Below are 144,179 nucleotides of genomic sequence, written 5' to 3'. Positions count from 1 at the left end.
AATCTGGTTCCTTTGATGAAGAATCCTCTCTCGATGAGGTAGGTGGCACAGAGGAAGATGAGGAATGCCAGCTCTCAGACCGTAGTCTCTTACGTACAACGGATTTCCTCGCCGTTCTATGACTAGTAGACATGGGGCTGCAAAAAAAAAGAAAAGAATAGAAATAGTTAGGGCAAGAAAAGTTAGTAAAGCCCTAGTCAAAACAAGAAGGACAGGGAAAATGACCTAAAACAAGGAGAAAAGTTAAAAGAATCTGACCCAAAATTGCATAGGATCGCGGGGGACCCGTGAAAATGGGTGGAATTGGTGTAAAAGAGGTCACACTAGGCTCCAAAGCTCTGCCTTAGGTGTTTAGGAAGTTATAGAGGAAGAATGAAATGAAAATGAGAGGTCTTGGACTGTTATAACTGGGCCCCGATTCTCTGGGCGATAGCACTTGGCAATGCATCTAACGCCCAGAGACATCGCCTAGTGAAAGAAATTTTTGTTGTTTTGCATAGACTTGTGAACTTGTGAGTTTGGCCTAGAAATGGCATAATAAACACAAAAATATAAATTTTTCAAATGAATAGATATAAAGAAAATAATAAAATAATAATAATAAATTTAAATTTAATTTAATTAAAAATACATCTATGCCTAGATAAGGAAATGCTTGCGGGCTAATATGGTAAAACAAGAAGCATAGAGAATTTAGGAAATTCCTTTCCTTGTTTAAGATGAACGATGATGGATAACTAAGTCTATACTTATAAATTAGTAGAGTGTACTTTAATATTTAATATTATGTGCCTATTTCCATATGTGTATGAACCAAGCTGGAGTGATGCTATACAAACTGGACATAGGTATTTAGGTATGTTGTAATATGTATTTATTGAGATTTCAAGGAACGTAGACCTCACCCTACCCACCACTTAGGTCAACCAAGAATAGGATCCGATAGGTTGTCCAGTTAAGTTGAACCCCCTAGACGCTAAGATGCCTCTAGTCAACCCATTTATTTTCTCCTGCTCATAAGTTATTCCTGTAGCCAAGTACTTAATTCTTTTAATTAAGTATCTATAGTTACTTGATACTTAGAACCTCTTCATGATAGGACCTTACTACATTATACAAGCATGGAGACCCCAGCAACATACGATACATTAGGCAACTGAGGAGAAGACTAATCAGGATACGTATGGTATAACCCCGTGCCAAGAACCAGTTAGTAGTTTACTTAGCTCTTGCAGACGCCAGTGGACCTATGGATCAAGCCATTTACCTATCCCTAGCAGACGAGGTTAGAGGTGATATAGCCTACCTTTACGTGCAGAATATTATCACTAGTTGGCAGTTACAGAGACTTGCTTGTTAGGCACAGGTATAAAATTATGAGAATTGTTGTTAAAATTTTAAAATCATGCATAACTTGACACAAAACAAATAAAAGTAAGACCTGAATGACTAAGCCAATAAGACGCACCTTGCTGGAATGACTACATGAATTCACTGGAATTGTGGAATAGGTATGTGCATGTATTAACTAGGAATTAATTGTTGGCCTCGATAAGGAGTGTTGGATTATTGAACATGTTGCTCTTTTCAGAAAAGCAACCATGGTCAACACAAAAAATTCTCGAGGTGGTCATCGAGGAAAACAGCCTCGCATTATACCGGAGGTTGAACTGCCGAATGGAACTGAGGCCCAAAATTTTGAAGCATCGGCTGCTTCATCAGGGGCACCAATGACTACTCAAGCCACTACTGTGGCACCTCAGCCGGGTATAGCAGCCGGTGAGGTGAATGCTTTCATGACTACTATGATGCGGACCATGCAGCAACAACAAGAACTGCTGGGCTAAATGTCTACCCAATTTATGGTTTTGATGCATTAACGTGCAGTACCACCTCCACCACCCAACCGGCCCGTACTTTTCCTACCACCTGTGCCTCAACACCTAGCGAAAAACTCTATCGTCGAGGTAATAGAGAGATTCAAGAAATTCCAACCACCCGTGTTTTCCAAGTTGAATTCTGAGGCAATGGAGCTGGAATGGTGGATTAGCGCCTTAGAGAAGGCATTTGATGTGCTCGAGTGTTTGGATGCACAAAAGCTGATATGTGCGGGTTTTCAGCTACAAAATGAGGCTGAAGCCTAGTGGAAGGCTACCAATCCAAATCTTGAAGCCGCTCATCCGAATCCCACGTGGGAGCAATTTAAAGAAGTCTTCTTCAAGAACTACTTCCTGGAGAGTTTTAGGGACAGGAAAGAAGCTGAGTTCTCTGCATTGGTACAAGGAACCAATTCAGTGTCGGACTATCAACAACAATTTGAAGATCTGTTCCATTTCACTCCAGAGCACCTGAAAGGGGAAGTCAGTAAAACAAAGAAGTTTGAGAAGGGACTTAAACCTGAGATCGGGTCAGTTCTTTCAATAATGGACATTCGGGATTATGCTCAGATGATCAACAAGGCGAAGACCATAGAGGATAGATTGAAGGAGAAAGAAAAAGAAAAGGCTACGACATCCCCCGGGTTGAACGAAAGGCCAAATAATTTCTAGACTTTTGGATGGCCAAACAAGGTTTTTGGAGGAACAAGTTCAAGCCCCAATCTGACTCTGTACCATAAGCCAAATGTGAGTCAGAATCCTTTCCGCCCTACTTTCAATCAACCTGCCCAACTGGCTATGAGTCAAGCGACAATAGCAGCTTTGCCAGCCCGACCAGCCACAAGCCAAGTGAGCCAAGCCTCAACACCAGTCGGTCCACCATATAAGTGTTACGTGTGCAATAAGGAAGGGCACATGGCCAGAGAATGCAGACAGCGTGGGTACAACAATAACTCGCTGTACCTCGCTAAATCAGCCCAACGCTAGACCTTTTCAGCCACAGGACAATCGGACGCGAGGAAAGGTGTTCGCATTAACTAATGAAGAAGCTGGGGTAAACCCTAACGTAATGATAGGTAAGTCCACTGAACACTACTAAGTTTTAGGGAATAACCAGTGTATACATGTAACCTAAGCTATGTACAAACCCTTGGTACCCTGAGTGTCAAACCCGCCCCTGACTGGCTGGGGATTTGAATGAAGGACAGGAACCCCTGACATGGCATCCAAGCACACTATGGAGTATTACTCCAGTGATTGAATTTAATGGAGAAACCCCAAGGATATCTTCCTACATACCTGTCAAAAGATGGATGTAGACCTTTGTAGTTGTATAGCCCACTGCATAATGTACATTCTGAGGAAGATACCATCCCTTGATTCTAGGGCCCTTGGACTGAATCCTAGTTCTAGGCTAAACTAATGATGACCCTCATCACCATCCGATATTTTACATAAAGAATTTTTAAACCCAAACACCAATTTGCATGATTGATTTGATGATGAGAACCTAATTCCATACATACATCTTAAATCCCGACAATAAATGACAAATTCTGCAACTTTGCAGATTGACCTTCTCTTAGTTAAAATGATATAACTCCACCACCCGAACTCCATTTGTGTTGATTCAAATTTTTTTGGAAACTACACTCATAGAGATACATTTTTTTAGAAGAGACCATTACAAATTTATGACTCTAAGTTAGTTAAAAGTTCAGTTCAAGTTGCTGTCCAAATCGGATCCTGTTGTCTTGACAGGTTGACCTTTGTGTAATAAAAATAACATAACTCCATAATCCAATATTCATTTTCTTTGATTCCAGTTTTTCTAGAAAATAGATTCATAGGGCTTCATTTTCTTAGAAGGAACCATGATCCAATTATATCTCTAAATGGACTGAAATTTCATTTCAATCCAAATAATTCTGTAGATGAATTCTCTAGGCGATGGCACTGGGCGATGCACACATCACCCAGAGTGGAAAAGTGCATTATTCTAATATACAGATGTGTGGGGACCACCCATATGGCCACAGACACTCTCCATAGGTTGAAGGGAGTCTCGGGAACCACCTCATACCCTTGGACCCTTGTGTACCCCACCAGAATGCCCCAGAATCACTTTCGAAAATGCATTCTTGAGCTGGGCCCGGGCTGCCAAACAGGCCCTAAGTTGGGCTGGCCTATAAATAGGCAAACCCAGCTCAGTTTTAGAGCTTTACACTGCTGAAAATGTGCAGAGGAAGAGAAGAGAGACAAGAGAGGAAAAAGAGAAGGGAAGGAAGAAGAAAGGAAGGAAAGAGAAGGAGAACAAGGGGAGGAGCTCACCCTTGCATCCAATCTGCTCCAGCAGCCTACTAGACTTGGTTCAGGTATAAAACTATACCAACACATGCTGTTGTACTATTGTTTGCTATTTTCTCCATGAATCCTTGATGTTTGGTAGCATTTTTGGCCATGGACAACCCAGAACAGCTGGGGGCTACCATGAGCTGCCTCAGATGCAACATGCAAACATGTTGCATGGAAGATCTGAGGAATATTTTTGTACTTTTAGTGTTGTTGTTCACCTGATTAGACATATAAATCTGACCTTGCATGCAGCCAAAACCATGGCTTGTAGCTGAAGCTATGCTGGGTTACTATTCACTGGGCTGTCTGGGCAACTTCTGGCAGCCAAGTGGTGGGCCCAGGTGAAAATCCAGAAGGACCAGTGCAAAGTATACCCCTGGGGGTCCACAATGACCTAACGTGCATGTGGGGTCGATCAAGGCACTGCCGGTGGTGCAAAACCCAAGAAAATGGGCCTGTTCACGTTCTAAGCATTCTCTGGGCGATGGCACTGGGCGAAGCACACATCACCCAGAGACATCACCCAGAGAATTAAAGTGGATTGTTTTGCAAATCTAAGTTTGGGGACCTCCACATATGGGCTATAAATAGTGTAAGGAGGTTGAAAATGACCAAAATACCCCTCCTCACATCTGTCCATAATTATGAACACCTTGGGTACCCAAGTGGGCCCCGTAGGGCTTGGAAACCCTGTCTGTGTTGGTCCTGCAGCACTGCTGACCTAGGGACTATAGTACAAGACTATTGGGACCATGAACCATGTACTATCGTAGTAAATTACCATACTAACCTTAAACCACAATCTCCGGATGATGCACCGGGACATGGGCTTAAAGCCCAGTGCAGGGCCCAGAGGATTCAAAGTGATCTCGGACTGAGCACCGAGTTAGACCTAGGAGCCTAGACTAACACTGGGTTATCCAAAACAGTTTTGAATAATTAAAATAACATATTTCTGATTTATTACTTTAGGATTTGTTTCCATGCTCGAGGTGCACAGCCAGATACCGATGGAAACTGAACAAACATCTAAACCAGTAGGATCAAACCAAGGTGAGTGGAATTACGCCATAAGTGTAGGTGTAACATGACTGATGGATCATGACAACAACAATATTTACTATTTTTTAATTACTTTAAATTGTTTTATATTCTCATTTGAATTCTGAATCTTATCTGATAAACATTGGAAATGGATGATAATGCTTGTATGTGGAATTGCTAGATTAGATGCCGTAGCCGGCTTGGAAATGAGGCATGTGGTAGCCTGTAGAATGGGATACGGTTGACACTGCCTGACTCATATGATGCCAATAGTCATGGGGCTAGAGTTTCATCACCCATGCTACGCACCCTTGCCAACAGGGGTTAAGGTGTTGGATGCCTGTGGGAGCGACCGTATAATCCTCGAGCTATATGCCAGGCTTTAATCCACAATTCAATTACGAGCTATATGTCGGGCTTTAAACCACAATTCAATTATGAGCTATATGTCGGGCTTTAAGCCATAATTCAATTACGAGCTATGTGCCGGCCTTTATGCCACAATATAATCTAAAAGAAAAGAAATGTAATTATTAAGCTAAATGCCAACGGTTACCTCACAGGTTAATCACAGATGGCTGGTCGGGCTGACCAAGGACTAGTGTGCTGGGGCTGATTGGTCCTCTCCGACAACTCAATGGGTGTATCACAGGAAGGGGTAATTAGGCCCACACCAGGGATACATGTATTGGGGATTGTAGTAGCACTAACCTACCTTATTAGTGATGTTAGGTGGCTAATAAATAAAATGAACTGCACCTCATGTAGGGCTCATTTGGTTGTGCTTGCATGTGCATGTATGGTTTATATTTCATTCACGGGCTCAGTGGAGCTCGCACTCTTGTATATTCTCTTTTAGTTGATTTTGCAAGTATAGGTTTGCCAATAGGCGAGGAAGCTGTTGATGGAATTGTAGATCTTCCTCATCTCGTTGCTCAACAATGATTTTGTTATTATTTAAGTTTCTTTCTTTTAAGAAGTGTAATTACTAAGATAATGTACTTGTTGAACATAAATGGCTATGTATATGGTATAACATAGGTATTTGGGATTTTATTATTGATGATATAAATCATCTGTGGGTTCGATCTTCTGTTGCACTCTGACATTCATTTATTATCTTTTTCCTTATTGTGTGGTTTATGACGTATAAGTATTGCTTCTTGATCCTTGGGGATTGGCGGATGTCATGGGTTATCCGGTCACTTGCCTAAATCCTCCCAGGGGGTGGTTTGGGATGTGACACTGAGTGTCTCAACCATCCCTCCACGAGTGCTATTCAACTCGGGCGCATCCCACTCTTTTGTTTCTGCTACCTTTGCGAGTAGGATGGAAGATCAATCGAGAGACATCGGGCATGATTTAGTAGTCAGCACACCGACGGGTAGTGTTGTGAGCTTGAAGGAGGTCTACGACCCCTGCTAGGTAGAAATTTGTGGAAGAAACTTGACCATATGGCTAATAAAGTTTGATATGAAGGACTTTGGCGTGATATTAGGCATGGATTGGCTATTCACCTATGGAGCAAATGTCATGTGGGCAGAAAAGAAGATAGTATTCAAGCTGGAGGAACCGTAAAAGGATAACCCTATCTGCCCTCCAGGAGCGAAAATTGTTGGATGAAGGATGTCAAAGCTTTCTGGCCACGGTGATAGACACTGAGGCAAAGATAAAGCCCTTGGAGGAACTTGACGTCGTCAGAGAATTTCCTGATGTTTTTCCAGAAGATCTGACCCAGCTACCGCCTGATCGTGAGACAGAGTTCGCAATTGATCTAATTCCTGGTGCAGCACCGGTATCTAAGGCACCATACCATATGGCACCTATCAAATTGAAGGAATTACAGGTCCAGCTACAAGACCTATTGAAGAAAGATTTTATACGACCCAGCGTGTCTCCCTGGGGAGCACCCATGCTATTTGTTAAGAAAAAGGATGGTAGTATGCGGTTGTGTGTCGACTACAGCGAGCTAAATAAGCTAACCATCAAGAATCGATACCCGTTGCCGCGCATTGATGACCTATTTGACCAACTACAAGGAGCAAGAGTCTTCTCCAAGATTGATCTTAGGTCCGGATATCATCAATTAAAGATCAAGAGCGGCGATATTCACAAGACGGCGTTTAGAACTCAATACAGACATTATGAACTCCTGGTCTTGCCATTCGGGTTAACCAACGCCCTGGCAGCGTTCATGGACATGATGAATAGAGTATTCCATGACGTGTTGGACAAGTTTGTCATCGTATTTATTGATGACATTCTGTTGTACTCCAAGTGTGAAGAAGAGCACGCTCGACACCTTACCTTCATGTTGCAACGACTGCGGGAACACCAGTTATATGCCAAGTTCAGAAAATATGAATTTTGGCCTCACCAAATTGGATTCCTGGGACACATCGTCACCAAGGACGGCATTAAAGTGGACCCAGACAAAGTAAAGGTGGTTCTCGAGTGGGATACTCCAAAGAATGCCACTGAGATCCAAAGTTTCTTAGGTTTGGCTGGATATTACCGTTGATTCATCAAAAATTTCTCGCGCATCTCATCGCCTATGATAAAGCTAACAAAGAAGGGCACCAAGTTTGAATGGAATGAGGCATGCGAGAAAAGTTTTCAAGAGTTAAGGAACCGATTGGTGACGGATACAATTTTGACCATCCCGGATGGCATTGGAGGAATGGTGGTGTACACTGACGCATCGAGAATGGGATTTGGTGGCATCTTAATGCAGAGAGGTAAAGTGGTCACCTATGCCTCAAGACAACTAAAGGAACATGAAAAGAACTACCCCACTCATGACTTAGAATTGGCGATGGTAGTCTTCGCATTAAAGATATGGTGACATTACCTATACGGTGAAAAGAGTGAAATCTTCAGCAATCACAAAAGTCTGAAATATTTCTTCACCCAGAGGGAGCTGAAAATGAGACAGAGGCGGTGGTTAGAACTAGTGAAGGATTATGACTGTGAGATCCAGTACCACCCTGACAAGGCCAACGTTGTAGCAGATGCATTAAGCAGGAAATCTCAGACTGCATCCCTCGCTTCCTTGGTCGTATGCGAGCAATTGATAGAAGAAGCTCAAAAGTTTGATCTGGAACTCGTGATCGAAGAAACGGCTATACAATTAGCAGCCATGGATTTATAGTCGTCGATACGAGAAGAGGAAATTACAAAGCAACCGTTGGACCCCGCATTGGCCAAGATAATCTGGGAAGTACAACAAGGAGTCCATAAGGACCCAGATTTTTCATTGGCCCATGATGGGGCATTGAAGTTTCGATGTAGGTTGTGCATGCTTGATGAATATGATGTCCAAGACCAAATCCTTAAAGAGGCGCACAACTCACCCTATTTAATCCACCCTGGAAGCACGAAGATGTACAAGGATCTAAAGAAGTACTACTGCTGGATTGGGATGAAGGAGACCCTCGAAATATACGTTTCCAAATGCCTCACCTACCAACAAATTAAAGCAGAGGGACATCGAGCGTATGGATTGTTGCAGCCACTCCCTATACCTGAATGGAAGTGGGAAAGGATTACTATGGATTTTATGACAAATCTGCCCAACACCAGGAAGGGAATGAATGTGATTTGGGTGATTGTAGATGGACTGACGAAGGCAGCTCACTTCATACCAATCAAAATAAGTTATTCAATGGAGAGGCTTGCCCAACTATATATTGAAAATATAGTCCGCCTACATGGCATGCCTATCAGCATTGTATCTGATAGGGATCCTCGATTTACATCAAGGTTTTGGAGAAGTTTACAACAGGCACTGGGATCTCGGCTAAATCTTAGTATGACTTTCCATCTGTAGACGGCCGGACAATCCGAAAGAACTATCCAGACTCTGGAAGACATGCTCAGAGCCTGTGTCTTGGAAATGAATGACAGTTGGGATGCCCACATACCCTTGGTGGAATTTGCATATAATAATAGTCACCACTCCACCATTGGCATGGCACCTTCGAAGCTCTTTATGGTCAAAAGTGCCGGACCCCGTTGTACTGGGACAAGGTTGGAGAACAAAAATATCTCAGGCCAGGGATGATACAAGCAACCTGTGACAAGGTGGATATCATTAGAGAGAAAATCAAGGTGGCTCAATTAAGGCAGAAGAGTTATGCTGATGATCGAAGAAAGGATATTGAATTTAATATCAAAGAAAATGTATTCCTCTGGGTATCTCTAACAAAAGGAGTTCTACGTTTTAACAAGAAGAGCAAGCTGAGCCTAAGATTCATTGGTCCTTATAAAATTCTCAACAAAGTGGGACCCATAGCATACCGACTAGCATTACCACCATCTTTGCAAGGAGTCCACGATGTTTTCCATGTGTCGATGCTAAGAAAATATATCAACAACCCGATACTTGTACTATCAACTGAACCTGAACAGTTAGACGTGGATAGGACCTATGAAGAACAGCCTACGGAGATATTGGATAGGAAGGAACATAATCTTCGTAACCGCATGGTTGCCTTTGTAAAGGTTCGATGGGGAAACAATCCCATAAAAGAGGCTTCGTGGGAACGTGAGGAAGAGTTGAAAGAAAAGTATCACCACCTCTTCGAACTACAAGGTAAGCAAATTTTAAGGATGAAATTTTTGTAAGGTGGGGAGAAATGTCAAACCTGCCCCTGACTGGCTGGAATTTTTGATTGACGGATAGGAACCCTTGGCATGGCATCCAAGCACACTGTGGAGTATCACTCCAGTGATTGAACTTAATGAAGAACCCCCAAGGATGTCCTCCTACATACCTGTTAGAAGATGGATTGCAGATCCTTGCAGTTGCACTGCTCACAGCATAATGTATTGCTTGGAATCTAGTTACTCTCTCTCCTCTCCATGAATGAGGGTCCTACACCTGAAAATAGATACAAAACGCCTTGAGTGGCATGTGGGTGCATGGCCCCAACCTTGGGTCAAACCCCTGTGCAAGCCCAAAGAGAAACAACTTTGCTGTAATCTCTGGGCGATGCACTGGGCGATGTAGACATCACCTAGAGACATTGCCCAGAGTGGAAAAATGCATTATTTTATTAAACAAATATGTGGGGACCACCCATATTAGACATGGACACCCTCCATAGGTAGAAGGGAGTCTAGGGGACCACCTCATACCCTTGGATCCCTATGGACCCCACCTGAGTGCCTAGAATGGCTGGGAATCAATTTAAAAACACATTCTCAAAAGGGGCTTAAGCAAGCAAACAGGCCTCAGTAGGAGGCTGGCCTATTAATAGAAGGCCTTAGGCTCATTTTAGAGCTCCAGTCATTGTTGGAATCGTGGAGAGAAGAAGAAGAAAGAAAAGTGAAAAAGAAGGAGAAGAGGAAGGAAAGGGAAGGAGGAGAACGGGAAGAGCTCACCTTGCATCAAATCTGCTCCAGCATCCATTCTCAGCTCTGTTCAGGTATAAAACTAAACCTATACCTGCTGTTGTGATGTTGATACTATTCTTCTCCATGAATCTCTGGTATTCCTGAAGCCTTTCTGGCCGTTGGTAGCCCAGAAGAGCTGGGGGCTACCGTGAACCACCTCAGATCCAACATGCAACCATGATGCATGGAGGATCTGAGCTTTTTGACTATGTTTTGATGGTTGTTACATACCTGAGACCGAAACCCATGCCTATGATAGACTGCACTGCACTGTTACACCACGAACAGGCAGTCTGGGCTCAGATTTGTGTGCTCTGGCTGCATGCAGCCTGGCCATGAGCAGCCCTAGATGGCCCTAGCACCTGTGAAACAACCCTTGCATGCAGCCAAATCCATGGTCTGCAGCTAAAGCTATCCTGGCAGCCAAGTGGTTGGCCCAGGTAAAAATCGATGGAGTCTAGAGCAAAGTACACCCCAGGGGGTCCATGATGACCTAACATGCATGGGGGGATGATCAAGGCACTGCCCATAGTGCAAAACCTAGGAATTGGAGCCTGTTCACGTGTTAAGTAGGCTCTAGGCAATGCAGACATCACCCAGAGACATCGCCCAGAGAATAAGAAGTGACAGTTTTGCTGACTTGCTGTGGGGACCTCTACCCATGGAGTGGGAATAGTGTAGGGAGGTGGTAAGTGACTAAAATACCCCTCCTCACATCTACCCATAGGAATGTATATCTTGGGTACCCAAGTGGGCCCCGCAGGGCTTGGAAACCCTGTCTATGTTGGTCCTGTAGCACTGCTGAATTGGGAACAATGTTGTGAGGCTATTATGACCTAGGACCATGTACTGCAGGTATAAATGACCATTCTGCCCCTAGACCACAATCTCTGGATGATGCACCGGGACTTAGGCTTAAGGCCCAGTGCAAGGCCCAGAGAATTCCAAGTGATGACCAACTGTACACCGAGTCAAACCAGTGGGCCTAGATCAACACTAGGACATCCAAAAATAGTTTGGAATATTCAATACCAAATTTCTGATTTATACTTAGGGTTTGATCCCATGCTCGAGGTCTACTGTCAGACTGCAGCCGGAACTGAAACTACAACTGAGTTCATAGAACCAGATTCATAGGTGAGTGAAATGTTATCGTGTATGTATGTGTAACAATATTCTTATGTCGGCAATTAAATTCTTTAATTATAATGTTGTGTTACTTAATCAATTACAATTTCACAATTATTACACATTGTGTGACTGTTGATCAACTTTGTTTGAATATATCATGATGATTGTGATTGATAGAGTAGATGCTGTAGTCGGCTTGGAAATGAGACCTGTGGTAGCCCATAGAACGGGATACGGTTGACACCGCCTGACTCATACGTTGCCATATAGACATGGGGCTAGAGTTTCATCACCAGTGCTACGCACCCTTGCCAACAGGGGTTAAGGTGTTGGATGCCTGCGAGGACTACCGTAAAACCTCGGGCGTTTATGCTGCGAAGCCTTGGCAATATGCTAGGATGCCTCAAGCTATAAGCTGGGAAGCCTCAAGTTACATGCTTGGGAAGCACCGATAGGTGATTTATGGCTATAAGCCAAACAAAGTTGGTCCTCGTGCTACATGCTGGGAAGCACCAAAATGGTGAATTTGATATTGAGTCGGTTACCTCACAGGTTAATCACAGAGGGCTGGTCGGACTGACCTTGGTGAACGAATGTGGGAGCTGACTGGTCCTCTCTGACAACTCAATGGGTGTATCGCGGGAAAGGGTAACCAAGCCCACACCAGGGATTCATGTATTGGGGATTGTAGTAGCACTAACCTACCTTAGCTGTATTGATAGGTGGCTAATAAATAAATCTGGACTTGCATATCATGTAGGATCATGTGGATTGTGGTTGCATATGCATGCATGATTATATGTTTTACTCACAGGCTCAATGGGGCTCACACTCTGTTATATATGTTTTTCTATTAGATGATTCTATAGGTGGATGCGGCTGTGGCATGGAGGCTCATTATGAAGAGGAGAGCCCTTGTGGTTATGATGATATTTGTATGGACCCCGACGGAGGTCGTGTCGATGATGCAAGCATTCTCAGTGGTTATTGATGGTGACCCGTGAAGGGTACTCTTGATGCTTTTATCTTGGGGACTCCTTTTTGAGTTGTCAGGAGTTTATCCCCATTCTTGCTTCCTGATTTAATTTTTTCTTTTTTCTTTTTGGGGTTGAGTTATCTTGCCTTATATATATTTACCTTGTTACCGTTTATGTATATGTCAACTTTTACAGTTCAGTTTGTGGGCTGTATGGGGGAAATGAAACAACTCTACTTATGTATATATATCACAATCATTTTCGTATCGCTACGCTTTCTCTTTTCCTTTATAATTGTAGATTATCTGCAGCACTCTGATCTTACTTATGGTAATGTTATGGATGTGTGTGTCCGTGAATATATTAACTGCTTCTAGATCCATGGGATTTGGCAGATTGCCATTACGCAATTCGGGTCACCTACCTAATCCTCCCAGGGGTGGTTTGGGGTGTGACATGAGAAATTCTCAATAAACCGGCAGTAGTACCCCGCTAAACCCAAGAAGCTTCGGATCTCAGTGGCATTCTTTGGAGTCTCCCACTCGAGAACCGCCTTCAGCTTGTCTGGGTCTACCTTGATGCCATCTTTGGTAATGATATGTCCCAAGAATCCAATCTTGTGGAGCCAAAATTCACACTTGCTGAACTTGGCAAACAACTGGTGCTCCCGTAAACGCTGCAACACGAACATAAGGTATTGAGCATGCTCCTCTTCACTTTTAGAATATACCAGAATGTCGTCAATGAATACAATGACGAACTTATCCAACACATCGTGGAACACCCTATTCATCATGTCCATGAATGCTACCGGGGCATTAGTTAACCCAAACGACCATATTAAAAATTCGTAATGTCCGTATCGAGTTCTAAACGCCGTCTTATGAATGTTGTTGCTCTTGATCTTCAATTGGTGGTATCCAAACCTAAGATCAATCTTAGAGAAGACTCTTGCTCCCTGCAGTTGATCAATTAGGTCATCAATGCACAGCAATGGGTATCGATTCTTGATCGTAAGTTTATTCAACTCTCGATAGTCGATGCACATTCACATACTACCGTCCCTCTTCTTCATGAACAGCACAGGTGCTCCCTAGGGAGACACACTAGGTCGAATGAGTCCTTTCTTCAACAAATCTTATAATTAGACCTATAATTCTTTTAATTCTATAGGTGCCATTCGGTATGGTGCCTTGGATACCGGTGCCACACCAGGAATCAAATCGATTACAAATTCTGTTTCACGATCTAGCGGTAGCTGAGTAAGATCTTCTGGAAAGACGTCAAGAAATTCTCTAACGACATCAAGTTCCTCCAAAGTTTTTATCTTTGCCTCGGTATCCATCATTGTGGCCAAATAGCCTTGACATCCTTCATTCAACAACTTTCACGTCTGGAGGGCGGATAAAGTTATTCTTTTGGACTTTTTCATCAGTTCACTTTGGTAGGTGAAAATCGAGCCATCATTCAACTTGAATGTGATCTTCTTTGCACACATGGCATTTGCTCCATAGGTAGATAGCCAATCCATACCTAGTATCACGTCAAAGTCCTTCATATCAAACTTAATCAGACGGGTGGTTAAGTTCTTCCCACAAATTTCCACCAGACAGGTGTCGTAAACTTCCTTCAAGCTCATGACACTACCAGTCGGTGTATTGACTACTAAATCATGCCCAATGTCCCTTGGTTGAACGGTCATCCTACTCGCAAAAGTGTTGGAAATAAAAGAGTGGTATGCACCCGTGTCGAATAACACTTGCGCGGGGGCGGACGAGATAATCAGGGTACCTAGGGTTTGTATAAAATAAGGATGCAATTAAGTTTTCTTGCATCCACAGGTTACTTCCTAAAATTTGGTAGTATTAGGTGGACTTACCTGTCATCACCTCGAGATTCGCCTTTGCTTCTTCATTAGTCAGCGTGAACACTTTTCCTTGAGTCCGATTATCCCGTGGCTGGAAGGGTCGAGCGTGGGGCTGGATTGGCGAATATGTGTTGTATCTGTGGTGCACGTATTCCCTGGCCATATGTCCTGCCTTGTGGCACACGTAGCATCTATTGGACAACATGGCTGGTGTTGAGGCCCGGCTTGCTTGGCTCATTGCCGTCCAGGCTAGCGAGGCTACAATTGTCGTTTAGCTTGCAGTTGGTTGGGCAGGTTGGCTGTAAGTGGGGCAAAAAGGGGTTTGGCCCACATTTGGTCGTCGATACTGATTCGGGCTAGGGCTCGAACTAGTTCCTTAGAAAACCTTATTCGGCCATCCAAAATTCTGATAGTTGCTTGGCCTCTTGCCCAAGTCGGGCGATGCTGTAGCTTTCTCTTTCTCCTTCAATCTGTCTTCCATAGTCTTTGCCTTGTCGACAATTTGAGCGTAGTCCTGAATATCTAGGACCGACAGAATAGAGCCGATCTCTGGTTTGAGTCATTTTTCAAATTTCTTTGTTTTACTAGCTTCCCCCTTCATGTGCTCGGGGACAAAATTGAACAAATCTTTGAATTGCTGCTGGTAGTCCAGCACGGTCTTTGTTCCTTGCATGAGAGCAAAGAACTCAGCTTCCTTCTTATCTCTAAAGCACTCAGGGAAGTAGTTCTCAAAGAAAACTTCTTTGAATTGCTCCTAGGTGGGATTTGGATGAGATGTGTCTAAATTAGGCTTGGTTGCCTTCCACCATGCTTCCGCCTCGTTTTGTAGCTGATAACCAACACATATCAGTTTCTGTGCATCCGTACACTCAAGTACATCGATTGCCTTTTCCAAGGCGAGAATCCACCTCTCCGGCTGTAATGCCTTAGAATTTAATTTAGAAAACGCAAGCAGCTGGAGCTTCTTGAATCTCTCCATCACCTTAGCTGTAGAGTTTTCCGTTGTGTGTTGGGGTACAGGTGGTGGAAATTATATCGGCCGGTTGGGTGGTGGTGGTGGCACTACTCGCTCTTGCATCATGGCTGCGAACTGTGTAGACATTTAGCCCAGCAACTCCTGTTGTTGCTGCATGGTTTGCATCATGGTGGTCATGATGGTATTCACCTCTCCAGCTACCATTCCTGGCTGAGGTGCAGTGGCAGAAGCCCGGGTAGCCATTGGTACCCTTGGCGAAGTAACTGATACTTCAAAATTCTGAGCTTCGGCTCCGTCCGGTAGCTCAACTTCGGGGACAAATCGAGGGCATCTTCCACGATGACCACCTCGATTGGATCTAGTATTGAGCATGATTGATTCTCTGAAAGAAGCTTTATGTTCAATATTCCCACGCCCTTAACGGGAACAATTATACAATTTCTAACTATCACATGTACGTTGTCATTTCCACAGTTCCAGTGTAATAATGTTATCATTCCAGTAAGATGTGATATTTACCAAGGATATTTCTGGCTACATTACCATTGCTAAGAGTTTTATGTCTGTGAGATGTTTTATGCCATGATATGTTATGCAGGATGATAAGTTGAAGATTTATGTTAATCAGTGGTTACTTAGTCTTATACCTGTACCTAGCATGCGAGTCTCTCCAACTTCTTTCTGGTCATAAAGGCCTGCATGTATAGGTATCCTATATCACTTCAAACCTCCTCTACTAGGGCAAGGTACACGGCACTCTCCGCTGCTTCACTAGTGTCACGCCGCTATCCCGATGTAAGATATTTTACCATATAGGGGTATGACTGGGACAATCACACATCATCCCAACACCTACCAGGATCGCAGATATAATGTTCGGAGCCACAGTCCACCCTGTCATCACATTATGACGACAAAAAGGAACGTACTAAAAGGAATTAATCATTCTAATCACAAAGTTAGCGGAAGTGAAATCAAATTAAAATATGTGAAATTATAGAGCATCGGTTCTCTAATGATAGCACATAGTACAATACCAATGTTCGTAACCATTCAATCTCTCCTAATAAGTAAACATACAGTTTATACATGGTTGTGAATGAATACAGAAATTTAATAATAAATAATTTCCCCAAGGGCACAAATTCTTGGGTGTACATCTACATCCAAGTCACGGCCACTGACTCCACTTGATTCGCATCCTACAATACTCATCAAAGTAGTACCTCCTGCGTAACGACTAAAAAGGGGTTGTACAACAGGGTTAGCTACACTAGCTAGTGAGGGAGCAAAGGGGAATGTACATACACCATACAAACAATATCATGCAGAATGATGCATGCTAATGTTAGATTCATTTTCCACCTAGTACACAATTCTATCGGTCAAGTGTATGCTACTATGATAACTCGGGAGACACTGAGGGTCACTTATCCTATCGCCCTAGTGAAACCTCAATTATCACAAGGGGACCTATGTCGGTAGAAGCCATCATGACCACCTAGTGGCAGACCCCGATAGCCTTCACTACCCTTGTCATGGCCTCTCCCACCTCCACAGACAACAGGTGCTCAGACTATCCAACACATTAACCCCTGTTGGCAAGGGTCATAGCATAAGGGAATAAGCATCTTAGCCACAGATATACTATATGCAAGTCCTATCGTCCCGAGAGGTATTCCGGGTGCATCAACGTCCCATTCCATCTAGTATCCGGGTACCAGCACAGCACGGCACATATAGATCAGGATGGCATATAACAATTTTCATAATTAATAAATTGGGGTTCCGGTATCGGCACACTCGGTATCGTAGCCCGCTAAAATGGTGAGCAGTCTATCACATTCATATGAGATCACATTTAAGATAATCAATGCAATGCGCACAATGCTTATAAATATACAATAGCATGCTTAATATTGCCAATTATATAATAATCAAACCCAATAAAGTCACCCAGAACCCACTCACCTAACACGGGTGTCGCCCGGAGAGATTGGCATGAATCTCACCGAACATCGGGTGTCATCCGACGTGGTTCACATAAATCTCACCGGTGCACCAATCTAGACATACAAAAGAGAATGTTAAAACAGGTATAGAAGGGTCCCATGGTAGGCCCCCAAGGTTAAAATCAAATTTCAACTCAGACAGCACGAGCGGACTCACGGACGGTTTCAGCAGAGGTGAATCCGCCCCTGACTCCATTCAGGCCAAAAGGTAAAGACGGAGCAAGCGGACCCACGAGCGCAACTTCTTACTTGGATCCAGTGGTGCATCCGTTTGACACCAAGACACAGCTAATAGGGAGCGGATCGATGGACGGATGTGCTTCTTGGATCCAGCCTTGCATTCGTTCAATTTTTTGAGACAGACCCGAGAGCAATAGGTCTCAGGCAGAGGCAAACAGAGTGAATCCGTGCCTTCGTCCACTCAGGCCATTTTGCAGGGTTTGTACTAGGCAGACTGACAGACGGTACCATGATTAGTGGATCCGATCGTTCATCCATCGGCCATCCAATCTGAGATTTCAAAGGGCTTTTGCTCCAGCTTGAAGCTTGGAGTGCCCCAAGCTCTCAAGGTCAAAGGAGGGGTGTCTAAGCCTTTCTAGGGTCACTAGAACCTAAGCTTAACCTCATGGTTCCAAGATCTACAAGGATTGGTCTTAATTTGGTCCAAGAGTTGGGTTTCAAGGTCCAAGCCAAAGCTTAGCAGCAATGGCTGCAATTGCAGCTCATGGGAGTTCAAACCAGACCTAGGTTAGCTCCATTAGAGCTCTAACTAGGGACCGAACTCCACCTTGAGTCTCAAATGGAACTCTAGGTCAATCCAAGCTCAAGGAATCTACCAAGACAAAAAGGGAAAATGGAGGAGAACTAGTTTCAGGTCTTACCTTGGTGAGATCCTCCAATGGAGAAGTGGAATCCAAGGCTCCCCTTGGACTCCTCCCTTCCTTTCCATCTCTTCTCCTTCACCTTCTTCTTCTCCCTTTGTCCGGACAGCAAGAGAAGGAGATGTGGGGCAGCCAGCCAGGTTGGCATAGCTCCCATCTTCTTCCCTTCCCCTCTCATTCCTCTTCCACTTCTACTTCTTCCCTTCCCTTCCCTTCCTTCTCCTCCTTCTTCTCTTGTCTCTTCTCCTCTACGATTTGATTGGGAGGGGGAGAGATAAGTGAATGGGAGGGATTCCCTTATTTTTAAGGGGTAGAAAGGACCTTAGGTTGTGTTTGGTTAGGGGTCCTTAGAATGCATTTTAATCCCTTAGGTTTTCAATGGGTTTTGGGTTAGGTCTTAGGCCATGTTTGGTCTACGCCATGGCCCTTAGATCCATTTAGTTAGTTAGGGTCTGTTTGGGTTGGGTCCAAGCCTCACTAGACCTTTTAGCCCTTAAGCCTTATTTGGTTTTAGTTAGGTTATGGAAACCCATTTTTTAATTAAGTTAGGCTTTGTGGGCCCCACTTTCAATGGCTTACTTACCCAACTAATGGTAAGGGTAGGGGTCCACATAGTCCAAAGGTCCAACTAGGGTGTCCAGGACACGGGGATGTGGGTCCCACGGGAGAAATTACCAAAAAGGACAGTAAGAGCACGGGTGGATCCTTGAGCGGATTCAGTAAGAGTGAGTCCGTTTGTGACTCCGGTGCTGCTATCAAGGCCCAAACTTCAAGGAAAGTTGTGAGGCTTTGACCCACACTTCCAGGTCTTCGAGGGGATACTTTTAGTAATAAATTAAGTCTGAGGTTACAGGTGTTGGCCAGTGCACCGTGGCATTGCCTCTTAGGTAAAGGTCTAAACTGCCCCGGGGTATATGGGTATATTTGGGGTGCGGGTGTAACAACTAGTGTCTGCGAGTGCCAAGTAAACAATCAGTTGCTTCTCTGCCTGGGACTGTAACTCTCGAATCCAAGCTAATCTCTTCCTCAGTCGCCTAATGTAGAGCATGTTGCTGGGGTCTCTAAGCCCGAACAACACAGTCAGATCCTGCCATGGAGAATTTCTAGGTATTAGGTTTCTATGGTCACTTAACTCATAATCATACTTAATACCATAGGTAATTAAAAGCATAGTCAGGATGTTAAATGGATCTGCTTGAGGTTACACAATGCCACAGTGTTCTACTGGATCTAACACACCACTCAAGTAGGGATATGTGCAGTGTATAAATTTCTTATTTCGCTCTGTAACCTATTGAGTTTAACCTTGGTTTGGCTAGGCTATGGGTAAGGTATGACCTATACGTAGGCATAGTATCATAGGAAATGTCCAAATTTTGAAATACTACAATCTACATACTACCATTCACCCTATGTATCTATGTTTGGTTTTTCACACGCACCATTCACACAAGGTTCGTACATTCAAGTATGTATATATTACTTTATGCATAATATTTATACCCAAATTAGGCTATATATATAAAAAAAAAAAATTATCTTCTTGCAATTACTTACTTAGTTATCCTACCTTGTATACATCTGTGTATTTTACTTATTATTGTTATTTATTATATATATATATATATATATATTTATTATTATTATTTTATTTTTATTCGCATTATCATACAAATGCTTTAATGGACTTATTTATACTATTACATTACAGGAGGCATAAGCCCATATAGTGAAAATGTCATTTCTGCTGAAATTCCACTCTCTGGGCGTTTCACTGGGTGCTTGGCTCAATCGCCCAGAGAATCGGCTCTCAGGTATAAACAGTCTGTAAGCCCACCATTTCACTCCAAATTTCATTTTGAGAGCTCCAAAGCACCAAGGTTGTGCTCCAAAGGGCTTCTTGGCTATTTCCCCACCAAATCCAAGCATCATTTCAAGTTTCCCGCCCATCTACGCGAGCCCAGGGTAAGATTTCTTCGCATTTTTACTGCTATAGTACTGTTGTCCCCATTTTCTTCTTCTTTTTGTTTGATTTTTTTGTTTTATGCCCTAATTTCTCTTCTCCTTCTTCTTGCCTTGCTGTAGCCATGTCTATAAGTGGCAGACACAACACAGCAAGGAAGGCAGTGACCTGTAAGCGCCTGCAGTCAGACCCACTGCCATCCTCACCATCGGTAGTACCCTCTCTATCAATCGAAGAGAATTCCTCATCCGAGTTTAATGCCCTAGGTTGGGCACCGATGCTATCTCCTACACATATGCTACCCGAACTTGGTTCAGTATTTCTACTGTAACCTTGTACCGGCCTCTGGGGTGCAAGGGTTTGGATTAGAGAGCAGGGTGAAAGGGGTAGACATAAAGTTCACTATAGCTACATTAGCAGAGATTTTGGGACTGCCTGATACAGGCGACAGGTGTTATTATAAGCCTAGGGTGGATATTTCTGATATGTTTTCTTTGGAGACTAGGAGGATGGTCTTCAAGGCTTTGACTAGGGCTGAAGGAATTCCAAAGTCTGAGGGGGATTACAAGCCCACTGCTAGGATCATTAATAGGTGCATCTCCTATAACATCTATCCTAAGGGTGGGAACCGAGGTAGCATTTCTATGTTCTGGGCATACATTACCTATTGCTTGCTGAGGGCCGGCAAGGGGGGTCCAGTGATCAACCTCCCTCACTTACTGATGCAAGTGATGCTCTATCATGCCCAGAACCCATTAGATGGGAACCTTCCCTATGGGAGATTCCTGACCCCAGCTGTTCCTATATTTTGGGGTTCCGCTTGTCGGCGAGTACGAGGGAGGTGATAGGTCGAAGTCTATCAGCAAAACCTCCATCCAGAAGATGAAGATGCAGGGGGAAGCCAGAGAGCGACTCAGGATTTGAGGAGGAGGAGATGGAGGAGGGACATGAGGCAGTAGAAGGAGCTGGGTTAGGTGAGCAGGAGGGTGACCCAGAGGATCCTGGTGCACAGTTTGGAGATCTGCCTTCCTGTGAGCCAACAGGAGCTTCTAGTTCTCAGGTGCCTAAGTCCTATGGTTGGTCAGACATGATGGCACAGTTCTGAGATCTCCACACTCAGCTCGCCCAGATGTCGACATGGATGGATCAGGGTTTCAATTCCCTGGAGGGGAGAGTAGGTTCCGTTAAGCAACACCTTGATTTCTGGGATTCCTACTACCGGGTTGACTCTCGACAAGCTTATTCTCCACAGAGCGGTGATCCTCCACAGGAGTAGTCCTCTAGCTTCAGTATCACACCTAAGATTTTTTTTTTTTTGTCATGGTTTATGTACTTCTTTATTTGCAATTTTTTTTTTTTTATCTTTTGTTTATTTCGCTACTGGCTGTATCTGGAAGTAGTACTTCCAATTGAACATCTATGTAATGGCTTTCGCCATGTTTTAGTCTTTATTAAATCATATTGGTAGTATTCTGTCTTTCTTCACTATCTATTATTTATAATTACCCCCTGTTAATTTAATTATTACATGTTTAACTTTCTTGCAAGTTATTAATCCTATTCCGCTGTATGTGAATGTAGAAAGAGCTTCTCGCTCTGATACCAAGCTCTGTCACACCCCAAACCACCCCCTGGGAGGATTAGGTAGGCGATCGGAATTGCACTGTAGCAATCCGCCAAACCCCAAGGATCTAGAAGCAGTCAATTCATTCACAGACTCACACATCCACCATAGTACATAATGTAAAACTCAGTGCCACGGAAAGCTATATTTACATTAACTTAAAAAGAAAAAAAAAAACAAAGAAAGGAAAATATATACATCAACAGTGTTTTAGTTCATTCTCTCTCTCACTCCCAGAACATTAGCCACTCCTAACTCTATCTGACACAGCTTTATACAAAAGAATATAAACAAGGCAAGGCAACTTGAGCCCCAAATGCAAAGATATACAAAAGATGGAATCTCCAATGAAACAAAAGGAGTCCCAGGTCAAAACAGAGTCAGCCACACCCCTCACAGGTCTTCCCCAGCTACCACCAAAAATACTCGCACCAGCGGTACGACCTTCATCCAGGACCACACCTGTCACACCCCAAACCACCCCCAGGGAGGATTAGGTAGGTGACCCAAATTGCATAACAGCAATCCACCAAATCTGACGGATCTATAAGTAGTTAATACATTCACGGTCTCACATTTGTAACATTACCTCAAGTAAAATTAGAGTGTTACAGATAACTACAATTATAATAATGAAAGAGAAAGCGTAGCGATACGGGAAATGATTGTGATATACATAAACATAAGTAAGTCTGATACATTCCCCAGTACAACCCACAAACTGAAAAGTAAAGCTGACATATACATAAGGGAAAGGAAAGTACATATATATACAGGGCAAGATAACTCAACCCCAAAAAGAAAAGAAAGAAAACTAAGTAAGAAATAGGAATGGGGATAAACTCCTATCAAAAACAAAAAGGAGTCCCCAAGACAAAAGCATCAAGAGCGCCCCTCACTGGTCTTCATCAATAACCACTGGGAATGCTTGCATCATCAGTACGACCTCCATTGGGGTCCACACCAATATCATCATAATCACAAGGGCTCTCCTCCTCGAAATGAGCCTCCATGCCACAACAGCATCCACCTGCAGAATCATCTAATAGAAAGCACATATAACAGAGTGTGAGCCCCATTGAGCCCGTGAGTAAAACATATCATCATGCATGCATATTCAACCACAGTCCACATGATCCTACATGATATGCAAGTCCAGATTAATTATTAGCCACCTAACAATACAACTAAGTCAGGTTAGTGCTACTACAATCCTCAATACATGTATCCTTGGTGTAGGCTTGGTTACCCTTTCCCGCGATACACCCATTGAGTTGTCGGAGAGGACCAGCTGGCTCTAGCATCTCCCTGCCCAGGTCAGCCCGACCGGCCCTCTAGATTGAACTTGTGAGGTAACCGACTCAATATAATTTCACCTTTCGGTGCTTCCCGACATGTAATTTGAGGATAAACTTTATGTGGCATATAGCCATGATTCACCCATTGGTGTTTCCCAAGCTTGTAGCTCGAGGCTTCCTGGTATATTTGCCCTAGGGCATCCCAGCTATGCTGAGGGTTCCTGACGCAAACGCCCGAGGTTTTACGGTAGTCCTCACAGTCATCCAACACCTTAACCCCTGTTGGCAAGGGTGCGTAGCATGGGTGATGAATCTCTAGCCCCATGTCTATATGGCATCGTCTGAGTCGGGTGGTGTCAATCATATCCCATATTACGGGCTACGACCGGCCTCATTTCCAAGCCGACAACGGCATCTAGTCTATCATTCATAATCATTATGACATATTCAAGCAGAATTGATCAACAGTCACACGATGTGTAATAATTGAGAAATTTAATTTAATTAAGTAACAAGCAATATAATTTAAGAATTTAGTTGCCGGCTTAATAATACTGTTACATATACATGCACGATAATATTTCACTCACCTAGGTCTGGTTCTAAGAATTCAGTTGTAGTTTCAGTTCCGACTACAGTCTGGCTGTAGGCCTTGAGCGCGGGATCAAACCCTAGATATAAATCAAAAACATGTCATTTAATATTTCAAATTATTTTTGGATGTCCTAGGGTTGCCCTAGGATCACTGGGTTGACTCGGTATACAGTTAGTCATTACTTGGAATTCTCTAGGCCTTGTACTGGGCCTTAGGCCTATGTCCCAATGCATCATCTTGAGACTGTGGCCTAGGGGTAGAATGGTCATTCATAACTGTTGTACATGATTCTCAGTTATTTAAGCTTCATAGTACAGTCCCCAACTTGGCAGTGCTGCAGAACCATCACAGACAGGGTTTCCAAGCCCTGTGGGGCCCACTTGGGTACCCAAGGTATTCATACATGTGGACAGATGTGGGGAGGGGTACTTTGGTCATTTACCACCTCCCTATACTAATTAATGGTCCATGGGTGAAGATCCCCAAGTTAGATCAGCAATTCTAAAATTTTTCATTCACTGGGCGATGTCTCTTGGTGATGTCTGCATCGCCCAGAGATTGCAAAGAACATGAACAGGTTGAGATTCCAAGGTTTTTTACCATGGGCAGTGCGTGGATCTTCCCCCCATGCATGTTAGGTCATCATGGGCCCCCAGGGGTGTACCTTGCACTGGACCCAATGGATTTTCACCTGGGCCCACCACTTGGCTGCCAGGAGCTGTCCAAACAGCCCAGTGAATAGTAACCCAACATAGTCTCAGCTGCAAACCATGGATTTGGCTGCATGAAAAGGTTAATTTACGTGTAATACAGTGATCCAAGGCTGTTACAGCTTAGGGCTAGGCTGCATGCAGCCAGGGCACATAGATCTAAGCCCAGACTACCTGTTCTTGGTGTAACAGTGCAGTACAGTCTAGCATCAGCTGGATTTCGGTCTCATATGTAAAATAGCCATGAAAAATACCATAAAGTGCTCAGATCCTTCATGCATTATGTTTGCATGTTGGATCTAAGATGATCCATGGCAGCCCCCAGCTGTTCTGGGCTGCCAATGGCAGAAAGGCATCAAAACACAGAGAGATATGGTGATGAACAGTAGCAGCAATGGAGCAGCATCTCAAAGGTATGAATTTATACCTGAAATAATCGGAGGGCTGCTCGATTAGGGCCTTAGAGACTGGGCTGCTCCTCTTCCTTCCCCTTCCTTCTTCTTCCTTTCCTTTCTCTTCTTCTCCTTCTCTTTTCCCTCTTTTCTTTCTTTTCCTTCTCTCCACGATTTCAACAGTACCAAGAGCTCTAAAATGAGCTAAGGCACCCCTATTTATAGGACAGCCTCTTACTGAGGCCTGTTTGGCTGCTTAAGCCTCTTTTAAAAATGCATTTTTAACCTGGTTCTCCACCATTCTGGGCACTCAGATGGGGTCCACAGGGATCCAAAGACATGAGGTGGTCCCCCAGAATCCCCTCAACCTATGGAGGGTACCCATGTTGAATATGGGTGGTCCCCATAGATCAAATCATTAAAATACTATATTTTTCCACTCTGGGTGATGTCTGCATCACCCAGAGATTACAGCAAGGCTGTTTCTCTGTGGGCTTGCACAGAGGTTTGACCCAGGCTTAGGGCCTTGCACCCACATGTCACCCAAGGCCTTTTGCACCTATTTTTAGGGGTGGGATCCACATTCATGGAGAGGAGAGAGAATACCTGGAGTCCATGCAGTACATTATGCTGTGGGCTGTACAACTACACGGATTAGTAATCCATCTTCTGACAGGTATATAGGAGGACAGCCACCGGGTTTCTCCAACAAATTCAGTTACTGGGGTGATACTCCATAGTGTGCTTAGATGCCATGTCAGGGGTTCCTGTCCTTCAGTTAAAAATTCCAGTCAGTCAAGGGCAGGGTTTGACATTTCTCCGCACTTTACAAAAATTTTGTCCTCAAAATTTGCTTACTTTGTAGCTCGAAGAGTTGGGGATACTTCTCTTTCTTCTATTCTTCACATTCCCACAAAGCCTCTTCTATGGGATTGTTTCCCCATCGAACCTTTACAAAGGCGACTGTGCGGTTACGAAGATTATGCTCTTTCCTATCCAAGATCTCTGTAGGTTGTTCTTCGTAGGTCATATCCACGTCCAACTATTCAGGTTCACTGGAAAGTACATGTGTCGGGTTGTTGATATTTTGTTAGCATCAACACATGGAAAACATCGTGGGCCCTGTAATGATGGTGGTAATGTCAGTAGGTATGCTACGGGTCCCACTTTGTTGAGAATTTCATAAGGACCAATGAATCTTAGGCTCAGCTTGCCCCTCTTGTTGAAACGTAGCAATCACTTTGTTGGAGATACCCAGAGGAATACTTTTTCTCCAACATTGAATTCAATGTCTTTCCTTCGGTTATCGGCATAACTCTTCTGCCTTGATTGGGCCACCTTGATTTTCTCTCTATTGTTATCCACCTTGTCACAGGTTGCTTGTATCATCTCTGGTCCAAGATATTTTCGTTCTCCAACCTCGTCCCAATATAACGGGGTTCGACACTTTCAACCATAGAGAGCTTCAAATGGTGCCATACGAATGGTGGAGTGGTAACTATTATTATATACAAATTCCACCAAGGGTATGTGAGCATCCCAACTATCATTCATTTCCAAGACGCAGGCTCTGAGTATATCCTCAAGAGTCTGGATAGTTCTTTTTGACTATCCGTCCATCTACGGATGGAAAGCCGTGCTAAGATTTAGTTGAGATCCCAATGCCTTTTGTAAACTTCTCCAAAACCTTGAGGTAAATCGAGGATCTCTGTTACATACAATACTGACAGGCACGTCGTGTAAGTGGACTATATTTTCTATATATAGTTGGGCAAGTTTCTCCATTGAGTAACTTATTTTGATTGGTATGAAGTAGGCTTCCCTTGTCAGTCCGTCTACAATCACCCAAATCGCATTCATGCCCTTGCTGGTGTTGGGCAGATTTGTCACAAAATCCGTAGTGATCCTTTCCCACTTCCATTCAGGTATAGGGAGTGGTTACAACAATCCATATGGTCTGTGTCTCTTTGCTTTAATTTGTTGGCAGGTGAGGCATTTGGACACATATATCGCTATGGTCTCTTTCATTCCGATCCACCAATAGTACTTCTTCAAATCCTTGTACATCTTCGTGCTTCCGAGGTGGATTGTATAGGGTGAGTTGTGTGCCTCTTTAAGGATTTGGTCTTGGATATCATAATCATCAGGCACGCACAATCTGTCTCGAAACTTTAATGCCCCATCTTGAGCCAATGAGAAATCTGGGTCTTTATGGACTCCTTGCTGAACTTCCCAAATTATTTTGGCCAACTCGGGGTCCAATGGTTGCTTCGCAATCATCTCCTCTCGTATCGATGGCTGTAAATCCATAGCTGCTAATTGTACGACCGTCCCTTCGATTACGAGTTCCAGATCAAACTTTTGAGCTTCTTCTAACAACTGCTCACTTACGACCAAGGAAGCGAGGGATGCAGTCTGTAATTTTTTGCTTAACGCATCTGCTACAACATTGGCTTTGCCGGGGTGGTACTAGATCTCACAGTCATAATCCTTTACCAGTTCTAACCACCGCCTCTGTCTCATATTCAGCTCCTTCTAGGTGAAGAAATACTTTAGACTTTTGTGATCACTAAAGATTTCACTCTTTTAACCATATAGGTAGTGTCGCCATATCTTTAACGCGAAGAATACCACTGCCAACTCCAAGTCATAAGTGGGGTAGTTCTTTTCGTGTTCCTTCAATTGTCTTGAGGCATAGGCGACCACTTTTCCCTTCTGCATTAAGATGCCACCCAATCCTATTCTGGATGCATTGGTGTATACCACCATTCCTCCAGTTCCAACCGGAATGGTCAAAACTAGAGCCGTCACCAACCGGTTTCTTAATTCCTGAAAACTTTTTTCGCAGGCTTCATTCCATTCAAACTTGGTGCCCTTCTTTGTTAGCTTTGTCATGGGTATCAAAATTCGCGAGAAATTTTCAATAAATCGGTGGTAATATCCAACTAAGCCCAAGAAACTTTTGATCTTAGTGGCATTCTTTGGAGTCCCCCACTCAAGAACAACTTTCACCTTGTCTGGGTCCACTTTAATGCCGTCCTTGGTGACGATGTGTCCCAGGAATCCAATTTGATGAAGCCAAAATTCACATTTGTTGAACTTGGCATAAAGCTGGTGTTCACGCAACCATTGCAACACGAAAGTAAGATGCCGAGCATGCTCTTCTTCGCTCTTGGAGTACACCAGAATGTTATCGATAAATACAATGACGAATTTATCCAACATGTCATGAAACACTCTATTCATCATGTCCATGAACGCTGCCGGGGCATTGGTTAACCCGAACGATAAGACTAGAAATTCATAATGTCCGTATTGAGTTTTAAACGTCATTTAGTGAATATCACCGCTCTTTATCTTCAATTGATGGTATTCGGACCTAAGATCAATCTTGGAGAAGACTCTTGCTCATTGTAGTTGGTCAAATAGGTCGTCCATACGTGGCAATGGTTATTGATTCTTGATGGTTAGCTTATTCAGCTCTAGGTAGTCAATACATAGCCGCATGCTACCATCCTTCTTCTTCACGAATAGCACGGGTGCTCCCCAGGGAGATATGCTAGGTCATATAAAACCTTTCTTCAGTTGGTCTTGCAATTGAACCTGCAACTGCTTCAATTCAATAGGTGCCATTCGATATGGTGCCTTGGATACCGGTGCTGCACCAAGAATTAGGTCAATCGTGAACTCTGTCTCACGATCAGGCGGTAGCTGGGTCAGATCTTCTGGAAAAACATCAGGAAATTCTCTGTCAACGTCAAGTTCTTCCAAGGGTTTTATCTTTGCCTTGGTGTCCATCACAGTGGTAAAAAAGCCTTGGCATCCTTCATCCAACAACTTCCGAGCCTGGAGGATGGATACAGTTATCCTTTTGGGTTTCCTCACTGGTTCACTCTGATAAGTAAAATCGGACCCATCCTTTACCATGAATACTATCTTTTTCTCTGCACACATAACATTTGCTCCATAGGTAGATAGCCAATCCATGCCTAATATCACGTCAAAGTCCTTCATATCAAACTTTATTAACCGTGTAGTCAAGTTTCTCCCACAAATTTCTACTGACAGGGGTCATAGACTTCTTTCAAGCTCACGACACTACCCATCCGTGTGCTGACTACTAAGTCATGCCCGATGTCTCTCGGTTGATCTTTCATCCTACTCACAAAGGTGATAGAGACGAAAGAGTGGGATGCGCCCGAGTCGAATAGCACTCATGCAGGAATGGTTGAGATACTCAGGGTACCTAGGGTTCGTATACAGTTTAGACCACCCACATAGACTAGTTACTGTTATAACATTGTAGTGTTCAGTGAACTTACCTGTCAATACATTGAGGTTCGCCTCAGCTTCTTCATTAGTTAGCGCGAACACCTTTCCTCGTGTCCGATTGTCCTGTGGCTAAAAAGGTCTAGCGTAGGGCTGATTCGATGAGTTGTTGCTGTACCCACGCTGTCTGCATTCTTTGGCCATGTGCCCTTCCTTGTTGCACACATAACACTTATAAGGTGGTACAGCTGGTGTTGAGGCTTGGCTCACTTGACTTGTGGCTGGTTGGGCTGGCAAAGCTACTATTGTCGCTTGACTCGTAGCCGGTTGAGCGGGTTGATTGAAAGTAGGGTGGAAAGGATTCTGACCCACTTGTGGCTTACGGTACGGGGTTGGATTGGGGCTTGAACTTGTTCCTCGATAAATCTTGTTTGGCTAACCAAAAGTCTAAAAATTATTTGGCCTTTTTTTCAACCCAGGCGACATCGTAGTCTTCTCGTTTTCCTTCTCTTTAAATCTGCCTTCCTTGGTCTTTTCCTTGTCGACCATTTGAGCATAATCCCGGATGTCCATAATTGACAGTACTGACCGAATCTTGGGTTTGAGTCCCTTCTCAAACTTCTTCATCTTACTAACTTCCCCTTTCAGGTGTTCTGGAGCGAAATGGAACAGATCTTCAAACAGTTGTTGATAATCTAACACTGACTTGGTCCCTTGTACCAGGCAGAGAATTCAGCTTCTTTCCTGTCCCTAAAGCTCTCTGGGAAGTAGTTCTTGAAGAAGACCTCTTTAAATTGCTCCCACGTGGGATTTGGATGAGTGGCTTCCAGATTTGGCTCAGTAGCCTTCCACCAAGCTTCAGCCTCGTTCTGTAGCTAATAACCAGCACATATCAGCTTTTGTGCATCCTTGCACTCGAGCACATCAAATGCCTTCTCTAATGCGCTAATCCACCGCTCTGGCTGCATTGCCTCGAAGTTCCACTTGGAAAACACGGGTGGTTGGAGTTTCTTGAATCTCTCCATTACCTTAGTAGTAGAGTTTTTCGCCAAGTGTTGAGGCACTTGAGGTGGAAAAAGTACGGGCCGGTTGGGTGGTGGAGGTGGTGTTGCACGCTCATGCATCATGGCCACAAACTGCGTAGACATCTGACCCAGCAGTTCTTGTTGTTGCTGCATGGTTCGCATCATGGTGGTCATGAACGCAGTTACCTCGCCGGCTGCTATACCTGACTGAGGTGCCGCAGTAGCAGCTTGAGCAGCTGCTGGTGCCCCTGACGAAGCAGTCGATGCTTCAGAATTTTGGGCCTCAGTTCCATTTGGCAGTTCAACCTCCGATATAACATGAGGGTGTTTTCCTTTACGACCACCTCGAGAACTTCTTGTGTTGACCATGGTTTCTTTTTTGAAAAGGGCAACACGTTCAATAATCCACACTGCTTATCGAGGTCAACAAAATTACTCTTAGTCAATACATGTACATACCTAGTCCATAGTTCCGGTGAATTTATGTAGTCGTACCAGCAAGGTGTATTATTAGATATGTTTTCTTTTGTTTGTTATAAAGTGTTTCTTTTATTTGTGTTCTATTTTTAAATATTTTATGCGATGATAAGCTATGCATGAAACTATATGATAGACTTTAAAATTTTAACCAAAAATCTTTTAAATATGTACTTGAGTCTAACAGGCAAGTCTCTGTAACTGCCAACTGGTGATAATGTTCTGCACGTAAAGATAGGCTAGGTCACCTCTAACCTCGTCTACTAGGTATAGGTAGGTAGCTCAATCCACAGGTTCACTAATGTCCACAAGAGCCAAGTAAACTACTAGTTGGTTCTCGGCACGGGCTCATATCTCACGTATCTTGATTAGTCTTCTCCTCAGTTGCCTAATATATCGCATGTTGATGGGGTCTTCCAGCTGGAATGAGGTAGCAAGGTCCTATCATGCAGAGGTTCTAAGCATCAAGTCACTATGAATACTTAATTAAAAGAATTAAGTACATGGCTATAGGAACTTATGAACAGGAGAAAACAAATAGGTTGGCTCAAGGCATCTTAGCGTCTAGGGGTTCAACTTGACTGTACGACCTATTGGATCCTATTCCTGGTTGACCTAGGTGATGGGTAGGGTGAGATCTACGTTCCCTAAACCTCACAGATACATATTACAACATACCTAGATATCTATGTTCAAGTTTGCATAGCATCAAACCATTCGGTTCATACAGGCATAGTATTTGGGCACATAATATTAAATATTTATGTACACACTAATTACCTATAGGCATAGGCATATTTATTTATCATTATTTATTTACATTCAAAAAAAGAAATTTCTAAAATCCTTATGTGTCTCTTTTTTTTCTTTTTTCTTTTTTATTTTAGTAACCCACAAGTATTGCCTCAACTCTCCTTAAATATGTTATTAGCTAATATTTTGAATTTTTTTATTATTATTATTATTTTTTTATTATTTCCTTTATATGCATATTTTATAAAAAGTTATGTTTTTCAGTCCATTGAACCATTCCTAGGCAAAACTCACCATTTCACAAGCTTTTAGGCAAAACAGCAAAAATTCTATTCACTGGGTAATGTCTCTGGGCGTTAGATGCATCGTCCAGTGCCATCGCCCAGAGAATCAGGGCCCAGATATAACAGTCTGAGAGGGTCCCATTTCACCTCATTTCTTTTCTAAAGCTTCCTAAACACCTACGGCAAAGCTTTGGAGCCTTGTGTGACCTCTTCCACACCATTTCCTTGCATTTTCATGGGTCCCCCGCGATTCTACTCAATCTTAGGTAAGATTCTTTAACTTTTTCCTCACTTTAGGTCATTTTCCATATCTTTCTTGTTTTGGCTAGGGTTTTCTCAATTTCTCTTGCCCGAACTATTTCCATTCCTCCTTTTTGCAGCCCAATGTCTACTAGCCATACGACGGCGAGGAAATCCATAGCACGCAAGAGGCTACGGTCCAAGAGCGAGCATTCCTCATCTTCCTTAGTGCCTCCTTCCTCACCAAGAGAGGATTCATCATCGGAGGAGCCGGAGTTCGATCGGTTCCTATTTTCTAGGTATGAGCACTCCAAGGATTGGGACAAATTTAGGTCCCTAAAGATTGTAAATGGAAGGGTAGTACAGGTGGATGACTTTCACCAGTACAACTTGTTTACTAGGTTCAACATCCTGGGTTGGGCCTCTATGTTATCACCTACAGAGCCATGTTACCCTAACTTGGTTCGTTACTTTTAATGCAACCTACTGCCATTTGGGGCACGAGAGTTCAGATTAGAGAGCAGAGTTAAGGGGGTGGACATTTGACCACTGCCACCTTACCAGGGATCCTAGGGCTGCTAGACACTGGTGAGAGGTGCTATTATAAGCCCAGGATAGACATTTCAGACATGTTCTCTTTGGAGACCAGGAGGAGGGTCTTCAAAGCACTAACAGGTTTAGAGAGCACTCCTAAATCTGAGGCTTCCTATAAGCCCAGTGCCCGAGTTATTAGTAGATGTGTTTCGTACAACATCTACCCGAAAGGCAGGAACAAAGGCAGTATTTCTATGATGAGGGCCTACATTACATATTGCCTACTAGGAGCGGGCAAGGGGGGTCCAGTGATAAACCTCCCATATTTATTACTTCAGGTCATGTTACATCACACCCAAAACCCTTCTGATGGGAACCTTCCATATGGGAAGTTCCTCACTTTGGTCTTCAGAAACTTTGACGTTCCTTTGGGTGGCGAGTACATGGAGAGGGACAGGTCTAGACCTATCAACAAGACCTTGATCCTGAAGATGAAGGTACCAGTAGAGCCATGGAGTGATCCTGAGGAGGGTAATCAGATGGGGATGCAGGGCGAGGAGCAGGGAGATGAACAGAGAGAGGAGAGCGACTTTGAGGGGGTAGGTACACAGTTTACTGATTTGCCCCCATATGAGGCGATAGGTGCCACTAGCTCACATGTGCCAGAGTCATTTGAGTGGTCACAGATGATGTCTCAGTTCCAGGGCCTCAGCATCCAACTCACTGATATGGCGACCAGGATGGATCGGGGCTTCTCGTCTTTTGATAGTAGAGTAGGATCTGTGGAGCGACACTTGGACTTTTGGGATACATTCTACCGTGTTGACTCGTGCTAGTCTCAGCCTCCACTGAGTGATTTACCACTGATAGAGTAGTAGTCCTGCCAGCTTCCATATGTTCTAGCCTGACTTGTCATTATGTAGTTCTGACTTTTATCTCACTTTTTTTTTTATAGCTTATGTAATTTTCTTTTTTTTTTATCAACACATGAAAATTGAAAGTAGTACTTTCATTCTAACTCCTTGTAGTGGCTCGGCCACAGTTATCTTCATATTAATGTAATTATGCATCTTTATCTTTTAATTACATCTACCTCCCCTGTAGCTTTTACTTGAGTACATGTTTTATTGTTGGTAGCTTAATATTCCTATTCTGCATCCCGTGAATGTAAGAAGAGCCTCACACTCTGATACCAAGCTCTGTTACACCCCAAACCACCCCCTGGGAGGATTAGGTAGGTGACCCAAATTGCATAACGGTAATCTACCAAATCCCACGGATCTAGAAGCAGTTAATACATTCACGATCTCACATTCATAACATTACCTCAAGTAAAATCAGAGTGCTGCAGATAATTATAATCATAATAATGAAAGAGAAAGCGTAGCGATACGGGAAATGATTGTGATATACATAAACATAAGTAAGTTTGATACATTTCCCCAGTACAACCCACAAACTAAAAAGTAAAGCTGACATATACATAAGCGAAAGGAAAGTACATATATATACAGGGCGAGATAACTCAACCCCAAAAAGAAAAGAAAGAAAACAAAGCAAGAAACAGGAATGGGGATAAACTCCTGCCAAAAACAAAAAGGAGTCCCCAAGACAAAAGCATTAAGAGTGTCCCTCACTGGTCTTCATCAATAACCACTGAGAACCCTCGCATCATCGGTACGACCTCCATCGGGGTCCACACCAATATCATCATAATCACAAGGGCTCTCCTCCTCATAATGAGACTCCATGCCACAACGGCATCCACTTGTAGAATCATCTAATAGAAAGCATATATAATAGAGTGTGAGCCCCACTAAGCCCGTGAGTAAAACATATCATCATGCATGCATATGCAACCACAGTCCACATGATCCTACATGATATGCAAGTCCAGATTAATTATTAGCCACCTAACAATACAACTAAGTCAGGTTAGTGCTACTACAATCCCCAATACATGTATCCCTGGTGTGGGCTTGGTTACCCTTTCCCGCGATACACCCATTGAGTTGTCGGAGAGGACTAGCCGGCTCCAACATCTCCCTACCCAGGTCAGCCCAACCGGCCCTCTAGATTAAACTTGTGAGGTAACCGACTCAATATAATTTCACCTTTCGCTGCTTCCCGACATGTAATTTGAGGATAAACTTTATGTGGCATATAGCCATGATTCACCCATTAGTGCTTCCCAAGCTTGTAGCTCGAGGCTTCTCAGTATATTTGCCCTGGGGCATCCCAACCGTGATGAGGCTTCCCGGTGTAAACGCCCGAGGTTTTACGATAGTCCTCACAGTCATCCAACATCTTAACCCCTGTTGGCAAGGGTGCGTAGCACGGGTGATGAATCTCTAGCCCCATGTCTATATGGCATCGTATAAGTTGGGCGGTGTCAACCGTATCCCATACTATGGGCTACCACCGGCCTCATTTCCAAGCCGACTACGGCATCTAGTCTATCATTCACAATCATCATGACATATTCAAGCAGAGTTGATCAACAGTCACACGATGTGTAATAATTGAGAAATTGAATTTAATTAAGGAACAAGCAATATAATTTAAGAATTTAGTTGTCGGCATAATAATATTGTTACACATATATGCACGATAATATTTCACTCACCTGGGTCTGGTTCTAAGAATTCAGTTGTAGTTTTAGTTCCGACTATAGTCTGACTGTAGGCCTCGAGTGTGGGAGCGTGGGATCAAACCCTATATATAAATCAGAAATATGTCATTTAATATTTCAAACTATTTTTGGATGTCCTAGGGTTGCTCTAGGCTCACTGGGTTGACTCGGTGTACAGTTGGTCATCACTTGGAATTCTCTAAGCCTTACACTGGGCCTTAGGCCTATGTCCCGGTACATCATCCAGAGATAATGGCATAGGGGTAGAATGGTCATTCACCACTATTGTACATGATTCTAGGTTATTTAAGCTGAATAGTACAGTCCCCAACTTGGCAGTGCTGCAGGACCATCACAGATTGGGTTTCCAAGCCTTGTGGGGTCCACTTGGGTACCCAAGGTATTCATACATGTGGACAGATGTGGGGAGGGGTACTTTGGTCATTTACCACCTCCCTACACTGATTAATGGTCCATGGGTGAAGATCCCCAAGTCAAATCTGCAATTCTGAAATTTTTCATTCACCGGGCGATGTCTCTGGGTGATGTCTGCATCGCCCAGAGATTGCAAAGAACGTGAACAGGCTGAGATTCCAAGGTTTTTGACCATGGGCAGTGCGTGGATCTTCCCCCCATGCATGTTAGGTCATCATGGACCCCCAGTGGTGTACCTTGCACTGGACCCAATGGATCTTCACCTGGGCCCACCACTTGGCTGCCAGGAGCTGCCCAAACAGCCCACTGAAATAGTAACCCAGCATAGTCTCAGCCGCAAACCATGGATTTGGCTGCATGCAAAGGTTAATTTAGGTGTAATACAGTGATCCAAGGCTGTTATAGCTTAGGCTAGCCTGCATATAGCCAGAGCATATAGATCTGAGCCCAGACTACCTGTTCTTGGTGTAGCAGTGCAGTGTAGTCTGGCATCAGCTAGATTTCGGTCTCAGATGTAAAATAGCCATGAAAAATACCATAAAATGCTCAGATCCTTCATGCATCATGTTTGCATGTTGGATTTGAGATGATCCATGGGAGCCCCCAGCTGTTTCGGGCTGCCAATGGCCAGAAAGGCATAAAAACATAGAGAGATATGGTGATGAACAGTAGCAGCAATGGAGTAGCATCTCAAAGGTTTGAATTTATACCTGAAATGATCAGAGGGCTGCTCGATTAGGGCCTTGGAGGTAGGGCTGCTCCTCTTCCTTCCTCTTCCTTCTTCTTCCTTTCCTTTCTCTTCTTCTCCTTCTCTTTTCTCTCTTTTATTTCTTCTCCTTCTCTCCACGATTTCAACAGTACCAAGAGCTCTGAAATGAGCTAAGGCACCCCTATATATAGGACAGCATCTCACTGAGGCCTGTTTGGCTGCCTAAGCCTCTTTTAAAAATTCATTTTTAACCTGATTCTCTGCCATTCAAGGCACTCAGGTGGGGTTCACAGGGATCCAAAGACATGAACTGGTCCCCCAGACTCCCCTCAACCTATGGAAGGTGCCTATGTCCAATATGGGTGGTCCCCATAGATCATATCATTAAAATACTATATTTTTCTACTCTGGGCGATGTCTCTGGGTGATGTCTGCATTGCCCAGTGCATTGCCCAAAGATTACAGCAAGGTTGTTTCTCTGTGGGCTTGCACAGGGGTTTGACCTAGGCTTAGGGCCTTGCACCCACATGTCACCCAAGGCCTTTTACACCTATTTTTAGGGGTGGGATCCACTTTCATGGAGAGGAGAGAGAATACTTGGAGTCCAGGCAGTACATTATGCTGTGGGCTGTGAAACTGACAGGTATATAGGAGGACATCCACAGGGTTTCTTCATCAAATTCAGTCACTGGGGTGATACTCCACAGTGTGCTTAGCTGCCATGTTAGGGGTTTCTGTCCTTTAGTTAAAAATTCCAGTCAGTCTGGGGTAGGGTTTGACAATACCAATATCGCCATAACCACCATAGCTCGCCTCTGGGAGAGAAGCCTCCCTGCCATAGTAACATCTACCTATAGGATCATCTAACAGAAACATATATAATAGACTATGAGCTCCACCGACCCCATGAATAAAATATCACCATGCATGCACATGCAAGCATAACCATATGAGTCCTACATGAGGTGCAATTCATTTTATTTATTAGCCACATAACAACACAACTAAGGTGAGTGAGTGCTACTACAATCCCCATTATATGTATCCCTGGTACGGGCTTTTAACCCCTTCCTGCGATACACCCATTGAGTTGTCAGAGAGGACCTATCAGCTCCCACATCAGTCACCAAGGTCAGCCTGATCAGCCCTCTGGGATTATCCTGTGAGGCATCCATCCTTTCTTTCACATATCACAGTTCTTTTCTGTCTTATAGCCCATAACCACCTTTTCGGTGCATAATATTTTTCTTTTCTTTTCTTTTCTTTTTCTCTTTCATATGGTCACCCTCATAGGCATCCAACACCTTAACCCCTATTGGCAAGGGTGCGTAGCACAGGTGATGATACTCTAGCCCAATGCATCTATATGGTATCATATAAGTTGGGTGGTATGAACCATATCCCATTCTAAGGGCTACCACATGCCTCATTTCCAAGCCAGCTACGGCATCTAGTCTAGCAATTCACATACAGCATTCAATGTCCAATCACAGAATTCACCAGACAAGGTATTCTTTATTCAATAGAATTCATAGTAATTGAATTAAGTGAACAGTGTAATAGTATCATTATAATTTATGTTGACATAATAGCCATGTCACATTTACATACACGGTGTAATTTCACTCACCTTGTTCTGGTCCTACTAGTTCAGTTGTCAAATCTGTTCTGGTTGGTGTTTGACTGTGCACCTCGAGCATGGGATCAAAACCTAATTTATCGGATCATAAATGTGTGTCAATTAATACTTAAAGTTGCATTAATGTCCTAGTGTTGTTCTAGGCTTACTGGTCTGACTTGTATTCATACTAGTATTACTTGGGATTTCTCTAGGTCTTGCACTGGGCTTTCGGGTCTAACTCCCAGTGCATCATCTAGAGATGTGGAATTTGTCTGACTTGGTACCTTAACAGCATAGTCAGCCAATACATGGCCCAAACAGTCACACAAACCAGTACCCAGGTCAGCAGTTCAGCTGAAACCAATCCTAGACATGGTTACCTGGCCCTATGGGGCCCACTTGAGTACCTAGGGTATAGAGGATAGCAAGCATAATCGGAGAGGGATATTTTGGTCATTTACCACCTCATCACACAGCCCATAGGTCACTGGTGAAGACCCAAAAAGATAAGACACAAATTGAGCCCAGTTTATATCTTTGGGCATTTCACTGGGTGATTGGGCCAATCGCCCAGAGCCTGTTTGACACGGGTTTGGGCAATTTTTCTTGGATTTTGCCACAGGGGCTGCCATGAATTCAATCAGAGATGCATGAGGGATGGTCATGGACCATAATTGGAGTCAAATCCATTGATCAAAATGGTTTTGGGTTTGGTCTTCCCATTTGGAAGTCATGAGCTGTTCTGACAGCACAGAGAACACCTTTCCAAGCTAAACTTGTCACACCCCAAACCACCCCTTGGGAGGATTAGGTAGGTGACCCAAATTGCATAACTACAATCCGCCAAACCCCACGGATCTAGAAGCAGTTAATACATTCATGGTTCCACATTCGTAACATTACCATAGGTAAGAACAGAGTGCTACAGATAATCTACAATTATAACTCAAGAAAAGAAAGCGTAGTGATACGGGAATGATTGTGATATATATACATACATATGTTCTGAAACATTCCCCAATACAACTTGTTGCATCAAGAAATCGTCCGGTGGTCCCTTCAAGTGTCGTAACCTACAAAAGGACCAGAGTGATAAAGGAGAACCGGTGTGGTTCCGGCCTAGGACTCTCCGATGCCTAAGTTAGATCTCTCTAAGCAAACAGATGAATGATAGAATTCAAGATGGGTGGATGAGGTAGAGTACCTTCCCTTTTATAGTGGCATGTAGTGGTGTGGAGAGTCCCAGGCCAGAACCACACCAGTTCTCCTTTGTCACTCTGGTCCTTGTGCAAGTTACGACACTTGAAGGGACCACCGGATGATTTCTTAATGCAACAGATTGTCACCGTCTGTGGGAAACGACGCTAGCCATCGTACCTACTAGCTCGATTCCACCATCACTCAATGGCACCATGGGGTAAGAAGACTGCTCCCTCCACCATCAATGCTACGAGGGAGGGGAACAGATCACCTCCTTCAGATAGCTCACGTCGTAGAGCCAATGACCATGTCTCTCAGGAGAGGGTGGTCCCAGAGAATGAACAAGTTGAGGTGGCCGACCTCAACTCCGAAGCAGCCGTGGAGCCAATACCTGACCCTAATGCACCAGCGACTGTGGGTCAGATCAATGACTTGCAGAGGTAGATCCTTGATGACCATCGACTCTTTCGAGACTATCTGAGGCAGTGTACGATATCCCACCGCCATAGAATGTTGCCATCACCAAGGACAGATCCTGTTCCATGACAGGAGTAGAGCCCTAGGAGGTCACCTCCCAGGGGTGACAGATCAAGATAGGGAAAGAGATCGCCAAGAAGAAAAGAGAGATACAGCAGAGCCAAGTGGCACCAAGGGAGCCCCCATCCTCACTATACTAGGAGGACCAAGGTAAGAGTCTACTAGGAAGGCCAAAGCCCATGCCATGTTTGTGGGAGTAGCAGAGAAGCCAAGTAAGATGACCAAGACGGAGACAGTAATCACCTTCTCAGATGCAGACTTGGAGGGAGTAAGCCTTCCACATGAGGACGCCCTAGTAGTGCAGGTGGACCAGTACACAGGGTGTTCATAGACACTGGGGCATCCGTGGATGTGCTCTCATTGAAAGCATACTGCCAGTTCAGGTTCAACGATGACTAACTTAAACCAGAGCTTACCTACCTCCATAGATTCTCGAGCGCCAATGCCTCCATTGGAGAACACCCTTGGCAGATGACAATCATGGTGAACTTCATGGCCGTCAAGTCCGTGGTATCCTTCAACGGCCTCTTAGGGCGACCATCTCTGATAGCCCTTAGAGGAGTCGTATCACCACTCCACATGAAGATGAAATTCCCCACTGATAAGGGGTAGTCGAAGTCCGAGGAGATCAGAAGAAAGCCAGAGAATGTTATGCGACCTTTGTCAAGAAGAATAATGACAATACCCGTGGAATGTCTCTATGCATGGAGAACCTTATCAGTGACCAGAGAGATGAATAGACAAAGAGAAGAGAAAGGCCAGTGGAGGACCTCATCCTTTGGCCGCTTAGCAAGAACGATCCTTCCAAGGTTGTATAGGTTGGCTCACTGTTGAGCAAGGAATAGAACGACGAGCTTTGGTGTCTCCTCCAAGAAAACATGGATGTCTTTTCATGGTTGACTTCTAACATGCCAGGCATACCCCGGTCCATAGTTGAATACAGGCTACACATAGACTCAGCCAGGAAGCCTGTCTAACAGAAGCGACGAAACTTCGCCCTTGACCAACAGGCAGCCATCAAGGTTCAAGTTCGAGGTTCAAGGTCCGAGGTCCGAGGTCTAGGTTCAAGGTCCGAGGTTTGAGGTTGAGGTTCGAGGTCTAAGGTCAAAGTTCGTGAGGGGTCAAGGTCAAGGTTCGGGTAAGGAAGTGTCTGTGGCCAAAAACCAATTCGAGTCAATATCAACCCAAAAAAAGGGCCATGGCTAAGGGCCATAGGAGACAGGTGATGGGCATGGACGAGGTTTGAGGTTCGAGGTCCGAGGTCCGAGGTCAGAGTTTCGCAAGTGTTCGAGCAAAGATGTGTCTGTGGCCAAAGACCAATTCCTGTCAATACAAAAAAAAAAAAGAAAAATTTTGCCACGGCCAAGGATCGTAGGAGACAAGCCATGGGCATAGACGAGGTTCAAGGTTCGAGGTCTGAGTTTTTGCTAGGGTTCGAGGTCGAGGTTCGAGCAAAGATGTATCTGTGGCCAAAGACCAATTCGAGTCAATATAAGAAATAAAAAAAAGGGCCACAGCCAAGGGCCATAGGCGACAGGCCATGGGCATGGACGAGGTTCGAAGTCTGAGGTCAGAGTTTGCAAAGGTTCGAGCAAAGATGTGTCTATGGCCAAAGACCAATTCGAGTCACTACAAAAAAAAAAAAGGGCAGTACACGATGTCATATTTATCACGAGTTTGAGGTTTAGAGGCAGAGTCTGAGAAGTTCGTGTAGTTCAAGATGGTTCGAATACCAAGGTTCGATGACCACCAAGGTGCAATGCCACCAAGGTCCGTAGACCACCAAGGCACAATGCCTCCAAGGTCTGTAGAGCACCAAGGCGCAAAGCCACCAAGGTCCATAGACCACCAAGGTCTAGGAACCATCAAGGCACAAGGCCACCAAGGTCCATGGACCACAGAGGCGTAAGGCCAACAAGGTCCACAAACCCCCAAGACTCAAGGCCACCAAGGTTGAATGGCTACTAAGGCCTATTTGCTACCTACTAAGGCCTATTTGCTACATATGAAGGATGAGGAACAACAACACCCAGAAGGGAGGTAACAATTCAACCGTAAATATCAAAAGTAGAAAGCGATAATAATTACAAGCCAAGTAACCAAGTAACCGAGGCACGGGTGACACAGGCACAAGGAGACGACAAACTCATGATCGAGACCACCGATGAGATTAAGATCAAGAGTAAGCAATGTGTCCCACCCAAGAAGGTGGACCATCCAATCACACTGGCCAATTGTGAGCCACCACGTGTCCTAGCCCAAGGAGGTGGACCGTCCTAGGCCCGATGGAGAACCAGATCCAACGAGAACCACAAGCGCGGCATAGGCACGGACCAGAGACGGGAGCGAACCTAGATGGGCATGAATCAAGAGAGGGACGCGGATGTAGATGGGCGCGGACCAGAGATGGGCACAGACCAAGGCACCCAGGCACGGACCGAGGCCTAGGGGCACAGACCTAGAGCACAGGCACAGACCAAGGCGGATCGAGGCCCAGGGGCGTGGACTAGGGCACAGGTGTAGACTAAGCTGAATTGAGGCCTAGGGGCATGGACTAGGGCACAGGCGTGGAGCAAAGTAGATCGAGGCCCAGGGGCACAGGCCAGGGCATAGGTGCAAACCAAGGTGGATTGAGGCCTAGGAGCGAGGACCAGGGCACAGGCGTGGACTCCCTTGGGCATGGACCCCTAGGGGCGCGAACCCCTATGGGCGCAGATTGCCTAAGGGCGTGGATTACCTAGGGGCATGGACCTCAGACAGGTGTGGACCTAAACTCGGGTACAGATCGGGCCGCAGAAGTAGACCCTGATCTAAGACCAGGCCACTACCACGGCCATCAACAAGATATGCACCACCTCAAAAACTCTAAGCCACCGCCTACCAGTCATATAGTCCCTGACAGACTCAAACACCACGAATCTTATCACCACACGTAAGCCTCTATCTACTAAGGACATCAACCCTACTGGGACACTACCTCCCTTAGGGAAACAACCAACCAAGGAAGAGCCCTGCTACCCAGGGACTTTATCGACTATGAGGACTACTCGCCACTAGCTGGGACTCTCCACACCACCACACGCCACTATAAAAGGGAAGGTACTCTACCTCATCCACCCATCTTGAATTCTATCATTCATCTGTATGCTTAGAGAGAACTAACTTAGTCATCGGAGAGTCCTAGGCCAGAACCACACCGATTCTCCTTTGTCACTCTGGTCCTTTTGTAGGTTACGACACTCGAAGGGACCACCAGATAATTTCTTGATGCAACCCAACCCACAACTGAAAAGTAAGATTGACATATACATAAGCCAAAAGAAAAGTACATATATATATACAGGGCGAGATAACTCAACCCCAAAAAGAAAAGAAAATACTACACCAGAAACAGAAACGGGGACAAACTCCTATAAAAAACAAAAAGGAGTCCCCAAGACAAAAAGCATTAGAAGCGCTCCTCACTGGTCTTCATCAATAACCATTGAGAATGCTCGCATCATCGGTACGACCTCCATCGGGGTCCCCACCAATATCATCATAATAACTAGGGCTCTCCTCGTAATAAGCTGCCATGCCACATTGGCATCCACCTGCAAAATCATCTAGAAGAAAAACACATATAACAGAGTGTGAGCCCCACTGAGCTCGTGAGCAAAGTATATCATCATGCATGCATATGCAACCACATTCCATATGATCCTACATGATATGCAAGTCCAGATTATTTATTAGCCACCTAACAATACAACTAAGGCAGGTTAGTGCTGCTATAATCCCCAATACATGTATCCCTGGTGTGGGCTTGGTTACCCTTTCCCGCGATACACTCATTGAGTTGTTGGAGAGAACCAGCCGGCTCCAGCATCTCCCTGCCCAGGTCAACCCGACCGGCCCTTTAGATTGAACTTGTGAGGTAACCGACTTAATATCATTTCATCTTACTGGTGCATAAACTCTGTTTGGTATATAGCCATAATTCACCTTTCGGTGCTTCCCAAGCTTGTAGGCCGAGGCTTCCTGACATATTTTCCCTAGGGCATCCCAGCTATGCTGAGGCTTCCCGACGTAAACGCCCGAGGTTTTATGGTAATCCTCACAGTTATCCAACACTTTAACCCCTGTTGGTAAGGGTGCGTAGCACAGGTGATGAAACTCTAGCCCCATGTCTATATGGCATCGTATAAGTCAGGCGGTGTCAACCGTATCCTATACTACGGGCTACCACCGGCCTCATTTCCAAGATGACTATGGCATCTAGTCTATCAATCATATTCATCATGATAAATTTAAGCAGTGTTGATCAACAGTCACACGATGTGTAATAATTGAGAAATTTTAATTTCATAAGTAACACAGCATCATAATTAATGAATTTAAATTGCCGGCATAATTAATATTGTTACACATACATACACGATAACATTTCACTCACCTGGGTCTGGTTTTAAAAATTCAGTTACAGTTTCAGTTTCGGCCGTAGTCTGGCTGTAAGCCTCAAGCATGGGATCAAACCCTAGATATAAATCAGAAATATGTCATTTAATATTTTGAACTAGTTTTGGATGTCCTAGGGTTGATCTAGGCTCACTGGGTTGACTCGGTATACAGTTGGTCATCACCTGGAAATCTCTGGGCCTTACACTGGGCCTTAGGCCTATATCCCGGTGCATCATCCAGAGTTTGTGGACTAGGGGTAGAATGGTCATTTATCATATTAATACATGTCTCTAGGTTATATTAGTCTCACAGTACAGTCCCCAACATGGCAGTGCTGCAGGACCTTCACAGACTGGGTTTCCAAGTCCTACGAGGCCCACTTGGGTTCCCAAGGCATTCATACATGTAGACAGATGTGGGGAGGGGCATTTTGGTCATTTTCCACCTCCCTACACTGTTTTGTGGCCTATGGGTGAAGATCCCCAGGTCAAATCATCATTACAGTGAAATTTCATTCACTGGGCGATGTCTCTGGGTGTTGTCTGCATCACCCAGAGATTGCAAAACTAGAATCAAGCTGAGATTCCAAGGTTTCAAGCCATGGGCAGCGCATGGATCCTCTCCCCATGCATGTTAGGTCATCTTGGACCCCCAGGGGTATACTTTGCACTGGTCCTTGTGGATTTTTACTTGGGCCCACCACTTGGTTGCCAGGAGCTGCCCAGACAGCCCAGTAAATAGTAACCCAGCATAGCCTTGGTTGCAAATCAGAGTTTTGGCTGCATGCAAGGCTGGATTTATATATAAAACAGTAATCTAAGGCTGCTACCACCTAGGGTTAGGTTTCATGTAGCCACGGGCATACAATCTGGACCCCAAACTGCCTGTTCTGAGTGTAACAGGGCAGTGCAGCGAGGCACAGCCTAGGTTTCAGTCTCAGGCTTACAAAATAGTAGCAAAATCATCATAAAAACCTCAGATCTTCCATGCACCATGTTTGCATGGTAGATCTGAGATGGTACATGGCAGCCCCCAGCTGTTTTGGTCTGCCAATGGCCAGAAATCCATCAAAAACACAGACATATATAAAGGAGCATCAGTAGCAGCATCACAGTAGGGGTATAAGCTCAGTTTTATACCTGAAATCAAGCTAGAGATGGATGCAGATGCAAGGCTGAGCTCTCATCCCCCTTCTCCTTCTTTTTCCTTCTTCTTCTCCTTCTCTTTTCTCTTTTTTCTTTCTTCTCCTCCCCTCCACGATTTTAATAGTGCCAAGGGTTCTAAAATGAGCCTAAGCCCCCCTATTTATAGCACAGCCCATGACTAGGGTCTGTTTGGCTAATAAGGCCCATTTTGAAAATGCATTTTTTACTGCATTCTCAGTCATTTTGGGCACACAGGTGGGGTCCACAGTGATCCAAGGGTATGAGGTGGTCCCTCAGACTTCCCTCAACCTATGGAAGGTGCCCATGTCCAATATGGGTAGTCCCCACAGATTAAATCATGGAAAAACTGCATTTTCCCACTCTGGGCAATGTCTCTGGGTGATGTCTGCTTCGCCCAGTGCATCACCCAGAGATTTCAGCAAGCCTGATTCTATATGGGCTTGCACAGGGGTTTAACCCAGGGTCAGGGCCTTGCACCCACATGTCATTTAAGGTCTTTTACACCTATTTTTAGAGGTAGGTCCCACATTTATGGAGAGGAGAGAGAATACCTGGAGTTCAGGCAATACATTATGCTGTGAGCTGTGCAATTACAGGGATCTGCAATCCATCTTCTGACAGGTATGTAGGAAGACATCCTCAGGGTTTCTTCATCAAATTCAATCATTAGAGTGATACTCCACACTGTGCTTGGATGCCATGTCAGGGGTTCCTGTCCTTCAGTGAAGATTCCAGTCAGTCAAGGGTAGGGTTTGACATTTCTCCCCACCTTACAAAAATTTCATCTTCGAAATTCGCTTACCTTGTAGCTCAAAGAGTTGGGGGATACTTCTCTTTCATCTCTTCTTCTCGTTCCCACGAAGCCTCTTCTATGGGATTGTTTTCCCATCAAAACTTTATGAAGGTGACTGTGCGATTACGAAGATTATGCCCTTTTCTGTCCAATATCTCCGTAGGCTGTCCTTCGTAAGTCATGTCCATGTCCAACTATTCAGGTTCAGTTGAGAGTACATGTGCCAGATTGTTGATGTATCTTCTTAGCATTGACATATGGAAAACATCATGGATGCCCAGCAAAGATGGTGGTAATGCCAGTCAGTATGCCACGGGTCCCACTTTGTTGAGAATTTCATATGGACCAATGAATCTTGGGCTCAGTTTATCCTTCTTGTTGAAACGTAGCAACCCTTTTGTTGGGGACACTCGAAGGAATACTTTTTCTCCAACATTGAATTCAATGTCCTTCCTTCGATTATCAGCATAACTCTTCTGCCTTGATTGGGCCGCCTTGATTTTCTCTCTAATGACATCCACCTTGTCATAGGTTGCTTGAATCATCTCTGGCCTGAGATATCTCCGTTCACCAACTTCGTCCCAGTATAGTGGGGTTCGACACTTCCGGCCATAAAGAGCTTCAAACGGTGCCTTGCCAATGGTGGAGTGGTGACTATTATTGTATGTAAATTCCACCAAGGGTATGTGGGCAACTGCCATTCATTTCTAAGATAGGCTCTAAGCATGTCCTCCAGAGTCTGGATAGTTCTTTCTGACTGTCCATCCGTCTGTGGATGGAAAGCCGTACTAAGATTTAGTTGAGATCCTAGTGCCTTTAAACTCCTCCAAAACCTTGAGGTAAATCAAGGATCTCTATCAGATACTATGCTGATAGGCACACCGTGTAAGCGGACTATATTCTCTATATACAGTTGGGCAAGCTTCTCCATTGAGTAACTTATTTTGATTGGTATGAAGTGGGCTGCCCTTGTCAGTCCGTTTACAATCACCTAAATCGCGTTAATGACCTTCCTAGTGCTGGGCAGATTTGTCACGAAGTCCATAGTAATTCTTTACCACTTCCATTCAGGTATAGGGAGTGGTTGCAACAATCCATACGGTTAGTGTCTCTCTGCCTTAATTTGTTGACAGGAGAGGCATTTAGACACGTATATTGCTATGGTTTCTTTCATACCAATCCACCAATAGTACTTCTTCAGATCCGTGTACATCTTCATACTTCCAGGGTAGATTGTATAGGGTGAGTTGTGTGCCTCTTTAAGGATTCAGTCTTGGACATCATAATCGTCAGGCACGGACAACCTATCTCAAAACTTCAATGCTCCATCATGGGCCAATGAAAAATCTACATCCTTATGGACTCCTTATTGAACTTTCCAAATTATTTTGGCTAACTCAGGGTCCAAAGGTTGCTTCGTAATTACTTCTTCTCGTATCGACGACTGTAGATCCATAGCTGCTAATTGTATAGCCGTTCCTTCGATCACGAGTTCTAGATCAAACTTTTGAGCTTCCTCTAACAACTGCTCTCTTATGACCAAGGAAACGAGGGATGCAGTCTGAGATTTTTTGCTTAACGCATCAGCTACAACGTTGGCCTTACCGGGGTGGTACTAGATCTCACAGTCATAATCCTTTACCAGTTCTAACCATCGCCTCTGTCTCATATTCAGCTCCTTTTGGGTGAAGAAATACTTCAGACTTTTGTGATCGCTGAAGATTTCACTCTTTTCACCATATAGGTAGTGTCGCCATATCTTCAATGCGAAAACTACCGCTGCCAATTCCAAGTCATGAGTGGGGTTGTTCATGTCGTGTTCCTTCAATTGCCTTGAGGCATAGGTGATCACTTTACCTTTCTGCCTTAAGACGCCACCCAATCCTATTCTGGATGCATCGGTGTATACCACCATTCCTCCAGTTCCATCCAGAATGGTTAAAACTAGAGCCGTCACCAACCGGTTTCTTTACTCCTGGAAGCTTTTCTCACATGCTTCATTCCATTCAAATTTGGCGCCCTTCTTTGTTAGCTTTGTCATGGGTGCCTAAATTCATGAGAAATTTTCAATAAATCGTCGATAATATCCGGCCAAGCCCAAGAAACTCCGGATCTCAGTGGCACTCTTTGGTGTCTCCCACTCGAGAACCACTTTCACCTTATCTGGGTCCACTTTAATGCTGTCCTTGATGATGATGTGTCCTAGGAATCTGATCTGATGGAGCCAAAATTCACATTTACTGAACTTGGCATAGAGCTAGTGTTCCTGCAACCGCTGCAGCATAAAAGTAAGGTACCAAACATGCTCTTCTTCACTCTTGGAGTACACCAGAATGTCGTCGATAAATACAATGATGAACTATCCAACATGTCATGGAATACTCTATTCATCATGTCCATGAATGCTGCCGGGGCATTCGTCAACCCGAACGATAAGACTAGAAATTCATAATGTCCGTATCGAGTTTAAACGTCATTTTGTGAATATCACCGCTCTTGATCTTCAATTGATGGCACCCGGACCTAAGATCAATCTTGGAGAAAACTCTTGCTCCTTGTAATTGGTCAAGTAGGTCATCAATGCACGGCAACGGGTATCGATTCTTGATGGTCAGCTTATTCAGCTCACGGTAGTTGATACACAGCTGCATGCTACCATCCTTCCTTTTCACGAACAGCATGGGTGCTCCCCAGGGAGATTCGCTGGGTCGTATAAAACCTTTCTTCAACAGTTCTTGTAATTGAACCTGCAACTCCTTCAATTCAATAGGTGTCATTCGATATTGTCACGCCCCTATTCCGATGTATGATATTTTGCCGCATAGGGGTATGATTGGGACAATCACACATCATCCCAACACCTACTAGGATCGCAGATATAGTGTCCTGAGCCATAGTCCACCTTGTCATCACATCATGATGACAGAAAGGAATGTACCAAAAGGAATAAATTGTTCTAATCACAGAGTTAGTGGAAGCAAAATTAAATTCAACTATGTGAAATTATAGAGCATCGGTTCTCTATGATAACATATAGTACAATATCAGTAATCGTACCCATTCAATCTCTCCTAATAGTTAGACACACAGTTTATACATGATTGTGGAAGGAATACATAAATTAAATAATAATAAACCATCGCCCTAAGAGCTCGAATGCTTGGGTGTACATCTACATCCAAGTCACAGTCATTAACTCCACTTGATCCGCATCCAACGATGCTTGTGAAGAGGCTATCTGTATATAAACTAAAAAGAGGTTGTACAATGGGGTTAGCTACACTAGCTAGTGAGGGAGCAAAGGGGAATGCGCACACATCACACAATTAATATCAAACAGAATGATGCATGCTAATGTTAGATTCATTTTTCCGCCTAGCACACAATTCTATCGGTCAAGTATATGCTACTGTGATAACTCGGGAAACACTGAGGGTCACTTATCCTATCGCCCCAATGAGACCTCAATTATCACGAAGGGACCTGCGCTGGTAGAGGCCATCATGACCACCCAGTGGCAAACCCCGTTAGCCATCACCACCCCTACCCTGGCCTCTCCCACCTCCATAGACCGTAGGTGCTCAGACTAGCCAACACATAAACTCCTGTTGGCAAGGGTCGTAGTATAAAGGAACAAGCATCCTAGTTGCAGATATACTATATGCAAGTCCTATCATCCCGAGAGGTATTCTGGGTGCATCAACGTCCCATTCTATCTAGTACTTAGGTACCAACACGGCACGACACATACAATTAAGGATGGCATATAATAAATTTCATAATTAAGTAAATTGGGGTTCCGGTACCGGCACACCCGGCACCGTAGCTCGGTATAATGGTGAGCATGCTATCACATTCATATCAGGTTATAATTGGATAATAATATAATGTGCACAATGCTTATAAATATGTACTAGCATGCTTAATATTAGCAATTATATAATATTCAAACCCAACAAAGTCACCTAGAACCCACTCACCTAACACGGGTATAGCTTGGCGTGATTGGCATGAATCTCCCTAGGCATCAGATGTCATCCGGCGTGGTTCACATGAATCTCACCAGTGCACCAGCCTAAACATACAAAAGAAAGTATTAAAACAGGTATAGAAGGGTCCTATGCTAGGCCCCCAAGGTTAAAATCAAGTTTCAACCAAGACAGCACGAGCAGACTCACGGGTGGTCTGAGACAGAGGTGAATCCGCCCCTGACTCCGTTCAGGCCAAAAAGTGAAAACAAGGCGAGCGGACCCACGAGTGGAACTTCTCACTTGAGTCTGGTGGTGCATCCATTCGACACCTGAGGCAATCATTAAAGGGAGGGGATCCATGGGCGGATGTGCTTCTTTGGTCCGCCCCTGCATCCGATCGATTTCCAGAGACAGACCTGAGAGCAACAGGCTTCGGAAGGAGGCAAACAGAGTGAGTCCGTGCCTTCGTCCGCTCAGGCCAACACACTGGGTTTATACTAGGCAGACTGACGGGCGGTACCATGATAGATGGATCCAGTCGTTCGTCCGCTGGCAGTCTCTTTCAAGATTTTAAGGAGTTTCAGCCCCAGCTTAAAGCTTAGAGCTCCATAGCATCTCAGGATCATGGAGGGGGTATCTAAGCCTTCCTAATGTCACTAGATCCTAGGCTCACCTCATGGATCCAAGATCCTACAAGGTTGGGTCTCAATTGGGGTCCAAGGGTTGGGTTTCAAGTTCAAACCCAAGGATTCATTAACCATGGCTGCAAATGCAACACCAAGGGGTCCAAACCAGTCCTAGGTCAGCTCCATTAGAGCTCCAACTAGGGACCAAGCTTCACCTTGATTCCCAGGGGAACTCTAGGTCAGTCCAAGCTCAAGGAATCTACCAAATCAAAGGGAAAATGGAGAAGAACCAGGTTTGAGGAGCTTACCTTGGTGAGATCCTCCAATGGAGGAGTGGAGTCTAAGGCTAGGTGAGCCTTCATGCTCTCCTCCCTTCCTTTCCATCTCTTCTCCTTCACCTTCTTCTTCCTTCTTTGTCTGGTCAGCAAAAGAAGGAGATGTGGGGCAACCAACCATTTTGGCATAGCTCCCATCTTCTTCCCTTCCCCTCTCATTCCTCTTCCACTTCTACTTCTTCCCTCTTTCTTCCTCCTCCTCTTTCTCATGTCTCTTCTCCTCCACGGTTTTGGGGAGGGGGAGAGATAAGGGAATAAAGGGGATTCTTTTAGCTTTAAGGGGGTAGAAGGGTCCTTAGGGTATGTTTGATTAGGGGTCCTAGAATGTAGTTGGGTCTCTAGGTTTTAAAATGGGTTTTGGGTTAGGCATTAGGCCATGTTTGGTCCAAGTCATGGGCTTTAGGTCCCATTAGCTAATTAGGGCCTATTTGGGTTGGGATCAAACCTCACTTAGGCCAATGAGCCCTTAGGTCTTGTTTGGTTTTGGCTAGGGTGTATGAAACCCATTAATTACTTAAATTAGGCTTTGTGGGCCCACTTTCGTGGTCCAACTAACCATCCAATGGCAAGGGTAGGGGTTCACATGGTCCAAGGGTTCAATTAGGATGTCCGGGACATGAGGGTGTGGGTCCCATAAGAAAATAACCCAGAAATACTGATGATAGCATGGGCGGATCCTTGAGCGAATTCAATAAGAGTGAGTCCATTCGTGACTCCGGTGTTTCTGTCATGGCCAAAACTTCAAGGAAAGTGGCGGGGCTTTGGCCCACACTTCCAAAACTGTAAGGGGGTTCTTATTATAATATTTCCAATTCAAGGTCATCAGTGCTTACCATAGCCATGAGGCATTACCTGTTGGGTAAGGTCTAAATTGCCCCAGGGAATAAGGGGATATTTAGGGTGCGGGTGTAACAGATATGGTGCCTTGGATACCGGTGTTGCACCAGGAATTAGGTCAATCGTGAACTCTGTCTCGTGATCGGGCGGTAACTGGGTCAGATCTTCTGGAAAAATATCAGGAAATTCTCTAATGATATCAAGTTCCTCCAAGGGCTTTATCTTTGGCTCGATGTCTATCACTGTGGCCAAAAAGCCTTGACATCCTTCATCCAGTAACTTTCGCACCTAAAGGGCGGATAAAGTTATCCTTCTGGGTTTTCTCTTTAGTTCACTTTGGTAAGTAAAAACTGACCCATCATCCAACTTGAATATTATCTTCTTTTCCGCACACATGACGTTTGCTCCATAGGCGGACAGCCAATCTATGCCTAATATTACGTCAAAATCCTTCAAATCAAGCTTTATTAGCCGTGCGGTCAAGTTCCTCCCATAAATTTCCACCTGATAGGGGTCATAGACTTCTTCCAAGCTCACGACACTACCCGTTGGTGTGCTGACTACTAAGTCGTGCCTGATGTCTCTCGATTGATCTTTCATCCTACTTGCAAAAGTGGTAGAAACGAAAGAGTGTGATGTGCCCGAGTCGAATAGTACTCGTGCAGGGATGGTGGAGACACTCAGGGTACCTAGGGTCTGTATATAGGTTGAGTTATGAATATACATTGATTACTCCCTACAACTTAGCAGCGTTTAGTAGACTTACCTGTCAATACATCGGGATTCACCTCAGCTTCTTCATTAGTTAGCGCGAACACCTTTCCTCGTGTCTGATTGTCCCATGGCTGAAAAGGTCTAGCGTAGGACTAGTTCGGCAAGTTATTGCTGTACCTACGCAATCTGCATTCTTTGGCCATGTGCCCTTCCTTGTTGCACACATAACACTTATAAAGTGGAACAGCAAGTATTGAGGCTTGACTCACTTGACTTGTAGTTGGTCGAGCTGGTGAAGCTGCTGTTGTCACTTGACTCGTAGCTGGTTAAGTAGGTCGATTAAAGGTGGAGCGAAAAGGATTCCGACCCACTTGTGGCCTATGGTACGGAGTTGGATTAGGGCTTGAACTTGTTCCTCGATAAACTTTGGTTGGCCATCCAAAGGTCTGAAAGTTATTTGGCCTTTTGTTCAACCCAGGTGATGTCGTAGCCTTCTCTTTTTCCTTCTCTTTAAATCTGTCTTCCATGGTCTTCGCCTTGTCGACCATTTGAGCATAATCCCGGATGTCCATAACTGACAGTACTAACCCGATCTCGGGTTTGAGTCCCTTCTCAAACTTCTTTGTCTTACTAACTTCCCCTTTCAAGTGTTCCGGAGCGAAATGGAACAGATCTTCAAATCGTTGTTGATAATCTAGCACTGACTTGGTCCCTTGTACTAGTGCAGAGAACTCAGCTTCCTTCCTATCCCTAAAGCTCTCTGGGAAGTAGTTCTTGAAGAAGACCTCTTTAAATTGCTCCCATGTGGGATTCGGATGAGTGGCTTCCGAATTTGGCTTAGTGGCTGTCCACCAAGCTTCAGCCTCATTTTGTAGCTAATAACCCACACATATCAGCTTTTGCACATCCGTGCAGTCGAGCACATCAAATGCCTTCTCTAATGCGCTAATCCACCGCTCCAGCTGCATTGCCTCGGAGTTCAGTTTAGAAAACACGGGTGGTTGGAGTTTCTTGAATCTCTCAATTACCTTAGCGATAGAGTTTTTTGCCAAGTGTTGAGGAATAGGTGGTGGGAAAAGTACGAACCAGTTAGGTGGTGGAGGTGGTGCTGCACGCTCATGCATCATGGTCACAAACTGCATAGACATCTGACCTAGCAGTTCTTGTTGTTGCTGCATGGTTCGCATCATAGTGGTCATGAACACAGTTACCTCGCCGGCTGCCATACTTGGCTAGGGTGCCGCAGCAGTTTCTTGAGTAGCCATTGGTGCTCCTGACGAAGCAACCGATGCTTTAGAATTGTGGGCCTCAGTTCCATTTGCCAGTTCAACCTCCGGTATAACATGAAGGTGTTTTCCTTTATGACCACCTCGAGAACTTCTAGTGTTGACCATAGTTGCTTTTCTAGAAAAAGCAACACACTCAGTCATCCAATACTCCTTTTTGAGGTTAACAGAATAATTCCTAGCTAAGACGTGTACATACCTATTCCACAGTTCCAGTGAATTTTTGTTGTCATACTAGCAAGGCAGATTATTATATTTATATTTCTTATTGCATGTATATATACTTTTTTTTTTTAAGTGTTTCTTTTTACTTGTGTTCTTATCCTTTAGGTATTTTATGCGATGACAAGCTATGCATGACACTATATGATAGATTTTAAATTTTTAACCGAAAAGCTTTTAAATATACCTGGGTCTAACAAGAAAGTAAATCTAGCCTCTTTCCAAGCATAAATTTTAGTATGTGCAGGTGTTCTATGTCACTCCTAACTTCGTCAGCCAAGGATAGGTAAATAACTCGGTCCTCTGGTCCACTATTTGTTGCAAGTTCCAAGAAGAAAGCTAAGTGATTCTCTGCACGAGGCAATATCTTTTGTATCCTAAACAGCCTCTTCTTTAGTTGCGCAATGTAGATCATGCTGCCGAGGTCTCTAGGCTGGAATGGGGTAGTCTAGTCCTGTCATGAAGAGGTTCTAAGCATCATGTCACTATAAATACTTAATTAAAAGAATTAAGTACATGGCTATAGGTATAACTGATGAGCAAGAGAAAATAAATGGGTTGGCTCGAGGCATCTTAGCGTCTAGTGGTTCAGCCTATCTGTACGACCTATTGGATCCTATTCCTAGTTGACCTAGGTGATGGGTAGGATGAGTCCTACGTTCCCTAATCTCATAAATACGTATTACAACATACCTAAATATCTATGTTCAAATTTGCATAGCATTAATCCACTCGGTTCATACACGCACAATATTAAGCACATCATATTAAATATTCATGCACACACTAATTTCATATAGGCATAGGCATATTTATCTATCAATATTTATTTATATACAAAAAGAAAAATCCTAAATCCCCAAGCATTGGCTTTACTCCCCTAAATAGGTTATTAGGTAGTATTTGAATTTATTTAACTAATTAATAAAAATAAATTTTTTTTTTATACATGTTATTCCCTTTACATGAATATTTTATAAAAATTTATGTTTCTATGTTTATTGAAGTGTGTTTAAGCAAAATCCAAGTTTCCACAAGCTGTTATGCAAAAACAGCAAAAATTAAATCTCTGGGCGATGTCTCTGGGCGTTAGATGCATCGCCTAGTGCTATCGCCCAAAGAATCGGGGCTCAGATATAACAGTTCGAGAGGGCCCCATTTCACTCCATTATTTTCTAAAGTTCTCTAAACACCTAGGGCAAGGCTTTGGAGCTTAGTGTGACCTTTTCCACACCAATTCCATCCACTTTCACGGGTTCCCCCGTGATTCTACGCAACTTTAGGTAAGATTCTTTACCTATTTTTCAAATTTTAGTTCATTTCTTTGTTTTTCTTGTTTTAGCTAGGGTTTTTCTCACTTTCTTATGCCCTAACTATTTTTTTTCTTCTCTCTTTGCAGCCTAATGTCTACTAGCCATAGAACTGTGAGGAAATTCATAGCACGTATGAGGCTATGGTTCGAGAGTGAACATTCCTCATCCTCATCTGTGCCACCTACTTCTCCTAGGGAGGATTCATCATCTGAGGAGCCGCAATTCGATCGGTTCCTATTCTCTAGGTACAAGCATGCTAAAGATTGGGACAAGTTTAGGTCCCTTAAGATTGTAAATGGAAGGGTAGTACAGTTGGATGACTTCCATTAGTACAATTTGTTCACTAGGTTCAACATCTTAGGTTGGGCCTCTATGTTGACACCCACAGAGCCATGTTAACCCAACTTGGTTCGATACTTTTATTGTAACATGGTGCCATCTGGGGCACGGGAGTTCAGATTAGAGAGCTGAGTCAAGGGGGTGGACATTAGACTGACCACTGCCACCTTAGCAGGGATCCTAGGGCTACCAGATACTGGTGAGAGGTGTTACTACAAGCCCAGGGTTGACATTTCTGATATGTTCTCTTTGGAGACCAGGAGGAGGGTCTCCAAAGCATTGACTGGTTCTGAGAGTACTCCTAATTCTTAGGCTTCCTATAAGCCCAATGCCCGAGTCATTAGTAGATGTGTCTCATATAACATCTACCCGAAAGATGGAAACAGAGGCAGTATTTCTATGCTGAGAGCCTATATTAGCTATTGCCTACTGGGAGCGCGCAAGGGGGGTCCAGTTATAAACCTCCTGTACTTATTACTTCAGGCTATGTTATACCATGCCCAGAACCCTTCAGATGGGAACCTTCCATATGGGAAGTTCCTTACTTTGGTTTTCAGACACTTCGAGGTTCCCTTGGGCGGTGAGTATATGGAGGGAGATAGGTCTAGGCCCATCAACAAGACTTCGATCTTGAAGATGAAAGTGCCAAGGGAGCCAGGTAGTGATCCAGAGGAGGGTGATCAGTTGGAGATGCAGGGCGATGAGCAGAGAGAGATGCAGGGTGATGAGGGAGGCATTCAGGGAGATGAGCAGGGTGACTTTGAGGGGATAGGTACACAGTTCATAGATTTTCCCCCATATGAGGCGACAAGTGCCACTAGCTCGCATATGCCAGAGTCATCTGAGTGGTCACAGGTGATGTCTCAGTTCCAGGGCCTCAGCACTCAGCTCACTGATATGGCCACCAGGATGGATCGGGGCTTCTCATCTCTAGAGAGTAGAGTGGTGTCTGTAGAACAGCATCTAGACTTCTGGGATACCTTCTATCGTGTTGACTCATGCCAGTCTCAACCTCCTCCAAGTGATTTACCACCGAGAGAGTAACATCCAGCCAGCTTCACATGTTCAGCCTATCTTGACATTATGTAGTTCTGACTTTTAACTCACACTTTTTTTTTTATAGTTTATGTATTTTCTTTTGTGTGTGGTGTGTATATATATATATATATATATATATATATATATATTCAGCTTATGTAAACTTGAAGGTGGTACCTTCAGCCAAACTTCTTGTAGTGGCTCAGCCACAATTGTCTTTAAATTAATGTAATTATGCATCTTATCTTTTAATTACATCTATCTCCCCTATTGCTTTTACTTTATTACATGTTTTAATGTTGGTAGCTTATTATTCCTATTCTGCATCCCTTGAATGGAAGAAGAGCCTCACACTCTGATACCAAGCTCTGTCACACCCCAAACCACACCTTAAGAGGATTAGGTAGGTGACCCGAATTGCATAACGGCAATCTGCCAAACCCCCCAGATCTAGAAGTAGTTAATACATTCACGGTTCCATAATCGTAACATTACCATAGGTAAGATCAGAGTGCTACAGATAATCTACAATTATAACTCAAGAAAAGAAAGCATAGTGATACGGGAATGATTATGATATATATATATATATACATATGTTCTGAAACATTCCCCAGTACAACCCACAACTGAAAAGTAAGATTGACATATATGCATAAGCCAAAAGAAAAGTACATATATATATACAGGGCTAGATAACTCAACCCCAAAAAGGAAAGAAAAGACTACACCAGAAACAGAAACGGGGACAAACTCCTATCAAAAACAAAAAGGAGTCCCCAAGACAAAAAACATCAGAAGCGCTCCTCACTGGTCGTCATCAATAACCACTGAGAACGCTCGCATCATCAGTACGACCTTCGTCAGGGTCCATACCAATATCATTATAATAACTAGGGCTCTCCTCCTCGTAATAAGCCACCATGCCACAATGGCATCCACCTGCAGAATCATCTAGAAGAAAAACATATATAACAGAGTGTGAGCCCTACTGAGCTCGTGAGCAAAACATATCATCATGCATGCATATGCAACCACATTCCACATGATCCTACATGATATGCAAGTCCAGATTATTTATTAACCACCTAACAATACAACTAAGGCATGTTAGTGCTACTACAATCCCCAATACATGTATCCCTGGTATGGGCTTGGTTACCCTTTCTCGTGATACACCCATTGAGTTATCGGAGAGAACCAACCAGCTCCAGCATCTCCCTACCCAGGTCAGTCCGACCGGCCCTCTAGATTGAACTTGTGAAGTAACCAACTTAATATCATTTCACCACTCTTTTACATAAACTTTGTTTGGCATATAGCCATAATTCATCTTTCGGTGCTTCCCAAGCTTGTAGCCCGAGGCTTCCTGGCATATTTGTCCTGGGGCATCCCAGCTGTGCTGAGGCTTCTCGGCGTAAACACCTGAGGTTTTATGGTAGTCCTCACAGTTATCCAACACCTTAACCCCTGTTGGCAAGGGTGCATAGCACGGGTTATGAAACTCTAGCCCCATGTCTATATGGCATCGTATGAGTCGGGCGGTGTCAACCGTATCCCATACTACGGCTACCACCGGCCTCATTTCCAAGCCGACTATGGCATCTAAACTATCAATCACATTCATCATGATAAATTCAGGCAGTGTTTGTGAAATATGTGAAGGTAGTGGAATAAAAAAACTTATGCGAAAATAAAAATGTTATCAATAAGAGACAATTAAAATTGTAAAGATAACACAACAATTTATAGTGGTTCGGCCAACACTTGCCTACGTCCACTCCTCTCACCTTAGAGAGAATTCCACTAAAACAAATCTTGAGTATGAGCAAAAGAACTTGTACAAATCTTGATTGAGAGCAAGAGGACTCACCACTACTCTTGATTCCGAGTAAGAGAACTCAACCAATCTTGTTTCCTTGCAAGAGGTCTCAAACTACTCTTGATTCCGAGCAAGAGAACTCAAACAACCATATAAAATAAAATGGTACTAAAGAAGGATTTACCTCAACCTTAGCAGTGTATGCTACCTTTCACTTTGAAGCTTAATGCTAAGTGTGATGAAGGAGCTAGTGAGGGAATGTACTTGAATGAATGCTTGATGAAGAATGCTCTTTTCAATTCTTTAGATGATCAAGTAGTAATGTCCTTTGATGCCTTTGATTAGCTTTTAATAATTGTAATTAGCTCAATTGAGATTTCCTATTTATAGGCAAAGGTGCTCAAGGCATCTAAGACTTAATGCTAAATTTAGATACTAATTTGTCCTGATCCGGTATGCCGTTTTCCAATTCGATATGCCATATCATAGAATATATCCATTGACCAACGGCTAATTCATAATAGTCAAATGCCAATTCGGTATGCTGGATCACAATTCGACATGCTGGATTGTGATCCGGTATGCCGGATCATGACTTCGCACATTCCGTTTGGTTACTGTGAGCAAAACCCTGAGATTGTATTTTACAAGCAAAATGGGATTCGGTATGCCGGATCAGCAAATTCTGCTGAACATGTTAAAACGTTTGTTGGACTTACTCAGGTGATTTCAAATTGGTTTGGTCATATGGATTGGGTTAATTAAACCTCCTAAAGTCCATCTAAATGAATGCATGCTTGTGTGTGTGCATTACATCATTTGTGATTTTAATTATGATTATACAACTTAGTACAATTCTAAGTCTTCAATCTTCTTCAAGTCTTGAACTTCACTTCTTTACATATCTTGATCTTTGTCTTCAAAACTTTTTCTCCATTCTTCATGATTCTTTGATGTCTTGAAAGAGTGGACAAGGTTCAATTTGCTTTGAGCATCAATCTCTTGAATTGAGTGCTTCCCCTCACATGGTGCTATGCTCTTATTTAAACATCTTAAACAAGAGTTAGCCCAATTCTGTTTATTTGTTATCATCAAAACTTATATATCATCATGATAGATGATTGGAGTTTATGTATGAGGATTTTTCTTCAATAATCTCCCTCTTTTTGATGATGACAAATATTGACCAAAAAATAATGCAATATTAAAAAAACGTATAACATTAATTGCATAATAAGTTCAAAGAGAGAAAACTACATAACAACTTTTTCTCCCCATTTCTCTCTCCCTTTGGCATTATCAAAAAGCGGGGATAAAGAAGAAAAGAACTTAATAAAAATTTGGTCCCCAAAGTGTGTTGGGTCCGTCAATGTTAGTATCATACTTTTCTCTTGGTTTCCAAACCATTTGTTTACCATACCAATTTGGATATGATTGGGGGTTCCAAGGTCTTTGGTTTTTTGGTGATCTTTGCATTTTAGGATGACTTCTCCTATTTTGACCATTATAAGGTCTTCTAGGATGATGGAAAGGTTGGTTCATGTGACTATATTCCCAAATGCTATGTCTTTTCTTATTGCAATTATTACATACAACCACTTGAAGAATATTTGAGGTCTTCCTATTGAGATTGGTGTTCTTGGATTGAGAACTTTTCTTTCTAATGTAGCATTCCTCAATAGAATGTCCTCTCTTTTTGCAATAGTTGTAATATTTATTCTTCTTTACTTTCTTACTTGTTATTTTACTTGAACTTGTCTCTTTGGTTTGATTTGAACTCTTGTTCACATCATAGCCTACACCTTCTTTGTTAAAAGGTGTTTGGGAGGCATTTCCAAGTAGAATATCAAGGGTCTTCTTGCCATTGGTGAAGGACTCTAAAGCTTTACATAATTTCTCTTTTTCTTCTTCCAAGTTGTTTACTTGAGAAATTAGAGTTGTGTTTTGGTCTTTAAGGGTATTGATCTCCTTCAAGAGATTCTTTTTGGTAGTAGCTAACTCCATGCTACTTTGATAGAGGTCTTCAAAGGCTTCTTCTAATTTTAGAAAATCCTTATCCTTATGAGATGGAGAAGTGTGGGTTATCTCATTTTCACTTTCTTCATCTTCAATAGCCACAAATGCAAGGTTGGTTTGCTCTTCTTCTTGAGATTCTTCGTCTTCGTCTTCTTCATCACTTAAATCGAATGAGTGTTCGGCTTTGTATATTTTTTTGTATTTCTTTATCTTCGGATAATCTCCCCTAAAATGTCCTGGTTTCCTATACTCTTAGCAAACAATGTCTTTTGAAGAAGAGTCATTATTCTCTTTAAAAACATTCTTACCTTTTAGGTCTCTTGAGAGTCTCCTCTTGTTGAATGAGGTTTTGCCTTTGTTCTTCAGGAACTTTGAGAACTTCTTTGAGAGATATTCGATCTCATCATCGGATAGTTCTTCTTCATCATCACTGATTTCATATGATTTGAATGCTACAACCTTCTTCTTCGGTTCTTTTGGTTCAATATCCTTGGTGTCCAGTTTTAGTTTCATCTCGTGGGTTTGGAGTGATCCCAACAGCTCGTCTAAACTCAGTTTGTCGATGTCCTTAGATTCTTTGATTGCTGTAGTCTTGGGTCTTCATTCCTTTGAAAGAGATCTCAATATCTTTCGACCATTTTTACCATTGGAGTAGATCTTCCCTAAATCTTTCAGCTTGTTTACAATGTTAGTAAAACGTGTAAACATTGCATATATGTCCTCATCATTTTTTATTTTAAATAACTCATACTCATTTACAAGCATATCAATCTTAGATTGTTTGACTTCGGAAGTACCTTCATAGGTAACAACTAGCTTGTCAAACATTTCTTTAGCGGAGGCACACATACATGTTCAATTGTACTCCTTTTCTCCCAAAGCCCATTATATGTAGCTTATAGCCACATAATTAAGTTGGACTTTTACTTTATCAGCTGGAGTCCACTCTTCTTTAGGTTTATTTATGCTATTTGGTCCATTTTTTATGACTTCCCATGCATCGATGTTGTTGGCACAAACAAAGTTCTTGAAGCGATTCTTCCAATAGGAGATTCACCTTCATAGAAGGGTGGTCGGGTAATATTATATCCTTCAACCTTATGATTGACAGAGGATCCCATGGTCTTAACTCTTAGTTGGATTGAATACAATCACGGTCTTGAGCTCCCGCTTTGATACCAAATGTGAATTCACCTAGAGGGGGGGGGGAAATAGGTAAAGGTAGTGAAATATAAAAACTTATACGAAAATAAAAATGTTATCAATAAGACACAATTAAAATTGCAAAGATAACACAACAATTTATAGTGGTTCGGCCAATACTTACCTACGTCCACTCCTCTCACCTTAGAGAGAAGTCCACTAAAATAAATCTTGAGTATGCGCAAGATAACTCGTACAAATCTTGATTGAGAGCAAGATGCCTCACCAGCACTCTTGATTTCGAGTAAGAGGACTCAACCAATCTTGATTCCGAGCAAGAGGACTCAAACTACTCTTGATTCTGAGTAAGAGAACTCTAACAACCATATAAAATAAAATGGCACTAAAAAAGGAGTTACCTCAACCTTAGTAGTGTATGCTACCTTTCACTTTGAAGCTTAATGCTAAGTGTGATGAAGGAGCTAGTGAGGGAATGTACTTGAATGAATGGTTGATGAAGAATGCTCACTTCAATTATTTAGATGATCAAGTAGTAATGTCCTTTGATGCCTTTGATTAGCTTTTAATAATTGTAATTAGCTTAATTGAGCTTTCCTATTTATAGGCAAAGGTGCTCAAGGCATCTAAGACTTAATGCTAAATTCGGATACTAATCTGTCCTGATTTGGTATGTCATTTCCCAATTCGGTATGCCGGATCATGGAATATATCCGTTGACCAACGGCTAGTTCATAACAGTCAAATGCCAATTTGGTATGCTAGATCATGATTCGGCATGCTGGATTGTGATCCGGTATGCCGGATCATGACTTGGCACATCCCGTTTGGTCACTGTGAGCAAAACCCTGAGATTGTATTTTACAAGCAAAATGGGATTCGGCATGCCGGATCCAAATTCGGTATGCTGGAATAACAAATTCTGCTGAACATGTTAAAACATTTGTTGGGCTTACTCGGATGATTCCAGATTGGTTTGGTCATATGGATTGGGTTAATTAAACCTCCTTAAGTCCATCTAAATGAATGCATGCTTGTGTGTGTGTATTACATCATTTGTGACTTTAATTCTGAGTATACAACTTAGTACAATTCTAAGTCTTCAATCTTCTTCAAGTCTTGAACTTCATTTCTTTACATGAATGTCTTCAAAGTGAGTTCCTCTAACTTGTCTTGATCTTTGTCTTCAAAACTTTTTCTCCATTCTTCATGATTCTTTGATGTCTTGAAAGATTAGATAAGGTTCAATTTGCTTTGAGCATCAATCTCTTAAATTGAGTGCTCCCCCTCACATGGTGCTATGCTCTTATTTAAACATCTTAAACAAGAGTTAGTCCAATTCGGTTTATTTGTTAACTTGAAACATATATATCATCATGATAGATGATTGGAGTTTATGTATGAGAACTTTTCCTCAACAGTGTTGATCAACAGTCACACGATGTGTACTAATTGAGAAATTTTAATTTCATAAGTAACACAACATCATAATTAAAGAATTTAAATTTTTGGCATAATTAATATTGTTGCATATACATACACGATAACATTTCACTCACCTAGGTCTAGTTCTAGAAATTCAGTTGCAGTTTCAGTTCCGACTGCAGTCTGGCTGTAGGCCTTGAGCGTGGGATCAAACCCTAGATATATATCAGAAATATGTCATTTAATATTTTGAACTAGTTTTGGATGTCCTAGGGTTGATCTAGGCTCACTGGGTTGATTCGGTGTACAGTTGGTCATCACCTGGAAATCTCTGGGCCTTGCATTGGGCCTTAGGCCTATGTCCCGTTGCATCATCCAGAGTTTGTGGACTAGGGGTAGAATGGTCATTTATCACATTAATACATGTCCCTAGGTTATATTAGTCTCACAGTACAGTCCCCAACATGGCAGTGTTGCAGGAACTTTATAGACAGGGTTTCCAAGTCTTGCGGGGCCCACGTGGGTACCTAAGGCATTCATATATGTGGACAGATGTGGGGAGGGGCATTTTGGTCATTATCCACCTCCCTACACTATTTTGTGGCCTATGGGTGAAGATCCCCAGGTCAGATGAGCATTACAGTGAAATTTCATTCACTGGGCGATGTCTGTATCGCCCAGTACATCGCCCAGAGATTGCAAAACCGGAATCAGGCTGAGATTCCAAGGTTTCAAGCCATGGGCAGTGCATGGATCCTCTCCCCATGCATGTTAGGTCATCTTGGACCCCCAGGGTATACTTTGCACTAGTCCTTGTGGATTTTCACTTGGGCCCACCACTTGGCTGCCAGGAGCTGCCCAGACAGCCCAGTAAATAGTAACCCAGCATAGCCTTGGTTGCAAATCAGAGTTTTGGCTGCATGCAAGGCTGGATTTATATATAAAACAGTAATCTAAGGCTGCTATCACCTAGGGTTAGGTTTCATGCAGCCAGGGCATACAATCTGAACCCCAAACTGCTTGTTCTGAGTGTAACAGGGTAGTACAGCCAGGCACAGCCTGAGTTTCGGTCTCAGGCTTGCAAAACAGTAGCAAAATCATCATAAAAACCTCAAATCTTCCATGCATCATGTTTGCATGGTAGATCTGAGATGGTACATGGCAGCCCCCGGCTCTTCTGGGCTGCCAATGGCCAAAAATCCATAAAAAACACAAACATATATGAAGGAGCATTAGTAGTAGCATCACAGCAGGGGTATAAGCTCAGTTTTATACCTAAAATCGAGCTAGGGATGGATGCAGATGCAAGGCTGAGGTCTCATCCCCCTTCTCCTTCTCTTTCCTTCTTCTTCTCCTTCTCTTTTCTCTCTTTTCTTTCGTCTCCTCCCCTCCATGGTTTCAATAGTGCCAAGGGTTCTAAAATGAGCCTAAGGCCCCCTATTTATAGCCCAGCCCATGACTAGGGTCTGTTTGGCTAATAAGGCCCTTTTTGAAACTGCATTTTTGACTACATTCTCAGTCATTTTGGGCACACAGGTGGGGTCCACAGTGATCCAAGGGTATGAGGTGGTCCCTTAGACGTCCCTTAACCTATGGAGGGTGCCCATGTCCAATATGGGTGGTCCCCACCGATCAAATCATGGAAAAACTGCATTTTCCCACTCTGGGCGATGTCTTTGGGTGATGACTGCATCATCTAGTGCATCACCCAGAGATTTCAGCAAGGCTGATTCTCTGTGGGCGTGCACAGGGGTTTAACCCAGGGTCAGGGCCTTACACCCACATGTCATTCAAGGTCTTTTACACCTATTTTTAGAGGTGGGTCCCACATTTATGGAGAGGAGAGAGAATACCTGGAGTTCAGGCAATACATTATGCTGTGAGCTGTGCAATTGCAGGGATCTGCAATCCATCTTTTGACAGGTATGTAGGAAGACATCCTCAGGGTTTCTTCATCAAATTCAATCACTGGAGTGATACTCCACAGTGTGCTTGGATGCCATGTCAGGGGTTCCTATCCTTCAGTCAAGATTCCAGTCAGTCAGGGGCAGGGTTTGACAGAACTCAAGCTCAAGGATCCAGTTTGGACTGCATGCAGGGCCTTTTTTATGTATATTTTCATGGTAGGACACTGATCTTATGCTAAGGTATGCAAGGATCAGCTTGCATGCAAAGATCTATGCCCGGACTACCTATTCTGGGTGCAATTGTGCTGTGCAGTCAAGCACAGAGACTGACTTCAGTCTCAGCTATAAAAATAGTAGTAAAACTTGTTATATTATGATCAGATCTTACATGCAATGGCTTTGCATGTTAGATCTGATGCATCCCAAGGCATTCCCATGGTGTCCTGAGCATTACTAGCTAGAGATACCATCATCAGAGCAAAGATCAGAGAACAGCCATAGAAAATAGCAGCACACAAATATTATGACCATTACTTGGAGGTTGTTTATGGCTGGATCAGTGCTCTGAAAGCAGCACAAGTCTCCTTCCTTCTTCTTCTCTTTCTCTTTCCTTCTCTTCTTCTTCCTCCATCTCCTTCTCTTTCTCTCTTTCTACTTCAGCTGCCGTAGCAAGGATGAAATGAGGAGCTGCCCCTCCTATTTATAAAGTTGGGCTGATTAAGGCCTGTTTGGTCTTAGGCTCCCTTTCCCAAGAATGCATTTTTTACTGCATCTGGGCCATTCTGGCTGCACAGGTGGGGTCCACATGGATCCAGGGGTGGGTAATGTTCCTAAAATTCTCATCTACCCCTAGAGGGTGTTCATGGTCTATATGGGTGGTCCCCACATGTGTGGAGTCCAATAAACCCATTTCAGCCACTCTGGGCGATTATCTGGGCCTTTGGGCCAATCGCCCAGAGAATGCAGCATTATTGTATAGGCTTTGGGCTTGCACAGGTGCTTGGCCTATGGCTTGGGCATTGCACCAGCCTCTCATCCAGGGTCTAACACACATCTGAATAGGTGTGGGCCCCACATATATGAATAGGAGAGAGAGTACCTAGGGTTGATGCAGTACATCATGCTGTGAGCAGTGCAATTGCATGGGTCTGTAACCCATCTTCTGACAGGTATATAAGAGGACATCCTCGATGGTTCTCCACTGAATTTAACCATTGGAGTGATACTCCATAGTGTGTTTAGGTGTCTGGTCAGAGGTCCCTATCCTTCATCCAAAGTCCCAGTCAGTCAGGGGCAGGTTTGATGAATGTCCTTCAGGACATTGGCCTCACACTTTTGTGGTATCTAACACCTAAACCCCTGTTGGCAAGGGTTCGTAGCACGGGTGATGATACCCTAACCAGATACATTCTATATGACATAGTATGAATCGGGCGGTGTGAACCATATCCCATTCTACGGGCTACCACCAACCTCATTTCCAAGCCGGCTACGGCATCTAATCTAGCATTTTGACATGTATAACATTGGCATTCAATTCTAATAGCCGTCAAATATGAATCAGAAATCAAATAGGAATATAAGCAATTTAAATGAATAAAGACAGTAAATATTGTTATTGTTATTTTTATAACTCATTAGTCATGTTACACCTATACCCATGGTGTAATTCCACTCACCTTGTACTAGTCCCACTTGCTCTTCAGTCGGCTCGGTCTCAGTCGATATTTGACACTGCACCTCGTGTTCGGGGTTATAACCTATGTTAACCAGGCCATTAAAATATGTCAACATGGTTTAGAATAGGTTAATGTCCTAGAGTTGGTCTAGGTTTGATTGGATTTAGATTTGAGTAATTAAGCATTAAGTTGTAATTCTCTGGGACTTGCATTGGGCCTTTGGATCAAACGCCCAGTGTATCACCCAGAGACCAAAATATAGTAATAGTGGGGATTTCCTTTTGGGTTTCCCCTATTCTAAGTCTCATCAACCTTGGGGAGTGATGCCAAAGGTCCTCCCCATGGTTGGCTCATGTTTTTGGCTCATGGTCCCTCTTTGGATCATGGCCATTGGGGCTCAGTGGTGCACCCAAAGTGAGGACAACAAGGTTGTATGGGGTAGGAGTTCATGATGGTTTTTATGTTATAAATACTATTTTGGGGCTGAGGGTGAAGTCCCATAAGGTTTGGATTAGGTTTGGTCATAAATCAGCCACTGGGCCTTTCACTGGGCGTTTGACTGGGCATTTGGGTCAATCGCCCAGTACATCACCCAGTGCCTGTTTAACACGAGATTTTTTATTTGAAAACTGATTTTGGCTGTTGGATCCTTCCCATTTTCGATTTGGGATGATTCCAGGGGGTAGTATTATATATAATTAAGCTAATGCAAAGGGTTTATGGGTTCCTAAACATAGTTTACTAATGGGTTAATGGTTTGGGTCCAAGCATCAAAGAAATTCAAGTAAGCAAGGCTGTAATCCAACATGTAACCACTTTAATCCCTATAATTCGTACATGATTAGTCACATCTACCCATTACAGCAACTATCCTAAACTATAACACCCTAAACCTAGCATGCATGCAAAGATCTAAGTCTCTAGCTTATCATTTATAAGATATAAACATGTTTTATCATGAAACCATCTATCTAACATGGCTGTAGGCTAATTTATATGCTTAAATAGGTTATACATAGTATTTTAATCAAGTAAATCATGATTAAACAAACATGCATGAATGATCTAAAGCTGTCCTAGGCTTCTAGATGATGAATCTATTGCAAGGACACTATTACATGGCTATATGGCTTATGGATTTGGGCTCAAGCACAAAAGGCAGAAGCTGGAACATGGCAAGATAGGTAGATCAAGCTCTAATCAAATTACCTTTAGCTGTGGAGAGTTCAGTTGAGGGCTCATAGGCTCAATCTCCAACTTCCCTTCTTCTTTTCCTTCCTTCTGCTTCCTTCTCCATCTCTTTCTTTCTTTCTCTCTTCTTTCTAATGTTAGGAACAGTAGGGAAAACGAAATAAGGGTTGGGCCCTCTATTTATAGACTTTAAAGTACTAGGGTCTGTTTGGCCCAAGCTGTCCCATATTTAAAATGCATTTTTAACTTGATTCTTCACCATTTTAGCTACATAGGTGGGGTCCACATGGTTCCAAAGGTAGAGAATGGTTCCTAAAATCCCAATGCACATGTATGAGGTGGTTACACACCAAGGAACTGGTTCCCAAAGTCTTGGAATGCAAAATACCCATTTTTGATACTCTAGGCGTTTCACTGGGCGTTTGGGTTAATCGCCCAGTACGTCGCCCAAAGATTTCATTTACAGAATTTACTTGGATTGAAATGAAATTTCAGTTCATTTAGAGGCATAATTGGATTATGGTTCCGACTAAGAAATGCAGCTCTATGAGTCTAGTTTCTAGAAAAAATGGAATCAAATAAAATGAGGTTTGGTTTATGGAGTTATGTTATTTTTATTAAACAAAGGTCACTCTGTCAAAACAGAAGGATTCGATTTTGACAGCAACTTGAAATGAACTTTCAACTAACTTAGAGACATAACTAGGTAATGGTTCCTTCTAATGAAATTCATCTCTATGAGTCTAGTTTCTAACAAGAATTGAAACCAAGACAAATGGAGTTCGGATGATGGAGTTATATCATTTTAACTAAGAGGTGGTCAATCTGTAGTGTCACACCCCAAACCACCCCCTGGGAGGATTAGGTAGGTGACCCGAATTGCATAACGGCAATCCGCCAAATCCCACAGATCTAGAAGCAGTTAATCCATTCACAGACACACATCCATCGTAATACAATAAGTACAACTCAAAGTGCTACAGAAAACTATATTTACATTAAAAGGTAAAGGAAGCGTAGCAGTACAGGAAATGATGTTATATACATAAGTAGGTCTGATCATTCCCTCTCTCAGTCCCACAAATAGAATAGTAAAATCTATTATATACATCAACTGAAATAAAAGGAAAATATACACAGGGCGATATAACTCAAGCCCCAAAAACAAAGATGAAAACTAAAAGCAGAAACGGGGATAAACTCCTGTCAAAAACAAAAAGGAGTTCCCAAAACAAAAAGCATCAACAACACCCTTCACGGGTCATCTTCAGTAACCACTGATAATACTCGCATCAACGGTACGACCTCCATCGGGGTCCATACCAATATCATCATAACCACCATGGCTCTCCTCCGGGTAATAAGCCTCCCCGCCACAGTGACATCGACCTGTAGAATCATCTAATAGAAAAACATATATAACAAAGTGTGAGCCCCACTGAGCCCATGAGTGAAACATATCATCATGCATGCATATGCAACCACAATCATAAGGATCCTACTTCAAATGCAGTCCAATTATTTATTAGCCACTAACATCACAACTAAGGCAAGTTAGTGCTACTACAATCCCCAATATATGTATCCCTGGTGCGGGCTTTTAACCTCTTCCCGCGATACACCCATTGAGTTGTCGGAGAGGACCAGTCAGCTCCCGCATTCGTTCACCAAGGTCAACCCAACCAGCCCTCTGTGATTAACCTGTGAGGCATCCATCCCTTTTTCTCTTTTCTTTTCTTTTCTGGCTTATAGTCGGGCATATAGCCCATATTCACCATTCCAGTGCAAACATATTTCTTTTCTTTTCTTTTTCTCATATATATGGTCACTCCCACAGGCATCCAACACCTTAACCCCTATTGGCAAGGGTGCGTAGCATGGGTGATGAAACTCTAACTCCATGTCTATATGGCATCGTATGAGTCTAGTGGTGTCAACCGTATCCCATTCTATAGGCTACCACATGCCACATTTCCAAGCCGACTACGGCATTTAGTCTAGCATTCACAATCAGCATAGAGAATTCAACCACAATTTCCAGCAGTCAACATAGTGTTGCATTGAATTTTAAGATTTATGAATTAAAAATGTATCATAGTATTAATATTATAAAATTAAATTCAGCATAGCATTTATGTTACATCTACATACACGATGACATTGCACTCACCTTGGTCTGGTTCTACAGGTTCAATTGTTGTTTCAGTTCTGATCAGTGCACCTCGAGTGCGGGATCAAATCCCAAAGTATTAAATAAAAAATGTGTTATTTATTATTCAAAACTATTTTTGGATGTCCTACTATTGGTCTAGGCTCATTGGTCTGACTCGGTGCTCAGTATAGTATCACTTGGAATTCTCTGGGTCTTGCATTGGACTTTGGGTCCATGTCCTGGTGCATCATCTGGAGAATGCGGTTCAGGGTCAGGTATTACCAATGTAATATGTAGTACATGGTCCCGATAGTCCCACAATACAATCCTTAGGTCAGTAGTGTTGCTAGACCATCTCTGGCAGGTTGCCAGGCCCTATGGGGCTCACTTGGGTACCCAAGGTGTAAATAATAATGGACAAATGTGAGGAGGGGTACTTTGGTCATTTACCACCTCCTTACACTATTCATGGTCCACTGGTGGAGGACCCCAAGGTCTGGACAGCAAATTAGCCCTTTTCTATTCTTTGGGCGATTCACTGGGTGATGTGTGCATTGCCCAGTGCATCACCCAAAGCCTGTTTGAAACGAGAACAGGCTCCAAATCTTGAAATTTTCACCATGGGCAATGCCTAGGTCAACCCATCTTGCATGTAGGGTAGTTGTGGACCCCATGAGGAGTGGTTTTCAGTGGTCCACATGGATCATGACCTGGGCCCACCATTTGGCAGCCAGGAGCTGTCCAGTCAGCATAGAGAACAGCAGCTCAGCTGTGTTCCAGCTTATGGCCACGGTTTGGACTGGATGCAAGGACATATTTATGTGTAAAATCATGGCAGTAGGCTGTCCCTACCAAGATCCAGGCAAGAACTAGCTTGCATGTACAGATCCAAGCCCAGACTGCCTATTCTAGGTGCAACAGGGCAGTGCAGTCTGGCACAGAGACTGATTTCAGTCTCAGGTAAGGAACAGCAGTAAAATCACTTGAATATGCTCAGATCTTTCATACAATTGGTTTGCATGTCAGATCTAGAGCAGTGCAAGGCAGCCCCCAGGTGTTCTGGGCTGTCCTTGACCAGAAACACATCCAAAACACAGAGATCTAAGGAAGGGAACAGTAAACAACAGAAGCAGCAGGTAAGGACATGGTTGTATACCTGAAAATGGACTGAATATACTGTTGGAGCTGAATCTGGAGGCAAGGGTAAGCTTCCCTCTTCTTCTCCTTCTCTTTCTTCTTCCTTTCCTCCTCTTTTTCTCTCTTTTCTCTCTTCTCTCCCTCCCCACGATTTGAACAGTGTAAAGTTCTAATTTTAGGCTGAGGTCTCTCTATTTATAGACCTGCCATGACTAGGGCCTATTTGGCAGCCGGTCCCACTCCAAGAATGCATTTTTAGAACTGATTCTAGGCCATTCTGGCCACTTTGGTGGGGTCCATAAGGGTCCAAGGGTAATTTATGATTCCCAAGACTCCCATATACCTCTGGAGGGTGTCCATGGTCTGTATGGATGGTCCCCACATCTCTACTATTTAAAATAATCAATTTTACCACTCTGGGCGATTCACTGGGTGATGTGTGCATCGCCCAGTGCATCAGCCAGAGATACAGCAAAGTTGTAACTCACTGTGCTTGCAGAGGGGCTTGGCCCAGGGCTTAGGCCTTATACCTACACCTCACCCAGGGTCCAATACACATATTTCCATGTGGGGCCCCACATTTATGGAGAGGAGAGAGAATACCTGGAGTCCAAGCTATACATTATACAGTGTGCAATACAGTGGCATGGAGCTGCAATCCACCTTCTAGCAGGTATGTAGGAGATCATTCCTATTGGATCAGCTACTAGTGTGATGCTCCACAGAGTACTTGGATGATTGGCTAGGGTTTCCTATTCTTCATTCAAATTCCCAGCCAGTCAGGGGCAGGTTTGACATGCAGAGTAGCTGAATTTGATATTTGTGTTGGGATTTGACATGCATGTATGGAATTGAGTTCTCATCATCAAATCAAACATGCAAGTTGATGTCTGGTCTAAAAATGCTTTATCTAAAACATTTCAGGTAATGAGGGTCATCATTAGTTTAACCTAGAACTAGGATTAGGTCCTATGGTTGGGTTTTTTACCTTAGATTTTGGGAGCAATTTGATAGAATTCCAAGCTTGGCTTCTCACACTCAAACTAAGTTTAGGAGCCTGGGCCTCGCTTTTATTCTTCTTTCTTTCTTACTGAAACAGTGCCGAATCACCCTGTTGTTAATGTCTTCACGCATTAACCATCCCTAAATGTTTCATAGGCCTAATGTATCATGCACTCGGGTAGGGCACTAGAAATCAAGGGATGATACCAACCTTAGGCTGTACATTTGGTGGTGAGCTCTACAATTGCAAGGAGTTGGTGTTTGCCTTCATAACGGTATGTAGGTCCTCACCAATGGGGCTACCTCATTAAGTTCAACCATGGGTTCAATGCACCATAGTGTACTGGTAGCTTTGACCTCAAGTCCCGGACCTTCAACCAAAAATTCAAATTAGTCCGCATTTTTGCGCACGAGTTTAACAAAGAATGTCTGAGCTCATATGCCCTTTCATAACAAAGAGAACTACGGTCTAGGTTACGCCCCAACCAAAGAGGATCTCTTCAAGCCGGTCCGAAAAGAGAGGCAGAAAAGGAGTGAAGCTTACATGAAAAAGCTACACAAAGAGGATCCTAAGAAGTATAAAAGGGTAAAGAAGTCAAAAAGCCCCAAAACTAAGGTAAATGTCATTACACCTTACCCTATAACCCTTAATGGATATTTCATCAAAGAAGGGGATACCCTCCCTTATTGTGGATTTAATGAACTATGGTACGATGAAATCTCTCAACAACTAATGTCAGGTCTTGAAATCTTCTTTACAGATCAAATGGACTGGTTAGAGATCCTTCAAGAAAATCATGCAAACTCTAACAAAGATTGGTAAGATGAAGCGGGTTCGTAAGCAATGATCTACCCAGCTAAAGGAGCAATACCCAAATGGACCCAGTTTTTAAAGTACTATTTCTACGAAGGCGTCAATAGTTCTACTCCTAGTCCTAATTTACATTTCAGCTCTTCTAGTTCCAGTTCTAAGTCTGAGTCCGAGTCCGAGTCCAGTTTTTCTTCTAGTTCTTTTGAGTCTGGTGTAGACCTTGAGTTTGATTTCAATGAATTACTTCTCCTAGTTACATTGTGCCTCTTCTTGCTTACATAAATGAGGAGGAATGTTTAATGATCCTCCACCTGATCTCCTAAAAACAATCCAACAAAATGAAGAGAAAAGAGATCAACCAATCCCTGAGAGCTTTAAAGTCATTAATTCAGGATCATCAGAAATGCCAAGAGAAATAAAAATCGGCTCAACTTTGAATGAACAAGAGGTCCAACCTCTGATTGAACTCGTACAGGAATACATGGAAGTGTTTGCATGGTCATACGATGACATGCCTAGAATTGACACCAACATTGTCACACACCATCTACCTTTATACCCTACAATGAAACCAGTAAAGCAAAAACTCAGACGGATGAGACCCGAATGGATCTTGAAGATCAAAGAGGAGGTCACTAAAAAACTCAAAGCAGGATTCATAGAAGTAATTGAATACCCTGAATGGTTGGCCAACATTGTGCCGGTTGTTTGAGTTAAAATAATTACTGCAAGCGTACGGGTCAATCGTAGCTACGGGTCGAACACGAGGAGATATATGTCACTCTATTTAACTAACTTTAAAGTAATGCAAAGTGAACCAAATTAAAGTGTTAAATTAAACTAATTAAACTAATCCTAACTCATAAGCATCTAACCTATCAAACTAACGCAAATTGAAAAGAATAAAAATGAAGCTACACATAATAACCACATAAAAAGGAATAAGGGAATAGAGTGCATCCACAAACCACAACCATATAAAAAAACATAAAAGAAATAGAGGGAGAAGAAGAAGAAGATAGAGAGAGATAGAGGAGAGGGAGAATGAGATTAAGGGTTTAGAGAATGAAAACCTAGATGTGCTTGAACCGGACTGAAATTGCTTCCTCTTTTAAATCTCCAAGTCTTGTCATCAACTTAGAAACCTAGACTAGAAAGCTTGAAACTAAACTAGAATTATTACAACCATATTGAAGACATAAAATTAAAGTATGAATCAAAAGCATCACAACCATTAAAATTGAAAGCATGAAATCAAACTAGAACTTAGAAAACCAAAAACTAGAAGAAGCGAAGAAGAAATTTCACTAATTAATTGAACTACAAACTACACTAAAAACTGAATTAAAATTGAACTAGAAACTAACTAAAAACTGAACTAAAAACTAACTTGTTACAACCCAAAGGGCAAGGGGTATTTATAGGGGGAAGGGAGAAGAGAGAAGAGGGAAGTGGTAGGAGAAATATTCCCTAAGAAAAGAGAATATTCTCTTCTCCTTCCTCCTTTACATTGCCTTGAATCCCAAGAAAAAAAATATAAATAGAAAGAGGGAGAGAAGAGAATATTGTTTACATAAAACCTTCTATTTCTAGAAAAGTAAATTTCTAATTCTAACGTGTGCTTCCTTTTCTTTGTAGATATCTTCTCCAAGCAATGAGATAAAAGCATCTTTGACTTTTTAACCTTCCATAGGTGAGAGAATATCTTTCACAATAAATCTATCCCAAGTAGAATTCTAAAAGTGCCCTTGAAAAGTTGGAGGAGAGAGAGAGCAAGGGTGATGACTAGGATTTCCACTCAATCAAATAACACAATGCCCATCATGTTCCCAAGTAAAATCGTGGAGCACTAGGTGCAGCCCAATAAAAATCGTGGATAGTGGTGGGCCTTCAAAAATAATGGAATCTAGTGGCAGTGTGGGTCCCTCCATATGGGTAGTAGTCCTTCTCTCTCTTCAAAAATGAGAAATTACGGTAATGGTCCTGTACTTGCAGTAAATCTCCACCATTGCTTAGAAATATCTTCTATAATGTCAAAAATATCCTTGGATAGTGGTAGAATGAGTATGGGCTTGCACTACAGCTCCTTTCTGACCCATTATCCTTTCTTGGGCTGAAAAGAATAATCAACTGTATGGTGGGCTAGACAAATGCGTACTTGCGTTCCATCACGTCCAACTTGCTCCAAATTTAATCCTCTTAACAACCATGGAAAGAAAAATGGCAACTTTATGTGTAACTTGGGACATGCAGCTCCCGATAGTCCAGAATAGCCCAAAATAGCCCAAAACGTGAAAAGCACAAGAAAGCACCAAAGTAACTCTGCCCAATGTGGTAAAATGTATCCTTTATGCCCTAAGATTTCACACATAAATATGCTCATCACTGGTACCCAAGAAAGACGAACGATTTCCAATGTGTGTAGACTTTAGGGACTTGAATAAAGCAAGCCCAAAAGATGACTTTCCCTTGAAGCACATCGATATACTCGTAGACCATATGGCCAAACATGCCCTTCTATCTTTTATGGATGGGTTCTCAGGATACAACCAGATCAAGATGGCACCCGAAGATATGCAAAAGACAGCCTTCATAACTTAATGGGGAACATATTGTTACAAGGTAATGTCGTTTGGACTCAAGAATGTCGGGGCAACCTATCAAAGGGCGGTGACCACCATTTTACATGACCTAATGCACAAAGAGGTTGAGGTCTCTGTCGACGACATGATCGTTAAGTCAAAAGAACGTGAGGGATATATTGAAGCCTTAAGAAAATTCTTTGAAAGAATTAAGACATACAAGCTAAAGCTAAACCCCCAGAAGTGTGTATTTGGAACCACAACTAGGAAAGTCTTAGGGTTCATAGTCTGCCATAGGGGCATTGAAGTAGACCCCACCAAGATTAAGGCAATTATGGACACGCCTCCACGTAAACCGAAAAAGAAATCAGGGGTTTTCTTGGAAGAATCTAATACATCAGTCGGTTCATTTCTCAGTTAACCATGCTGTGCGAACCAATCTTCAAACTGCTCAAGAAAAATGAGCCAAAGGAATGGAATGAGACATGCCAAGCTGCATTCGACACAATCAAGGAATATTTGGCCCACCCATCGGCATTGGCACCCCCGATATCTGAAAAACCTTTGCTATTGTACCTGTCTGTAACAGACACAGCCATGGGAGCAATGTTGGCACAACACCAAGAAGGTGGCAAAATAAAATAGGCCATATACTATCTGAGCAAGAAATTTGTGGACTACGAGACTAGATATACACCACTAGAAAAAGTCGCCCAGTACCATCGTCCAGAGAATCAGGCTCAGGCTTTTTAAGTCCGAGAGGGCCCCATTCTTTCCTAGTTTCATTCTAAATTCCTCTAAACACTTGGGAGAAGTTCTAGAAGAGTAAGGGGATCACTACCACACCAAGTCTTAGTATTTTCTTGGCCTATTTACGACTTCACACGTGCCTAGGTAAGTTCCTTTTGTTTTTAGGTTTTCTCTATATGCTTTACTTGTTTTTCTCCATTTCTTCTTTACCTAGGTTAGGTTTTACTGATTTACTTACCCTAAACATGGTATTCTCTCTCTTGTTATGTAGAAAATGTCTACTAGTCATCGTACTACACAGAAATCGGTAGCCCAAAAGAGGCTGCGAGTCGAATCCGAGGAGTCTTCTTATTCTTCGATTCCACCATCATCTCCTAGGGAGGATTCATCTTCCGAGGAGCCAGATTTTGATCACCATCTTTTCTCCAAGTATGAGTATGCCAAGGAATGGAGAAATTTTGCTTCCGTAAAGATAGTAAATGGCCGGGTGGTATGAGTAGAGGACTTCCACCAATATGGCCTCTTTGCCAAGTTCAATGCCCTAGGCTGGGCATCGATGTTATCCCCTATCGAGCCTTGTTATCCCAACCTGGTTCGGTACTTTTACTGTAACTTGATGCCATCCAGGGCACAAGATTTCACACTTCAGAGTAGGGTAAAGGGAGTGGATATTAGATTGACCACTACCCTCTTGGCAGAGATCCTGGGTTTACCTGACACAGGTGATAGGGTTTATTACCAACCCCGCATAGACATATCCGAGATGTTCTCCCTCGAGACTAGGAGGACAGTTTTCACTACTTTGACCGGTTCATGGAATACTCCCAAGTCTGAGACTGCCTATAAGCCCAGTGCTAGGGTTATTAGTAGATGTGTGCCCTATAACATCTACCCCAAGGGAGGAAACAAGGGCAGTATATCTATGATGCGGGCGTATATCACTTACTGCCTGTTGGGTGCTAGTCAAGGGGGTCCAATCATCAACCTCCCTTATTTATTGCTTTAGGTGATGCTTTATCACGCCCTGAACCCAGCCGATGGAAACCTTCCTTATGGGAAGTTCCTTACCTTGGTCTTTCGATATTTTGGGGTTCCATTGGAGGACAAGTTCATTGACAGGGTCTGATCCGGACCTATCGATAAGACTTCTATCTTGAAGATGAAGGTGCCTGGGGAAGATCCAGTAGTGAATGAGGAGCAGGTGATGGCTGAGGATATGCAGCAGGATGAGGGGCAGGGTGGTGATGCACATGACGAGGGTCAGATTGGAGAGTACACTTAGGGCATGTACACAGAGGAGCAGGGGTTAGGTCCAGATGACCTCGAGGGTTTTGACACACAGTTTACGGACTTACCTTCTTATGAGATGATCGGTGCCACCAGTTCACAGGTTCCATGGCCTCCAGATTGGGCTCAGGTAATGGCACAGCTTCAAAGCCTCGGTATGCAGATGTTAGACCTGAGATCCAGGGTGGACCAGGGCTTTACTTCCTTGGGCAGTAGAGTGGGTGCTGTCGAGCAGAGATTGGATTCCTAGGATAGATTCTACAGAGTTGACTCTCGCCAGACTCAGCCTCCGCCGAGCTACCTGCCTCCAATAGAGTAGTTCCTACAGTACCAGACTTTCGTGCTACATGATGTTGACTACTGTTATTTTCTTATGCTTATATACTTTTTCTTTCTTTGTCTTCAGTTTATGTACTTGTTGAATTACAGTTATGCAATCAAACTTTTATAACTATTACTGAGTTAATGAAATTCTTGCATTTTACTTTATTGCATCTACCTCCCCTGTGGTTTTAATTCTTGCATGTTTTATTCTTTAAAGCTTATTTGTCCTAATCTGCAATCCATAATTGTAAGAAGAGCCTCACGCTCTGATACCAAGTTTGTCACACCCCAAACCACCCCTAGGAGGATTGGGTAGGTGACCCGAATTACGTAACGGCAATCCGCCAAATCCCACGGATCTAGAAGCAGTGCTTATGATCATGGAACCACATCCACATCTTATACAGAAGTAAGATCAGAGTAATGCAGGACGTCTACAATTTAAAAGTAAAAAGGAAGCATAGCGATACGGGAAATGGTGATAATATATATATATATATTAAATCTTGTTTGATACATTTCCCAGGCACGCACAACCCACAACAAAGAAACAAAAGCTGAAAAGAACAGTACTACATACAAAAATATATACAGGGCGAGCATTCTCAGCCCCAAAAGGAAAGGAAAAGAAAACTACAATAACCAAGTCAGAACGGGGATAACTCCAGAAAACCCAAAAGGAGTCCCCAGTCAAAACATCACATGCATGCTTCAATGGTCTTCATCCGTAATGACCACCGAGAACGTACGCAGAATCGGTATGACCTCCGTCAGGGTCCACACCAACATCGTCATAACAACCAAAACTCTCCTCCTCGGGATAGCCCGCCATGCCACAGCGGCATCCACCTATAGGATCATCTAAGAAGAGAGCAACATATAACAGAGTGTGAGCCCAACCGAGCTCATGAGCAAATAACATCCATCATGCATGCATATGCAATCATAATCAACAATTCAAATGATCTACATGATATGCAAGTCTAGATTCTTTATTATTAGCCACCTAGCAATACAACTAAGTCAGGTCTGTGCTACTACAATCCCCAATACGTGTATCCATGGTGCGGGCTTGGTTACCCCTTCCCGCAATACACCCATTGAGTTATTGGAGAGGACCAGTCAGCTCCCGCATTCGTTCACCAAGGTCAGCCCGACTAGCCCTCTGTGATTATCCAGGGGGACAACCGTTTCTTCCCTCATGCCCCATTCCAGTGTTCTTTTATTTATTTATTTATTTTTCACTCCCTGATAATTGTCCCCACAGGCATCCAGCACCTTAACCCTTACTAGCAAGGATGCGTAGCACAAGTGATGAAACTCTAGCCCCATGTCTATATGACATCGTATGAGTCCAGCGGTGTCAACCGTATCCCATAATACGGGCTACCACAGGCCCCATTTCCAAGCCAAGTACGGCATCTAGTCTAGCAATCACATCCATCATATAAAATTCACAGTGTTGATCAACAACAGACATTATGCAGTGATTTGAGTAACTTGAATTATAAGTAAATAACATAGCATTCATGATTCAATTATTAATAGCCGGCATCAGATCATAATTACATTTGCACATACGATAGTATTATTCACTCACCAGTACTTGGCTCTAGGTACTCAGTCACAAATTCAGTCCTAGCAGTTGTCTGGTTGTTGACCACGAGCTCGGGATCAGGTCCTAGACACAAATCAAGCATTACCTTATTCAATCATTAGCCTACACTGATGGTTCTAGGGTTACCCTAATTTACTGAGTTGACCCAGGGTTTAGTTGGTCTCATTTAGAAATACCGGGCCTTACACTGGGTCTTAGGTCATGTCCCGGTGCATGGCCAGTGTTAGGGCACAGGGGCAAATTGGTCATTTGTAATACAAATACCTGCCACTAGGTCAGAACATGGCCTCGGTGCTGTCCAACGCATGTTTGTGCTGTAGGACCAAGCACAGCAGTGTACAGTCACATACGGGGCCCACTAGGGTTCCGAATCATTTCTAAATAAGAACAGATGTGAGGAAGGGCTTTTTGGTAATTTTCAACCTTTCCACAGCATCCAGGGGTATGTGGGTGAAATCCCCCAGGTCTATCCATCATTCTAGCCAAATTCCCTTCACTGGGCGTTGGCTCTGGGCGATGTCTACATCTCCCAATGCCTGTAGAATCGATACAGGCTGAGTTTCCAAGGCTGGGCTTGCATGGTTGGGCTCACACCTGATCCTCTACATGTTTAGGGATTTAGGTAGCCCTAGTGATGGTCTACATCATAGTCTAATTGGTTTGTCCATCAGGGTTCCAGTCAGGCTGACTGTGGCTGCCCAAGCAACCTAGATGAATAGTGTTCAGGGTTTTGGTTAGACTTGGAATTTAGTTCCAGCCTTGTACAGAGCTGAAATTACCTAAAAGAAGGGGGCTTGAGGCTATACCCATCTAGGGTTAGGGTTGTACAGCCTTAGCCAGCACCTAGGGTTCTAAAAACACTGGCCAATAGGCCATCTGGCAATGCAGTTGGGCACAGCCAGGTTTCGGCCATGGCAGCAGCATAAATGCCTAATGAAAAGTGATAAAATTCATAGATCTCCCATGCTCTATGCATGCATGGTAGATCTGGAGCCAGACTGGGCAAACCCTAGCTTGTCTGGGCTGCCCAGGGTTTCAAAGCACAGCAAGAATGGGGAAAGAACAGGTACAGCAGGTATGGGGGAGTTTCTATACCTGAATAGGGTTGTGGATGAGCTCGAATCAGCCTAAGATGGGCTGCTGCAGCTCCTTCTCTTTCTTCTCCCTTCTTCCTCCTCTCCTTCCTCTCTCGGATTTTAGATTTGCCAAGGGATCTAAAATGAGCCCAAGGCCTCCTATTTATAAGCCAAGGCCAACTAAGCCCTGTTTGCCTTCAGTCCCTCTTTTACAAACTAATTTTTGGGACTGATTTTGTTCAGTTCTGGGCTCTCTGGTGGGGTCCGCAGTGAACCAGGGATATGAGGTGGTCCCTCAGAGTCCCCTCTATCACTGGAGGGTGTCCATGGTCAAGTGGGGTGGTCCCCACATTTATAATAATTAAAAATGTGCAAAAATAACCACTGGGCGATGTCTCTAGGCCTTGCTGCATCGCCCAGTGCCATCGCCTAGAGAATTCCAGCAACAGAATTCAAAGGGGAACAGCACAAGGGTTTGGCCCTGGGTTAGGCTATTGTCCCCATATGCCCATTATGGGTTTTTACATAATTTTCCAGAGGTGGGTCCCACCACTTTAAGGAGGAAAGAGAATACCTGGGGTTCAAGCCATACATCAGGCTGTGAGTTGTGCAAGCACAGGGGTCTGCTATCCATCTTCTGACAGGTATATAGGGAAACCTATTCAAAGCATTCTCATTGATCTCATTGAGTGGAGTGATTCTCCACAGAGATCCTGGTTGCCTGATTAGGGGTTCCTGTCCTTGAACCAAAATTCCAACTTGTCAGGGGTAGGGTTTGACATCCATTTTTCTCAGTATGAGCATGCTAAGGTTTGGAAAAATTTTAGGTCACTAAAAATTGTGAACGGCCGGGTGGCCCAGGTGGAGGACTTTCACCAATACAGTCTCTTTTCTCTGTTCAACATCTTGGGTTGGACCTCTATGTTGACCCCCACCGAGCCTTGTTGTCCTAACTTGGTTCGATACTTCTATTGTAATTTGGTGCCATATGGGGCACAAGAGTTTGGCTTGTTGAGTAGAGTGAAGGGAGTGGATATTAGGTTAACCATTGCCTCACTAGCAGGGATATTGGGCATACCGGACACAGGAGAGAGGGTTTACTACAAACCCAGGATGGACATCTCTGAGATGTTTTCTTTAGAGACCAGGGGGTTGGTTTTCAAAGCATTGACAAGTTCACAGGACACTCCCAAGTCTGAGGCTTCCTACAAGCCCAGTGCCCGAGTGATTAGTAGGTGTGTCACCTACAACATCTACCCCAAGGGCGGCAATAGGGGTAGTATCTCTATGATGAGGGCTTACATTACATACTATCTACTGGGAGCTGGCAGAGGGGGTCCGATCATAAACCTCCCATACCTTTTACTCTAGGTTATGTTATATCACGCGCAGAACCCATCCGATGGGAACCTTCCATATGGGAAGTTCCTCACCTTAGTCTTCCGGCATTTCGAGGTTCCTTTGGCGGGAGAGTACATGGAGAAAGATAGATCCAGGTGCATGAAGGTGCTTGGAGAGGATCCACCAGAGGATGAGTAGTAGATAGAGATGCAGCAGAGGGATGAGGGGCTGGAGGAGATGCAGGGTGGTGATGATCATGATGAGGAGGTGCAGGGTGACATCCAGGATGCACATGGAGAGGAGCAGGGTGTGGGTCAGGGCAACAGCGAGGGTGTTGGCACACAGTTCACTGACTTACCTGCCTACGAGGTGATGGGTGCCACCAGTTCTCAGGTTCCAGGGCCTTCTGAGTGGGCGCAGATGATGTCACATTTCCAGGACCTCAGTACCCAGCTTTCTTACATGGCGACTAGGATGGATCAGGGATTCACATCTTTAGAGAGCAGGGTGGCATCTGTTAAGTGGCGCTTAGACTTCTGGGATAGATTCTATCATGTTGACTCACTCCAGGCACAGCCTCCTTCGAGCGACCTTCCTCCTTCAGAGTAGTTCTCCTGACTAGTACTAGTGTCTATGCTATATGGTTCAGACATACTTTTAGCTTATGTACTTATTTCTGCCTTTTTCTTTTGTGTTGGGTTTATATGTAGTTTTTTTTTTTTTTTTTTTTCAGTTTATGTAATTATCTGAGAGTAGTACTTTCAGTCAGAACTTTTGTAGTGGCTCAGCCACAGTTATCTTTTATTTAATGGAAATTATGCATTTTCTATTTAATTGCATCTACCTCCCCTGTAACTTTTAGTTATTACTTATTTTAGTGTTAGTAGCTTATTAACCCTAATCTGTACCACGTGAATGTAAGAAGAGCCTCACGCTCTGATACCAAGCTCTGTCACACCCCAAACCACCCCCTGGGAGGATTAGGTAGGTGACCCGAATTGCATAACGGCAATCTGCCAAATCCCACGGATCTAGAAGCAGTGCTTACATTCACGATTCCACATTCATCACATTACTACAGGTAAAATCAGAGTGTTGCAGAATAAACTACAATTATAATAAAAGAGAAAGCGTAGCAATACGAGAATGAGAGTGATATATAAATATATATATCGTGTTTTGAAACATTCCCACCCAGATACAACCCACAACAGGAAACTAAATTGACAAAAACTAAAAAGAAAGAAAGATATCCATACATATATGTAAAGGGTGAGCTAACTCAACCCCAAAAAGAAAAGAAAGAAAACTACAACAGAAAAAACAAACAAAACGGGGATAAACTCCTATCAAAGTCAAAAAGGAGTCCCCTGGACAAAAGCATTAAGTGCACTCTTCAATGGCCTTCATCAATGACCACCGACAACGCATGCATCATCGGCACGACCTCCGTCGGGGTCCACACCAATATCATCATAACAACCAGGGCTCTCCTCCTTGTACTAAGCCTCCATGCCACAGCGGTATCCACCTGTAGAATCATCTAAGAAAAACATTGTATAACAGAGTGTGAACCCCACTAAGCCCATGAGCAAAATATATCATCATGCATGCACATGCAACCACATTCCACATGATCCTACATGATATGCAAGTCCAGATTAATTATTAGCCACCTAACAATACAACTAAGTCAGGTCTGTGCTACTACAATCCCCAATACATGTATCCCTGGTGCGGGCTTCTAACCCCTTCCCACGATACACCCATTGAGTTGTTAGAGGACCAGTCAGCTCCCGCATTCGTTCACCAAGGTCAGCCCGACCAGCCCTCTGTGATTAACCTGTAGGGTAATCCATCACAATTCTCATTTCCTTTTTTTTTTGGCTTATAACTTGGCATAGAGCTCATATTCACCATTCTGGTGCAAACACATTTCTTTTCTTTTCGTTTTTTTTCTTTTCTCATACACACATATGGTCACCCTCACAGGCATCCAACACCTTAACCCTTGTTGGCAAGGGTGTGTAGCACGAGTGATGAAACTCTAACCCCATGTCTATATGGCATCGTATGAGTTAGGTGGTGTCAACCGCATCCCATTCTACGGGCTACCATAGGCCTCATTTCCAAGCCGACTACGACATCTAGTCTAACATTCACAATCATCAGATAACATTCACAATGTTGATCAATAGACAATCATTGTACAGTAACTTGAATACTTGAACATAATTGCATAACACAGCATTAAAGATTTTAGAATTTATTTGCCGGCATACAGTTACACATACATATATGATAATACTTCACTCACCTGGATTTGGTTCTAGGAACTCGGTCGCAAATTTAGTTCCAACCGCAGTCTGGTTGTAGACCTCGAGCGCAGGATCAAATCCTAGATGTAAATCAGAAATTGTCATATTAAGTTTCCAATCTGTCTCTGATAGTCCTAGGGTTAACCTAAGATCTCGACCCTAGGGCATTTTAGATTTACAGATGTTGTCCACAACTTTGATAGTCGATAGTGCTGCAGAACCAAGCACAGGCAGGGTTTCCATCACCTACGGGGCCCACTTGGGTTCCCAAGCCATACCTTCATAAGGACATATATGAGGAGGGGTATTTAGGTCATTTTCCACCTTCCCACACTGTACCATGGCCAATGGATGAGGTTCCCAAGGCCAGCTCAGTAATTCTGCCAACTTCCAATCACTGAGCGATGTCTCTGGGTGTTGGGTGCGTCGCCCAGAGTCTTCAAATCGACATTGGGCTGAGATCCCAAGGTTGATTCTCATGGGCAGTGCTCAAATCATCACCCCATGCATGTTAGGGTGCTAGGTACCCCTAGGGGTGATCTACTTTTTGGTCCAAGTGGATTCTCCATTGGGCCCACCACTTGGCTGCTAGAGGCTACCCAGACAGCCTAGTAAATAGTGTCATAGGGTTTTGTTCAGGTGTGAATCTCAGTTTCAGCCACATGCTAGGCTGGAAACAGATGCAACATGCTGATTCATAGCTGCAATTACCTAGGGCTAGGTCTATGCATGCATGGCTTGCATCCAGGGTTCCAAATAGCTAGCCAACAGTGAATCTGGGCTGTGCACAGCCAGATTTGGTTCTCAAAAATAGCATATCAAACCTATGAAATTTACCAAAAATCACAGATCTCCCATGCTCTATGCTTGCATGGCAGATCTGGAACCATACATAGTATTTCCCAGCTATTCTGGGCTATCCAAGAGCTGAAACACATCAACACAAACATCAATAAGGAAGTCAGCAGGTGTTTCATGAGTGTTTATACCTGCACAGGTGTGAAGAAGGCTCGGTTCCAACCTTGGATGGGTAGTAGCACCTTCCTTCCCTTCCTTCTTCTTCTTCGTTCTTCTTCTTTCCTCTTCTTTCTCTCTTTTCTCTCTTCTTTTCTCTCCCACAAAATGAGCAGTACCGAAGGCTCTAAATGAGCCCATGGTTCACCTATTTATAGACCCAACCCCCATTAGGATCTGTTTGGCTGGTAAGGTCCCTTTTAAAAATGAGTTTTTAAACTAATTCTGAGTGATTTTGGGCATACTGGTGGGGTCCACAGTGAACCAAGGGTATGAGGTGGTCCCTCAGACTCCCCTCTACCTATGGAGGGTGCCCATGTCCAAGATGAGTGGTCCCCACAATTTAAATCCATTAAAATATGCTGTTTTACTCACTGGGCGATGTCTCTAGGCCTTGTCTGCATCGCCCAGTGCCATCGCCCAGAGATTGCAGTAAAGCTAAATCTCAGTGGGGCTTGCACAGGGGTTTGAGCCTTGGTCAGGGCACTGTCCCCACATGCCATTTGTAGATTTTTACACACTTTTCCAGAGGTGTGTCCCATATTTATGGAGACGAGAGAGATTACCTAGAGTCTAGGCCATACATCATGCTGTGAGCTGTACAGCCGTAAGGGTCAGTGATCCACCTACTGATAGGCATGTAGGATGATCCACATAGGGTTTCTTCATTAATCCAAATCACTGGAGTGATTCTCCACAGTGTTCTTGGTTGCCTGATCAGGGGTTCCTGTCCTTCAATCAAAATTCCAGGCAATCAGGAGCAGGGTTTGACATCCAATCCTTATAACTAGACCATTGGAAGATATATTTCCTGATGAGTACATTGTACAATTAGAACCAGAAGTTGCCGGTACAGTTTGGCAATTACTATTCGATGGAGCAACCAATCACAAGGTTGTGGAGCAGCAGTCAACTAATCACACCTGATGGAACCCATATGCCCTGAGCATTTAAGCTTAACTTTTAGTGCACCAACAACATGGCTGAATACGAAGCTTGTGCCATAGGACTAGAAGCTGCATTATCAATAGGACTCAAGAGACTAGAAGTTTATGGGGACTCTTCTTTGGTCCAAATGCAAGGAAAGTGGAAAACTAAGGATGAGAAATTAATTTTCTATCAAGAACATTTTGAGACACTAGCTAGGGAATTCGAGGAGATCACTTTCTCCTACCTACCAAGAGATCATAATCGGTTCGCTAATGCTCTAGCAACATTGGCATCCATGGTTGAGATGGAATCCAACACAAAGGTGCATCCATTCTCAGTTAATCTAAGACATCAATCGACATATGTTAATTACATCCATACCTTGACGATTGATGGAAGACCATGGTATGCAAACATAGTGGATTTTATCAGAGAAGGATGATACTCTAAGAATGCCCCAATCAAAGAAAAACATTTCTTGAGGAGATACGCTACACAGTTCATTCTATTGGAGGACATTCTATACAAGAGGTCATTTGATGGAGTCGGCAGTCAAAACTAGTCATGGATCAAATCCACCAAGATATATGTGGGCCTCACATGAATGCAAGGATGATGGCCAAAAAAATCTTCAGACTAGGATATTATTGGAACACCATGGAAGCTGACTGTGCACAATACATAAAGAAGTGTCACAAGTGTCAGATATTTGGCAACCTCATACACACACCACCTTCAGAGTTGCACACTCTAAGTTCTCCCTGGCCATTCGCCACTTGGGGTATCGATGTCATCGACTAAGTGGTCCCTAAGTCATCTAATGGTCATGAGTAAATTCTAGTAGCCATCGACTACTTCACCAAGTGGGTGGAAGCACAATCCTATGCCAAGTTGACGGTAGCCAAGGTAGCCAAAGTCATAAGCAACAATATCATGTGCCAATATGGAGTCCCTCACGAGCTCATATCAGATCAACGGTCTCACTTCAGAGGAGAAGTGAAGAAACTATGTGACAAGAACATTCAAAGGCACACATCATCACTTTATAGACCCCAAACTAATGGTGTAGTGGAAGCCGCCAACAAGAACATCAAGAGAATAACACAAAAAATGGCCAACAAACATAATGATTGGGCCGACAAGTTATCCTACGCACTTTGGGCATACTGAACATCCATCCGAACTTCGGCTGGGGCAAAACCTTACTCACTAGTCTATGGAATGGAAGCAATCCTTCCAGTCGAATTGGAGATATCCTCTCTTCGGGTCATGATGGATAGTGAAATTCCATAAACAGAATGGACCAAGACTAGATTCAAAGAACTAAACCTCATTGATGAGAAAAGGATATGGCATCGACAATATGAAGGAGTACCAACAGAGGATGATACAAACATTCAACAATAAAGTAGCGCCACACCAACTATCCGTTGGCGATTTGGTGCTCAAGGAGCAACGAGCCCCCATACATGATCCATGAGGTAAATTTTGGCCTAATTGGAGTGGCCCTTACATAATCAAGGAAATACTACCTGACCAAGAAGTTTGAGTAGTGGATCTAGATGGGATCGAACTCCTTTACTTGACAAACATGGATCAGCTCAAAAAGTACTATGTCTGAAGTTTCCTAAACAACGGAACTACGTTCGACCTAATCCCTTAAAGACTTAAGGGTACGTAGGCATCTTGGTGAAATAAACATCAGAACTGGTCATATAAAAAAAAATCAATCAATAAAAATCATCATTCAATCAAATTAAAGTTCAATCACAAGTTCAAAGTTTGAGCCGCATTAATGTTAAAAAAAAACAAGAAGCAAGGCACCAATGTAAAATAAATAAAGTAAAGTACTATTCTTGGCAATTAAACATCCTAATAGCTCAAGTCTTCCACCTTCTTCTGCAATTTCGCAATCCTTGCCATCAGAACAATCGGATCATTCATGTCTTTACCATCATCTTCTTCTACTTCCCTGGAACGCTTGGAGCTTGAAGACCTTGAAGTCTCCTTCCGCTCCCATGACAACCTCCTCCTTGTAGTCTTCTCTTTCTTCTTTCCTAGAGTCTTTACCCAACATTCATACTCAGTAGTCATTCCTCCATCACCAACAGCTCCTACGGTCTTTAGTATTATCTTTGATCGCCATAAACTTACAATCCTTCCCACCAGTTCCTTGTCTAGCTGATCCGGCAGATAAAAATTTGCCAAGTCCTCAGGTACATCTTGAGTCAATCCATACTGTCGACACAATCAATTGGGTATATAGAAAGAAGCATGACCTAGCCCCATCAAACGCACATAGTTACATCCAGAGGAATTCAACGTTGGTGCACTAATAGCCCACCATGAGCACCACCAGTAGATGTCATCAGAAGAAATACGGGATAAGCACGCTCCCAAGAGTCCCACCGGTGGTACTCTACCACCACCGAACGGAGATAGGTGCTTAACATTAAAGTCACCTCTCATTGGTTTCACGAACTGCAATCTCTCACAAAGCCAAACCTGCTATACAAATGAAAATAAAGGTAACTCTAAATGCATGGCGAAAAAGAGAAAGAAAGTACCTGCAACAGATATGGACTACTAGCAAAATCTTCACCACAGGGAGTATGACTCCCACTCAAGATATCCAACCCTCTCATTGTTTTTGCCAAGATAGTAGGAATGATGTCACTCCTCGTTGGATTTGCTTAACAACCTCCATTAGTACAGGAGAAGCACCATGAGCACCGGAGCGAAGAAGGAATTGAGTAATAACACATAACAAGAAAGCTCTCTTCCTACACTCCATGAACCCATGGTCACCCCTATGTTGACCTGCAAAGAGGCGAATAATCGCTAAGACATCGATACGGTGACCATGCATAAAGTGGGGAAGACGTCCTTTCTCCAAACAAAAGAAGGACATGATGTCTTTGGAATAATCATCCTTCAAGAGGGATGTATCATAGCACCATGATGAGGAGAGAGAAAGCATGCATAAAATTCTTCATAAATTGGACATACCTCAACTGTACCAAACTAGAACACGTGAACCTCATGGATCCAATAGCGAGAAACACCTCGAAGCAAGTCCCATGCAAGCATCATGCTCTTTAGACCCATCAAAGGTTGGAGATGGACTCTCCCCAAGGCGTCACGATCATCCCTCAACATGGGATCCATCCCTAAACTCAAAGCCTTGTCCATTGGAGAAGAAAGCAACCAAGCAACAAAATAGGAGAAAGGAGAGAGGAGAAATCTGAGAAGAACACGCCAAGAGCAAGGAGAGAAAGAATAGAGAGTTTCTCCACTCCCCAAGGACGAACAAGGGCTCAAGAAGGGAAGGGAAATAAAAAAAATCACGTAACTGGACATCCCAAAAAGGAAACAAATCACAATTGGAAACACAGAGTCGACAGTTAAACTCTCCGACTCAACAGCGAACCATGGCCCCCTCGACATTGACCCACTGTCAAGAAATCAACCTCGATGTCGATCCCAAGTGGTTCACTGTCGAACAGTGCTTTTTGGTTGTCTAAACTGGATTGATAGTCAGCTAAGGGCATTCAATATTCAGAATTTTCTCTTCGATGGCAATGGAAGACTTTTCAATATCGGTCGACACTACTTCAATGTCGATACTGTGTTTTTACAGCTTAAGTTGAGTTTGCAAGTTTATGGGCAGTCCGCACTATACCAGTGGGTCCCTACCATCCTAACACATCATCCTACACCGTAGGGTCACAAAGGACCACTTCACACCACAATCACAGTCACACATCTCATTTTGACCTACCCAAGCACTCAATTAATCAAAAATCCTAAGTTTGGATTAAAAATCAATTCACCAAAAATCATTTCAAAATACTTATAGGGCCTAAAGGCCCATAACTGTTCATCACCCATACACTTTCAAAAAGAAAAAAACCAAAAATTATTGATCCTCACCTGCTTCCTCGTCCTCATCGGACTCATCCCCATCACCATCTTCATCTTCCTCATCCTCTTCACTCTCCTCCCGCTCTTCGTCGGTCCTACAACCTTGGCCGCCAACAAGATCATCAATATGAATCACCAAAGATTGTGGCACAGGAACCTCCGCAGTTGGGGCAAGCTGGGCAGCAGCCAAAGCCTTATCCCTCTCCTTCTAGAGCCGATTAGTAGTCGCCTCGTACCCTAGGATGTCACCCTCCTACACCACACATCGAACATTAGCATCATGAATTTTCTATTATAAACTAACCATACAGGTATTCACAATGCCAATTACAACTTACCAGCTGGAGGATCCTCTCGCTCTACGAGATAGCCAACTCCTTCAAAGCTAAGACCATCCCCAGTAGATCATCATATCTATAACCCGAGACCTGCATCAACACCAATGGTTACATTGCGTTTGGTTGCATAAATCTCTGGGTGTTACATCTATGGACACATGAATCTCAACTTTTTTAACCGTTTGGTTAGAAAAATAGTTTTACATCTTGAGATTCACCAAATCTTAAGATTCAATATTTTAGCCTAAAAGGCTGAATCTCAAGATTTTACCTCATGAGGTAATATCCAGAGATTCATGTTTTTTCGTTTCTTGAGATTCACATATTATCGAGAGAGGGGAGACCAATGGTGGAGCTCCATAGAAAAACTGCCATTGTCGTTTCAAGTACCTGCAATATCGTCAGCGCTCCTCTGTAAATTGTAAAGCTCCATCCTCACCGAATCTGTCGGCACTCCTCTGCAAATCGTAGAGCTCCATCCTCATTAGATCTATCGGTGCTCCTCTACAAATCGCGGAGCTCCATCCTCACCGGCGGTCTTTTGCAAATCATGGAGTGAGATTTAGGGTTTTGGTTCTGGATTTTTTGGAGACTTCTCAGAAGAGAAAAGAGAGAAAATTTTTCAAGATTAGAAGGAATGGGAGAGAAATCAAGGAGGTTTTTTCTTTTGATTTGATCGGTAATCCCGAACCACGGTTTGGGACATGGGAAAGGGGAGAGAAATTTTAAAAAAGAAGGGAAAAGAGCAAGAACAAAAAAAAAAAGGATTTTCTTTTGATTTGGTCGGTAATCCCGATACTTTTTTGGGGGTTTTCTTGAAGATTGAAAGGAATCCAGCAAGTAAGAGGAGAAGGATCTTCAAGACTTCTCATTGTGTATTCAAATGCCTCGGATTCAGAGAAAAGAAAACTCAGTTCCTTGCTCCTATAATCCCGATTGGTTTTTGATGAGCATATTTATGTGTGAAATCTTAGGGCATAAAGCATACATTTTACCACATTGGACAGAGTTACTCGGTGCTTTCTTGTGCTTTTCAGGTTTTAGGTGAATTCTTGTGAAAAATGGAGGAGATGATGCTAAGGAAATGTTTTTAAGCTGTTTAAAAGTGTTAATGGCTTGGATACGTAGCCCATTGAGTCAGCTTCGTAACGGTTCAAACGGCACTTGATTCCGAGTTGAAACGAAGAAGATACGGCCGTTTTCGTAACGAAGCACGAAAATGGTCTATAGGGGTTTATTTGTAATTATTGACAGTTGGCTGGGGACAAAGTGAAGCGAAAGTTCAGAATTTCAGGGGCCTTAACGCAATTATTAGAAGTTATATTTCTTGTACCCGAAAGATTCCATTTGGAGGGCTCTGGACAGTCCAACTTCAACTAGAGATATCTTGGGCTCCCGAACTCCAAATTGGACGAAATTTGGGTCTATTTTGGGTGATTTTTCGCAAGGAACACAATGGTGAGGCCTATATAAGCATCCCATGCTCCACATTTTCTGAAAGATAGAATGGGTATTTTATTTATTCTTGAAGGAATCCTAGTCATCACCCTTACTCTCTCTCTCCTCCAACTTCTCAAGGGCACTTCTGGAATTCTACTTGGGATAGATTTATTTTGAAAGATATTCTCTCACCTATGGAAAGTTGAAAAATCAAAGATGCTTTGATTTTATTGTTTGGAGAAGATATCTACAAAGAAAAGGAAGCACTTGTTAGACTTGGAAGTTTACTTTTCTAGAAATAGAAGGTCTATGTAAACAATCTTCTCTTCTTCTTTTTTCTATTTTTTTTCTTTTTTCTTAGGATTCAAAGCATTGTAAAAGAGGAAGAAGAAGAGAATATTCTCTTTTCTTAGAGAATATTTCTCCTACACTTCCCTCTCCTCTCTTCTCCTCTCTTCCCCTTATAAATACCCCTTGCCCTCTGGGTTGTAAGAAGTTAGTTTTTTAGTTCAGTTTTTAGTTAGTTTTTAGTTCAATTTTAATTCAGTTTTTTTAGTGTAATTTTTACTTCATTCACTTAGTGAAATTTTATCTTCTTTTCCTATTTTTGGCTTAAGTTCTTAGTTTTGATTTCATAAGTCTAGTTTAATGGTTGTAATAGTTTTAGTTTAAAGCTTCCTAGTCTAAGTTCCTATGTTGATGACAAGATATGGAGATTTAGAAGAGGAAGCCATGGTGAGTTTATTCAAGTATTCAAGCACATCAAGGTATCTCACTCTCTAAACCCTTAATCTCATTCTCCCTCTCCTCTATCTCTCTCTATCTTCTTCTTCTTCTCCCTCTATCTTTTATTTATTTTTTTATTTGGTTGTGGTTTGTGGATGCACTTTTATTCCCTTATTCCTTTTTATGTGGTTATTATGTGTGGCTGCATTTTTATTCATTTCAATTTGCGTTAGTCTGATAGGCTAGATGCTCATGTGTTAGGACGTCAATTTAATCCCTTAATTTTGTTAGATGCTTATGAGTTAGGATGCATTAATTTTTATTAATTTAATTAGTTTAATTTAACACTTTAATTTGGTTCACTTTGCATTACTTTTAAGTTAGTTAAATAGAGTGGCGTATATCTCCTCGTGTTCGACCCGTAGCTACGATTGACCCGTACGCTTGCGATATTATTTTAACTCAAACAAGTTTTTGGCGCCGTTGCCGAGGAGATTATTGACCACTTTATTTTTCTGATTTTTAAGTAATTCGAAGTGCTTTAGTTTTTTCTCTTTCTCCTCTTCTCTTAAAAAAAAAAGGTTTTTGAAAACCTCTTCTTGTTTCTCTTCTGTTTCAAATAGTGTGCACCCAATCTAAAGTCTTTCATATGCCCAAACCTAGCCAATCTTGGTGCCCCTTGATTCGTTGGGTGGTTTGGATTGACATGTGACTTATCTTTGGAGGTGACCACTCTTGATAACAGGAAAGTGACATAGTGAGAGTGTTGAAAATATAAACATATAGTAGTCCTCCACCCTACATCAGAATCCATTTGGAGTCACCCGTAGGTGGCTTGTGAAGACTATACGGGTTCCTTTGCTGTCAACCTATATGGCAACCTTACAGCTTTGGAACCATTGTTTCGATTTCTGAGGGATAGATGCACTATCTACCTTGGGCTCCCTCTTGTTTTTAGTATTTTTTTTTTCTAGTCTTTTTTTTTCTTTAAATTTTTTTTTATGGGAGACCACAATTTGGGATAGGTGGTTAATTTAGAATAATGGGAGATACATTTCCATATAAGACTTTGGGGGAAAGATGGACCTATGCTAAGGCAACCATGATTTTGGAGGAAATATTTAAACAGGTTAGGGACGCCAAAAGTAGTGAGATAGAGAATAATTTTGCACCACCCCAGTACAATTTTGCTCCCCAACCCAACTATGGGCTTTCGGAAAATTTTGATTGGTCACATCCCAAGACTATCCATGTTATGAAAGGATGCCCTAATCTTTATGGGGGTAGCAATGGTGATGAGAATGTGAGTCCTCAATTTTAATATAATTCTTTTGGCACTTACAATCACGGGTGGAGTAATCATCCCTATTTCTCATGGGATCAATGGAATAACCAAGTTGGACCACCCAATTTCCAATATCATGGTCAGTTTGGTCCTCCAATGCCCAACCCTCCATTGAATCTCAATGAGCCACCTCTCCTTGAACCATACCACCAACCCCCTGAATTTCAGAACATAGGTGAGGAGGCCAGACTGAGCGAGCTTGAAAAATACATAGACCTTCTCACAATAAGCCAAAATACCATGGAGAAGCAACTCTCTCAACTGATAACCATGGTGCAAGAGGAGGAAACGGGTACATTACCTAGTCAGCCTGAACCGCCCCATCCCCAGTTTAATGATATTGAAAGTCCACCACCCCAATTTGAGGTTAATGAGAGTCACTCCCAACAAGATGCTTTTCATGATAATTTATTTGTTGAGATTGAGTCTCCTAAAGATATTAGTGAAGTGAGGTTTAATGAGCTATCTGGGAAAGTCCACCTTTTGCCTGAAATTTCTGATTTTAGTGAGCCTAGTGAATTTATTGATTTAGAATCAGATTTTCATGATAACATAGAAAGCCAGGAAATTCGATCTCCCCCTCTCTCTTTGGAAAACTTAGATAATTGTTATTTTGAGGATTTCATTGTCTCACATGTTGATTTGTCCAAACCTCCTAGGTTTGACGATTTTATTGAGGAGGACAATGTTAGTCATAATGCCTTTCAAGCATATTTCCATGATCCTTATTTGGCAAACCAAGTTATGCAAAGAGCGGATAGTTGTATTGCCAGGATTGATTTGAGTAAACCTCCAATTTTTTATAATTATTTAGATGAGGTTATTCATAATCTTTTTTATGCTTATTGTGATCCATTTTTGATTGGTTTTTCAAAGAATGATAGGTGTTCTACATTACAAACGGGAGAGGAGGGACGGATTTATGGCCTGAGTTTTAATGCCTTCATTTTTCTATTGGATATTTTTCAGTTGTGCTTAACTTCCATATTATTTCTCGCTTTACTAAAATTCATGGTCGAGTGTTTTTTGGGTTTGAAGCTATTTCTCCATTTACTAGTCATGGATTGAGATTTCTGTTGCTGCTCCTAGCAGTTTTTGTAGAGCTCATAACTCTTCATGATCTTCTTTGTTGATTATATCCGGTAAGCCCCTTCATCTCCTCCCTTGTCCTTATTCTTTCTTTTATGCATGCATTGAGGACACTGCATGAATTAAGTGTGGGGGGGATGTTGGGCTTAATTGGTGAATTTTGATTGTGACAATAGTTTGGTTTTGTGCATATGTCTCTTTGATTGTAAAGCGAGAGAAAGAGGGAATTAGGTGTCCTAGCATGCGAAATAATAAAAAATCCCTTTTCAAGGACGGTAATTGATTTGTATCCGGTGAGACGGATTGAATTGGAAAATATGAGCGTTATTTCATTTGATGGCTAGATTCCTCTGTGTTTTATGGACCCTTTGATCTTTTTGCTAGTAGTTGAGACCAATTTGTTTGTGGCAAGGCAAGGCATGAAAGTGGAAGTGAATGAAAAAAAGAAAAAGAAAAAAAATAAGGAACAGAAAATAAAGTGGAATTCCTTGGGACTAGACAGGGCACTGTGCCTCATGAAACAGGGTGACTTGATCGAAATTCCTTGGAAGGAAACTCAAAAAAAAAAAATTCTTGCATCAATGTCTCAATGTCTTATGGATATATGCAAAAAGCGAAGCTACCAAGTATTTGGGTGTCTGGTGTATGCTCCACCATGTCATTCAGAGAACAGTAGTGGAGTAGAAATAGAGTTTACGATTGAGAAAGAAAAAAACTTTTGCCTTAATGCCTGAAAAAAAAAAAAATATGGTTAACAATACTCAATGCCTAAATCTTTGGTTCCATCGATGCTATGGGGAGTTTACTTGAAGGTGAGTAGTGTTCAGAAAATATGAGGAGATCCCTTGAACTTGATGCATGCTTGTTACTTGAATTGATGTGGGGTGATAAAATTCAAGTGTGGGGGAACCTTTGGCTCCTTGATCTTTGGTTGAACACTTTTTGGGATTATGTGCACTATCCTACTTATGCTATGATTAAAATTTACAGCATTCATTTACAATTGAATTTTGGATGTATATTCACTGCAAACACCCACGAGACACAACTCGTCCACTAGGGGTAGCCTAGGGGTTCAAAGGCTTGTTGCACATGCTAAGTGCAACCGTGATTCCTACGAAAATGAGTTAGGATTTTCTGCATTCTAGGTTAGTTTTTCTTTTGCTTTACTTGAGGACAAGTAACATTCAAGTGTGGGGGAATCTGATGAGCACATTTATGTGTGAAATCTTAGGGCATAAAGCATACATTTTACCACATTGGACAGAGTTACTCGGTGCTTTCTTGTGCTTTTCAGGTTTTAGGTGAATTCTTGTGAAAATGGAGGAGATGATGCTAAGGAAATGTTTTTAAGCTGTTTAAAAGTGTTAATGGCTTGGATACGTAGCCCATCGAGTCAACTTCGTAACGGTTCAAACGGTACTTGATTCTGAGTTGAAACGAAGAAGTTACGGCCGTTTTCGTAACGAAGCACGAAAATGGTCTATAGGGGTTTATTTGTAATTATTGATAGTTGGCTGGGGACAAAGTGAAGCGAAAGTTCAGATTTTAGGAGCCTTAACGCAATTATTAGAAGTTATATTTCTTGTACCCGAAAGATTCCATTTGGAGGGCTCTGGACAGTCCAACTTCAACTAGAGATATCTTGGGCTCTCGAACTCCAAATTGGACGAAATTTGGGTCTATTTTGGGTGATTTTCCGCAAGGAACACAATGGTGAGGTCTATATAAGCACCCCATGCTCCACATTTTCTGAAAGACAGAATGGGTATTTTATTTATTCTTGAAGGAATCCTAGTCATCACCCTTACTCTCTCTCTCCTCCAACTTCTCAAGGGCACTTCTGGAATTCTACTTGGGATAGATTTATTTTGAAAGATATTCTCTCACTTATGGAAAGTTGAAAAATCAGTTTTCATCACTGATTTAATGGTAAGCATCTCTAAGTATTTTTTTTTTTAATCTCCATAATCCAGTTTAGGAATCATGATCCCCACCCCTATAAATAGTTTTACAATTTTCTTTTCCTAATGCCATGAGATTTTATATTTTATTTTTAGATTATTGAATTTGTCTGAACAAGCTATAAACAGCTTTTGGGAATATCATTTTGATGTATTATTTTCTCTTTTAATGTTAGATTCATCTTGCTACTGAAATGGAATATTGATACAACACCATCCTTGTACCTACTTTCATTGTAATTTAGCTCATTTCATAGCCTTATTTGAAGGCTATCTTCACTCGAAACTATATCCATACACCCAATCCCCATTGATATTTCTCTAACCTCACTGGAGCTGCCTTAGCTCCTTGAACGTCACTCTTGCAAACCGCCATTGCAGCTTCAGTTGTTTAGGTGGATTCAGGTTTCAAAATCAGGTTAACCAAACAGTTATTCTGTCAGAATTTCAAATCCATAAATACTATGATCAATGGATGTAACATCTAAATCAATGCAGGCATCCAAAAATTTGTGCAACCAAGCATAATGTTAGCAATCATACCAGAAAAGAATTACAAAACAGAGTCAAGGTACTTACGAAGTCAAAGCCGCAAGGAAAGCCAGCTACAGAGGAAGATGGACAAGAGATAGGAAATCCATGCCTTGACAGATAAAGGACCATCCCAGCACTGGGAAGAAAGCATCAGGTACCTTGTACAACCACAAAGGCACCAAGGACAATCGAGCACCAGTATCACCTGCAGAAGGAGGTACTATCTGAGGAGCAAACTCAAATGAGGTGACCACGCGAGTCGAGTCACTAATATTAGCAGCGGCAACACCAGTAGCCTCTCTAGCCTCATAGAGCTCGATGCCAGTCGGAGCCTATGTACACGAGAGACAGTTAGCAACCAAGAAACAAAATGGAAAGACAAGAAGCAAAAGTTCGAAGCTTACCCGCGGACCCGAAGGAGTGAGCCTGACATACATCAGCTCCTTCGCCCTATACCCATGGTAATGACCCCACAAGTTTGGCTCAATGAAGGGCCGAGCATCGACACCCTTCTTGAACCAGTGCATCTCCTTCTTCGACAACCTCTCCGGCTCAAGCATGAAGCGTAGAGGCCTCATCGAGATACAAGGCCTCTAGATACCAAGCCATTTCCTATAGGCCCAATCTCCTAGATATTTGGTGTACCCAGATGGCCCTGCAAAGACCATGCGCCATGGCATGAGTCTCCTAGTAGCCTCCAGCTGAGCCTACACCCCCAGTTCTATGAACTCGAAGGGTTGCCATACAACCTATCAAGACAAACACATCCAAATCAGAATCAGACTCAAAAATCAAATACAAGGGAAGACAACACAGGCGAATCAGAACAAGTTCTTACCTCCTGTGGGGAGAGTCAGTCCAGCATGTCCCTCACCACCATCATTCGTACCTTCCTCTCCTTGGGGCAGGTTATCAGACAACCACATCCCTACCCTAGGAAAGGAGTTGTCTCCGGCTACCAACCTGGGAGCACGCACTCTCAAGTGATCATAACACCAACACTATAATCAAAACAAAAGACATTTGCACAAGTAACATATCATAAATAGATAAGTACAATAAAGGAATGACAGATTACCTCTAGCACAAACCAAGTTTCACCGACGCACTGGGTGTACTGCATGGCCAAGGAATCCAATGTCCTCAGCATATAGGCATACCCCGCCCTAGCCTAGTCTAAGTTCTTCACCTTCGACAGGTCCCTAAGGTACCACACCATGGAAACATGGATCCTCATACCGCTGGTACTGAACAAAGTGTTCCCCAAAAGATAGAGGATGAAGCACCTCGCTTGCTAATCCAGCTTCCTGCGGCTGGACGAGTCGATCACTGTCTTCTTGTCCCACTCGCGATGGAACCATTGCACCGCCACATTGGACTTAGAGGGAAGGGACCCAAGAAGCCTCTTCAACTCCTCATCATCATTCTCTCACACTCTAGGATGCCCTGTCACTGCCTTGCCACCGAAAGAAAGGCCCGTGTATAAGAAGTAGCAGAGGGGCATAGTCATCATCTCACCCACAGGTAGATGGAAAGTATGGGTGGTAGGTCACCACCTCTCAGCCAGGGCCTGCGCCAAGGATGTATCGAAAGACTAACTCATTGTTGGACAGCACTACATAGCTCACTATACCAGTTCAGGACGGTGGAGCATGACCCATACTTACGATAGGTCATGGGTTCCTGCACAACAGAACAAACAGTGATTCCAAATCAGTTCAAAATCCCCAATGGGTCAAAAGGTTTCAAAATGGATCAGTCCTACAACACGGGAATCCATGTAATAACCTAAAGACGAAGACACCTTTTCCTAGTGAATACCAAAGCCCTAAAAGCAGAGACCATTCTAGGCAAACATCAAAGGACATCAGAAGCATCTAATCCCCAGTAAACCCAATCCCTCATGGCCACACAACATTGTGCATCACACAGGTAGGGAATTACAAGTGATCCCCAATAGATCAATAAAGCCTAAGAATAATCGATGGGATTCAATGGATCAACATATTTTTTATGGTATTACAAGCGCACTTCTATGCAGGAATTCAAATGCAAAGCAAGCAACACAAATAGATTCCAAATCCAAATCCAAAACAAGGATTTCAAATCAAGTATTTACCTTGGGAAGCTTCTATTCATTGCTACAGATATGGGACGGCGTGTCCCTAAGCAATCAGCCCATGCACCATGAAGCTCTTGAGGACTCCTCGTAATCACTTAACATGTCCTCGTCAAGATCAATCTCGGGTCAGTGAGCCGAGTCATCTCTCTCCCAAATCATAATGTTCAAACTCCTTGCCCTCTTGGGAGGAGGAGGAGTATCCTCAGGCAACATTAGCCTCTTCCCCCTATCTTACCCAGACATCGTGAAGGAGAACACAAGAAGAATGCAAAGCACAACGGAAAACATAAGAAGAAATGGAGAAATAAGAAATCCAAAGAAACCTTAGATTTTCTCACAAATCCACTCGAATAGGAACAGAGAGGAAGGGAGCACGATCATTTCAATCCCTAATATGCGAGATTTGGTGCACAATAGGTCTTACATGGCCTAAATTGGTTGAAAACCCCCTTTGGAGCCCTAAAAAAACATAAGAGATAGAGTAGAAGTGAAAACAAATTGTGACTCTTCGTATTCATAAATAGGATTTTTCGCCGAGAATCGACATCCAACCACCCCTCCTTCGACATCGATACCCTATCAAGAAAAGCATCTCAATGTTGACTCGGGTTCCCACTGTCGAAGAAGCCTTTTCAGTGTCGAGTAGCACACTTTGCCGCCAAGTTTGGATTTTGAACAAGTGGGTCCACCCCCATGGTGACTTGGCACCCCTAGCACGCCAATGCCCACCTTACATGTGGCCCACACTCGCAATCGAGCAAGATTCTAATCTCCGATCATGCATGCACAATTGGCGATTACCAATTTAGGATCTCAATCAACGAACCACGCATGACCTTGCACTGGTAAAATTACCAGTCTGCCTTCACCATGGCCAGAGCTACACAACCACCTACAATGAGTACAAAATTACCCCTGCACCTCACCCTATCAACGGTGAATTATCCTCAAGAGTGCCCATACTATATTGGCAATCCTTTACAAAGCACCATGCCCTATCAATGGCGAATTACTCCCTAGAGCGCCCGTACTATTGGCGATCATCACGAGCACCCTTGCCCTGTCAATGGCTAATCTACAACCCTAACGGAAGAGCCCATACTATCGGCTAGTCACCCTAGCCAGCGCAGCCTGAACTATTAGCAGCCAGAGCATTATTGTAGTTCAATTGATGGAGCCACTTCCGTAGATACGCCTCTATCCCCTACACTCCAATGTCCCCAAGTAAGGCACTTGCAAGTTTTCACTCAATTCGACGAGACAAAGTGTTTGCAAAATCACTTCTTTGACTCACAATTGTGCACAATCTCAATCAAAGAGGGGCATTCAGTAGACACCTCATTTTGTCTTTTCCTTGAAGGTTTCCCATAATGATGATGAGCACCCTCTAATGCCCAGAGCTGGTGTATCTATGGATGTAGCATCAATGTGCACTGTCCGAATCCGTTTACTGATCACCCATTTCCTTTGTCGGAGCCTAAATCAAAGCCTCCCAAGCCCTCCAAGTACCCCTAAAAAGGTTAGCCCTAACCCAGACCCCTTGGAACCAGCCTAGCCCAGCCCAAAACTTGGCCCCAATAGTCCAAACCATGCCCATCGACACTGAAACCTATTTCGACTCAAAGTCCCCGAGTCAACACTGAACCCACCTTCCATCGACATCGAGCCATACTCTCTAATTGTCGAACAATACCTTTTGACTGTCTATCTCACTTTGACATTCAATTAATGGCACTCGACACTCACATACCAACCCTCGATGTTGACCCCTGTTCATCGATAGCCACTCGATGTTGATCACACCCCATTTTGATGTCGAATCGGGTACTTTTACTGTCGAATATCAGCAAATCAAAGAAGCCCAAACTTGCCATATTTTGCTCTGATTGCGATACCTTTCGTGTCCTAGCCTATTGTTGGCACTTTGGATCTCAATCTTGGCTTCCTTAGGCCCCAAGAAACACCCCCAAAGGCAACTAAACACTTGCTTACACCCCATTGGTCCCTACCTTAACTTTACATCCACCATCGATGTAAAGACAGTCCTCTTGGATGATCCGGATTAACTCCACCAACCTTACATGAATTTGGGAGTGCACACACCCCTCTACATCTATAAATACACCCCTCTCATGTTAAGGAAGGTTACATGCACTTCCTATGAGCTTTACCAAGTCCCAATTCATAGACAATCCTTTATTGGTGCTTGCTTGCCCCAATTCAGCTCCCCACTCTCTTGACTTGAGTCCTTAGCCTTTGGTCCTCACTTGGCCTTAGCCTATTGCTTCCCCTCCCTCTTGAGCAATACATCCCTTGCTTGAAGACCGTAAGATCAAGACTTGAAGACACCAATCCGATAATCTCAGCTTGACGATGAAGCATTCCAGTACAAGAGACAAGAGAAGCCACAACAAGCGGTGATACTTGCTCAATGTACGAATCTCTTGAGTTACATAAGGGAAACCTCCACACTCTTATTTTGACCTTCTTTTATTAGGTTGGCCCTTTGGTCTTTAATCTTATTCAATTTTCACTATTTTTATTACTTTTATCGCGTTTTGCATCTTTATGAGAAGTGTGATCCCGTCTCCCTAGATGGTGATCACACCCTATATTATTTTTTTCCTTCTTTATTTTTATGCGTTGTATCTCATCTCCCATGCATGCATCTCCATGATCCCAATCCCCCGTAGTTTAAGACTTCATCATGCACATTCACTATTGGCATATTCTCTCCTGTTTTATTCTCCTATGCATATGTATTTAAATTATCATCCATATTTACATGCATTTATCACATCATTATGCTTAGCCTAGAGTCAAGCATGTTTAGGTTATTTAGGATTGTGGGCCCTTTATTTTACATTCTAGTATACTAACTCTTACCTTACAACCGAACCTCCGGGTATGTGTTCTCTTCACTCCCCTTGTACTTTACTTTCTTACATTTTTACTTGCATTTACATACTATCAAAGCCTGTTATTCATTCCGTAATGCCTAGCAATAGAAGACTGGCAAGTCCGGGCAGACATGGGTGCCTAATACTTTCTCCGAACCATAACTTGACCTGTACCCAGACCAATGGACCATTTATCCCTAAAAACGCATTGCATGAGAGTCATTACATTTACAATCTTGGGTCCTAGACCCTCCTCTAGGTGGTGACTCTAACATTCAATTCACCTCTCTCTCTCTTCCCCCAGAAGAGGGATGAGGTGGAGGACACATGGTGATGCCTCGCCATACGGTCATTTGTCCTTATACTTACCCACCATGATTCATTCTTTATCACACCAGAGATGGGAGTAACCGAATCATTCATCACTCACTAAGGTTAGCCTTTTAGAGTTCCCAAAGTGCTTTCAAAACAGTCCCTACACCCACCGTGATAGGAGGCCATAAGATTCTTACCGTTTAAAGATTCTCGTATTAATACTTGCTTTAAAAGTCTAGGGTAATAAGGTTAATTATTATAGATACACATCGCTCATGTTACATCTAACATCCATACATCATATGCATCTAGAAATACGTAAAATAAAATAAGCTACCTTATAGACTAGCATGCATCAAACCATACAAACATTAATAAAAATGTAAATGACATGGTCATGGGATTTTCCAAGTAATCTTCAATGCCTTGTAACTTGAGAAGCTCCCACTTAATGCTGCATCCTCCAAGAAGATGTAGTTCCTCTTTCTCCATCTCAAAATACATCATATGTCTTCAACTAGTTACATCATAAATGGTACTCTTGGCAGTTCCTCTTTCATGCTTTGGCCATTGGAGAACAAGTGTAATAAAAAATAATTTTTTATTACATCTACCGATTGGGGGTTTTCAGGTTACGCCTTTTGAAGAGATGTCCTTTTATATAATTAAAGAAAACTTTATTGTAGAAATTTTCTTATGTGCAAATATGGATAACTTAAAGACCTACCCTTTAGGATCACACTACTTGGGACGATTTGAATAGTTAGATTGTAATCTCCACAATAAGCATGCTCTTTAAAAGAGAAGGCCTAGGTCAATTTTAAGAACTAATCGTTAGTTCGCAATTGATAATAATTTTAGAGAGTTGAGAGTTGAAAAGAGAAGAGTCTCCTACTTCAACCTCAAGCTTTGGCCATTGGAGAGCAAAGCAAGCTTCAGTGTTCGTGACCTTGTGATGCATTCTTTTGGAGGAACACGTCACTTGCGGGGGGCACAAACGTCTGAGTGGATTAAATCTAACGTACCGGTGGCTCTCCCTCCTTTCTTGGGGAAAGGTTGCTTAGCCATCTTTCCTTGTAAGCATGATTCACACATAGGGTATGGTTACACCTCAAGACTTTCAAGAGGTCCATCTTTAACCAACCTGTTTATCCTGTCTACTCCTATGTGGCCTAACCTAAGGTGCCATAGGTATGTTTGACCAACTGGAGAATATTTTCATTTCATTACACTAGCAGTCATACTAGAACTACTGGATTGATTCAAGATAGAATTAAGAAAGTAAAGGCCATTCATTCTAAAACCAGAAGCAACATGTTTGCCTCTATAACTAATGATCATACCATTATCAAAAGGAATTTTATAGCCATCATCTATGAGTCTTGAAATAGAAATCAAATTCCTACTAAATCTTGACATATATTAACAATTATTTAATCTTAAAGTTCTAGTACTATAAAATGAATAAAATATGTTCCGACAGCTACTACATCTACTTCATCTCTCGTTCCTACTCTAAGGGTGACCTCATTCTTTCTGGTTCTTCTGTTCTCCTGTTCTCCTAAAACCCCTGCAACATATTGCAAATGTGTGCGGTGGATCCAGAGTCCACACACCACATGTCAGTTGGTCCTACCAACAAAAGTGTTTCAGTAACAAAAGTATCAAAAATACCTGTCTTTGTCTTATCCTTCTTCAAGGAAGCAAAGTACTCTTGGAAATTCCTCTTCCAATGTCCCAGCTTACTGTAGTAGAAACACTTTTCCTTTGCAGCCATTGCCTTCTTCTTCTGTACCCCTCCCTCTTTCACTGTGGTTGACTTGCCTTTCTTCCCTTTCTTAGTTCTCTTCTTCTTTTTCTTCTTTGAAGATTGAGAACTTTTCTCAATGACAAGATCTACCACTTTACTCTTCTTGAGTGTACTTTTTGCTTTAACAAGCATGTTAGTAAGCTCAGAGACATTCTTAACCACCACTTTATTCATATGGTAATTCATAATGGATGACCTATATGCATCAGAGAGTGAAGCAAAAATTATCTCAATTTTAAAATTGAGATCGAACAAAGTGCTAAAACCCTCAAGGTCCTGGAAGTACTTATTAAGCTTCATCATATGAACCAGGATGGTGGTGCCATCAGTCTTCTTTGATTCAAACAACGCTGAGGATATCCTTTAGCGCGAGACGATCTTGCTTGCCAAAGGTTGTCTCCAGATGTTTCATCATTTCTTTGATGGTCTCCTTGTCATCACATGAACTTTGCATGCTCTTGTTAATAGAACTAAGTATTGTTGGACAAATGTGTGTCCATCAAACCCGGTTCGGTCCGGTTCAACCCGGTTCACCTTTGTATTGAACATCTATACATTTTAGTTTAATATTGTCACATGCGATATAAACTTTTTGAGCATTATGTGTCCGTAAGTTATACTTAAAATGGAAGTCACGACTAGGGTTTGGGCTGGGCACCCTTATCATATAGCCGTCGCATTGGATATGCCTAGACATGTGATGTCAGGGTACGAATGCGAGTGCTCACATGTTTGATGTGTGCATTGGCGAAGAATCTACTTTGTCGATTCCCTCACGACATCGCTAGATGTAGGAAGGGATAGACATGTGTCACCGACACCCTGTACCTGAGGGAACCCTGTCACTGCAAAGTGTGATCACATTCTTTCGTTCATCAATGACTGAGACTCAAGCGAGTCAAAGCCAGTGTTCTGGGAATGCGTGAACACTTTGTGAGTGAATGAGTTATCCAACACGGTCACCACTGCCCGATTGGAGAACACCAAGATAGAGACTATCTGTGCATGGTCGGATCAGAATCTGGATCCAGTACTGTTTTGGAAATGATTTTGCAAAATTTATTTTACATAAAATGATACATTATTTATAGTTATTTCAAATAAAGTGTTTTATCGAGTTATGCAGGACCCGATCGGATGCACAGACGCTCTTATATGGACATATACTATGGATTGGGGTTTGGCAGTACATGTGTACATGCCCTAGATTCCATAATGATGGTGTTGATTAGTGGGGGGGTTGTATATGATAAATTGTTATCATATAGGGAGTTATTTAGAATTTGCTAATTTAATTGGCTCTTTATTTAATTAATGGATTTGGTGTTAATTGTAATTATCCATTAATAATTAAATAAAGAATCTAATTAATACTTTCCCTATTAGATTCTGCTTCTTCACCGTGTAGCACTTTGAGTTTAAACAGCACTGCGACGAGAGAGAGAGTCGACTCTCACTAGGGCTCTATTAAATCTATCTAGGATTTAATTAAACCCTATTATTATAAATAGGGGACCATAAAACACAGAAGAGGCAGCTCTCCACATTTTTGGAGCAGACACTCTCTCTCCTACATTTTTAGTTTCTCTCTCTCCCTCTTGTGATCTCTCTTCTTCTTCTTGCTTCTCTCACCTGTGTTTGAGAGTTAGGGTTTGTGAAACCCTAGATCTGTGCTGAGGAGTTTGAGGGCCTCTGGGACTGGCGTGTAGAACCTTGGTAGCACCATTGGAGGTTCAGATCTGTTTGCTTGGAGCGCTCGCTGGAGGAAGAACCACTGTCTATTGGAGGAGCAACACTTGAGGCTCACCAGGTTAGCAGTTCTTTATTAATTCCTTCTGTTAATTGATTATTAATATTTATGGGATGCGAAAGAAACTCGAATCGATCTTTTCCGCTGTGCATTCAAGTTAGGGATGGATCCCCCTTGCTATGGGATGGACTAGGGATGAGTTTCTTCATCCCTTCTGTGATAATAAATTTTATGGCACACATGAGGGAAGGAGAAACCCTAACAGGGATGCACCAGGGTTCCCATGGGCGACCATGGGAAGCCCTAAAAATTAAAATGGGGCACCCATGGGATACCATGGGCTAACCCAGGGCGTGCAAAACCCTAAGGATAAATATCTTGGTCTCCCTAGGGAACCATGGTTTGATCCCTGGACCGTTGTTTGGCCAACAGTGTGGTATCAGAGCCACCTTTCCCACCCATGAATATTAGATAATTAATAGTTTAATATAATTATCATGAGTGGGATGCAAGTTGGCACATGGGTGGTTAGAATATGGTTGTTGTAACAACCTTTCCATGTGCACATGGGTAGTTACAAGGTTGTTAGTGTAACAACCTACCCATGTGATGATGGATTTGGTTTGTTTTATTTATTCCAATTATTGAAGCATGTATCCAATTAGGTTGTGATTACTAATTTTTTATTTTAAAATTTTTTAATCATATTCTATATGTGGGGGGGGGGGGGGGCGCACGCACGTTGCCAAGCCTCTGTGCACGCCCTCCCCCATGAACCTACCCTTGTGCGCATCCCCTTGCAGGCTGCCACCTGCAGGCCGCAAGCTTGCGGGCTACGGCCCTGCAGGCTACTGTCCGTGGGCTTTAGCCTACAGGCAGCAGGCCTCGAGGCTTGCAGCCCAAGGCTGCTGCCCGTGGGCCTTGTGCCTATGGGCTACGCAGGGAGTGCCTGCAGCCTGCGTATGTGGGTTGCATGCACCCCCTTGTTTTTCCTCCAGTTTAACAATAAAAAAAAATAATAATAATAATAAAAAAAAAATATTATTTTTTCAAAATAGAATTTTATTATTTTGTTTTGTTTTTTGGAGGATATGATGGGTGAAGAGATTCCCTCTTTACCCACTTGCAATTAAAATGCGATTTTAATTTTATGGGCTTGGATACTTGTTATCACATGCGATGTGGTGGTTCAATAATTGAAGGAATTCATGTTTTAATTTTTGGTTTAATTGCTTTAATGCCCATGCATGGAATTACATTATGATGTGATTATGGGAATGGCATTCTAATAAATGGATGGATTGTTTATGTATGTGATACATGGGGTTATGGGTGGATGTGATGCTTCTCTCTCTTTCTCTCTCTCCCCCTATCTTTTTTATAAACAAATGTACTCCACCCCATGGGCAGCCCAAATGGTGGGTTGGTTTCTCCATGCGGGGTTTCTTTATTATTATGGAAAGGAAAGTGTATAGAATTTTTCCTAGGTTTCCATTGTAATTTTAGAGGAGTTAGGACTCCCAGGGCATGTTGATGGTGATCCACATGTGGTGCTCAAAGCTTATGGAGATGCAAGTCACCTACTTTGAAGACATAATCGGGCGGAGGAGATGATCGAGGCGTCGCATCCATGGCATGATAAATGCACCCAAAGTTATTAGTTTTATTTTTATTGGGAGGGTTCTTTAATTGCTTCTGATAAAAATGCCTCCATCCTATAATCACTTTTAATTCATGTTGATTAATTTTGTTGTTTAAATCTATCCATGTATGTGAGAGTTAATTAATCGCTCTTTATTCACAATACATGTATGATATGGACTAATCTTAATCGATAGACATGTCCATGGCCTCCTATTGAAGATAAATGTAGAAAGTGTGTGACATGACCCCGCATAAGCCGACAGGACATTGCCAGGACCTCTGTCACACATTTATCTATATTTACCTCTATCTAGATACGTTAGGGTATTGATAGTGGGAAGGCATTGCAACAGTGGACCATCTTTCATGATTCCATGATTCTAACTAATGCAATAGGTAAATACATGACTTGGGTGTATGTCAGCCGACAGGATCTGGACATGACACCCAGGTGGCCAAAAATATTGGAAGCCCATAAGGTGGACAGCTTAGTCCACACTACCATGGTGTGTATAATGACTCCCGACAGGGTAAGTTATACATGCAAGGGTTGTAGGTATCCAATTCATCTTTTGGGTTATGAGGGAAACCCAAATCATGAAAGACCATTGATGTGTGTGTGCTCAATTTATTATTTTCAATGGTCATTAATTAGCATGTGGTTATTTACTTGTGCATATGTAGATTAATATACGATGGCTGCCGTTAATTCCAACCTGTTAACACTCATTAGCGAATACAAACTTAATGGTACAAACTTTGTCGATTGGTACCGGAGCATTAAGTTGCTCCTGACTGCTAAAGGACTGTACACAGTTCTAGATGAACAAGTTCCTCCTCAACCCGACCCGAATGATTTTGAGGCAAATGAAGAGATGCAAGAGTTTCTCATGAGGGATTCCAAGGCATCACTCTATATCCTAGGATCGTTGGAAAAGTCAGTTGTAGACTCAATCAAGGATATACGCACTGTTGGGGGTAAAATGGATAAGCTTGCTGAATTGTTCAACAGGCAATTGACACACGCACATTCTGATGCAGTGAGTCAAATCCATAACTCCAAGATGTCCCAGGGGACTCTAGTGATGGATCATGTAATGAAAATGATCAATCTGTTTGAAAAACTAGAATCCATGGGGACTGATTTCAGCCTGCAATACAAGACTGATGTGATCTTAGCGTCACTCACTTCTGCCTACGCACCTTTTAGGATGTCCTACAAGATGTCCGAGAAGGAGATGGAGCTCACCGAGCTTGCTAATGCACTGGTAGAGGCTGAAACGTCCTTGAAAAAGGACAAGGCTGAGGTTAATGCAATTGAGGCAAAGCCTTCTTCAAATGGGAAGAAGAAGAAAAAGGGAAGTAAGGGCAAGACCCTGAAAGCTAAGGGTGGGAAGTCTGGCAATAAAAGCAAAGGCAAGTGCTTCTATTATAAGAAGGAGGGTCACTGGAAAAGAAACTATCGTGCTTACCTGGAAACTTTGAAAGACAAGAAGCCGGATGAAATAGAGGCTGCTAAAGAAGGTACATGTGATGTTCACATTCTTTATGAGTCTAATTTGTCTTTTGAATCGATCAATTCTTGGTTGGTGGATAGTGGATCCACTGTTCACATTTGCAATGATTTACAGGGGTTCAAGGAGACAAGGAACCTGGAAAGAAATGAAGTGCGTCTTCGGATGGGCACTGGAGCTGAGACCATGGCGTTGGCTGTGGGAACTTTTATTTTAAATTTTAGTTCTGCTAGTTTAGTTTTAAAGGATTGCTATTATGTACCCTCTTTCAAGAGGAAGATAATTTCAGTTTCAAAACTTGTTTTGGACGGATATAGTTTTTCCTTTAATTCTAAATTGATTATTCATTTTAATAATTCCTTTGTGGCATCCAGATATATGCAAAGTGGTTTGTATTTTCTAGATTGCCCTATTAGAACGAATGTTGTTTCAAATGTTGATTAGAAACGAAAAGCAGCTCCAGTGAACTCAACATATCTATGGCATCTAAGATTGGGTCACATAAATGTAGATCGAATTAGTACATTGGTGAGGGATGGGCCCTTAGAGAGTCTAAGGGTGAAACCATTCCCCACCTGTGAGTCATGCCTTCAGGGTAAAATGACCGAGAAACCCTTTAGCAATAAAGGTGCTAGAGCCACAGATCTGTTGGAGTTGATACACACTGACGTGTGTGCATCCATAAACATACAAGCAAATGGGTATGAGTACTTTATCACGTTCACCGATAATTACTCTAGATATGGTTACATATACTTGATGCGTAGGAAATCGGAAGCCCTTGATAAATTCAAAGAATTCCAAGCCGAGGTCGAAAGACAGCTCGATAAACGCATCAAGTCCTTACGATCAGATCGTGGAGGGAAGTATCTATCAGATGAGTTTAAAGAACATCTCATATCCCAAGGGATAGTTAGTCAGCTAACTAATCTAGGCACACCACAACAAAATGGTGTATCCGAACGACGCAATTGGACCCTATTGGATATGGTCAGGACGATGCTCACTTATAGTGAGCTGTCTCTTTCTTTCTGGGGGTACGCTTTAGAGATGGCGATATATATCTTGAATAGGGTTCCATCTAAGTCTGTAGCCAAGACACCCTTTGAGTTGTGGAAGGGGCAAAAGCCCAGTATTCAACACCTTAGGGTATGGGGTTGGATAGCACATGTGCGAAAGCAACAGACAGACAAGTTGGAATCCAGGACTTCGAGATGCTATTTCTTAGGCTACTCCAAAGGCACGATAAGCTATTATTTCTATGACCCAGTTGACCAAAAGGTCATTGTAAGTAAACATGTCATATTTTTGGAAGAAGAAATGATGACCCAAAGGTCCGAACCAGTAGTCATAAAAGAGCTATCAGATGGCTCAGAAACATCACTTCCAGAAGTGAGACCAACTGGCATATCTGCTGAGATACCAACACCTGAGGAACCTCGACGCAGTGGGAGGACTATTAGACCACCCACCAGGCTAACTCTTCTAACCGAAGAGGAAACAGTGGAAGAGTTCCATATGGTATCGGTTGAATCGGATGATGATCCGATGACATACTCTGAGGCTCTAAAGGATGTTGATGCCACTAGGTGGCTGGAAGCAATGCGCTCTGAAATCAATTCGAGGCATTCCAACAAGGTCTAGACTCTAGTCGATCCACCACTTGGCGTCAAGCCGATTGGATGTAAATGGATCTTTAAGAGGAAGAAGGGCACAGATGGAAAGGTTGAAAGATTGAAAGCGAGACTGGTAGCAAAGGGCTATACCCAGAAAGAGGGTATAGACTATGAGGAAACCTTTTCACCAGTAGCGATGATGAAATCCATCAGGATTTTATTGGCTATCGCAAAGACACTTTGATTATGAGATCTGGCAGATGGATGTGCAGACTGCATTTCTAAATGGGTTCCTTCAAGAGAAAATCTACATGGAACAGCCAGAGGGGTTCTCTTCCTTGGAGGAAGAAAGAAAGGTGTACAAATTACAAAGGTCCATTTATGGACTGAAGTAGGCTTCTAGGAGCTGGAACATCAGGTTTGATCAATCAATCAAATCGTTTGGTTTTGATCAAAACATGGATGAACCATGCGTTTACAAGAAGATCAGTGGGAGGGCAGTATGTTTTCTTGTTTTATACGTAGATGACAAATTGCTGATTGGTAACGATGTAGGATTTCTTTCATCAGTAAAACAGTGGTTATCCACAATGTTTTCGATGAAAGACCTTGGTGAAGCTAGCTATATCCTTGGGATCAAACTCGTAAGAGATCGCCAGAAAAGGATGCTAGGCTTGTCACAGGCGACCTATATAGATAAAGTCCTGGCCAGATTTAGTATGGAGAACTCCAAGAGGGGAAGTGTTCCCTTCAAACATGGAGTCAGTCTTTCCAGATCTCAATGTCCTCAGTCTCAAACAGACATTGAAGAGATGAAGAGGATTCCCTATGCCTCAGCAGTAGGGAGTCTTATGTACGCTATATTGTGTACGAGGTCGGACATTTACTATGCAGTAGGTATGGTAAGTCATTATCAATCTAACCCTGGACGCGAGCATTGGAGTGCTGTCAAGAATATCCTCAAGTATCTGAGAAGGACTAAGGAATATTTCTTGGTTTTTGGATCTGATCAGTTGTCAGTATTGGGATACACAGATTCGGATTTTCAAACTGACAAGGATGACAGAAAATCCACGTCTAGGATGGTATATCTAATGGGTGGACGTGCCATTGTGTGGTGGAGTGCGAAACAAAAGTCTATAGCCGATTCTACTACTGAAGCAGAATACCTTGCAGCTTGTGATGCAGCAAAAGAAGGTGTTTGGCTGAGAAAATTCCTATTAGATTTGGAGGTAGTCCATGATCTTGTCAAGGGCCCTATTCCCCTGTTATGTGACAACAGAGGGGCCATTGCACAAGCTAAGGAGCCTAGGGCTCATCAGAGGAACAAGTACGTGCAGCGGAAGTATCACCTCATCAGAGAGATTATCTAGCAGGATGATGTGAGTATCTTCAAAGTGGACACAACTGAAAATTTGTCTGATGCCATGACAAAGGGTTTGTCACCAAGAGTGTTTGAGAAACACATGGGGAGCATGGGTTTAAAATGTATGGGGAATTGGCTTTGATGTACAAGTGGGAGATTGTTGGACAAGTGTGTGTCCATCAAACCCGGTTCGATCTGGTTCAACTCAGTTCACCTTTATATTGAACATTTATATATTTTAGTTTAATATTGTCACATGCGATATAAAATTTTTGAGCATTATGTGTCCGTAAGTTATACTTAAAATGGTAGTCACGACTAGGGTTTGGGCTGGGCACCCTTATCATATAGTCATCGCATTGGGTATGCCTAGACATGTGATGTCAGGGTACGAATGCGAGTGCTCACATGTTTGATGTGTGCATTGGAGAAGAATCTACTTTGTCGATTCCCTCACGTATTACTGCCAGATGTAGGAAGGGATAGACATGTGTCACCGATACCCTGTACCTAAGGGAACCCTGTCACTGTAAAGTGTGATCGCATTCTTTCGTTCATCAATGACTGAGACTTAAGCGAGTCAAAGCCGGTGTTCTGGGAATGCATGAACACTTTGTGAGTGAAGGAGTTATCCAACACGGTCACCACTGCCCGATTGGGGAACACAAAGATAGAGACTGTCTGTGCATGGTCGGATCAGAATCTGGATCCAGTACCGTTTTGGAAATGATTTTGCAAAATTTATTTTACATAAAATGATACATTATATATAGTTATTTCAAATAAAGTGTTTTATCGAGTTTTGCGGGATCCGATCGGATGCACAGACACTCTTATATGGACATATACTATGGATTGGGGTTTGGCAGTACATGTGTACATGCCCTAGATTCCATAATGATGGTGTTGATTAGCAGGGGGGTTGTATATGATAAATTGCTATCATAAAGGGGGTAATTTGGAATTTGCTAATTTAATTGGCTCTTTATTTAATTAATGGATTTGGTGCTAATTGTAACTATCCATTAATAATTAAATAAAGAATCTAATTAATACTTTCCCTATTAGATTCGGCTTCTTCACCTGTGTAGCACTTTGAGTTTAAACAGAACTTCCAGACTGAGAGAGAGAGAGTCAGACTCTCACTAGGGCTCTATTAAACCCTATTATTATAAATAGGGGACCATAAAACGCAAAAGAGGCAGCTCTCTATGCTTTTGGAGCAGATACTCTCTCTCCTACATTTTTGGTTTCTCTCTCTCCCTCTTGTGATCTCTCTTCTTCTTCTTGCTTCTCTCACCTGCGTTTGAGAGTTAGGGTTTGTGAAACCCTAGATCTGTGCTGAGGAGTTTGAGGGCATCTGGGACTGGCGTGTAGAACCTTGGTAGCACCATTGGAGGTTCAGATCTGTTTGCTTGGAGCGCTCGCTGGAGGAAGAACCACTGTCTATTGGAGGAGCAACACTTGAGGCTCACCAGGTTAGCAGTTTTTTATTAATTCCTTCTGTTAATTGATTATTAATATTTATGGGATGCGAAAGAAACTCAAATCAACCTTTTTCGTTGCGCATTCGAGTTAGGGATGGATCCCCCTTGCCATGGGATGGACTAGGGATGAGTTCCTTCGTCCCTACTATGATAATAAATTTTATGGGACACATGAGGGAAGGAGAAACCCTAACAGGGATGCATCAGGATTCCCATGGGCGACCATGGAAAGTCCTAAAAATTAAAATGGGGCACCCATGGGACACCATGAGCTAACCCAAGGCGTGCAAAACCCTAAGGATAAATATCTTGGTCTCCCTAGGGAACCATGGTTTGATCCCTAGACCATTGTTTGGCCAACAAGTATGTAGCCGGTGGCTAATGCATCCTTCCGTCTGAAGGACTCCCATGCAATATAGTAGTCCCCATCAATGGTTTTGGGTAAAGGTGATGATTTAGAAGTAAACACAGAGTGGATTTTCTCTGCTTTCAGAACAAGTATAAGCTTTCGCTTACAATCTGAGTAATTAGACCTGGTCAGTTTATTGTCATTCAGTAGGGAGGTAAGGGCATTATTATTCGTCATATTGAGAAAGTAAGTCTACAAATAATGTACAAGCAATTAATTAATAAAGCTACCATTGAAAGAAATAAGAAAAACGTGCAACACTATTTCAATGGTAATTCACAGAATCAACATCCCTCTCAGTTGATAATGTGCATTGGAGTCTACGAAGCTTGGAATGTACACAGCTTAGCCTTTCGGACTTCACTATGCACTAACTTTGCTTTTAAAAACTATGTATAGTATTGACCTCCAATAAATTGGCCAGCTAAGTGATAGCTTAGCCTTTCGGAGTTCACTGCACACTGAAGTCAAGCATGTACCTATCACTCAAAATAAATCATGGTTTTGAGATAATACCCACATTCAGGGGCATACCTTACCCATCATGATTCATTCTTTATCACACCGGAGATGGGAGTAAGTGACTCATTCATCACTTACTAAGGTTTGCCTTTTGGAGTTCCCAAAGTGCTTTCAAAACAGTCCCTACACCCACCGTAATAGGAGGCCACGAGATTCATACCATTTAAAGATTCCTATATTAATACTTGCTTTAAAAGTCGAGGATAATAAAATAAATTATTATGGATATGCACGCACATGTTACATCTAACATCCATACATCATATGCATCTAGAAACACGTAAAATAAAATAAGCTACCTTGTAGACTAGTATGCATCAAACCATACAAACATTAATAAAAATGTAAATGGCATGGTCATGGGGTTTTTCAAATAATCTTCAATGCCTTGAAACTTGAGAAGCTCCCACTTAATGCGGCATCCTCCAAGAAGATATAGTTCATGTTTCTCCATCTCAAAGTACACCATATGTGTTCACCAGTTACATCTAATGAACTTAAAAACAAAATTAATAACTAGAACCCTTGTGAAAACCTTGAGAAACCAACCCTCCAAAATTAGGGCTGCTCAAGGGGGAATACAACCATTAAATGGGGAAAGAAGAGGGGGGGGGGAATAGTAAAGTGACAAAATTAAAATATGCACCACACAACTATCCCATGACCATTCAATGCTTAAAAAAAGTGCTAGCACAAAATACATCCCATGGCATTATATTTTAACATTTAAAAAATAATCCAAATATCAAAAGAGCACCCAACACTTGGATTAGCAATCTATACAAGGTATAAGGACTACTTTGGTTTAAACACTTAACATTTAAAAAACAGAATTTTATTGCATCCTAAGTATTATCTTATAGAACTTTATACAATAAAGTAAAATTGGTATTTCAAACCACATCTATTAATTATCCAATTTCATGTGCAAATCTAAAATTTTATTAATTAAATGAAGTTTGAAACAAATGCATGCAATTGGTCATAAAAAGAAATTAGATTAATTCAAAATCAATCAATCTCAATTTTGACCTTAATTTAAAAATAGAATGCAAGAAAAGGATTACACGAATTTGGGTCGATCCATGTGGGTCAAACCCATATGGATCGATCCATAGACCTATATCCATGTGGTTCGACCCATGTCGGTTGCCCCATGTAGATCACTTCATCGATCGTCCCATGTGGATCACAATATAGGTCAACCCATGGGTCTTTCCCATGGTCTGATCCACATGACTCGATCCATGGGTCTTACCCATGGTTCAATCACTATGGCTCGATCCATGGGTCTTACCCATGGTTCAATTTTAATGTGGGTCCCATCTCAACTTTAATTCAAAATAAAAAGGAAAAGATAAGAGAGAGAAATTAGAATTAGCAATTAAGATTAATTTGACTCCAAGTAAACTTCTTAGAAATAGAAACTCAATACAACTCTTGTATTATAAAATCACAATCCAATTCTACTTTTCTTTTAAAACAAAACAAATCTAGAGTTTCAGTTAGTTTAGGAAACACTTTTCAAAATTAATTCAAATCAAAGATTTATTAATGATCTCTTCTAATCTAAATAGGAAACTATGAAAGCTTCCTAATTTGTTCAAAACACCATTAGAAAATCATCAACCAACCTCCATTGAAGGACCTTCAAACAAGACCTCCATTAATGGAGCTAAAACAAGAATAAGGGAGAAGAAGACACTGGCCAAAATCAAATCCCTACCCCCATACCCCTCCTTTTTTTTTTTCTTTTACCGCTGGCTGCCCCACGCTTACACAAGGCAGCAGCCTGCTGCTCGCGCGACCGCTGTCAGTGAGTTGCTGCTTGCACGAGCACAGGCAGTAGCATGCTGCCCGCGACGCGCAGTGCTAGGCTGCCATCCCCATGCCCTCCTCGCCTTTCCTCCTCGTACCCAGCACACAATCACGAAAGCGACTGTGCTCCTGGGCGCGGCTCACTTTCTCTCTTTCTCTTTTTGCAAAGACGATGCCCCATGTGGGATGTTCGAATGGTTGATTTTTCTTGTTCAAAACAGAAAAATCCTATGGGAGAAAATATTAGAAAAAGAAGAAGATAGTGAAGTACATGGAACCAAAAAGAGAAGCCAAAAACCATGACATAGATTATAAAAACAGAACATCTAATTTATTCAATGAAGAACAATCGCTCTGATGCCAATTGTTAGTAGCAGCGGAAGCGAATCGATTCAAAATCAAGTTCAAAAATTTTAAGCACAAGGATCTCATTGAGTACATGATGAATACATGAACATCATACTAAATTTGATGAGGATGGAATGGTCACCTAGAACACACAAGTGGTGTGTTCTTCCAAAGGAATGCAGCATAAGGTCATGAATGCTAAAGCGTGCTTTGCTCTCCAATGGCTAAAGCTTGAGGTTGAAGAAGGAGACTCTTCTCTTTTCAACCCTCAACTCTCTAAAATTATTAGTAATTGAGGACTAATGATTAGTCCTTAAAATTGACCTAAGGCTTCTCTTTTAAAGCGAATGCTTATTTTGGAGATTACAATCTAACGGTTCAAATCGTCCCAAGTGGTGTGATCCTAAAGGGTAGCTCTTTAAGCTATCTATATTTGCACATAAGGAAATCTCTTCAATAAAGTTTTTCTTAATTTCATAAAAGGACATCTCTACAAAAGACGTAACCTAAAAACCCCTCAATCGGTAGATGTTTTATTACACTTTCTCCCCACACGACTAACATCCATAATGGACCCCTACAACCATAGAATAAAATTCACCGCCACGATTTCGGTCTACTATAATTAATCATGAGAGTGCCTAGGACTTTGAATGGCCAAAAAAATTTGAAACTATTTTCAAAATAATTTAATTTAATAATAATAAAATAAAATTCTCTTTTGTAAACACTTTGCAAAATCGAGGCCTTGGATTTGGCACAATCAAATTCGACAACTCTCTTTTAGATGTTATCCCTATACGGGAAGTGGAAACCCTATTGAGCATCACATCTATTACTATCCAGATTGCAGATACCAAGCGGCCGATATATAGTCAATCCTTTCAGTAGACATCAACCATTGACTCACCACAAATGCACACAATACGAATAAAATAGCAAGTATCTCTCAGGTATGAAAAAAGTAACTACCAGAGATTCCCATCACAGATCAAAACATGACGGTGAATAATCCAGGAATCTCTATGGATCAATGTTCAACACTAGATGTGCCCGTATTTATATTTTTGCCCAATCCCTATTGAACAAATGTACAATACGGCAACCATAGAACAAATTGCCCAACTTTGTCCAAAGTTGTGAACAACAAACAATATAAAGTGGGCAGTTGCACTAAATAACAATTATGACAAGCACATAATATAAGTAAATCAATTAATTAATTTAATTTAATTTAATCGGGTTTGATGGACACACATCAATATGTAAAATATCCAATAATCTCTCACTTGTACATCAAATCAAATATCCAACTACTCTCATACCTATGTTTTCAACATGTCCATTGAATACTACAAGTGCAAGTCCCTTAGTCATGGGGTCAAACAAGTTTTTTGTAGAATCAACTTTGGCAATGGATACGTCACCTCATTTTATGATCTCCTGAATGAGATGATATTTGCGCTCCATATGCTTATTCTTTTGATGTGCTCTTGGTTTCTTAGCCTGAGCAATGGCTCCTCTGTTATCACATAACAGACTTATAGGGTTCTTCACGAGGTCAGGTACAACCCCTAGGTCGGAGAAAATTTTTTTCAACCACACCCCCTCCTTGGCTGCTTCACATGCTGCCACGTATTCAGCCTCAATTATGGAATCTAAGCTAGGCAGGGATATCAATACTTTGTCACTTTCACCGATGATTACTCACGATATGGATACATTTATCTAATGCACCGAAAATTGGAAACCTTTGAAAAGTTCAAAGAGTTTCAAGCATAGGTTGAAAATCAATTAACTAAACGTATCAAATGCCTCCGATCTGATCGAGGTGGTGAGTATTTATTCGATGAATTCTGGGATCACTTACGTGATAGGGGTATCTTATCGCATCTAACTACACTAGGCACACCATAACAAAATGGTGTATCAAAGAGAAGGAATCAAACTCTATTAGACATGGTTTGATCGATGCTCACATACTCTCAGTTGCACTTGTCATTTTTTGGTTATGCTTTGGAAACAGTGATATATATTCTGAATAGGGTTTCGAGTAAGTCTGTACCCAACATGCCATATGAGTTGTGGATAAGGTGCAAACCTAGTCTACAACATCTTAGGGTATGGGGCTGCATTACACATGTGAAATGGCAGCATGCAGACAAACTAGAATCCAAGACTGATAGATGCCATTTTCTAGGCTATCCCAAAGGCACCATTGGGTATTATTTCTATAACCCTGTGGAGTAGAAAGTGTTATTAGTAAACATACAATGTTCCTTGAAGATGATCAGATCATCCCAAGATCTGAGCCAATAGCCATCCAAGAGTTGGAAAACCCCAATGCTCAGACAGTTCCAGTCACACCCACCATTGAATCACCACCAGCGGTGGTAACTCCTATAGAACCAAGGCATAGTGGTAGGACAATTAGGGCTCCTGATCATTTGTTTTACTTTAGCGAGATATCAAACGAATTGGAAGAGTTCTATATGATCATCGACTCTTTGGATTCGGATCCTAGCACCTACCAGGAAGCTATAGGAGATGTAGATACAGCTAGATGGATAGATGCTATGAAAAACGAGATGGACTCTATGTATACCAATGGCGTTTGGACTCTGGTGGATCCACCTGAAGGTATTAGACCTATTGGGTGTAAATGGATCTACAAGAAGAAGAAAGACGCTAATAGAAGCATAGAGAGATGTAAGGCAAGGCTGGTAGCCAAGGGCTATATCCAACGAGAAGGCATAGACTATGAGGAAACCTTCTCTCTCATCGCAATGCTAAAGTCCATATGGATTTTACTTGCCATAGCAGTACACTTGGATTATGAGATGTGGCAGATGGATGTCAAAACAACTTTCTTGAATGGGCATCTTGATGAGGACATTTATATGTCCCAGTCAGAGGGGTTCACCACTCAAGGAGAGGAGAACAAAATATGCAAGTTGTTGAAGTCAATCTATGGACTTAAACAAGCATCTAGAAGTTGGAACATTAGATTTGATCAAACAATCAAAGAGTTTGGATCTGGTCAAAATCTTGATGAACCCTGTGTTTACAAGAAGTTCAATGGGAGCTCTGTTTGTTTCCTTGTCCTGTATGTAGATGATATACTTATCATCGGGAATGATGTAGGAATGCTATCTTCTATAAAGATATGGCTATCTACAAATTTCTCAATGAAAGACTTAGGTGATGCCAGGTACATACTAGGCATCAAAGTAGTCAGAGATAGGAAACTCAGAATTTTAGGATTGTCCCAAGCCAATTACATAGACAAAATTTTGGATAAAGGTCCAATCGGTCTAATGCGTAATGTACGGTATTCTTACTCTCTTCTAGCTATTTTCTCGCTTTAAGAGTGACCCTTTAGTATGACCTTGCTTTTGGCTAAATTGATCAAAAGCGCGGTCTCCCCCTATCCCCCTCGGCATTCTGCCCATTTTTCTGACTTCTTCCACATGGATAAATAGATCTCTCTTGCAATGGTCCCAGAATTGTTGGAAGATGCAGATTTTGAATCTATCCGTCACCTTAGGGCCTTATTTGGCAGTCGATGACTGCTCTTTTATGCTCTTGTGAACAACCTAATAGGGGGCATCAATCAATGTGTCCGTCCTGAGAATCCCTCTTTTACTAAGGGGGATACATCCCTCTTTTACTAAGGGGGACACTCCCGTAGGAAAGATTATGGTTCTCGGGTATCTAATCAATTAATCCCCTAAACAAGTAAGGGCCCCACTATAGCTAAAGGCCCCTATTTGAGTAAGGTGCGTACAACCTATAAGCGTGCATTAGCATAATAGTGCTCTACGATCAGCGTACTCTATCATGAAGATTGAAATCCTGGTGATTATACCAAACCGTTCTTCCAGTGAAGTGGTGTAATTAGAGCCTTCTTCCTCTGTTCCAATCTTCTATCTCGAGAAGCAAGCGAGCGTATCTAGGTAGGGGAATCCTTAATGCAAGATTCTAAGAGAAGAAATGTTCCTTTCAAACATGACATTACACTTTCTAAGTCGCAATGTCCATAGACTCCTGAGGATATAGAGACTATGAAAGGGATTCCATGCGCTTCAGCAGTTGGAAGCCTTATGTATGCAATGCTATGTACTAGACCGGATATATGTCATGCAATTGGTATGGTCAACCGATATCAATCAAATCCTGGGCAAGATCACTTGACTGCTGTTAAGTGCATCATGAAGTACTTGAGAAGAACAAAGGATCATTTACTTGTTTATGGTGCAGATAACTTATCAGTAGTAGGATACACAAATTCAGATTTCGAATTAGATAAAGATGATAGGAAATCGACTTCTAGAATGATCTTCATGTTAGGAGGAGAGGTTGTCATATGGAAGAGTGTAAAGCAAGAGTCAATGGTAGATTCCACAATTAAGGCTGAATACTTCACAGCATGTGACGTAGCTAAGGAGGGGTGTGATTGAGAAAATTTCCCACCGACCTGGGTGTTGTACCTGACCTCATGAAGAACCCTATAAGTCTGTTATGTGATATCGGAGGAGCCATTGCTTAGGCTAAGGAACCAAAAACACATCAAAAGAATAAGCAAGTGGAGCGCAAATATCATCTCATTCGGGAGATCATACAATGAGACAACGTATCCATTGCCAAAATTGATTATTTAGATAACTTGTCAGACCCCTTAACTAAAGGACTTACACCTGTAGTATTCAATGGACATGTTGAAAACATGGGTATAAGAGTAGTTGGATGTTGGATTTAATATAAAAGTGGAAGATTGTTGTATATGTTACATATTGATGTGTGTCCATCAAACCTAATTTAATTTGATTAAATTAATTAATTAATTAACTTGTATTATGTGCTTGTCATAATTGTTATTCAGTGCAACTGCCCACTTTATACCGTTTGTTGTTCACAACTTTGGACAGAGTTGGGCAATCTGTTCTATGGTTGCTGTATTGTACATTCATTCAATAGGGATTGGGAAAAAAATGTAAATACAGGTACATCTAGTGTTGAACATTGATCCATTGTCAAACCCTGCCCCTGGCTGACTGAAAATTTTGATTGAAGGACAGGAAACCCTGATCAAGCAACCAGGATCACTGTGGAGCATCACCCCAGTGACTTGGATTGATGAAGAAACCTTGTGTGGATCATCCTACATGCCTGTCAGTAGGTGGACAGCAGACCCCTGCAAATGTACAGCTCATTGCCTAGTTTGGATCCCGAGTAATCTCTCTCCTCCTTATAATGGTGGGACCCACCTTTATAAAAGTGTGTAAAACCCCAATATGGGCATGTGGGGACAATACCCTGACCAAGGGTTAAACCCCTGTGCAAGCCCATTGAATTTCAGCTTGCTGGAATTCTCTGGACGATGGCACTAGGCGATGCAGCAAGGCCCAGTGACATCGCCCATTGGGTGTTTCTGAATATTTTATCGGATTTTAATTATGGGAACCACCCAACATGGACATGGGCACCCTCCATAGATAGAGGGAAGTCTGAGGGACCACCTCATACCCTTGGTTCACTGTAGACCCCACCAGTGTCCCCAGAATCAATCAGAATCAGTTTAAAAATTGATTTTTAAAAGGGGCCTTCCCAGGCAAACAAGCCTCAGTGAGGGCTGGGCCTATAAATAGGAAGCTCTTGGGCTCATTTTAGAGCCCTTGACAGATCTGAAATCCATGGGAAAGAAAGGAGAGAAAAAGGAGAGAAAGAAGAGGAAGGAGAAGAAGAAAGAAGAAGGAAGAAGGAAGGGGATTGCTTGCAGCCTTGCAACCAAGCTGAAACTGAGTTCTCTCAGCCATCTCAGGTATACATCTACATACCTACACCTGTTGTCCCCTTCTCCTCTTGTGTTTTACTTGTATAACTACTCTCTACCAGCCCAGAATAGCTGGGGAAAGCTAGGTATGGCTCCAGATCTACCACGTAAGCCTTAAACATGGAAGATCTATTTTTTTTAGCAAAAATATAATTATGATTTGCTGTTCTTGTGAGCCGATTCTGGCTGTGCACAGCTGCACTGCCTAGAATCCCTCTGGTTGACTGATTGAAGCCCTGGATGTAAACCCTGGCTGCACAGACCTAACCCTGGGTGGTTGCAGTTATGAAACCCTATTTTGCAACCATTTCCAGCCTTACATGTGGCTGAGCCTGAGATCCAAGCTTGGAGAAAACCCTGTGACACTATTTATTGGTTTGTCTGGGCAGCCTCTGGCAGCCTGATGGTGGACCTGATGGATGATCCATTTGGACCCATAGGTAGGCCATCTCAAGGGCTACCTAACCCCCCTAACATGCAAAGGATCAAGATTGAGCCTAGCCTAAAAAGCCCAGCCTTGGGAACTCAGCCCAATGTCGATTGCAGCCTCTGGGCGATGCAGACATCGCCCAGAACCATCGCCCAATGAAGGAAATGCTACTATTTTTGCATTCTAACCTGGGGGATCTCACCCAATGGCTGTGGGACAGTGTGGAAAGGTAGGAAATGACATAAATGCCCTTCCCCACATCTGTCCTTGATGGGAAGGTACTTTGGAATCCTAGTGGGCCCCGCAAGTAAAGGAAACCCTGCTGTGGTTGGTCCTACAGCACAGACAAGCTATGGACAGCACTGTAAGCCTAATCTGGTCTAGGGTTAGGTACAATCACTGATAATGACCATTTTACCCCGTGCCATAGACTCTGGCCCATGCACCGGGACATGACCTAAGGCCCAGTGCAAGGCCCAGTGATCCCAAATGAGTACCAATCAAGCACCGAGTCAACCCAGTAAGTTTAGGTTAACCCTAGGACTACCAGTGATAGACTGAAAACTTAATAAGACATTATCTGATTTATATTTAGGGCTTGATCCCGCACTCGAGGACAACAACCAGACTGCTGTTGGAACTGAGTTTGCAACCGAGTATTTAGAACCAAACTCAGGTGAGTGAATAATATTATCATTCGTGTATGTGTAATTATGATATGATGCCGGCTAATGTGAATTGACATTATAAATGCTGTGTTACTTACTTCTATTTCAAGTTACTCAAATCACTGCATAATGACTGTCTATTGATCAACACTATAAATTCTTATATGATGATTGTGATTGTTAGACTAGATGTCATAGTCGGCTTGGAAATGAGGCCTGTGGTAGCCCATAGAATGGGATGCGGTTGACACCACCCAACTCATACAATGCCATATAAACATGGGGTTAGAGTTTCATCACCCGTGCTACGAACCCTTGCCAACAGGGGTTTAGGTGTTGGATGCCTGTGAGGGTGACCATATGTATATGAGAAAAGAAATGAAAAGAAATGAAAGAACACTGGAATGGTGAATATGGGTTGTAAGGCAAAGAAAAGAAAAGAGAAAAGAAATGGATTGCCCTACAAGTTAATCACAGAGGCCTGGTCGGGCTGACCTTGGTGACTGATGCGGGAGCTGACTGGTCCTCTCCGATAACTCAATGGGTGTATCGTGGGAAGGGGTTGGAAGCCCGCACTAGGGATACATGTAGTGGGGATTGTAGTAGCACTAACCTGACCTAGTTGTATTGTTAGGTGGCTAAAAATAAACTGGACTTGCATATCATGTAGGATCATATGAACTGTGAATTGTGATTGCATATGCATGCATGATGATGTTATTTGCTCACGAGCTCAGTGAGGCTCACACTCTGTTATACATTGTCTTCTTAGATGATTTTATAGATTGATGCCACTGTGGCATGGAGGCTTATCTCAAGGAGGATAGTCCTGGTTGTTACGATGATGTTGGTGTGGACCCCGACGGAGGTCATACCGATCCTGTGTACTTTCTCGATGGTCATGGATGAAGACCATTGAGAAGTGCTTATGATGCTTTTTGTTTTTGGGGACTCCTTTTTGTTCTTGCTAGGAGTTCATCCTCGTTTTGACTGTGGTCCTATTGTAGTTTTTACTTTCTTTTTTTTTTTGGATTGATTATGCTCACCCTGTATATATTTATGTATGTAGTTCTGTTATTGTCAGCTTTGTCTTTATGTTTGTGGGTTGGTAGGAAATGTACAAACTTACTTATGTATATATTATCATCATTTCCCCGTATCGCTATGCTTCCTTTTATTATTGAAATTGTAGTTTATCTGCAACACTCTGATCTTGCCCCTGGTAATGAGATGAATGTGATTCCGTGATTGCAAGCACTACTTCTAGATCCATGGGATTTGGCGGATTGTCGTTATGCAATTCGGGTCACCTACCCAATCCTCCTAGGGGGTGGTTTGGGGTGTGACAGAGCTTGGTATCAGAGCGTGAGGCTCTTCTTACATTCATGGAGTGTAGACTAGGACTAATAAACTTGAAATAATAAATTATGTAATAATCAAAAGCTACAGGGGAGGTAGTTGCAATTAAATAAAAGATGCATAATTTCCATTAAACAAAAGATAACTGTGGCCAAGCCACTACATAAGTTTCACTAGCAAACTGAAAGTTTAACAATTACATAGCGGATAAAAAAAAAAGGAACACTAAAATTTGAAGCATCCTAAAGAAAGAAAAGTACATAAGCATAATAAAAGGAAAATAGTCTGAACCACGTAGTAAGAGTGTCTGGAGCTAATCAAGTACTACTCAGAAGGAGGTACATCGCTTGGCGGAGGCTGTGTCTGGTGAGAGTTAACCCTGTAAAATCTATCCTAGAAATCTAGTCGCTGCTCAACAGATCCCACTCTGCTCCCCAAGGAAGCGAAGCCCTGGTCCATCCGAGTTGTCATATCAGAGAGCTGGGTACCGAGGCTCTGGAAGTGTGTCATCATCTGAGCCCACTCTGGAGGTCCTGGAACCTGAGAGCTAGTAGCACCAGTCGTCTCATATGCAGGTATGTCAGTAAACTGAGTCTCAAAACCCTCGAAATCACCTGGACCTATACCCTGCTTCTCTACATGTATGCCCTGGGTGTCTCCCCCAATGTTCCCCTGCTCCTCTCCAAGCAACCCCTCATCAAGCGCATCACCACCCTGCTCCTCCCCCTGTTGTTCATCTCCAGGCATCATCTGCTCCTCATCCTCTGTTGGATCCTCCCCAGGCACCTTCATCTTCAGAATGGAAGTCTTGTCTATGGGCCTGGATCGGTCTTTCTCAACATACTCGCCCTCCAATGGAACCCCAAAGTAACGGAAGACTAAAGTGAGGAACTTCCCATAAGGAAGGTTCCCATCAGCTGGGTTCCTAGCATGGTAAAGCATCACCTGAAGTAAAAGATATGGAAGGTTTATGACTAGACCTCCCTTCCCAGCTCCCAAGAGACAATATGTGATGTACGCCCTCAGCATGGATATGCTACCCTTGTTACCGCCTTTAGGGTAGATGTTGTAAGTCACACATCTGCTAATGACACGGGCACTGGGTTTGTAAGAAATCTCGGATTTGGGTGTGCTCTGTGACCCTGTCAATGCTTTGAAGACCGTCCTCCTGGTCTCCAAAGAGAACATATCTGAAATGTCCATCCATGGCTGATAGTAAACCCTCTCTTCTGAGTCAGGTAAACCCAAAATCTCTGCTAATAGGGTAGTGGTCAGCCTAATATCCGTTCCCTTCACCCTACTCTCCACTCTGAACTCCTGGGTACTAGAAGGCCCTAGGTTGTAGTAAAAGTACCAAACCAAGAAAGGATAGCATGGCTTGGTAGGTGCCAACATGGGGGTCCAACCCAAAATGTTGAACCTAGTATAGAGATTGTATTGGTGAAAGTCTTCTACCCGGACTACCCGACCATTCACAACATTTGGAGATTCGAAATTTTTCCACTCCTTAGCATATTCGTACCTAGAGAAGAGGAAATGATCAAAGTTGGGTTCCTCCGGAGAAGAATCATCACTAGGAGATGAAGGAGGTACTATGGATGCCAAAGAATCCTCTGACTCAACCCGTAGTCGCTTCTGGGCTACTGATTTCCTAACCGTACGGTGACTTGTAGACAATTTCTACAAAAAGAGAAGAAAATAACATGGTTAGGATAAGAAAGTTGACAAAACCCTAACCTAAGCAAGAGGGAACAAAAAGAATTCAAAGAAAAGACAAAGTAACTAAGAAAACTCACCTAGGTACGTGTAGATTCGTGATTGACTCCAGGAAATGCCAAGATTTGGTGTTGAGATGGTCCCCTCACCCTCCAAGTACTTCTCCTATGTGTTTAGAGAGGTTTAGAAGAAGTTAGAAGTCAAATGGGGCCCTCTTAGATAAAAAGCCTGCGCCCGATTCTCTGGGCGATGGCACTGGACGATGTGGCAACGCCCAGAGACATCGCCCAGTGTGTGCAATTTTGCTGTTTTGGGCTATTTACATACAAGGACTTGAGAATTGATCATAATAACCTTAATGGACATAAAAATATGAATTTTCTTAATTAGTCAAAAAAATAATAATAATAATAACTAATACTTTGTAAACAAATATAACCTTCTTAAGCCCAAAGGGGGTGAAATTTCTATTTGAGGGTTGAATAAAGTACATAGGGGCTTGGAAAAAAAAATTTCTTGATATATTTATAATAAGTATTGAATATATGTAAATATAAATAGATGTGTATAATGACATATGGTGTGTACTATCTAATTATTATATGCTTGAATATTGTGATGTACAAACTGACTGGAGTGTTGCCATGTAAACTGGACATAGTTACATAGGTATGTTGTAATACATATGTATTACGTGTGGGAAGCGTAGATCTTACCCAAATCGCAGACTAGGTTAGCTGAGAATAGGATTCTAAGGGAAGGTTTAACCAATCGAAACATCTAGACGTTAGGGTACCTCGAGCCAACCCAAGAATTAGTTTCACTGATCCTTATTCATCTAAATTCTAGTAGATATGCACTTAATTCTTTTAATTAAGTTTAGACTGATGCTTAGAACCATTCTTTATTACAGGACCTATTGCCTCAGCCAAGGCTGGAGACCCCGGCAATATGATGTATATTAGACATCTACGAGAGAGACTGAGATGGATACGGCTAGTGTTGCCCCGAGCTGAGAATCGATTGGATTTTTATTTAGCCATTGCTGCCATTAGTGGACCAGAAGAGAGAGAATATTTTATGACCTTAGTTGAAGAGGTAAGAGCTAACATAGAATTTCTGCTTGCAATGGAGTTTGTGACCGGGAAAAAGCTGGAGATGCTTGCCTGTTAGACCAGGTAAATAATTAAAAGTCTTTTATTTAAAAATTTGAAATCTCTCATATAGTGCCATGCATAGTATATTGATACATAAAATGCATAAGAAAGTGAAACATAATGCACTCAATAAGACACATCACATAATAAACCAAGACAATGTAATCTAACAATCCACCTTACGGGTGCGACTCACGAAACTCATTGGAACCATGGATTAGACTTGTACTTGCTCTAGCTAGAAAATAATTGTTGATCCATACGGATGATATTGGAATATTGAACACGCTCCTCTTTTCAGAGAAGCAATAATGGTTAACACCAGAAGAGGTTCTCATGGTGGTCGTAAAGGAAAGCAACCTCGAGTTGTACCAGAGGTTGAACTGCCTAACGGAACTGAGGCTCAAAATTTGGAAGCATCGACTGCTTTGTCCGAGGCACCCGCGGCCGCTCGAGCCACTATTGCTGCACCTCAGCCAAATGTGGCAGCTGGTGACGTGACTGCATTCATGACCACTATGATGCAGACCATGCAACAACAGCAAGAATTGCTTGGTCAGATGTCTACTCAATTTGCAACCGTGATGCACAAACGCGCTACACCACCACCACCACCCAATCGGCCCATACTATTTCCACCACCTGTGCCTCAACATTTAGCAGAGAACTCTACTGCCAAAGTTATGGAAAGATTCAAGAAACTCCAACCGCCTGCATTTTCCAAAATTACTTCTGAAGCAATGCAGCTGGAACGGTGGATCAGTGCCCTAGAAAAGGAATTTGATGTACTTGAGTGCACGGCCACACAAAAGATTATATGTGCGGGTTATCAGTTGTAGAGTGAAGCTGAAGCTTGGTGGAAAGCTACAAAGCCTAATTTGGAAGCTACTCACCCGAACCCCACGTGGGAGCAATTTAAAGAAGTTTTCTTCAAGAACTATTTCCCAGAGAGTTTCAGGGACAGAAAAGAAGCAAAATTCATCGCCCTGGTGCAAGGAACCAAGTCAGTGCTAGATTGTCAACAACGATTTGAGGACTTGTTCCATTTTGCTCCAGAGCACCTGAAAGGGGAAGTTAGTAAGGCGAAGAAATTTGAGAAAGGACTCAAGACTAATATCGAATCAGTGTTATCAATCATGGACATTAGGGATTATGCTCAAATGGTCGACAAGGCGAAAACCATGGAAGATAGGTTTAAAGAGAAAGAGAAAGAGAAAGCTGTGACGTCGTCCATAGGCAAAAGGCCAAATAATTTTCAGACCTATGCCTGGCCAAATAAAGTTTACCGCGGAACCAACTCAAATTCCGTCTCGACTCCTTATCGTAGGCCGAATGTGGGTCAGAATCCTTTCCACCCCACATCTAATCGACCTGCTCAACTGGCAATGAGTCAAGCGACAATGGCAGCTTCGCCAGCTAGACCAGCAACAAGTCAAGTAAGCCAAGCCTCAACACCTGCTGCTCCACCTGTTTGAGTTAAAATAATACCGCAAGCATACGGGTCAATCGTAGATATGGGTCAAATACGAGGAGATATACACCACTCTATTTAACTAACTTAAAAGTAATGCAAAGTGAACCAAATTAAAGTATTAAATTAAACTAATGAAAATTAATGCAACCTAACTCATAAGCATCTAACAAAATTAAGGGATTAAATTGGCGTCCTAACACATGAGCATCTAACCTATCAAACTAAAGCGAATTGAAAGGAATAAAATTGCAACCACACATAATAACCACATAAAAAGAAATAAGGGAATAAAAGTGCATCCACAAACCACAACCATATAACAAAATAAATAAAAAATAGAGGGAGAAGAAGAAGAAGATAGAGAGAGATAGAGGAGAGGGAGAATGAGATACCTTGACGTGCTTGAATAAACTTACCATGGCTTTCTCTTCTCGATCTCCAAGTCTTGTCATCAACATAGGAACTTAGACTAGGAAGCTTTAAACTAAAACTACTACAACCATTAAACTAGACTTATGAAATCAAAACTAAAAACTAGAAAGCCAAAAATCACAATTTAGAAGGAAAAGAAGAGAAGAAATTTCACTAATTAATTGAACTAAAAACTACTCTAAAAATTGAATTAAAATTGAATTAAAAATTAACTAAAAACTAACTTTTTACAACCCAAAGGGCAAGGGGTATTTATAGGAGGAAGAGAGGAGAAGAGAGAAGAAGGAAGTGTAGGAGAAATATTCCCTAAGAAAAGAGAATATTCTCTTCTCCTTCCTCCTTTACAATGCCTTGAATCCCAAGAAAAAAGATAAAAAGAATAGAAAGAGAGAGAGAAAAGAATCCTAGATACATAAACCTTCTATTTATCAAAAAGTAACTTTCTAATTCTAACTTGTGCTTCCTTTTCTTTGTGGGTGTCTTCTCCAAGCAATGAGATCAATGCATCTTTGACTTTTCAACCTTCCATAGATGAGAGAATATCTTTCAAAAGAAATCTATCCCAAATAGAATTCCAAAAGTGCCCTTAAAAAGTTGGAGGAGAGAAAGAGGAAGGGTGATGACTAGGAGCATGGGATGCTTAATGAAATGTCAAATCTGTCCTTCAAAAAACGTGGAGCATGGGATGCTTATATGGGCCTGACTATTCCATTCCTTACGAAAAATCACCCAAAATAGACCCAAATTTCTGTCAATTTGGAGTTCGGGAGCCCAAGATATCTCAAGTTGAAGTTGGACTACTCCAGAGCCTTCCAAATAGAATCTTTCGCCTGACAGAAAGATAACTTCTGATAATTGTGCTAAGGCCCCTAGAGTCTGAACTTCCGCTTTACTTTGTCCCCGGTAACTGTTAATAATTATAAATAAACCCCTATCCACGAAAACGGCCGTAACTTCTTCATTTCAACTCGGAATCAAGTGCCATTTGAACCGTTGCGAAGCTGACTTGACGGGCTACGCATCCATACTATTAACACCTCAAAATTATGCTAAGGGCCCTACTATAATCACATTCAAATTTGATTGATTGGCTTGATTCTTTCAGTGCTCAATCTAAACTTGATTTTCTTGACTACTGGGCGCTTCCAGCTATTCTTAGCATCTTTTGCTCCATTTTCATAAGAACTCACCACAAGAAAGCACCGAAGTAACTCTATTCAATGTGGTAAAGTGTATGCTTTATGCCCTAAGATTTCATGCATAAATGTGCTCATCAGATTCCCCCACACTTGAAAGTTACTTGTCCTCAAGTAAAGCAAAAGAAAAGCTAATCTAGAATGCAAAAAATCCTAACTCACTTTCGTAGGAATCACGATTGCACTTAGCATGTGCAACAAGCCTTTAAACCCCTAGGTTACCCCTAGTGGACGAGTTGTGTCTCGTGGGTGTTTGCAGTGAATATACACCCAAAATTCAATTGTAAATGAATGCTGTAAATTTTAATCATGACATAAGTAGGACAATGCACATAATCCCAAAAAGTGCTCAACTAAAGATCAAGGAGCCAAAGGTTCCCCCACACTTAAATTTTATCACCCCACATCAATTCAAGTAACAAACATGCATCAAGATTAAGGGATCTCCTCATATTTTCTGAACACTACTCACCTTCAAGTAAACCACTCGTAGCATCGATGGAACCAAAGACTTAGGCATTGAGTATTATCGATCATACTTTCTTTTTTCAGGCATTAATGCAAAAGCTTTTTTTCTTTCTCAACTACAAACTCTATGTCTACTCCACTACTGTTCTCTGAATGACATGGTGGAGCATATACCAAACACCCAAATACTTGATAGCTTCACTTTTTGCATATATCCATAAGACATTAATTGAGACATTGATGAAAGAGTTTTTTTTGAGTTTCCTTCCAAGGAATTTCGATCAAGTCACCCTGCTTCACGAGACATAGTGCCCTATCTAGTCCCAAGGAATTCCACTTTCTTTTCTGTTTCTTTCGTTTTTCCTTTCACTTTTTTTTTAACTTTCATGCCTTGCCTTGCCACAAACAAATTGGTTTCAACTACTAGCCAAAAGATCAAATGGTCCATAAAACCCATAGAGAAATCTAGCTATCAAATGAAATAATGCTCATATTTTCAAAGTAAATCCCATCACCGGATACAAACCAACTACCGTCCTTGAAAAGAGATTTTTTATTATTTCGCATGCTAGGGCACCTAATTCGCTCTTTCTCTTGCTTCGCAATCAAAGATCGTATGCACAACACCAAACTACTGCCACAATCAGAATTTATCAATTAAGCCCAACATCCCCCCCACACATAATTTGTGTAGTGTCCTCAATGCATGCATAAAAGGAAGAATAAGGACAAGGGAGGAGATGAAGGGGCTTACCAGATATAATCAACAAAGAGGATCATGAAGAGTCATGAGCTCTACAAAAAATGCTAGGAGCAATAACAGAAATCTCAATCCATGGCCAGTAAATAGAGAAATAGCTTCAGAACCAGAAAACACTCGACCATGAATTTTGGTAAAGCGAGAAATAATATGAAAGTTAAGCACAACTGAGAAATATCCAATAGAAAAATCTGTCCTCATGGGACAGTGAAAAATGAAGGCATTAAAACTCGGGCCATAAATCCATCCCTTCTCTCTCGTTTGCAATGTAGAGCACCTGTCATTCTTTGAAAAACCAACCAAAAAAGGATCATAATAAGCATCAAAAGGATCATAAATATCAGTAACCTCATCAAAATAATCATAAAAAATGGACGGTTTAAGGATCATGGAAATATGCTTCAAAAGCATCATGACTAATATTATCCTCCTCAATAAAATCATCAAATCTAGGAGGTTTGGACAAATCAACATGTGAGACAATGGAATCCTCAAAATGACAATCATTTGGGTTTTCCAAAGAGAGAGGGGGAGATCAAATTTCTTGGGTTTCTATGCTATCATGAAAATCAGATTCCAAATCAATAAAAATACTAGGCTCACTAAAATCAGAAATTTCAGGCAAAAGGTGGACTTCCCCAGGTAGCTCATCAAACCTCGCTTCACTAATATCTTTAGGAGACTCAATCTCAACAAATAAATCATCATGAAAAGCATCTTATTGGGAGTGACTCTCATTAACCTCAAACCGGGGTAGTGGACTTTCAACATCATTAAACTGGGGATGGGGTGGTTCATTCTGAACAGGAATCTGGTAACATATACTAGGTTCAAGCTGACTAAGTAATGTACTCATTTCCTCCTCATGTAACATGGTGATCAGTTGAGAGAATTGTTTCTCCATGCTATTACTTCTTTCTATGAAAAGGGCAACGTTCCTCTCAAGCTACTCATTCTGGCCTCCTCACCCATTTTCTGAAACTCAGGGGATTGGTGATATGGTTCAAGGAGAGGTGGCCCATTGAGATTCAATGGAGGATTGGGCATTGGAGGACCAAACTGACCATGATATTGAAAATTGGGTGGTCCAGCTTGGTTATTCTATTGATCCCACAAGAAATTGGGATGTTCAATCCACCCCTGATTGTAAGAGCCAAAAGAATTGTAAAGAAATAGAGGACTCACATTCTCATCATTATAGCTACCCCCATAAAGATTAGGGCATCCTTCCATAACATGGATTATCTGGGGATGTGACTAATCAAAATTTTCTGAAAACCCATAGTTGGGTTGGGGAGCAAAATTGTACTGAGGTGGTGCAAAATTGTTCTCTATCTTACTACTTTTGGCTTCCCTAGCTTGTTTAAACATTTCCTCCAAAGTCATGGTTGTCTTAGCATAGTTCCATCTTTCCCCCAAAGTCATATGTGGAAGTGTATCTCCCATTATGCTAAACTAACCACCTATCCCAAATTGAGGTCTCCCTTAGAAAAAATTAAAGAAAAAGAAAAGACTAGAAAAAAAAAATTCACTAAAAACAAGAGGGAGCCCAAGGTAGATAGTGCATCTATCCCTAAAAACTCGAAACATTAGTTCCAAAGCTGTAAGGTTGCCATATAGATTGACAGCAAGGGAACCCGTATAGTCTTCACAAGCCACCTACGGGCGACTCCTAGTGGATTCTGATGTAGAGTGGAGGACTACTATACGTTTCTGTTTCCAAAATCTCTCACTATGTCACTTTTCTATTATCAAAGTTGGTCACCTCCAAAGATAAGTCATATGCCATTCCACCCAACCAAGTCAAGATGCAGCGTCATAGGTAACTTAATCCTATGAGGGACACCAAAAGAGGTTGGGTTTGAGCATAAGAAGGACTTTAGATTGGGTGCACAGTCTTTGAAACAGAAGAGAAACAAGATGAGGTTTTCAAAAACTGATTTTTTTTTTTTTTAGCAGAAAAGATAAAATAAAATAAATCACTTCGAATTACTTAAAAATAAAAAAAAATAAAGTGGACAACAATCTCCCCGGCAACGGCATCAAAAACTTGTTTGAGTTAAAATAATACCGCAAGCGTACAGGTCAATCATAGCTATGGGTCAAATACGAGAAGATATACACCACTTTATTTAACTAACTTAAACGTAATGCAAAGTGAACCAAATTAAAGTGTTAAATTAAACTAATGAAAATTAATGCAACCTAACTCATAAGCATCTAACAAAATTAAGGGATTCAATTGGCGTCCTAACACATGAGCATCTAACCTATCAAACTAAAGCGAATTGAAAGGAATAAAATTGCAGCCACACATAAAAACCACATAAAAAGAAATAAGGGAATAAAAGTGCATCCACAAACCACAACCATATAAAAAAAAAATAAAAGAAATAGAGGGAGAAGGAGAAGAAGATAGAGAGAAATAGATGAGAGGGAGAATGAGATTAAAGGTTTAGAGAATGAGATACCTTGATGTGCTAGAATAAACTTATCATGGCTTCCTCTTCTAGATCTCCAAGTCTTGTCATCAACATAGGAACTTAGACTAGGATGCTTTAAACTAAAACTACTACAACCATTAAACTAGACTTATGAAATCAAAACTAAGAACTTGAAAGAACTAATCTTATAAAATCAAAACTAAAAACTAGAAAGTCAAAAATCACAATTTAGAAGGAAAAGAAAAGAAGAAATTTCACTAATTAATTGAACTAAAAACTACATTAAAAACTGAATTAAAATTGAATTAGAAACTAACTAAAAAGTAACTTCTTACAACCCAAAGGGCAAGGGGTATTTATAGGGGGAAGAGAGGAGAAGAGAGAAGAGAGAAGAGGGAAGTGTAAGAGAAATATTCTCTAAGAAAAGAGAATATTCTCTTCTCCTTCCTCCTTTACAATGCCTTGAATCCCAAAAAAAAAGATAAAAAATAGAAAGAGGAAGAGAAAAGAATCCTAGATACATAAATCTTCTATTTATTAAAAAGTAACTTTCTAATTCTAACTTGTGCTTCCCTTTCTTTGTAGGTGTCTTCTCCAAGCAATGAGATCAAGGCATCTTTGACTTGTCAACCTTTCATAGATGAGAGAATATCTTTCAAAAAAAATCTATCCCAAGTAGAATTCCAAAAGTGCCCTTGAAAAGTTGGAGGAGAGAGAGGAAGGGTGATGACTAAGATTCCATGCATAATTAATGAAATGTCAAATCTGTCCTTCAAAAAATGTGGATCATGGGATGCTTATATGGGCCTCACTATTGCATTCCTTGCAAAAAATCACCTTAAATAGACCCAAATTTCGTCCAATTTGGAGTTCAAGAGTCCAAGATATCTCAAGTTGAAGTTGGACTGCTCCAGAGCCTTCCAAGTGGAATCTTTCGGCTGACAGAAAGATAACTTCTGATAATTGTGCTAAGCCCCCTAGAATCCGAACTTTCGCTTTATTTTGTCCCCGGCTGACTGTCAATAATTATAAATAAACCCCCATCCACGAAAACGGCTGTAACTTCTTCATTTCAACTTGGAATCAAGTGCCATTTGAACCGTTGCGAAGCTGACTTGACGGGCTACGCATCCATACTATTAACACCTCAAAATTATGCTAAAGGACCCACTATAATCACATTCAAATAAGATTGATTGGCATGATTCTTTTAGTGCTCAATCCAAACTTAATTTTCTAGACTCCTGGGCACTTCCGGCTATTCTTAGCATCTTTTGCTCCATTTTCACAAGAATTCACCTAAAACCTAAAAAGCACAAGAAAACACCGAAATAACTCTGTTCAATGTAGTAAAATGTATGCTTTATGCCTAAGATTTCACACATAAATGTGCTCATCACCACCTTTTAAGTGTTTCCCAGTGCAACAAGGAAGGGCATATGGCCAGAGATTGTAGAACGTGTGGGTACAGCAATAACTCGCTGAATCAGTCCTACGCTAGGTCTTTCCAGCCATAGGACAATCGGACGTGAGGAAAGGTGTTTGCGATGACGAATGAAGAAGCTGAGGCGAATCCCGATGTATTAACAGGTAAGTTGCTGAACACTACTAACTTATAGGGACTAATTGGCTTACTACATGTAACCTAAATTACCCATGAAGGAAGGGCATATGGCCAGAGATTGTAGAACGCGTGGGTACAGCAATAACTCACTGAATCAGTCCTACGCTAGGTCTTTCCAGCCACAGGACAATCGGACGTGAGGAAAGGTGTTTGCGATGACGAATGAAGAAGCTGAGGCGAATCCCGATGTATTAACAGGTAAGTTGCTGAACACTACTAACTTATAGGGACTAATTGGCTTACTACATGTAACGTAAATTACCCATGAACCCCCGATACCCTGAATGTCTCAACCATACCCGCGGGAGTATTATTTGACTCGGGCGCAACCCACTCTTTAGTTTCCTCAACCTTTGCGAGTAAGATGAAAGATCAACCAAGAGACATTGGGCACGAACTAGTAGTCAGCATGCCGACAAGGAGTGTTGTGAGCATGAAGAAGGTCTACGACCCTTGTCAGATTGAAATTTATGGGAAGAAACTAACTGCACGATTGATAAAGATGGATATAAATGATTTTGACATAATCCTAAGCATGGATTAGCTATCCGCCTATGGTGCAAACGTCTTGTGTGCAGAGAAGAAGATAAGGTTCAACTTGAAAGATGGGTCAACGTTCACCTTTCAAAGTGAACCCAAGAAGAAATCCAAGAGAATAACCTTGTCAGCCCTCCAGGCGCGAAAGTTGCTTGACGATGGATGCCAAGTCTTTTTTGCCACAATAATAGACATGGAGGCAAAGATAAAACCATTGGAGGAACTGGAAGTCGTCAAAGAATTTCCTGATGTCTTTCCAGAAGATCTGACCCAGCTACCGCCTGATCGCGATATAGAATTCGCGATTGATCTGATTCCTGGTGTAGCACCGATATCCAAGGCACCATACCGGATGGCGCCAATCGAACTGAAAGAGTTGCAGGTTCAACTTCAAGACCTGCTAAAGAAAGGATTTATATGACCCAGTGTATCACCCTGGGGAGCACCCGTGTTGTTCATCAAGAAGAAAGATGGAAGTATGCGGCTGTGTATCGACTACCGCGAGTTGAATAAGCTGACCATCAAGAATTGATATCCGCTGTTGTGTATTGATGACCTATTCAATCAGTTACAAGGAGCACGAGTTTTCTCCAAATTTGATCTTAGGTTAGGATACCATCAATTGAAGATCAAGAGCGGTGATATCCATAAGACGGCGTTCCAAACTCGATACGGGCATTATGAATTTCTGGTTTTGTCGTTCGGATTAACCAACGCTCCAGCAGCATTCATGGACATAATGAATAGAGTATTCCATGACATGCTAGATAAATTCATCATAGTATTCATTGACGACATCTTGGTATACTCTAAGGATGAGGAAGAACACGCACGACACCTTACTTTCGTGTTGCAGCGATTGTGAGAACACCAGCTTTTCGCCAAATTCAGTAAATGTGAATTTTAGCTTCACCAAATTGGATTCTTGGGACACATTGTCACCAAAAACGGCATCAAAGTAGACCCAAGCAAGGTGAATGCGGTTCTTGAATGGGAAATATTTGAGTTAAAATAATACCGCAAGCGTACGGGTCAATCGTAGCTACGGGTCGAACACGAGGAGATATACGCCACTCTATTTAATTAACTTAAAAGTAATGCAAAGTGAACCAAATTAAAGTGTTAAATTAAACTAATTAAACTAATTAAAATTAATGCATCCTAACTCATAAGCATCTAACAAAATTAAGGGATTAAGTTGGCGTCCTAACACATGAGCATCTAACCTATCAAACTAACGTAAATTGGAAAGAATAACAAAAATGCAGCCACACTTCATAATCACATAAAAATAAATAAGGGAATAAAAGTGCATCCACATACCACAACCATATAAAAAAAATAAAATAGAGGAAGAAGAAGAAGATAGAGAGAGATAGAGGAAAGGGAGAATGAGATTAAGGGTTTAGAGAATGAGATACCTTGATGTGCTTGAATACTTGAATAAACTCACCATGGCTTTCTCTTTTAAATCTCCATGTCTTGTCATCAACATAGGAACTTAGACTAGGAAGCTTTAAACTAAAACTTTTACAACCATTAAACTAGACTTATGAAATCAAAACTAAGAACTTGAAATCAAAACTAAGAACTTAAGCCAAAAATAGAAAAAGAAGAGAAAATTTCACCAAGTGAATGAAATAAAAATTACACTAAAAAACTGAATTAAAATTGAACTAGAAACTAACTAAAAACTGAACTAAAAAACTAACTTCTTACAACCCAAAGGGCAAGGGGTATTTATAGGGGGAAGAGAAGAGAAGAGAGAAGAGGGAAGTGTAGGAGAAATATTCCCTAAGAAAAGAGAATATTTTCTTCTCCTTCCTCTTTTACAATGCCTTGAATCCTAAGAAAAAAGGAAAAAAATAGAAAAAAGAAGAAGAGAAAATTGTTTACATAGAATTTCTATTTCTAGAAAAGTAAACTTCCAATTATAACAAGTGCTTCCTTTTCTTTGTAGATATCTTCTCCAAGCAATAAAACCAAAGATGCTTTGACTTTTCAACTTTCCATAGGTGAGAGAATATCTTTCAAAATAAATCTATCCCAAGTAGAATTCCAGAAGTGCCCTTGAGAAGTTGGAGGAGAGAGAGAGTAAGGGTGATGACTAGGATTCCTTCAAGAATAAATAAAATATCCATTCTGTCCTTCAGGAAACGTGGAGCATGGGATATTTATATAGGCCTCACCATTATGTTCCTTATGAAAAATCACCCAAAATAGACCCAAATTTCGTCCAATTTGGAGTTCGGGAGCCCAAGATATCTCAAGTTGAAGTTGGACTGTCCAGAGCCCTCTAAATGGAATCTTTCGGGTACAGGAAATATAACTTCTGATTATTGCGTTAAGGCCCCTAGAATCCGAACTTTCGCTTCACTTTTTCTTTCGGCCGACTGTCAATAATTATAAATAAACCCCTATAGACCATTTTCGCGCTTCGTTACGAAAACGGCCGTAACTTCTTCGTTTCAACTCGGAATCATGTGCCGTTTAAACCGTTGCGAAGCTAACTCGATGGGCTACGCATCCAAGACATTAACACCTCTAAACTACTTAAAAACATTTCCTTAGTATCATCTCCTCCATTTTCACAAGAAATCACCTAAAACCTGAAAAACACAAGAAAGCAGCGAGTAACTCTGTCCAATGTGGTAAAATGTATGCTTTATGCCCTAAGATTTCACACATAAATGTGTTCATCAGGAAACCCCAAAGAATGCTACTAAGATTCAAAGTTTTTGAGGACTGGTCGGATATTACCGACGATTTATTAAGAATTTCTCACGAATTTCGGCACCAATGACAAAACTTACAAGAAAGGGAGCCAAATTTGAATGGAACGAAGCATGTGAGAAAAGTTTTCAAGAATTAAAGAACCTTTTAGTAACAGCTCCGGTCCTGACCATTCCAGACGGCACCGGAGGAATGGTGGTATATCCAGACGCATCTAGGACAGGATTGGGTGGAATCTTGATGCAGAAAGGAAAAGTTGTCTCCTACGCCTCCAAACAATTGAAGGAACACGAGAAGAACTACCCCACTCACGACTTAGAGTTGGCAGTGGTAGTTTTCGCATTAAAAATATGGTGGCATTACCTATATGGTGAAAAGAGCGAGATCTTCAGCGATCACAAAAGTCTGAAGTATTTCTTCACCCAAAAGGAGCTGAATATGAGACAGAGGCGATGGTTGGAATTGGTGAAAGACTACGATTGTGAAATCCAGTACCACCCTGGTAAGGCCAACGTTGTTGCGAATGCATTAAGCAAAAAATCTCAGACTGCAACCCTCACAGTAAGTGAGAAGCTAATAGAAGAAGTTCAAAAATTTGATCTGGAACTCGTGATCGAAGGAACGGCTATGCAATTGGCAGCTATGAACCTGCAGCCGTCGATACGAGAAGAAGTAATTGCAAAGCAACCATTAGATCCTGAGTTGGCCAAGATAATTTGGGAAGTACAACATGGTGTCCATAAGGACCCGGATTTTTCCTAGGCCCATGATGGTGCATTGAAGTTTCAAGATAGACTGTGCGTGCCTGATGACTTTGACGTCCAAGACCAAATTCTTACAGAGGCGCACAGCTTACCCTAAATGATCCACCCCAGAAGTACAAAGATGTACAAAGATTTGAAGAAGTATTACTGGTGGATGGGAATGAAAGAGACCATAGCAATATACGTGTCCAAGTGCCTCACCTGTCAACAAATAAAAGCAAAGAGACATTGATTGTATGGATTGTTACAGCCACTTCCCATACCTGAGTGGAAGTGGGAAAGAATCACTATGGATTTCGTGACAAGTCTGTCCAACACCAGGAAGGGCATGAATGCAATTTGGGTGATTGTAGACGGACTAATAAAGGCGGCACACTTCATACCAATCAAGATAAGTTACCCAATGGAGAAGCTTGCCGGCATATACATTGAAAACATAATTCAGTTACATGGCGTGCTTGTCAATATTGTGTCTGACAGAGATCCTCGGTTCACCTCAAGGTTTTGGAGAAGTTTGCAGAAGGCATTGGGATCTCAACTAAATCTTAGCACAGCTTTCCATCCGCAGACGGACGAATAATCAAAAAAAACCATTCAGACTCTAGAGGACATGCTCCGCGCCTGTGTTTTGGAAATGAATGATAGTTGGGATGCTCACATACCTCTAGTGGAATTTGCATACAATAATAGTTATCACTCCACCATTGGCATGGCACCGTTCGAAGCATTGTATGGATGGAAATGTAGAACTCCGTTATATTGGGATGAAGTTAACGAGCAGAAATATCTTGGACCTGAGATGATACAAGCGACCTACGATTAGGTGGATGTTATAAGAGAGAAAATTAAGGCAGCCCAATCAAGACAGAAAAGTTATGCGGATAATCGAAGGAAGGACATTGAGTTTGAGGTCGGAGAAAAAGTATTCCTTCGAGTGTCTCCAACTAAAGGATTGCTACGATTTAACAAGAAAGGCAAATTGAGCCCAAGGTTCATTGGTCCTTATGAAATACTCAATAAAGTGGGACCTATAGCATACCGACTGGCACTACCACCATCTTTGTCTGGCGTCCACGATGTTTTTCATGTGTCAATGCTGCGAAAGTACATTAACAACCCAACACATGTACTATCAACTGAACCTGAATAGTTGGATGTGGATATGACCTACGAAGAACAACCCACCGAGATATTGGACAGAAAGAAGCATAACCTCCATAACCGCACCGTCGCTTTTTTAAAGGTTCGAAGGGGAAACAATCCGGTAGAGGAAGCTTCATGGGAACGTGAGGATGAAATGAAAGAAAAATATCCTCAACTCTTCGAAATGCGAGGTAAGCAAATTTTGAGGACGAAATTTTTGTAAGGTGGGGAGAAATGTCAAACCCTGCCCCTGGCTAACTAGAAATTTTGATTGAAGGACAGGAACCCCTGATCAGGCAACTAGGATCATTGTGGAGCATCACCCCAGTGACTTGGATTGATGAAGAAACCTTGTGTGGATCATCCTATATGCCTGTTAGTAGGTGGACAGCAGACCCCTGTAAATGTACAACTCATTGCCTGATATATAGTTTGGATCCCAGGTAATCTCTCTCCTCCTCATAATGGTGGGACCCACCTCTATAAAAGTGTGTAAAACCCCAATATGGGCATGTGGGGACAATACCCTGACCAAGGGTCAAACCCCTATGCAAGCCCATTGAATTTTAGCTTGTTGGAATTCTTTGGACGATGGCACTGGGCGATGCAGTAAGGCCTAGTGACATCGCCCAGTGGGTGTTTCTGAATATTTTATTGGATTTTAATTATGGGGACCACCCAACATGGACATGGGCACCCTTCATGGATAGAGGGAAGTCTAAGGGACCACCTCATACCCTTGGTTCACTGTGGACCCCACCAGTGTGCCCAGAATCAATCAGAATCAGTTTAAAAACTGATTTTTAAAAGGGGCCTTCCCAGGCAAACAAGCCTCAGTGAGGGTTGGGCCTATAAATAGGAAGGTCTTGGGCTCATTTTAGAGCCCTCGACAGATCTGAAATACGTGGGAGAGAAAGGAAAGAAAAAGGAGAGAAAGAAGAAGGAAGAAGGAAGGGGATTGCTTGCAGCCTTGCAACCAAGCTGAAACCGAGTTCTCTCAGCCATCTCAGGTATACATCTGCATACCTACACCTACTGCCCCCTTCTCCTCTTGTGTTTTGCTTGTATAACTGCTCTCTGCCAGCCCAGAATAGCTGGGGAAAGCTAGGTATGGCTCCAGATCTGCCATGCAAGCCTTAAGCATGGAAGATCTATTTTTTTTTAGCAAAAATATAATTCAGATTTATTGTTCTTGTGAGCCGATTCTGGCTGTGCACAGCTGCACTACCCAGAATCCCTCCTGGTTGACTGATTGAAGCCCTGGATGTAAGCCCTGGCTGCACAGACCTAACCCTAGGTGGTTGCAATCATGAAACCATTTCCAGCCTTGCATGTGGCTGAAACTGAGATCCAAGCTTGGAGAAAACCCTGTGATACTATTTATTGGGTTGTCTGGGCAACCGCTGGCAGCCTGATGGTGGACCTGATGGATGATCAATTTGGACCCATAGGTAGGCCATCTCAAGGGCTACCAAACCCCCCTAGCATGCAAAGGATGAAGATTGAGCCTAGCCTAAAAAGCCCAGCCTTAGGAACTCAGCCCAATGTCGATTGCAGCCTCTGGGCGATGTAGACATCGCCCAGAGCCATCGCCCAGTGAAGGAAATGATGCTATTTTTGCATTCTGACCTGGGGGATCTCACCCAATGGCTATGGGACAGTGTGGAAATGCGGGAAATGACATAAATGCCCTTCCTCACATCTGTCCTTAACGGGAAGGTACTTTGGAACCCTAGTGGGCCTCGCAGGTAAAGGAAACCCTGCTGTGCTTGGTCCTACAGCACAGACAAGCTATGGACAGCACTGTAAGCCTGATCTGGTCTAGGGTTAGGTACAATCACTGATAATGACCATTTTACCCTATGCCATTGACTCTGGCCCATGCACCGAGACATGACCTAAGGCCCAGTGCAAGGCCCAGTGATCCCAAATGAGTACCAATCAAGCACCGGGTCAACCCAGTAAGTTTAGGTTAACCCTAGGACTACCAGTGATAGACTGAAAACTTAATAAGACATTATC

Source organism: Telopea speciosissima, chromosome 5 (genome assembly GCF_018873765.1).
Source record: "Telopea speciosissima isolate NSW1024214 ecotype Mountain lineage chromosome 5, Tspe_v1, whole genome shotgun sequence".
NCBI lineage: Eukaryota > Viridiplantae > Streptophyta > Magnoliopsida > Proteales > Proteaceae > Telopea > Telopea speciosissima.
Note: the sequence above shows the minus strand (reverse complement) of the source record.